General features: G+C 42.6%; 7 protein-coding genes, 2 long non-coding RNA genes and 1 pseudogene across 20 annotated transcripts in view; 6 read left to right on the top strand and 4 right to left on the bottom strand.

Moving 5' to 3' along the window:
- Nucleotides 1-17,471: 17,471 nt before the first annotated feature.
- On the top strand, nucleotides 17,472-42,352 carry sh3bp2 (SH3-domain binding protein 2). 6 transcript variants are annotated; one of them, XM_046303550.1, is made up of 13 exons: nucleotides 17,472-17,547; nucleotides 26,841-26,980; nucleotides 27,534-27,636; nucleotides 31,022-31,139; nucleotides 35,093-35,160; nucleotides 35,438-35,523; nucleotides 35,628-35,699; nucleotides 35,959-36,643; nucleotides 36,808-36,928; nucleotides 40,596-40,651; nucleotides 40,860-40,935; nucleotides 41,271-41,330; nucleotides 41,463-42,352. In XM_046303550.1, the coding sequence occupies exons 2-13, from the start codon at nucleotides 26,845-26,847 to the stop codon at nucleotides 41,598-41,600; spliced, it is 1,719 nt and encodes a 572-aa protein (XP_046159506.1). In that variant the 5' UTR covers nucleotides 17,472-17,547; nucleotides 26,841-26,844; the 3' UTR covers nucleotides 41,601-42,352. The 6 variants fall into 6 exon arrangements, with proteins under 6 accessions (XP_046159506.1, XP_046159504.1, XP_046159502.1 ...); XM_046303548.1 differs by lacking the exon at nucleotides 17,472-17,547 and adding an exon at nucleotides 21,199-21,307; XM_046303546.1 differs by lacking the exon at nucleotides 17,472-17,547 and adding an exon at nucleotides 21,931-22,234 and having other exon boundaries at nucleotides 36,811-36,928.
- Nucleotides 42,353-48,125: 5,773 nt separating this feature from the next.
- On the top strand, nucleotides 48,126-84,974 carry LOC123999732 (very low-density lipoprotein receptor-like). Of its 2 annotated transcripts, XM_046305763.1 has the most exons (19): nucleotides 48,126-48,456; nucleotides 55,811-55,930; nucleotides 64,966-65,088; nucleotides 66,504-66,626; nucleotides 66,812-67,183; nucleotides 67,657-67,779; nucleotides 69,656-69,778; nucleotides 72,247-72,366; nucleotides 73,103-73,228; nucleotides 73,987-74,158; nucleotides 74,422-74,643; nucleotides 74,758-74,876; nucleotides 74,983-75,122; nucleotides 75,450-75,591; nucleotides 76,030-76,188; nucleotides 78,927-78,989; nucleotides 80,253-80,333; nucleotides 83,187-83,356; nucleotides 83,586-84,974. In XM_046305763.1, the coding sequence occupies exons 1-19, from the start codon at nucleotides 48,390-48,392 to the stop codon at nucleotides 83,619-83,621; spliced, it is 2,601 nt and encodes an 866-aa protein (XP_046161719.1). In that variant the 5' UTR covers nucleotides 48,126-48,389; the 3' UTR covers nucleotides 83,622-84,974. The 2 variants fall into 2 exon arrangements, with proteins under 2 accessions (XP_046161719.1, XP_046161718.1); XM_046305762.1 differs by lacking the exon at nucleotides 78,927-78,989 and having other exon boundaries at nucleotides 76,030-76,179.
- A 1,865-nt stretch (nucleotides 84,975-86,839) lies between these two features.
- On the top strand, nucleotides 86,840-90,536 carry LOC124000458 (potassium voltage-gated channel subfamily V member 2-like). Its single transcript, XM_046306816.1, has 2 exons — nucleotides 86,840-88,160; nucleotides 89,811-90,536. The coding sequence occupies exons 1-2, from the start codon at nucleotides 86,868-86,870 to the stop codon at nucleotides 90,054-90,056; spliced, it is 1,539 nt and encodes a 512-aa protein (XP_046162772.1). The 5' UTR covers nucleotides 86,840-86,867; the 3' UTR covers nucleotides 90,057-90,536.
- A 1,375-nt stretch (nucleotides 90,537-91,911) lies between these two features.
- LOC123998700 (pumilio homolog 3-like) lies at nucleotides 91,912-103,161 on the bottom strand. The gene is made up of 6 exons (XM_046303792.1): nucleotides 103,112-103,161; nucleotides 102,810-103,010; nucleotides 101,861-102,053; nucleotides 94,060-94,106; nucleotides 93,777-93,867; nucleotides 91,912-93,269 (listed from the first exon to the last, which is right to left on the bottom strand). The coding sequence occupies exons 1-4, from the start codon at nucleotides 103,139-103,141 to the stop codon at nucleotides 94,093-94,095; spliced, it is 438 nt and encodes a 145-aa protein (XP_046159748.1). The 5' UTR covers nucleotides 103,142-103,161; the 3' UTR covers nucleotides 91,912-93,269; nucleotides 93,777-93,867; nucleotides 94,060-94,092.
- Nucleotides 103,162-103,276: 115 nt separating this feature from the next.
- Nucleotides 103,277-105,546, bottom strand: LOC123998701. Of its 2 annotated transcripts, XR_006832316.1 has the most exons (5): nucleotides 104,900-105,546; nucleotides 103,948-104,108; nucleotides 103,684-103,731; nucleotides 103,448-103,526; nucleotides 103,277-103,362 (listed from the first exon to the last, which is right to left on the bottom strand). It is a non-coding gene; the product is annotated as an uncharacterized LOC123998701 (long non-coding RNA). The 2 variants fall into 2 exon arrangements; XR_006832315.1 differs by having other exon boundaries at nucleotides 103,948-105,546.
- Nucleotides 105,547-111,297: 5,751 nt separating this feature from the next.
- Nucleotides 111,298-119,927, bottom strand: LOC124000829. 3 transcript variants are annotated; one of them, XR_006832668.1, is made up of 4 exons: nucleotides 119,727-119,927; nucleotides 113,225-113,425; nucleotides 111,987-112,124; nucleotides 111,298-111,355 (listed from the first exon to the last, which is right to left on the bottom strand). It is a non-coding gene; the product is annotated as an uncharacterized LOC124000829 (long non-coding RNA). The 3 variants fall into 3 exon arrangements; XR_006832667.1 differs by lacking the exon at nucleotides 111,298-111,355 and having other exon boundaries at nucleotides 111,789-112,624; XR_006832666.1 differs by lacking the exon at nucleotides 111,298-111,355 and having other exon boundaries at nucleotides 111,789-112,124.
- Nucleotides 119,928-128,772: 8,845 nt separating this feature from the next.
- On the top strand, nucleotides 128,773-130,406 carry LOC123999837 (annotated as a pseudogene).
- Nucleotides 130,407-131,668: 1,262 nt separating this feature from the next.
- LOC123999135 (heat shock protein beta-11-like) lies at nucleotides 131,669-132,629 on the top strand. The gene has a single exon (XM_046304582.1). The coding sequence runs from the start codon at nucleotides 131,779-131,781 to the stop codon at nucleotides 132,406-132,408; it is 630 nt and encodes a 209-aa protein (XP_046160538.1). The 5' UTR covers nucleotides 131,669-131,778; the 3' UTR covers nucleotides 132,409-132,629.
- Nucleotides 132,630-132,779: 150 nt separating this feature from the next.
- tnksa (tankyrase, TRF1-interacting ankyrin-related ADP-ribose polymerase a) overlaps nucleotides 132,780-144,179 on the top strand; it is a 175,574-nt gene continuing 164,174 nt past the window's right edge. The window contains exons 1-3 of one of the 3 annotated variants that reach the window (XM_046304579.1): nucleotides 132,780-133,901; nucleotides 134,024-135,950; nucleotides 141,313-141,537. In XM_046304579.1, coding sequence (XP_046160535.1) covers nucleotides 135,503-135,950; nucleotides 141,313-141,537 — 673 coding nt within the window. In that variant the 5' untranslated portion in view covers nucleotides 132,780-133,901; nucleotides 134,024-135,502. Of the gene's footprint in view, nucleotides 135,951-141,312; nucleotides 141,538-144,179 lie in introns of all 3 variants that reach the window. The other 2 variants (XM_046304580.1, XM_046304581.1) reach the window with 2 other exon arrangements.
- LOC123999136 (heat shock protein 30-like) lies at nucleotides 133,193-136,241 on the bottom strand. The gene has a single exon (XM_046304583.1). The coding sequence runs from the start codon at nucleotides 134,222-134,224 to the stop codon at nucleotides 133,793-133,795; it is 432 nt and encodes a 143-aa protein (XP_046160539.1). The 5' UTR covers nucleotides 134,225-136,241; the 3' UTR covers nucleotides 133,193-133,792.

Here is a 144,179-nt window from a genome sequence, read left to right as displayed (position 1 = left end):
CTTGGGCAGAACAGCTCCCCTGGGCAGAATACGCTCACAACTCGCTTCCTTCGTCTGCTACCGGGTTATCTCCGTTTCAGAGTAGTCTGGGTTACCAGCCTCCTCTGTTCTCATCCCAGCTTGCCGAGTCCAGCGTTCCCTCCGCTCAAGCGTTTGTCCAACGTTGTGAGCGCACCTGGAGGAGGGTGAGGTCTGCACTTTGCCGTTACAGGGCACAGACTGTGAGAGCCGCCAATAAACGCAGGATTAAGAGTCCAAGGTATTGTTGCGGCCAGAGAGTGTGGCTTTCCACTCGCAACCTTCCTCTTACGACAGCTTCTCGTAAGTTGACTCCGCGGTTCATTGGTCCGTTCCGTGTCTCCCAGGTCGTCAATCCTGTCGCTGTGCGACTGCTTCTTCCGCGACATCTTCGTCGCGTCCATCCTGTCTTCCATGTCTCCTGTGTCAAGCCCTTTCTTCGCACCCCCGTTCGTCTTCCCTCCCCCCCTCCCGTCCTTGTCGAGAGCGCACCTATTTACAAGGTACGTAAGATCATGGACATGCGTTCTCGGGGACGGGGTCACCAATACTTAGTGGATTGGGAGGGTTACGGTCCTGAGGAGAGGAGTTGGGTTCCGTCTCGGGACGTGCTGGACCGTTCGCTTATTGATGATTTCCTCCGTTGCCGCCAGGGTTCCTCCTCGAGTGCGCCAGGAGGCGCTCGGTGAGTGGGGGGGTACTGTCATGTTTTGTCATTGATTATCATGTCTTGTCCCTGTGCTTCCCCTTCTATTCGTTTCCCTCTGCTGGTCTTATTAGGTTCTTTCCCTCTTTCTATCCCTCTCTCTCCCCCTCCCTCTCTCACTCTCTCGCTCTCTCTTCTCTCTATCGTTCCGTTCCTGCTCCCAGCTGTTCCTATTCCCCTAATCAATCATTTAGTCTTCCCACACCTGTTCCCGATCCTTTTCCCTGATTAGAGTCCCTATTTCTCTCCTTGTTTTCCGTACCTGCCCTGTCGGATCCTTGTCTATATTCACCGTGCTGTGTCTATGTATCGCCCTGTCGTGTCGTGTTTCCCTCAGATGCTGCGTGGTGAGCAGGTGTCTGAGTCTGCTAGGTTCAAGTGCCTTCCCGAGGCAACCTGCAGTTCTTGATCAAGTCTCCAGTCTGTTCTCGTCTTTACGAGTAGTATTATGCTTTTTGTTTTGTTAAGTATCTTACTGGATTAAAAACTCTGTTTTCGCCAAGTCGCTTTTGGGTCCTCATTCACCTGCATAACACTAACTCCTAACCCTAACCTTAATTATAACCCTAATTGTAACCCTAACCCTAACCCCTAAGCCTAAAATAGCATTTTTCCTTGTGGGGACCGGAAAAATGTCCCCACTTGTCCGAATGTTCCTTGTTTTACTATCCTTGTGAGGACTTCTGGTACCAACAAGGATAGTTAAAAAGAACACACACAAACAACAGTTGTTTGATTACAGTTTTTCTCAGTCGCTTTGGTGCATTTTTCACTTCATCCCTAACATGTGCAAAATAATAAGTGCATTTCTCAGAACAATTTGTACAAACTGCAATATACAATAGATATGTTTCTAAAGCTAGTCAGTCACTAAAAGTCCTTAGTACATCTCTCAAAAGTAAATATTCATGCCAATGATCATGTCAGTGTCATCAGAATGATAAGTAATTGAGTCATTGTTCACGAACAAGGTCGTCAAAATGTTTAGGCATGTTGTCAATGTAACTGTGTACTTTGACAGTATTACCTGATGTAAACTTAGGCTACAGTTTGGATGACAGTTACTGTATTGAAAAAGCACATGGCTGCACTTCTATGGCATATATCAATTTCAACAGTACTATTTACATATTACTGTATGTGGGTTATTGATTGAAAGAGACTAGACAAACCAAGGGGCACAAAGGAAAAAAAACTAAATTAGAAAGAAACACAGGAAACCACCCCTAAGGCACAACTTTGCCCGCAGCACTGTTGTGCTCTCTACACATCCAGACGTTCCTGTCTGTCGGCCCACATATTCTCATCCACATCACACTGGATATTTTCCCTTCCAATGCAACTTGGAAAGAATCTTTTGGAATGCCTTATCCATCCTCTGCAGGCGTCTACTGTGATGTCCTCACATGCTGCATCCATTGCAGCCAGCAGGGTCATCTGTGTGTGTGGGTGACGATCGTACACCTTCCACCTCCATGCTGAAAAGAACTCCTCAATTGGGTTAAAGAATGGTGAATAAGGTGGGAGGAATTCTATGAGCATCCTCGGGCGGGTCACAAACCATTGCCTTATGATGTTTGATCGATGGAAACTCACATTATCACAAATGACCACATACTTTGGCAAATCCTCTCTAAACAGACCCCTCTCATCATCAGGGATGAGAGCCCTGTAGAGAGTCTAAAAAGTTGAGTAGATGCTGGGTGTTGTATGGCCCTATAAGGGTGATATGGGTTAGGACACCATGCTCCGAAATAGCAGCACACATGGTGAGAATTCCTCCCCGTTGGCCTGGAAAATCCACAGTAGCTCTGTGACCGATGATATTCCGACCCCGCCTTCTGCATTTGGTCAGGTTGAAGCCAGCCTCATCCACGTATACAAAGTTGTGAGAGGGTTCACTTGATTCCAACTCCATTATACGCTATAACCCAGAACACACAGTTGTATTTATGTTGGTAAGGAAGAGTGACATAAAATGTACATATATTCCTGTTCATGTTCCTTCATGTTCCTTCCACAGCAATGGAAATGTGTGCAGTTTATGCTTACTGTACTATGTATCACTATAAAATGTTGCTGTAAAGTAGTTACATAGATATATGTTTTATCTGTACATATTGGTACCGTAGCTCCTTAACTCTGTCCTCATTCCTTTGGAATGGTACACGGTACAGCTGTTTCATACTCATCTGGTTTTTATGCAGCACCCTGTCAATGGTTCAGATGCTAACCGTATGGATGTTTTCAAAGACATCGTTGTCTTCTATAATGGTCCTTTGTATTTCCCTGAGTCTCATGGCATTGTTTGCTCGGACCATGGTGCAAATAGCCTCCTCCTGTTGAGGTGTGAAAAGGCGTCCTCTGCCACTGGTTTGAGGTAATCTTGCAGTCCTATGTGGGGAAAAATGCAGTGATGCATCGCACACTTTCACATAGACAAAAACTATGCGAACACACATTTTACTGTAAAACATACAGGTGGGTGCATGTAAGGTGCAGTATGTATCTGTATAGAGTATATCTCTGTATGCTGTGAAATACAAGTGGCCTACTGTAATATGAAGCATTGTAGGAAGTATACAGTATACTGCTTATATACAGTAACAGTGCACTGTACATTGGTGGACATACCTGTTCTCTCTTCGAAACGTTTGAACTATTGAGGACACGGTTGATCTCCCAATATTCGGCTGCACCCTTCGACCCGTCTCAGCCATTGTAAGGCCATGATTGACAACATGGTCTACAATAGTGGCCCTTATGTCATCAGATATGCGCCTATGTCCTCTTCTGCCTCTTCCTTTGTTTTGCCTTCCACCACGCATCCTTGATCCTCTTCTTCCGCCTCTTGGCTGTTTACCCTGTTCGTTTCCTGGTCCATCCATTATTGGAAAATTGCAACTCTGAGTTGTGGTCTGTCTATATATGCTTGCCAATTAATTCTTCATGAGATGCACATGTTGTCAACCAGACAACTGGTTGATTGTTGGTTGAACTAACACTTTACATTCCTTCATGAGTGAGGGTCAATTTCACCTGCACAATTCATCAATTCACATTTTTGTACAAAAGGTCTAATAGAAATGTGTAAAACTATGCTTGACAGTTTATTACAAATAGTTAAACAATTTAGCATGTAATGGCTTATGCAAGGAACTAATGCCTAGATGTTTTGAGGGGTAAGACTATTCAACAGAGAACCATCAACATGACATGAGCAATTGATAATGTGGAAAAAAGCTGACACTTGTACATTATCAATTGCAATTTGTTCAAAGGAATAAGAAATTGCTTTAATGATGAGCACAAGTGACTAGATTATTTGGAATTTGTACAAGTAGTATCAAGAATTGCACTTTTGATCTAAGAAATGCACCAAAGTGACTGAGAAAAACTGTAACACCTGTTCCTCTTCTTCTTAGATGTTGCACTTACAAAGAGGGCCTTATAGGTACAAATTGCAAAGCAGGTTATAAACTACTGTTGGAGAGAAGAGATTCCATTTCCTTTTTTAAACTTTCACCATTTGGTTATTTTGTTGTCTGGTCTGGTCTGTCTACACATCTTGTTCCACTGAAATATCAGTGTTGCTTTTTCATTGTAGCTATAGTTGCACTTTCCCCACTCTCTGTTACTTTCACACTCGTTGCTCGCTGAGGACGGTACTGTTTGGTGAAAGTTAGATAAGTCTCCGTAGAAGTGTGGCTTCCGTCTCTATGTGTAAATATAGTCTCTGCTCTCTGAGATGCGGGGGAAGATTGAAGCAGAGTCAGAGTTGCCATCACAAGATGTGGGAGTTTCACTGTTAGGGAAGCATCACATCCCCTCCCTATCACAAAATGACATATCACTTTAGCTGAGTGTAAGTATCGCTAAATGTAGTAAGTTCGATAAACTGGGCATGTTTGCTTTAACTTAATTACTTTCAATTAGCAATGCAGAAAAAAAGTTGCAATGCAAAAAACTCAAAGTGAAAGAACAAAGAGTATTCAGCCAGTGCTATTAATAAACTGATACATGAGATATCTGGTCTGAACGTTTTGAAATAAACATTGACAGACCACTGCATATAGCTGACGTGGTCTTTTATTCTAGAGCTAAAAAGGGAACTGAGCAGCTACTGCTGTTGTACACTCAAGCATCTAGGGAAAGGAAACAGACCATAGAGACACTACTGCTTTAGGCAAATGTAGCCGTCTAAGTATTTCAAGAGCACTGGAAGTACAGTAGACAACATATTGTAGTATGGTGCATCTTGAAAATGCAGCAGTTTGCCCATTTTGCCTGCTCTGGTCACTAAGTAGTCATCTCAGGATTGTCAGTAGCAGACTTTTCTGTTTAGTTTCTTGGATCTCACTCAACCGAAGCAGTTGGCATAACTTACAGTATATACAATGTAACAACAATTTAACAGCAGAGATATGGCCCTGTGACAGCCAAATATTTTCCTTACACTTTGGGACTAGTTTATGTTCCAAACATTAGCAATGCCTAAGAGATCTGAGCTGAGAGACCTGAGCCAGCCATATAAACTATACAGCTTGAAAGCTTGAATTTGACCTTTGAATGTACAATGTGCAAGTGCCTGTTTGCATGCTTGCATAAACTAACCACAGGGTAATTTACCTTAAAGACAACAGCATGCTTGCACTCAGAGTCACAGTATGTCACATAGGAAGTGTAAAGGGTGGGTGTCTGTGTCCCATTTGCCCTGGTGGAAACATTTCTGGCTGTGTGACGTCCCCCACCCACCAGAATGATCTTCATTCAGTCTAGTTCAGTTTAAAAATAGGTAATAATTTACCAGCATAACTCTGACAGTGTGTCACTCAGAGTTATGCTGGTAAAATGGCTGAGTGGGATAATGACCACAAAAGCAAACTCTTCACTCATCTTGTGTCATCTTCAGGAAAGGCAAACAAAACATGGAATAACAATACTCAGTTCAGGAGGAAGGTATTGTTGTGATCCTCACAATGAAATGAAACTCGTGAAGTTGGGCCATAATGTGCTTATAATAATACCCTTAGTGCAGGGGTGTCAAAGTCAAATGGACGGAGGGCCAAATAAAAAATTTAGCTACAAGCCGAGGGCCGGACTGTTCGAATGTTCATTGAAAATTTTTTAAATGACGCATATAGTCTAGTGAACCTAATTGAACCTACTGAAAACCTAACAAATATATTCCAATATGATCAGATAAATAAAGCAATATTTTCTTATGGCTCTGTCAGTAATCTTTAATTTTCAACAGACACAAAAGACAAATTTCCTTTATATAAAAATCCCCATAACATGAACATTAAATGAAAGAAACCGGTATTCAAGGCACCATCAGTAGCCTATATTTTCTATTTTAGCAAAAGTGGGCTAAATTTACTTCAAAGAAAAAAACAATAATAGCAATTTTCTATCATCCACTCAACTGAAATATTTTTAAAATATAATTGGATTGAAATACAATAAAATAAAGTGCAAAAATCTATTAATCAAAAACAACACTTTGTTTAAGGAGAAGTAACATGCAGTGAAAACAAATATTAAACTTTAACTTTTAAACTTGAACTGAGTAAAAACTCTAAATATGTGATTGCACAGTAATGTTCACTTGTTTGAGGTTGAGGGTGATACTTGGTGGTGTCCCATCTTTTCCACAAGTTCATCAATGTTCGGGGTAAGGCTCTGAGCTGAGGAAATCCTCAGAATTGAGTGGAGGTGTTCAGCAGTAAGTCGACTTCTGTGTGATGTTTTGTTCAAGTTCATCAAAGAAAACAGTTGTTCACACAGGTATGTGCTGCCAAACATAGACAACGTTTGAGCAGCCTGGATGCGCAGCTGGGGCATTGTGTCGGGAGGAAACGGGCGAACTCCGCAGCACCCACTGCCGCATATTTTGCCCTCAGTGCATCATTGCATTGGAGGTCAATCAACTCCATTTGGAGGTTTGGTGGTGAGCTTTCCACGTCAACAGCAAATGGGTTACCGAGCAGTTCCAACCTGCTTTTTTGTGGTTCAAAGTCAGCAAATCGGCGTCGAAAGTCAGCGGCAAGCATACCTATTTTATCAGCCAACTGTGCGCTCGGGAACGCACTGGTAGAGAGCTTCTCTTTCATGGTCTGGCAGCTGGGAAAGTGGCTCAAATTTTCTTTCCGCATCTGCGTCTCCCACAGAGTCAGTTTGGTTTTAAATGCCTTCACTGTACTGTACATATCAGAGATGACACGATCCCGACCCTGCAGCTGCAAGTTCATTGCATTCAGATGACTCGTAATGTCACACAGAAAAGCCATTTCACACAGAAACATTTCGTCTCGGAGTTGTGTTGTGTCTTTCCCTTTGCTGTCCAAGAACAGACAAATCTCCTCACGAAGCTCGAAACATCTTTGAAGCACCTTTCCCTGGCTTAGCCATCGCACCTCTGTGTGATAAGGCAAATCACCATGCTCCGTTTCTAACTCCGTCAGAAATGCCTTGAACTGGCGGTGATTCAAACCTTTGGCTCTGATAAAGTTAACTGTGCGCGTGATGATGCTCATTACATGCTCCATTTTCAAGGCTTTACCGCACAACGCTTCCTGGTGTATGATACAATGATAAGCTGTCAGCTCACCTGTCGCGTTTTCCTCTTGCATCTTTTCCCGTATCTTCGCCACCAGTCCGCTCCTGTGTCCACACATCGCAGGTGCTCCGTCGGTTGTCAAACCCACGAGTTTTTCCCAAGGCAGCTCCATCTCATTTACACATCTTGACACCTCTTCATACAAATCATGCCCCGTAGTTGTGCCATGCATAGGACGTAAAGCCAAAAACTCCTCTGTCACGCTTAGGCTGGAGTCCACTCCGCGGATGAAAATTGACAACTGGGCAATGTCAGAAATGTCGGTGCTCTCATCCACAGCCAAGGAATATGCAATGAAATCTTTTCCCTTTTTCACAAGCTGCTCTTTTAGATTGATGGACAACTGGTCTACTCTCTCGGCAATGGTGTTTCTGCTCAGACTCACATTTAAAAAGAGTTGCCTTTTTTCTGGGCAAACTTCGTCACAAACTTTAATCATGCAGTTTTTGATGAAATCCCCTCCGTAAATGGCCGGGCTGATTTAGCGATCTCTTCTGCCAAAATAAAACTGGCCTTGACAGCAGCCTGGCCTTGTGATTTGGCTTTTTTGAACAGAGCCTGTCGAGATTTGAGGCCTCGTTTTAATTCCTCTGCCTTTTGTAGCCTTTGTTCCATGTCCATATTCTTGTTTTTGTCCGCGTGTTTCGTTTCATAATGTCGTCTCAGATTATACTCTTTCAGTACCGCCACACTTTCTCCACACAGAAGACACACAGGTTTTCCAGCTACCTCCGTGAACAAATACTCCGACTCCCACCTTGTTTGAAACCCCGGTTCTCAGTGTCCACCTTCCGTTTTGCCATTTTTGATGGGTATCTGAAAGTTAATTTTACTGTGATGCTGACAACTGCTGTGCCAATAAATATTGAAATGAAGCAGCCTACTGCTCGGTGCGTCACCGTTGCATTGTGGGAAATGTAGTATTGGTGCGTGTAAAAGATCTGCGGGCTGCCGGCTTGCTGCGGTCTGCGGGCCGGTTCTAATAATAAATCAAGATCATCCCAGGGGCCGTAAAAAACCTTCTCGCGGGCCGGATGTGGCCCGCGGGCCTTGACTCTGACATATGTGCCTTAGTGTTAAATGAGGTGAGGAAAGATTACGTAACTTAATACACTAGTGAGATTGTGATTGTTTGATGAAGAGAGAACATATTTTTGACAAAACATAACAACTTAAATAGAGAAATCCTATTTTCAAACTCTAAACTTTGAGAGAAACCCAGATATTATTTCAAGACCAGGTTGAGATATGTACAGTATTTAGCTCAGCATGGCGCTTGTAACACCAGGATAGTGGGTTCATATTGTCATGTTTTGTCATTGATTATCATGTCTTGTCCCTGTGCTTCCCCTTCTATTCGTTTCCCTCTGCTGGTCTTATTAGGTTCTTTCCCTCTTTCTATCCCTCTCTCTCCCCCTCCCTCTCTCACTCTCTCACTCTCTCGCTCTCTCTTCTCTCTATCGTTCCGTTCCTGCTCCCAGCTGTTCCTATTCCCCTAATCAATCATTTAGTCTTCCCACACCTGTTCCCTATTCTTTTCCCTGATTAGAGTCCCTATTTCTCTCCTTGTTTTCCGTTCCTGCCCTGTCGGATCCTTGTCTATATTCACCGTGCTGTGTCTATGTATTGCCCTGTCGTGTCGTGTTTCCCTCAGATGCTGCGTGGTGAGCAGGTGTCTGAGTCTGCTAGGTTCAAGTGCCTTCCCGAGGCAACCAGCAGTTCGTGATCAAGTCTCCAGTCTGTTCTCGTCTTTACGAGTAGTATTATGCTTTTTGTTTTGTAAAGTATCTTTACTGGATTAAAAACTCTGTTTTCGCCAAGTCGCTTTTGGGTCCTCATTCACCTGCATAACACATATCCCAGGACCACACGTAAAATGTATGCGCACATGACTGTAAGTTGCTTTGGATAAAAGCATTTGCTACACGGCATATATTATTATTATTTATGATGTATTATTATTTATTATAATGCGCTGCTTAGAAAAAAGGTTGAAGCGTATTATTTTGTCTGCCTCTATGTAAGAGTAATGTCTGATTACCTGTTACAAGGCCTTCTCTGGTTACATCCCACAGGGCAAAAACTGTTTGAATCAACATTGTTTCCACGTCATTTCAAACCCCCAAAATCGATGTGATGACGTTGAATCAACGTGGAAAACTGATTGGATTTGCAAAAAGTCATCAACAGCAGGGCATTTTAATCTTTTTTCACCCAATTTTTAATCTAAATCCAATGACATGGTGACATTTGTGGTTGATTTCACGTTGAATTCACGTTAGTTGACAACTCAACTAAATGCAAATCGAACTAGAGCTTGAACTGACGTCTGTGCCCAGTGGGATGTTACAAGGCCCTTCTCAAGTATGCCTTTGTGGACATAAGTATGACCTATTTTGGGCCACCACCTCTCTGTAGTCCTCTGGGCCCAGTTTTTCTAAATGTATCTAACGGGATTTTGGCTATCAATTATGATTAAATGCATAGAAATAGAATGAATAGAACAGACAATCATTGACTTGAATGGGGACTTTCATTATATTCATTCTATTTCTATGCATTTAAACCTATTCAATAGCCCGAAATACGGATACATGACTTTTGAAAAACTGGGCCCTGATGTTCCAGCTTAATACGTTACCATTTTAAACATGCTCTTCAAATGCCAACCACAGTGCCCACACAGCCACATTGTTTCAATCATGCTTGTCATATTGTGGGCATTTCAGTGAAGGGACAGGCAATGCTTCGCAATGATTGTCATTCATTCATAGGATACTCTAACGATAAATAAAATTATATGCAGGAGCAATTTATTGAAATAATCAAAGGAGCTGCTGGTACTTTCCTGCTTCTCTGTGATGGACTATATATACTAACTGAAACCAGGAACTAAAATAATCATGAAAAACAAACCCTGATGCAAAAGAGATGTTGGTCCCACTCTCTCCCAACCCGCAAGTGGATAGCTAGTGGATACTGTTACTGTTAGAAGTTATAGCATTAGAATTTTCAACAGCGAGAATGAATGGTGTTAGTCAAAGAACAATTGAGGCCCGGACAAATATATTTCCCTGTGTTAAAAATAGATTGATGCATTTTTAGAGTATTGCCTGTCTGATTTGAACCCATTTCACAGATACAAAACGAAAGAACATCAGAATGATGTTAGGAACACTAATATTTACACACGTTGCTGGAGATTAGCTTGCAAAAAAAGGAATAGTCCAACGGAAAACAGAAGTGAAATATAATACATTTGATCTTACTCAATTGTAGAACATAAATTAAACAGACTTTCCAAACGTGAGTCTGTTGTAGACTAACTTCCACTCTGCTTACCTCAGAATAAAAGTTAACTTGTGTGGGACTTGTGGGGAAATAAACTCGTTGAGGAGCTACTGTCACGCCTTGGTCATTGTATCTTGTGTTTTTGTTATATGTTTGGGTAGGCCAGGGTGTGACATGGGTTTATATGTTGTATTTCGTATTGGGGTTTGTATTAATTAGGAGTGTGTATTATTAGGGGTGTGTCTAGTTAGGCTTGGCTGCCTGAGGCATTCCTAATTGGAGTCAGCTGATTCTCGTTGTCTCGGATTGGGAACCGTATTTAGGTAGCCTGAGTGCGCGTTGTATTTCGTGGGTGATTGTACCTGTCTCTGTGTTAGTCACCAGATAGGCTGTAATTAGTTTCACTCGTTTGTTGTTTTCTTCTTCAGTTATTTCATGTACCGCATTATCTTCATTAAAAGTCATGAGTAACCTACACGCTGCATTTCGGTCTGACTCTCTTCAAACAACAGACGAACTTCGTTACAGCTACATGGGTCTACAGACACCCATTTAGAAATCCTTTTTAATTCAATCTACCATTAGATGTTTTTTGTCCTCAAATCCCCCCCTGCATATTGACCAATCCTATAATTTGATTAAAATTCTGGCTTTCGGCAGACTATTCAGTTTTTAAAAAGCTAATTCCCAGCGATGCTGGTAAATAAATAGTAGCATTGATAAAAGTAGCTAGTAATCCCCCATTGCAATTCAACGGCTCAGACCCGAGAGGTATGTGGCAGGGTCTACAGTCAATCACAGACTACAAAAAGAAAACCAGCCCCGCCACCGACCCCGATGTCTTGCTCCCAGACAAACTAAACAACGTCTTTTCTCGCTTTGAGGACAATATAGTGCCACTGACACGGCCCGCTACCAAAACCTGTGGGCTCTCCTTCACTGCAGCCAACGTGAGTAAAACATTAAACATTACCCCTCGCAAGGCTGCCGGCCCAGACGGCATCCCCAGCCGCGTCCTCAGAGTATCCGCAGACCAGCTGGCTGGTGTGTTTACGGACATATTCAATCAATCCCTACCTATCCCCGTCTGTTGTCCCCACATGCTTCAAGAGGGCCACCATTGTTCCTGTTCCCAAGAAAGCTAAGGTAACTGAGCTAAATGACTAGCACTAACTTCCGTCATCATAAAATACTTTGAGAGACTAGTCAAGGATCATATCACCTCCACCCTACCCGACACCCTAGACCCACTCCAATTTTCTTACCACCTGAATAGGTCCACAGACACCGCAATCGCAATCACACTGCACACTACCCTAACCCATCTGGACAAGAGGAATACCTATGTACGAATACTGTTCATCGACAACATCTCAGCATTTAACACCATAGTACCCTACAAACCCGTCATTAAGCTCGAGACCCTGGGTCTCGACCCCGCCCTGTGCAACTGGGTCCTGGACTTTCTGACGGGCCGCCCCCAGGTGGTGAGGGTAGGAAACAACATCTCCACCACGCTGATCCTCAACACTGGGGCCCCACAATGGTGCATTCTCAGCCCTCTCCTGTACTCCCTGTTCACCCTTGACTGCATGGCCATGGACGCCTCCAACTCAATCATCAAGTTTGCAGACAAGACTACAGTGGTAGACTTGATAACCAACAACGACGAGGGAGGAGGTGAGGGCCCTTGGAGTGTGGTGTCAGGAAAATAACCTCACACTCAACGTCAACAAAACTAAGGAGATGATCGTGGACTTCAGGAAACTACCTGCCTTCCAGGACACTTACACCCCCCAATGTCACAGGAAGGCCATAAAGATCATCAAGGACAACAACCACCCGAGCCACTGCCTGTTCACCCCGCTATCATCCAGAAGGCGAGGTCAGTACAGGTGCATCAAAGCATGGACAAAAAGACTGAAAAGCAGCTTCTATCTCAAGGCCATCAGACTGTTAAACAGCCATCATTAACATTGAGTGGCTGCCTCCAATGGCTCAAATCTCGAGCCACTTTAATAATTAAAAATTGGATGTAACAAATGTATCTCTAGTCGCTTTAAACAATGTCACTTTATATAATGTTTACATACCCTACTCATATCATATGTATATACTGTATTCTATACCATCTACTGCATCTTGCCTATGCTGCACGGCCATCACTCATCCATATATTTATATTCACATATTCTTATTAATTCCTTTACACTTGTGTGTAAAAGGTAGTTGTTGTGAAATTGTTAGATATTACTGCACAGCCAGAATTAGAAGCACAAGCATTTCGCTACACTCGCACTAACATCTGTTGAGACCAATTTTTTTGATTTGATTTGATTTACACCAGAGCAGAGGTCAGTGTTCAGGACTGTAAATAAATGCAGAGTTGCAGACATTGCAATACATTTTTTACTTGGAGATGGTGTGACATGATACATGTACAGTACAACAAGTAAGACATTAATTTGAGACTATATTCAACTTCTCCATTCTCACAGCTCTATCTCACCCTGCACAGTATGTGTGTGTGGCATATGTCGCCCTCCCTAGTTTTTCCCCCAATTGAAGACCAAACTTTTTTGTGTGTATTGAATTTTTATTTAGAGTTTGCAGTAACTTTTCATTTAGAAATTGCATGCTTTTTTACTTTGTATGGTTTACCTTGGTTTGCTGTGTTTCTCCTCCTTTTTTGCATTATTTATTTTAGACTCCTCTCCCTTGGCTGGTCTCCTTAGAGACTAAGATTGGCCCAGGTCTGCAACACATGGGCCTCCTTGACCTAAAGAGCTACCTGCTTAGTTAAAGTGGAGCTCCCAGCTCACTTCTGGACCGCTGGGAGTACAGGGCGTAGCATGTCTGTTGAGGAGGTGGAAAGAAGCTTTTTGCTTGGAAAAGTTTCATATTTTTGCAAGTTGGGTAATTGCATATGGGAGAACAATTGGAGGGAAAGAGAGAGGGGGTTGGAAAGACTGAGGGAGGCAGAGGATAGGTTTTTAATCTGTTGAAGCTAGCAATAACAAGGAACAGAGTATGTTGAGAAACATTGGTGTCAAGCTCAAACAGAGGGAGCTGGATGCAAGTTTGAGGTGAAATGGAAGGGTAGGAAGGTGTTGAACTCGGAACCCGAGCCTTGCATTGATGGACATGGTAATGATAAAGAAACGTTTTTAGTCCAGTGGGAGTGAAGTTTTGAAGGGGATGTAAACCAGGCCTTTTGGCTGATCCATGGGTGGTTTCAGGTTGGGTGGAAAAGATGGTGGGTGCTGTTGAGGCGGTGAAGGTAACCCGAATTGAACTTGTGATGTTTGTTTCTTCATATCATAAGGTACACACGCTATGTGTGATGCAACTTGGGGAAAGATCTGTATCTTTCTTAGTTACTAGGCACCATTTTGAAGAGTGATCTCTGGGTTAGCGTTTAAGTGTGGCGCAATTTAAGTTGACAATTCCTAGTGTTTGTGACGCTCGCCGCTTGGTGCGACTTTGCACGTTATCTGATAAAGTAATGTTAGGATATGAGTTATGCTGTTAGAGCGTTTGTGCAGGATACACTGGTGTTATAGGTTTCGTGCAGTGGTGTGTGTCATACTTTAAAGTATTTTTACTTAAGTAGTTTTTGGGGGTATCTGTAATTTACATATTTTGTACAACTTTTACTTCACTACATTCCTAAAGAAAACAATTTACTCTTTACTCCATATATTTCCCTGACACCTAAGTCCTTGTTACATTTGGAATGTTTAGCAGGACAAGAAAATGGTCCAATTCACACACTTATCAAGAGAACATCCCTGGTCATCTCTACTGCTCCTCCTCAATTCTTCGGTTGTAAATGATGTTGGCGTGTCGCTGGCTATCCCATGAATAAATTTTAAAAAAATTGTGCTGTCTGGTTTGCTTAATATATGGAATTTGAAGTGATTGTTACTTTGTCATTTTAAATATATTTAAGACTTTTAATCATGTTTTACTGGGTGACTCACTTTTACTTACTCAACTATGACAGTTGGGTGCTTTTTCCACCACCGGTGTCATGTTTATGGGCATGTAGGAGGGAGATTCCAGGATTTGGATAGTGTGAAGGAGGACATGGGACAAAGGAATGTGTCGTGTTACTGGGAATTGGCAGTGTGCGATTTGAGTGGCAGGTTAAGGTGGTCGGAGTAATGCAGACGTCGTATGAGGGTCGATCAAGGGTGAGGGATTGAGAGGATCCCTGTGAGTAGATCTGTCCCAGAACAGAGGGATAGGCTAATGAGTATACTGTATGTTTCAGTAAGGTTTGCTTCGTAGTGTTCATAGCAATGGTTATGAACTGTACTGCAGAGATGGAAAATATATGTTGTGGTGGCAGCTGCAGCAGGGTACGAGATTTGACTTCAGAAGAGTTACAGGGTGTGTTGAGTGGTAGTGTCCTGTCCTCTCAGGTCGTTGGCCTGGGGAAGGACCGGATAGCGTTAAAGTAGTGGAATAAGGTGCTGGGTTTGAATTAGTATAGAGTTAGTCGGAAGGGTAATTAAAAATGTTATTTTTCCCATTTCCCCTTTTTCCGTTTTGTGTCACAAAGTGTAATGGATTTATACTATAGTTTAGTTTGGGGCGGTATTGCAACATAATGGATGCCAACCACTGTTAAACTCCACAGAAGAAGACGATTTCTGGACTGCTGCAGAAGGATGAAGTGTTATGTATGGTACGACGTGCGCACACTCAAGCAAAGCAGGCAGTCACCAGGCACCAAAGATCAATAAAACAACGCTTTGACAAGGCACACACAGTGAAGAAGCAGATCATCCAAGTGTCCAAGTGTCAGACTGGGTCCGAGCCCATCGGCCTCAGTGGTCAACATTCTGAAAAATTGGGCGTGCAAAATTATTCAGCCCCCTTAAGTTAATACTTTGTAGTGCCACCTTTTGCTGCGATTACAGCTGTAAGTCGCTTGGGGTATGTCTCTATCATCAGTTTTGCACATCGAGAGACTGAATGTTTTTCCCATTCCTCCTTGCAAAACAGCTCGAGCTCAGTGAGGTTGGATGGAGAGCATTTGTGAACAGCAGTTTTCAGTTCTTTCCACAGATTCTCGATTGGATTCAGGTCTGGGACTTTGACTTGGCCATTCTAACACCTGGATATGTTTATTTTTGAACCATTCCATTGTAGATTTTGCTTTATGTTTTGGATCATTGTCTTGTTGGAAGACAAATCTCTGTCCCAGTCTCAGGTCTTTTGCAGACTCCATCAGGTTTTCTTCCAGAATGGTCCTGTATTTGGCTCCATCCATCTTCCCATTAATTTTAACCATCTTCCCTGTCCCTGCTGAAGAAAAGCAGGCCCAAACCATGATGCTGCCACCACCATGTTTGACAGTGGGGATGGTGTGTTCAGGGTGATGAGCTGTGTTGCTTTTACGCCAAACATAACGTTTTGCATTGTTGCCAAAAAGTTCAATTTTGGTTTCATCTGACCAGAGCACCTTCTTCCACATGTTTGGTGTGTCTCCCAGGTGGCTTGTGGCAAACTTAAAACGACACTTTTTATGGATATCTTTAATAAATGGCTTTCTTCTTGCCACTCTTCCATAAAGGCCAGATTTGTGCAATATACGACTGATTGTTGTCCTATGGACAGAGTGTCCCACCTCAGCTGTAGATCTCTGCAGTTCATCCAGAGTGATCATGGGCCTCTTGGCTGCATCTCTGATCAGTCTTCTCCTTGTATGAGCTGAAAGTTTAGAGGGACGGCCAGTTCTTGGTAGATTTGCAGTGGTCTGATACTCCTTCCATTTCAATATTATCGCTTGCACAGTGCTCCTTGGGATGTTTAAAGCTTGGGAAATCTTTTTGTATCCAAATCCGGCTTTAAACTTCTTCACAACAGTATCTCGGACCTGCCTGGTGTGTTCCTTGTTCTTCATGATGCTCTCTGCGCTTTTTACGGACCTCTGAGACTATCACAGTGCAGGTGCATTTATACGGAGACTTGATTACACACAGGTGGATTGTATTTATCATCATTAGTCATTTAGGTCAACATTGGATCATTCAGAGATCCTCACTGAACTTCTGGAGAGAGTTTGCTGTACTGAAAGTAAAGGGGCTGAATAATTTGGCACGCCCAATTTTTCAGTTTTTGATTTGTTAAAAAAGTTTGAAATATCCAATAAATGTCGTTCCACTTCATGATTGTGTCCCACTTGTTCTTGATTCTTCACAAAAAATACAGTTTTATATCTTTATGTTTGAAGCCTGAAATGTGGCAAAAGGTCGCAAAGTTCAAGGGGGCCGAATACTTTCGCAAGGCACTGTATATATATATATATATTTAACGTTTATTTAACTAGGCAAGTACACGCTTGATGACAACGGATGACGAGGAGCGACTGCCAAATGATTCTCAACAAAAGGAGGAACCAACGGCAGATGAGCAACCGACAAAGGGTGGTGGCAGTGACTATCTTGGACAATCCTCCAGTAGCATGGATATTATCATTGGGACTGAGTGTGGTTTGTGATTGTGTACACCTGAGATTTTGGAAGTAAAAACCGCCAACATTTTAAGCCTTGTCTGTGCGGTGGCCTGGAATCTAGAACATGAACTAAAGAGCAATGCAGGTCACTTTCTCTTCCTACCTGACAGTTAAGAAGAAACATTTTGTTAAGTATTTTGTGTGGGCAGACTGTCTCCCATTATGTTCTTTCTTCCTTATTTCAGTGGCATTTCTGTTTCCCAACTCTCCCCAGTGAGACATTCAATGTGTCTTGGTGGGCGTGGATGATTGGCTTGTGTGGTTTGATTGTCAGGGGGTGTAAAAAGCCACCAGGAGAAGTCAGTCAGTCAGTGATACAGAAACTACACTAGGACGCATCGGCTGTTTGAGACAACACAACCTGGAAGTTGCCCAACTGACAAGGTAGTCCATGTAGTTCCTCTCAGGTCTGTCTGGTGACGTGATACACATGAATCTGTTTTCCATGCTAGTGCTCCTGTTCTGTTCTAGCAGGAGTCACCACGGTGAGTCTCACCCTCTTTCACTTTCACAAGCAGCTTTCTCTCAGCGTTGTCTCAGACGACTACTAAAAGCAAATGGGGGAGATAGTAACAGCAAAGCTACTGCCATATACAGTGGGTGTCATAAGTATTTTGATCACATTTTGTTTGTCCAAAGTGGGATTGAAATGAATTTAACTGTGATTATTGCACACCTGGATTCTGCAAGATTTGCCCATTATTCTTTTCAAAATTCTTTAAGCTTTGTCAAGGTGTTGGGGATCATGGCTACACAGTAATTTAAGTCTTGACATAGATTTAATTCAAAACTGTGATTTGGCCACTCTGGAAATTAGCTGTCTTCTTGGTAAGCAACTCCGGTGTAGATTTGGCCTTGTGTTGTAGGTTATTTTAATTCCTCTCCCAGTGTCTGGTGTAAAGCAGACTGAATCAGGTTTTCCTCTAGGATTTTGCCTGTGCTTGGTGTATCTTTTTATTCTGAAAAACTCCCCAGGCTTTGCCGATGTCAAGCATACCCATACCATGATGCAGCCCCCACCATGCTTGAAAATACGGAGGCAGTTACTCAGTGAAGCGTTGTGTTGGATTGCCCCAAATATAAGGCTTTGCATTTAGGCCAAAATGTTCACTTCAGTGCCTTGTTGCATTCAGAATGCATGTTTTGGAATATTGTATATATATTTTTTCACTCTGTCATTTAGGTCATTATTGTGGAGTAACTACAATGTTGTTGATCCATCGTCAGTTAATTCCCTTCACAGCCATTGAACTCTGTAGCTGTTTTAAAATCACCAATGACCTCATGGTGACATTTCTGAGCAGTTTCCTTCCTATTCTGCAACTCAGTTAAGAAGGATGACTGCCTTTGTGGTGTCTGGGTGGTTTAGTACATCATCCACAGCATCATTATTAATTTGACTATGCTTAAAGAGATATTCATTGTCTGATTTGTTATTGTTACCCATCTACCAATACTGCCCTTCTTTGAGGCTTTCGAAAAGCTGCCCTAGTTAGCGAGGTAACTTTGGTCAACTCTGAGTAACTCGGGATAACCGGTCATAAGAAAGTGACTGACCTTTTAGACAGATACATTTCTATGGCAATGAATCCTTCAGAACTAGCCTGCTCCGGGACAGGCAAACTTACAGCTAACTCCACATACCCTGAATGAAATGACTTGGCCGTGAGTTGAGGACCAATTAAATCAGACTCCAAATATTGTGTCATCATCCCCTTCATTTGAAGAAGACGACTTATTAAATATTTTATTAATCAAATGATGTTTTGTGTTAAAAAATAGTAATGTAAAAATATATCACACATTTATTAACGACAGAATACATTTTAAACTTCACACAATTTAAACACTTCTGCTGAATTTGCAAGATAACTTTTCTTTCATTAAAATGTGTCACTGACTCGCCCATGGATTGATGTTTCAGCATTGTCTCAATGAAGAGTCAGCGTTCGACTAGCCATGTACGCACAGTTACACGGCTGCTAGAGTTAGCAGCAGGCAGATTAGCAATATCCTCCGTCATAGTACGGATGAAGCCTAACCTGGAATGTAAAGTTAACTGAAGGTGGTTACCTTTAGAAACCCTTGTGTAGATCTAGCTTGCTTTGCAGGATACCCCTCAGGTCTTTGTAGTAGAATCTGTTGTATGGGGGACAGAGCAAGGGGTACTCATTCAAAATGGACGGTCAGTCCATGTCACGTATGTGATTTTTAAGATAAATGTTACTCCTGAACTAGATTAGGCTTGCCTCAACGAAAGGTTGAATACTTTTGCAACAACTATATTTTAGTTATTACATTTTTATTAATTCGTTAACGTTTGTAGAATTCTCTTTTCACTTTGACGTTCGAGTATTTTGTGTAGCTCAATAACAAAAAAATCACAACTAAATCCATTTCAATCACACTTTGTCGCACAAATACTTATGATACCCACTGTATGGGGACAGCTGACTGGGGTTATTCATTCTGTTGTTCAGGTTGCTTTCAGTTTTCATTGGACCAGGACATTTTTTAGGAATTCAGTTGAGGTCTCAACTTACTGTTGAGAGTTGGAATTGGTAGAATTCACAAGATACCATTTTTTAATTTGATTGTGCATCAGCAGTTTTTATCTTGTCAGTCACTGACAGCCAATGTCAGCAATTATTTTTTAGATTGGTAAATTATTCTAGCCAGCTATCTAAACTTGTAGTAATCATGGTGGAATTACCGACCCAGGGGCCCCATTGATTTTGTTAGTCACTCTCACTTAGATATGTTATAAAACGAACTGCAAACATTTCTCTCCACCCTATGGCAAAATGTGTAGGATGGCAGGCTTTAAAACTGAACATTTTTCTCTCCGCCCCATGTCCAAACGAGTAGAACTGCATGAAATAATTCATAAAATTGCCAAATCTTCTCTTCGCCCCATGGTAAAATGTGTTGAATTGCTTCCATCTTTCTTTATAAAAGTACAACATTTTCTCTACGCCCCATTGCAAAATGTGTAGAATTGCAGGAAATTCTCTAAAAGGTCCGGCTCTGATTGCATGTGTGGGTATGCAGACCCGCAAGCCACTGCGGCCCCTCATGATGAGTTCACATATTTTGTGGCCCCCGCCCCATCAAAGTTTCAAATCCCTGACTTAGCTAGACTATATCTGTCACGTTCTGACCATATTTCTGTTATTTTATTCTTTGTTTTAGTATGGTCAGGGCGTGAGTTGGGGTGGGTAGTCTATGTTTGTTTTTCTATGTTGGTTCTTGTGTTCGGCCTAGTATGGTTCTCAATCAGAGGCAGGTGTCATTAGTTGTCTCTGATTGAGAATCATACTTAGGTAGCCTGAGTTTCACTTTTGGTTTGTGGGTGTTTGTTTCTGTGTGAGTGTTTGGGCCACACGGTACTGTTTAGATGTTCGTTTTGTTCACATTGTTTATTGTTTTGTATTTCAGTGTTCAGTTCGTTTTGAATAAATCATCATGAACACTTACCACGCTGCGCTTTGGTCCGATCCTTCTTCCACCTCTGAATGCCGTTACAATATCTTATCTAATATGAAAAAAGTTGATATATCAAATTAGATAGTTGACTTCAAAGTCATAGTTGTTTGTGGAGTTTGGTGACAAAAGAACAACCACACCAAATGAACTTGATTGTATAATAAATAATAATACATTTTGTTTACGCCTTTCAAGATACCAAAGGACGCTTACAGAGTAAGAAATAGAATAAAAAGTAACAAGCTTAAACATGACATTTCTAAAAGCAAAGTACAATAGAAAAAGTACCATGGCACCCATATTTTCTTTTTAATAGCTTAATTAGAGTATAGGCCTATCACATCATTTGATTTTTTATCTAATGTATCCAAATGTGGAGCACTTATCTACATTTTAAGAGAAGTTGATTCTGTGCGTATTTCTCTTCAATGGCGCATGAAGCTTGGACTAAATGATATTTAGTAAATGATCTAAAGACATGGGCGTGACAAGTTGTTTCAAGTGTTCTGGCTTGTGTACATGCTTAGCCTTCAAGTTGTAAATGGGAGGGTACCAGTGTACTTGATGGTTCTAAATAAGTGCAGGAAGTGGCCTTGTGTTCACTGCAAATCATTAATGTTAAGAAGAGAGTGCAGTTTACTTCTGCAGGACTCAATGGGTAAGCACAATATTCAAATAAACATAATTTAGCTGCTGATAGTGTTAATAGTCTGTTTAATGGATAGATCTATGAACAGGGTTTTTTTCTTGTGCTGTATATTTCAAATCTGTGAATTGTTATTGTTTAGTACTCATGGATCATTTAGAGGCCATGCTAATACCATACGCTAACCTCCTGTGCTACCAGCTATGTCCTTTAGCAAGCTTTGATATTTGGTCTACACATAGGATGTTGATCAAAGGACACTAGAAAGTAAGAAAGTAGTTTGTGGTATTAATGTGTAATAACCATTTTTTATGTATTACACATGGTTGATATACTGTATTACTCTCAGATGCACGTGATTTGGATGCACATTGTAGAATACAGAATACATGTAGAATGTAGAATACATGGTGTTCTGCCTATAGGTCATAGTGGCACTCTTGGGATATTTGTCCGTGACGGTGTGACCCTTTTCATTGTTCCATGGTACTGGAGGGTGGAAAGTCCCTCCAACAGCCAGCACACTGTCTGTGGCCCTGTGGGCTGAGAGGCTGAATGTATGAGGGCGTCGTCCAATCAGCCGCTCCGCCTCAGAGAGCAGGAAGTAGCTTCTCAGTCACGTCAGCCAATATGGATAGTGGGCCGCAAGACGAGGCCCTCCGGAAATGTGCCGCTGGGTCTCAGCATTCAGGCAGCACCTCACACGGACAGCCCCACCAGGCTCTACCAGGAGTATCTATCTCTATTTATCAGTACAGTAGCACACTCTGTCTGTCTATCCCTGTCTTCTGTACGTCCGTCTGTCTGCTCAACCTGTCGGAAATAACATGGTAGCGAGGACTGCCTTGCACCACCCATGGCTGTGTCAGTGAGAAAAAAGAAGTTGTTTGCCATTGGGAGCAAGCCCAGCGTGAGAATGTGTTGGGAACGGGATTTCATGTAAGTGTGAGGCATAAGACTTTCCTACTTACTCAGTTTTTGTATATTTGGTGATGCAGTGAAAGAGAAAGACTTGAAGTCAGGTGCCAGTGAGATCATTCATGACAAGTAGCCCTACCAGTGTGGAAGAGGATGGCTATCATGGTTTCAACTATCAATCTTTCTCACCAATGACTGTATGATGGTCAACAAACACTGATATGTCATCAATTGAACTGCTGAACAGCTTATTTTATTGGGAGTTATAAAGCAAAGGTGTTTGCAACTGTTTAAATACAGTCATATTGAAAATCCTGTTTACAGGAAACTAATTTGCGCTCGAGGGCACTCCCATTCGTGAACACACACTTTTACTTGATCACTGTGTTACTCTCTGATTGTGATGAACATATTCAGGAAAGTAAAAGGGACGCATCCCCTAAACTAAAGCTCTTAGTCCAGAATCTAAACTGAAGCTCTTAGTCCTGGATCTAAACTAAAGCTCTTAGTCCTGAATCTAAACTAAAGCTCTTAGTCCTGAATCTAAACTAAAGCTCTTAGTCCTGAATCTAAACTAAAGCTTTAAGTCCTGAATCTAAACTAAAGTACTTAGTTCTAAATCTAAACTAAAGCTCTTAGTCCTGAATCTAAACTAAAGCTTTAAGTCCTGAATCTAAACTAAAGCTTTAAGTCCTGAATCTAAACTAAAGCTCTTAGTCCTGAATCTAAACTAAAGCTTTAAGTCCTGAATCTAAACTAAAGTACTTAGTTCTAAATCTAAACTAAAGCTCTTAGTCCTGAATCTAAACTAAAGCTTTTAGTCCTGAATCTAAACTAAAGTACTTAGTTCTAAATCTAAACTAAAGCTCTTAGTCCTGAATCTAAACTAAAGCTTTTAGTCCTGAATCTAAACTAAAGTACTTAGTTCTAAATCTAAACTAAAGCTTTAAGTCCTGAATCTAAACTAAAGCTCTTAGTCCTGAATCTAAACTAAAGCTTTAAGTCCTGAATCTAAACTAAAGCTCTTAGTCCTGAATCTAAACTAAAGCTTTAAGTCCTGAATCTAAACTAAAGTACTTAGTTCTGAATCTAAACTAAAGCTCTTAGTCCTGAATCTCTAATGAGAGGAGCTGGTGCTTGTTTTGTCATGTTGATGCTTTTCTACAGTATTTATTATTCTGGGCACGCACTGCCTCCCTCTTTCTTTCCTCATATTATTCAACTGTGTGAAGTCCTGTCTACTTCCTGTAGAGAGGCCATGCTCATATTAGGTGACAGGAAGTGATGCGGGGGAAAGCCAAGCTCCCCCAAAAAGCAGAATGAGGTTGTAGCTGCTACAGGGTGGCCTACCATGAGTGAATGCTAAAAGAAATGCACATACTATGTTTAGTCGGAAACTTTGTTGACCAGGGGAACAGAAACCCATTCACCTGTGAATTTTTATATTTTTAAAGGCCCAGTGTTGTCAATGTAATTGTCCTTTGTTTTATATATATTTCCACACTATGAGATTGGAATAATACTGTGAAAATGATGATAATGCCCTTTTAGTGTAAGATCTGTTTTGAAAAGACCGCCTGAAAGTTCAACCTGTTTTGGTGGGATGGAATTTCAGGCCTGCCTGGTGTCCTCACCAATAAGAAAGAGTTCCAAACCTCTCTGCCAATAACAGCATTTTCTTCTGTTTTCCCCTCCCCACTCAGAACATTCCCAGACGCTCCTAGCAATATTATTGTTTATATTTTAGTTTCTTTTTGACCATTTCATTTGAAAACAATCACAGTAAAGTACTTAATAGTTACCCAAAAATGATTTGATATTGAGATAAAAACACCTTCATTGGATCCTTTAGAACAGAAACTCATCATGTTCCCTACATGGCCTTGCTTATTCCACTTCCTCTGTGGAGAAGGCCTACACCTTTAGACTGTCCAACAGCTGTGAGTGTTGTACACCTGTGAGACTATGCTCATCAACGTTCTTCCGACTGTGGTGGAACCAACTGCTATTAGTTTTTTCACTAACAACTGAGCAGACATCTGCAAATCAAGAGATATAATCATGAGGTTGAACTTGGCAATATTGTGATGGGAAATGTATGTCAAAGGTTATGATACAGCTAATGATGCTGATCTTTCGCTCGCTGTCCCTGTTATGCTGAGTAGTCATTCAGAGAATGTGTTTTCCCAACACATGGTTGTGGTTGTTTCCATTTTAATGTGTAGAGCAGGAAGGAAGGAGTAGTGTAAAGTCTACCAAACACTTTCATGAAAAGGGCAAAATCATAGTTGCATGGGTGAGAGCACACTGTGAATCGTTCACACTGTATTTCTTTTAAACAGTTTCATTTCATTTTTCCTCTAGAAACAGGGGTTGTGTTGAGTAGTTTGCCGGTAGATTATTCCAGGCAGCAGTAGGAAGTAGGTTTGAATAATTACCTGGTATTTTATACTTGCCACTCCTGTTTACATCTGAGTTCCTGGCAAAAAAAAGAGTTCTCTAATCCTAATTAGCATCTCTGTCTCACTAAGCAGTGAGGTTAGAGAGTTCAGAACCCATTCAAGGTGACTGTGGATTTGGACCCTATAAAGGGATACTTTGAGATTTTTCCCCAGACTCAGATGAACTTGTGGATACCATTTTTCTGTATATGTGTCCAGTATGAAGGAAGCCAAAGGTAGTTTTGCGAGCCAATGCTTACTAGCATTAGCGCATTGACTGGAAGTGGGTATCTGCTAGCATGCTAAAGTATCCCTTTTATTAAGTTTGTTTTGTTGATTATTACTGACGACAAATACATCTGAATATTGTAATACGCCATAGCTCTGATAATGCATTTCTTCACTTATTATATATAAGATGTGGTTAACTGCAATGAGTTAGGTGTAATGGAAATTATTCTTCACACAAAGAGACCATTCTGTTCATGCAGTCCTCCATTGTTAATCAGAGAGTAAAGTTCCTAATTGAATCTCTCTTTCCCCTTTACAACCACAAGTATCCCAACACCAAAAATAGCCAGAACATGCAGTTAGGTTGGTGGAATGAATCTGTCCGTAGGTCCCACACCATGCATGCCTTTTGAACAGCGGTTATCGCTTCCCAGTGGAAACAACACAAACATCAAAAGGTGGCTGCAGGACAGATAAATGCTGCCGTTGTCCTTTCAAGTCCCCTTGAAGCAGAGGCCACAAACAGGTCAGAAATGACCAAGCCACCCAACTGAGTCCACCCAACTGAGTCCACCCAACTGAGTCCAATGTCAATCTGCTTGCCTCGTCACAGTTCAATTTAGATGCTTAAGATACGTTGCATAAACACATTTAAACATGAAAGCAGTTGCAGAAATAGTTCATACTTTTCTTCTCTGGCCTAATCCACGAATCAGACTAAACTACATTCCTGCATCTTTATTGAATCTCCCTGCCTGGCTGTTTCCTCCTGTAGAGAGTTAAATTACCCCTGACTGACTCTGGGGAGAGATGCAGATTACCCCTGACTGACTCTGGGGAGAGATGCAGATTCCCCATGCCTCATTTACATCCTTATCTAACAGTCAGATCTTGCGCCCTGCACCCGTCCCTTGGATGTCAACGGAAGCCCCTCTCCCCTCCTCTGGTGCTCCCTTGCTAGTATATTTGTCCTTGTGGGTCTGGAGGCTGCTGGTTTCCCTGTACTCCCTCCCAGAAGGCAGGCAGACATCGTCAGGGAAAGGAAAGGCAAGGAAGGCACAGTGGGCGGCAAGGCAGGAAGCACACAACACAGGGTGCAATCAACAGCTCTGAAAGGGCATGAGGCACATTCCAGGGGAAACGTCTAGTTTCCTGTCCGTTTGTCCGGTTCAGGGTCAAGATTTGAGACTGTAGGTTTTCCGTCTGTATTAGGGTTTTAGAGATTTAGAGGAGAGTGTAGTGTGTGTCTCTCTGAGTCTGCCTTAGCGCGCCCTCTCTCTGTCTCAGTCTGATTTAGAAGTTAACAGAGTCAGAGTGGTGTGGTTCTCTCATTGGGTTTATTCATGGATCTCCTCAGGAAGAGCTCAGCAGTTCAGACCATCAGGAGACAAATGAGCAGGAGGTAAGCTGCTGATGGAGCACGTTTCCCAGGCATTATGACTATGGTTTAGATTGGGTGGCAGACCTATTGGCTGGGGTGCTTGTTTCTTTGTTTACATTTACATTTACATTTAAGTCATTTAGCAGACGCTCTATCTATGTAGGATTGATGTGGTGTCATGGTTGATGGAACTTAATGAATACAAATTGCAGTGAAATGTTTGCTTTCTTGTGAGTTTGAAGTGGAGAGAAAGTTGCTGGGTCAGGATATGTAAAATGTTTTCTAGGACTGAGCCGTTATGATATGTTTATTTTATGTTTGTGTTGATATGGTCTGAATCCTCAAGTCTTCAAGTGCTTCTTGCTCATGATGTGTTGCTGTTTTTGTACAATCAGATTCAGAGTTCACTGTGGTCTTATTGAACAATGCTGCTGCTGAGAGAATAATTTAGCGTTGCATCTCAGAAATGTCCATTTAAATTAACATCTACGAACCCATACGTTCAGCCCACTACCAGCTCTGTGATATGTACTGTGGTGTATGATGTGTTATTTCTCCCTCTTTGTACCCTCAGAAACATGACTTCAGCAGAGATCTCCTGGCCCATCCCCATGAGGGCCATCGGGGCCCAGAACCTGCTCACCATGCCAGGGGGTGTGTGCCACTCTGGGTATGTGCACAAGAAAGGAGGGAGCCAGTTCAGCCTTATGAAGTGTGAGTAGCCCTACAGTACATAACATTACATACATACATACAAACATTACATACATTACATACATACATACATACATACATACATACATACATACATACATACATACATACATACATACATACATACATACATACATACATACATACATACATACATACATACATACATACATACATACATACATACATACATACATACATACATACATACATACATACATACATACATACATACATACATACATACATACATACATACATACATACATACATACATACATACATACATACATACATACATACATACATACATACATACATACATACATACATACATACATTACATGGCTCATTAATGTTTACTGTATCAAGGGATTCTGACAAAGGTCTGAGATGAGTGGCATTGCATACTTTCATCTCAACACAACGTTTATTTCACCAGTCCTGGAGCAGGGTTGGAGATTCATCAAATTAGGAAGAACATATTTGCTTTTACGCCTGGCTTATTTGTGAGACCTTTCTTTGTGTTTTCTTTCCTTCTGCAATCTTACAGGGCCTCTTCGCTACTTAATCATCCACAAGGGATGTGTGTATTACTTCAAGAGCAGCACCAGTCCTGCACCGCAAGGAGCTTTCTCTCTCAATGGCTACAACAGGTCAGTGTTCACTATTGTGTCCGTCTTTATGCACAGAAGTACATGAATTTGAATAGGCTCGGCAAAACATGTTGGCATTCTCACATAGGCCTACATGTGATTATTCATGTTTAAATACAGCTGGTATTGTCAGTTGCAATTCGTTTGTTATGCTGAGAAATCCTGATGAGATGAGAAAGTCTGCTGATAATGAAAGCATTTCTCAATGTGCTGTTCTTTCCCACCTGGACAAAAGGAACACCTACGTCAGAATGCTGTTCATTGACTATAGCTCAGCATTCAATATCATAGTGCCCTCCAAGCTCATAACTAAGCGAAGGACCCTGGGACTGAACACCTCCCTCTGCCACTGGATCCTGGACTTCATGACAGGCCGACACCCCAGGTGGTGAGGGTAAGCAACAACACATCCGCAACGCTGACCCTCAACACGCGGGCCCCCCATGGGTGCGTGCTTAGTCCTCTCCTGTACTCCCTGTTTACCCTTTGACTGCGTGGCTAAGCACGACTCCAACACCATCATTACGTTTGCAGAGGACACAATGGTGGTAGGCCTGATCACCGACGACGATGAGACAGCCTATAGGGAGGAGGTCAGAGACTTGGCAGTGGTGCCAGGACAACAACCTCTCCCTCAACGTCAGCAAGACAAAGGAGCTGATCGTGAACTAGGGGCCGAGCACGTCCCCATTCACACCCATAGGGCTGTAGTGGAGCGGGCCGAGAGCTTCAAATTCCTCGGTGTCCACATCACTAAGGTCCTATCATGGTCCAAACACACCAACACAGTCGTGAAGAGGGCACGACAACATCTCTTCCCCCTCAAGAGGCTGAAAAGATTTGGCATGGGTCCTCAGATCCTACAAAAGTTCTACAGCTGCACCATTGAGAGCATCTTGACTGGCTGCATTACTGCTTGGTATGGCAACTGCTTGGCATCAGACCTCAAGGCGCTACAGAGGCGCTACAGACCTCAAGGCGCAACATCACTGGGCTCCCTGCCATCCAGGACCTCTATACAAGGCGGTGTCAGAGGAAGGCCCTAAGAATTTTAAAAGACTCCAGCCACCCATGTCATAGACTGGAGCACCACGTCTGGGACCAAATGGTTCCTGAACAGCTTCTACCCCCAAGCCATAAGACTGCTGGACAGTTACATGGTTACCCTGAGTATTTGCATTGACCCCCTTATTATTTGCTGGACTCTACCCACACAATCCCTGGACTCTACCCACATACTCACTGGACTCTACCCACATACTTACTGGACTCTACCCACACACTCACTGGACTCTACCCACACACTCACTGGACTCTACCCACACACTCACTGGACTCTACCCACACACTTACTGGACTCTACCCACACACTCACTGGACTCTACCCACACACTCACTGGACTCTACCCACATACTCACTGGACTCTACCCACACACTCACTGGACTCTACCCACATACTCACTGGACTCTACCCACATACTCACTGGACTCTACCCACACACTCACTGGACTCTACTCACATACTCACTGGACTCTACCCACACACTTACTGGACTCTACCCACACACTCACTGGACTCTACCCACACACTCACTGGACTCTACCCACACACTCACTGTACTCTACCCACATACTCACTGGACTCTACCCACACACTCACTGGACTCTACCCACATACTCACTGGACTTTACCCACACACTCACTGGACTCTACCCACATACTCACTGGACTCTACCCACACACTCACTGGACTCTACCCACATACTCACTGGACTCTACCCACACACTCACTGGACTCTACCCACATACTCACTGGACTCTACCCACACACTCACTGGACTCTACCCACACACTCACTGGACTCTACCCACACACTTACTGGACTCTACCCACACACTCACTGGACTCTACCCACATACTCACTGGACTCTACCCACACACTCACTGGACTCTACCCACATACTCACTGGACTCTACCCACACACTCACTGGACTCTACCCACATACTCACTGGACTCTACCCACACACTTACTGGACTCTACCCACACACTCACTGGACTCTACCCACATACTCACTGGACTCTACCCACACACTCACTGGACTCTTGAAGTGCCACTTCCTGCTGAATGAGATCATCTCTATAAAGGTTTTAGAGGTTTTGCTTACGATTACCAAACACTCGTCATATCAATTCATACATCAAGTCACAAGCCAATAATGGAGACGGCAATGTTCAACCATCTCTTTTCCATATTTGTTTGACATTTGGAAAGTTAAAGTGGTTATTGAAGTAGGCTCTATCATACCCTGTGGTGTTTTCATTGAGTTCCTCCCTCGAACGAGTCCTTCCCTATAGAGGTATGCTGCAATTCCATGGTGGTAACTGTGTAACTGTGTAATTACATGTCTGGAGTCTCCTCTCCCTGCTGAGGCTGAGTATAAATAGAGCTTTAATACATCTGTGCAGCTCTAGCACACTGAAACATGGCCAGGCCTATTCAGCTCACACAGCATACTGTATGTGACATAGGAGGCATGATATGTTATTACAGCAATTATGTGATGGCAAGTCAGTTAAGAACACATTCTTATTTTCAATGATGGCCTGGGAACAGTGGGTCAACTGCCTGTTCAGGGGTAGAAAAACAGATTTGTACCTTGTCAGCTCGGGGGTTTGAACTCCCAACCTTCCGGTTACTAGTCCAACACTCTAACCACTAGGCTACGCTGCCGGCCCAAAAATGGTAATACATTAATAAACCAATGACACAGTTGCCAGAAGGTTTCACCGACAAAATGTGAAAATTGGATTGGTCAGAGTGAGGGGGCTTGTACTTTATGTATATAACCTGAGTGTACAAAATATTAAGAACACCTTTCTAACATTGAGTTGCAGCCCCCCCACTCCGATGCGTCCCACAGTTGCCAAGTTTGCTGGATGTCCTTTTGGTGGTGAACCATTATTTATACACACGGAAACTATTGAACATGAAAAATGGAGCAGCGTTGCAGTTCTTTACACAAACAGGCTGGCACCTACTACCATACCTCATTTATAGGCACTTAAATCTTTTGTCTTGCCCATTCACTCTCTGAACGGCCCACTTACACGATCCATGTCTCAGTTGTCTCAAGGCTTAGGAAACCATCTTTAACCTGTCTCTTCCCCTTCATCTACACTGATTGAAGTGGATTTAACAAATGACATCAATAAGAGATCATAGCTTTCACCTGGATTCACCTGGTCAGTCTGTCATGGAAAGAGCAGGTGTTCTTAATGTTTTGTGCACTCAGTGTATACTGTATTTGTTTCATAAATCTAAGCTACTTATGTAGTGTTCTTTAATGTGTGGTTTCAGTTTCTATTCCTCTCGTTGGCAGGGTGATGAGGGCAGCAGAAGAGACCACCTCCAGTAACGTGTTTCCTTTCAAAATTGTCCACTTCAGTAAGAAGCACCGTACCTGGTACTTCTCAGCAGCCAGTGAGGATGAGAGAAGGGTGAGGGGCACTACATACAGATTAAGAACCTCTCACATTCCTAGTAACAGTACATATATAATTAATTATTTACATATATATATATATGTGTGTGTGTGTACCAGTCAAAAGTTTGGACACACCTACTCATTCAAGGGTTTTCTTTATTTGTATTATTTTCTACATTGTAGAATAATAGTGAAGACATCAAAACTATGAAATAACACATGGAATCATGTAGTAACCAAAAAAGTGTTAAACAAATCAAAATATATTTGAGATTTGAGATTCTTCAAAGTAGACACCCTTTGCCTTGATGACAGCTTTCACACTCTTGGCATTCTCTCAACCAGCTTCACGAGGTAGTCACCTGTAATGCATTTAAATTAACAGGTGTGCCTTATTAAAAGTTCATTTGTGGAATTTCTTTCCTTCTTAATGCTTTGGAGGCAATCAGTTGTGTTGTGACAAGGTAAGGGTGGTATACAGAAGACAGACCCATTTGGTAAAAGACCAAGTACATATTATGTCAAAAACAGCTCAAATAAGCAACGAGAAACAACATCATTACTTTAAGACATGAAGGTCAGTCAATCGGGAGAATGTCAAGAACTTTGAAAGTTTCTTCAAGTGCAGTCGCGAAAACCATCAAGCGCTATGATGAAACCGTCTCTCACGAGGACCGCCACAGGAATGGAAGATCCAGAGTTACCTCTGCTGTAGAGAATACGTTCATTAGAGTTAACTGCACCTCAGATTGCAGCCCAAATAAATACTTCACAGAGTTCAAGTAACAGGCACATCGCAACATCAAATGTTCAGAGGAGACTGCGAGAATCAGGCCTTCATGGTGGAATTGCTGCAAAGAAACCACTACTAAAGGACACCAATAATAAGAAGAGACTTGACCCAAAGAACAGGAGCAATGGACAATGGAAATCTGTCCTGGGGTCTGATGAGTCCAAATAAAAAGAATTTGGGTTACAACTGCCATGTACTTTGAAGAATCTAAAATATATTTTGATTTGTTTAACACTTTTTTGCTTTCTACATGATTCCATATGTGTTATTTCATAGTTTTGAGGTCTTCACTATTATTCTATATTCTAGAAAAGAGTAAAAATGAGACGTAAAAGCCTTGAATGAGTAGATGTGTTCAAACTTTTGACTGGTACTGTATATATACATGTGTGTGTGTGTGTGTGTGTGTGTGTGTGTGTGTGTGTGTGTGTGTGTGTGTGTGTGTGTGTGTGTGTGTGTGTGTGTGTGTGTGTGTGTGTGTGTGTGTGTGTGTGTGTGTGTGTGTGTGTGTGTGTGTGTGTGTGTGTGTGTGTGTGTGTATATATATACAGTGGGGAGAACAAGTATTTGATACACTGCCGATTTTGCAGGTTTTCCTACTTGCAAAGCATGTAGAGGTCTGTAATTTTAATTATAGGTACACTTCAAATGTGAGAGACGGAATCTAAAACAAAAATTCAGAAAATCACATTTTATGATTTTTAAGTAATTAATTTGCATTTTATTGCATGACATAAGTATTTGATCACCTACCAACCATTAAGAAGTTTTTCTTTAAGAAGCGATCCTGTTCTCCACTCCGTTACCTGTATCAACTGCACCTGTTTGAACTCGTTACTTGTATAAAAGACACATGTCCACATATTCAATCAAACAGACTCCAACCTCTCCACAATGGCCAAGACCAGAGAGCTGTGTAAGGACATCAGGGATAAAATTGTAGACCTGCACAAGGCTGGGATGGGCTACAGGACAACAGGCAAGCAGCTTGGTGAGAAGGCAACAACTGTTGGCGCAAGTATTAGAAAATGGAAGAAGTTCAAGATGACGGTCAATCACCCTCGATCTGGGGCTCCATACAAGATCTCACCTCGTGGGGCATCAATGATCATGAGGAAGGTGAGGGATTAGCCCAGAACTACACGGCAGGACCTGGTCAATGACCTGAAGAGAGCTGGGACCACAGTCTCAAAGAAAACCATTAGTAACACACTACGCCGTCATGGATTAAAATCCTGCAGTGCACGCAAGGTCCCCCTGCTCAAGCCAGCGCATGTCCTGGCCCGTCTGAAGTTTGCCAATGACCATCTGCATGATCCAGAAGAGGAATGGGAGGTCATGTGGTCTGATGAGACAAAAATATATATTTTTGGTCTAAATGCCACTCGCCGTGTTTGGAGGAAGAAAAAGGATGAGTACAACCCCAAGAACACCATCCCAACCGTGAGGCATGGAGGTGGAAACATCATTCTTTGGGGATGCTTTTCTGTAAAGGGGACAGGACGACTGCACCGTATTGAGGGAGGATGGATGGGGCCATGTATCGCGAGATCTTGGCCAACAACCTCCTTCCCTCAGTAAGAGCATTGAAGATGGGTCGTGGCTGGGTCTTCCAGCATGACGACAACCCGAAACACACAGCCAGGGCAACTAAGGAGTGGCTCCGTAAGAAGCATCTCAAGGTCCTGGAGTGGCCTAGCCAGTCTCCAGACCTGAAAACCAATAGAAAATCTTTGGAGGGAGCTGAAAGTCCGTATTGCCCAGCGACAGCCCCGAAACCTGAAGGATCTGGAGAAGGTCTGTATGGAGGAGTGGGCCAAAATCCCTGCTGCAGTGTGTGCAAACCTGGTCAAGAACTACAGGAAACATATGATCTCTGTAATTGCAAACAAAGGTTTCTGTACCAAATATTAAGGTCTGCTTTTCTGATGTATCAAATAGTTATGTCATGCAATAAAAAATACTATGTGGATTTTTGTTTTAGATTCCGTCTCTCACAGTTGAAGTGTAACCTATGATAAAAATGACAGACCAGTACATGCTTTGTAAGTAGGAAACACTGCCGATTTTGCAGGTTATCAAATACTTGTTCTCCCCACTGTATATACACACTACATGACCAAAAGTATGTGGACAGCTGCTAGTCGAACATCTCTTTCCAAATAATGGGCATTAATATGGAGTTGGTCCCCCCTTCAATGGGTTTGAGGTAAGTTATTTATTCATCAGGCAAGTCAAGTTATTCATCACTGATCTCAACAAACCATTTCTGTATGGACCTCGAATTGTGCACGTGGCCATTGTCATGCTGAAACAGGAAAGGGCCTTCCCCAAACTGTTGCCACAAAGTTGGAATCGCAGAATTGTTTTGAATGTCATTGTACCCTGTAGCGTGAAGATTTCCCTTCACTAGAACTAAGGGGCCTAGCCTGAAACATAAACAGCCCCAGACCATTATTCCTCCTCCACCAAACTTTATAGTTGGCACTATGCATTGGGGTATGTAGCGTTCTCCTGGCATCCGCCAAACACAGATTTGTCCGTCGGATTGCCAGATGGTGAAGCGTGAGTCATCACTATATATATTCCATGGCTGCTTGGCCATGGAAATCCATTTCATGAAGCTCCCAAAGAACAGTTGTGCTGACGCTGCTTCCAGAGGCAGTTTGGAACCCAGTAGTGAGTGTTACAACTGAGGACAGGTTGAGCTTGTGTGAGCTTGTGTGGCCTACCACTTTGCGGCTGAGCCGTTGTTGCTCCTAGATGTTTCCACTTCACAATAACAGCACTTACATTTGTCCGGGGGGCAGCTCTAGCAGTTCAGAAATGAGATGAACTGAGGTGGCATCTAATGATGGTGCCACATTGAAAGTCACTGAGCTCTTCAGCGAGGCTATTCTAATGCCAATGTTTGTCTATGGAGATTGAATGGTTGTGTGCTTGATTTTATACACCTTTCAGCAACTGATCTGGCTGAAATAGCCGAATCCACTCATTTGAAGGGGTGTCCACATACTTTTGATTATATAGTGTATATACACACATAGTGAAATGTATGCACTCACTACTTACTGTAAGTTGCTCTGGATAAGAGCATCTGTGAAATGAATAAAATGTCAAATGTAAATGTATTAATCACAATGTAATACCGATTTATTTTTGTCTACTGAAAGAAATGGATGCGAAATCTGCGGAAAGAAATTGATCACTACAATGACAGAAGGGATTCACATGTTTCAAGGTAAGTCAACACAACCCTTCCTTCACACAATCATATCATCTGTGGTTACTTCCCTTTTCTGATAAATAGTAGACAGTTTGGCTGCATGCTCTGATTGACTTTCTGAGCCTGTGGGTTTTATCTTCTAGATTAATATACAGTGTAAGCTCTTGCTGTGTTATAACAAGTATGCTTGGGAGTCAGTGAATACATGATTAGTGAATGTATTAAATACAAGGTGATTAATTTAGTCCTCCCTTTGTCCTTTGTAGACAATAATAATACTCTGTTGCCATAGTGACTCCGAATCTGATGCAGACAGCTTCTATGGATCGATCGAGCGCCCCATGGACATAACACATACCATAGATGACCCAGAAGGCAGTAAGACATACTACTCACTTCTGAAGCAATATGGCTCAGTTTCACAACACTTGTTTCATACAATTAACTCTGTGCACTAACAATGATGTCATTTTCATGTCTAGATTACATGTTAGAGGATGAAGACAACGATGAGGATGACTATGAAAAACCAGATAGCCCACCAACACCTACAGGTAGGCCAACAGAATAGTAAATGTCTTTGAGTTTGATGCTGTCTTTGATGTGGCTGGTGCTATAACTGTGATAAACTGCCCTTGATGGGATTGGCATGTCATCACAATTCAAACTAATGGCCCCATCTTTTATGGCTAAATGATAACTATGCTGAAATCATTTAGAATCATATATTTTTGTCAGTGATTTACTGTATGACAAATGCCAGTTTTCCAGTGTTTTTCTGTCTCTGACTATCGTATTATGCTGCTATTGAAGGAAGGCCAACCGTTCCACCACCATCCTACCCACCTCCTCCAGTCCCATGCCAGCTCAGACAAGAGTCCATGTCAGGATTCTGCAAAGGTCTCCCCCGTCCTGTGCTCGGCCCCGTCAGGAGCCCCACCAGCCCCCTTCCAAAGAAACCGCCAGCGCCCTTACCTCCACCCAAGCTCGGTGAGGTCAGCCACAACCACCATGGACACAAGAACATCCCAAATAAGGGCCCCCCTCAACTTCCCCCCATCCACCTCAAGCCTAGCCCAGAGAGGAGTGCATGGAGTCCTAAGAGCCCGATCCCCCCTCCCACTCCCATGGCCAACCTAAAGAAGCAGGCAATGATGGGGCAGATGTCAATCTCCACCATTGCTGGGGGGAAACATAAAGACAGGATGCCCCCTGTTCCAGTGACCATGCAGTCTCCCGCCACCCTGATCATCTGCAGCGACCTGGAAAGGAAGATGGTGCTGCACTCCAGCCCTAGTCCACCGGGTTTTCGTGGCAACAAACCCAGTCAAATCCCGGGCATGCCAAACTACTGCCTCAGCTCCAGACCAGCTCCAGATCTTCCACCACAGGCCTTGCCAGCACTGAACCACACCAAGCCTGGACTGCACAAACCACCCCTGGTACCCAAACTTCCATGTCCTGCGGCCAAGCCTAAACCACCTGGAGGGTCAGCACAGTAAGTGTCTCCTTTCAGTTTCCTACAGATACAGGTAATCCCTGTTTCCTTTCATAGAGGAAAACTTTACTTTTTGCTCTGTTGAACTATAATTTGATTTCAAGATTGTTATATTTTACAACACACAAATGCAGCACAGTTTAAAACACCCTCTTTCTTCTCAGAAGATCTTCTCCAGATGGACAAAGCTTCCGGACCCCAGTGGACGAGGTGCCTGTCTCTTTAAGAAAGAGCAGGGATCCATCCAAGGACACTAACTATGACTCTGATGAAGACTATGAGAATGTAAGCACCCTCTATATTCTCATTTACATTTTTGCATACAAGTAATTTAGTAGACACTTTTAACCAGAACGACTAGGTTTATGTACATTGCTCAAGGGCACAGACACATTTTTCACCCAGTCGATTCGAACCAGCGACCTTTCAATTACTGGCCCAACGCTCTTAACCATGCCACTTTTGTTTACATACTCAACATTACTCATCTCATGTGTATATACTGTACTTGATAAAATCTACTGCATCTTGCCTATGCCGTTCTGTACCATCACTCATTCATAAATCTTTATGTACATATTCTTTATCCCTTTACACTTGTGTGTATAAGGTAGTAGTTTTGGAATTGTTAGGTTAGATTACTCGTTGGTTATTACTGCATTGTCGGAACTAGAAGCACAAGCATTTCGCTACACTCGCATTAACATCTGCTAACCATGTGTATGTGACAAAATACATTTGATTTGATTTAACCGCTAGACTACCTGCCACCAGGTTCTCCATCGACTACAACTCTAGTAGTCTCATTGATCAGTGTACTACAGATTAGTCTCATTGATCAGTGTACTACAGATTAGTTTCATTGATCCGTTTACTATATATTAGCTCATTGATCAGTGTACTATAGATTAGTCTCATTGATCAGTTTACAATAGATTCGTTTCATTGATCAGTGTACAATAGATTAGTCTCATTGATCAGTGTACTATAGATTAGTCTCATTGATCAGTGTACAATAGATTAGTCTCATTGATCAGTGTACTATAGATTAGTCTCATTGATCAGTGTACAATAGATTAGTCTCATTGATCAGTGTACAATAGATTAGTCTCATTGATCAGTGTACTATAGATTCGTCTCATTGATCAGTGTACAATAGATTAGTCTCATTGATCAGTGTACAATAGATTAGTCTCATTGATCAGTGTACAATAGATTAGTCTCATTGATCAGTGTACTATAGATTAGTCTCATTGATCAGTGTACAATAGATTAGTCTCATTGATCAGTGTACAATAGATTAGTCTCATTGATCAGTGTACAATAGATTAGTCTCATTGATCAGTGTACTATAGATTAGTCTCATTGATCAGTGTACAATAGATTAGTCTCATTGATCAGTGTACTATAGATTAGTCTCATTGATCAGTGTACTATAGATTAGTCTCATTGATCAGTGTACAATAGATTAGTCTCATTGATCAGTGTACAATAGATTAGTCTCATTGATCAGTGTACTATAGATTAGTCTCATTGATCAGTGTACTATAGATTAGTCTCATTGATCAGTGTACTATAGATTAGTCTCATTGATCAGTGTACTATAGATTAGTCTCATTGATCAGTGTACAATAGATTAGTCTCATTGATCAGTGTACTATAGATTAGTCTCATTGATCAGTGTACTATAGATTAGTCTCATTGATCAGTGTACAATAGATTAGTCTCATTGATCAGTGTACAATAGATTAGTCTCATTGATCAGTGTACAATAGATTAGTCTCATTGATCAGTGTACAATAGATTAGTCTCATTGATCAGTGTACTATAGATTAGTCTCATTGATCAGTGTACAATAGATTAGTCTCATTGATCAGTGTACTATAGATTAGTCTCATTGATCAGTGTACAATAGATTAGTCTCATTGATCAGTGTACTATAGATTAGTCTCATTGATCAGTGTACAATAGATTAGTCTCATTGATCAGTGTACAATAGATTAGTCTCATTGATCAGTGTACAATAGATTAGTCTCATTGATCAGTGTACTATAGATTAGTCTCATTGATCAGTGTACAATAGATTAGTCTCATTGATCAGTGTACAATAGATTAGTCTCATTGATCAGTGTACAATAGATTAGTCTCATTGATCAGTGTACTATAGATTAGTCTCATTGATCAGTGTACAATAGATTAGTCTCATTGATCAGTGTACTCAGTCTCATTGATCAGTGTACTATAGATTAGTCTCATTGATCAGTGTACTATAGATTAGTCTCATTGATCAGTGTACAATAGATTAGTCTCATTGATCAGTGTACAATAGATTAGTCTCATTGATCAGTGTACTATAGATTAGTCTCATTGATCAGTGTACTATAGATTAGTCTCATTGATCAGTGTACTATAGATTAGTCTCATTGATCAGTGTACTATAGATTAGTCTCATTGATCAGTGTACAATAGATTAGTCTCATTGATCAGTGTACTATAGATTAGTCTCATTGATCAGTGTACAATAGATTAGTCTCATTGATCAGTGTACTATAGATTAGTCTCATTGATCAGTGTACTATAGATTAGTCTCATTGATCAGTGTACAATAGATTAGTCTCATTGATCAGTGTACAATAGATTAGTCTCATTGATCAGTGTACTATAGATTAGTCTCATTGATCAGTGTACAATAGATTAGTCTCATTGATCAGTGTACTATAGATTAGTCTCATTGATCAGTGTACAATAGATTAGTCTCATTGATCAGTGTACTATAGATTAGTCTCATTGATCAGAGTACTATAGATTAGTCTCATTGATCAGTGTACTATAGATTAGTCTCATTGATCAGTGTACTATAGATTAGTCTCATTGATCAGTGTACAATAGATTAGTCTCATTGATCAGTGTACTATAGATTAGTCTCATTGATCAGTGTACAATAGATTAGTCTCATTGATCAGTGTACTATAGATTAGTCTCATTGATCAGTGTACAATAGATTAGTCTCATTGATCAGTGTACTATAGATTAGTCTCATTGATCAGTGTACAATAGATTAGTCTCATTGATCAGTGTACTATAGATTAGTCTCATTGATCAGTGTACAATAGATTAGTCTCATTGATCAGTGTACTATAGATTAGTCTCATTGATCAGTGTACTATAGATTAGTCTCATTGATCAGTGTACAATAGATTAGTCTCATTGATCAGTGTACAATAGATTAGTCTCATTGATCAGTGTACTATAGATTAGTCTCATTGATCAGTGTACAATAGATTAGTCTCATTGATCAGTGTACTATAGATTAGTCTCATTGATCAGTGTACTACAGATTAGTCTCATTGATCAGTGTACAATAGATTAGTCTCATTGATCAGTGTACAATAGATTAGTCTCATTGATCAGTGTACAATAGATTAGTCTCATTGATCAGTGTACAATAGATTAGTCTCATTGATCAGTGTACAATAGATTAGTCTCATTGATCAGTGTACAATAGATTAGTCTCATTGATCAGTGTACTATAGATTAGTCTCATTGATCAGTGTACAATAGATTAGTCTCATTGATCAGTGTACAATAGATTAGTCTCATTGATCAGTGTACAATAGATTAGTCTCATTGATCAGTGTACTATAGATTAGTCTCATTGATCAGTGTACAATAGATTAGTCTCATTGATCAGTGTACTATAGATTAGTCTCATTGATCAGTGTACTATAGATTAGTCTCATTGATCAGTGTACTATAGATTAGTCTCATTGATCAGTGTACAATAGATTAGTCTCATTGATCAGTGTACTATAGATTAGTCTCATTGATCAGTGTACAATAGATTAGTCTCATTGATCAGTGTACTATAGAATAGTTTTGCCCTGCTGATGCAATTCTATCCTTCTAATGTGTCTGTTGTTGTTTTCTTTTCACACATTGTTCTTGACCTCAGATGCAATTACCAGATTCTGTGTTCCTGGACACAACAGAAACAAGCAGTGTTGAAAAGTAAGACACACTTAGTTATTTCTGTACTGAATTTTTGTTGAACACCCTGTTCATTTTTGTGTAATGGTCTTAAGCACCCACAAGTGTTTCATCACAGTGTGCTCGACCACTTCCTGAAAATCAGGTCTCTGTTTTCTCACGAGAGAAGAGCAGAACACATGTCTGACTGCAGTCTGACTGATGTATTATTAATGTGCTTTAATTGCAGGTTATTTAAGGAAAGCTCCAGAACACCGCAGGACGGTCTCTACTGCTTCAGGAACTCAGGAACAAAAACATCAAAGGTACACCATGCATTTACATTTTAGTCATTTAGTAGTAGCTCTTATCCCGAGTGACTTACTGTTAGTGCATTCATCTTAAGGTAGCTAGGTGGGACAGCTACATATCACCGGCATAGGGAATACACTTTTCTCAATAATGTAGCTATCAGCAAAGTCTGGGGTGTTGTGGTGAGGAGGGGATTGTTTAGATACTCTTTGAAGTGGTAGGGTTTCAGGTGCTTTTCGCACCAACACATGCTGTGATGCATAAACAATGCATTCACCACACATCACACAGTGATAATTGAAAGAAAACTGGTTTAGTGAATAATGTACATTTGTTCTCATTGAATCAGGTGCTGGTGGTGTGGGATGTGAGTGTGTGCAAGGCCAGAAACTACAGGCTCTTTGAGGAGGTCAGAACCACTGTCTTTACCTTCTCTGTCTACCAGGTCTATTGTCTGACAAAATCAATATTACAACGGAGGATTCCAGTACTATCTCTGTCTTGTTTGATGTTCATTTCATTGTGTTTGTTTATGGTTTAGGACTCCCGGCTGTTCCTGGAGTTAGAGATGACATTTCCCTCCCTGTCAGCCCTTGTGGAGCACTACCATAGCCACCCACTACCCAATCACGGCTCTCTGTGTCTGCAGAAGCCATATGGTTACATCGTGCCAAGGTGACCTTGCCACGACCCCGTCCTGAGGTCACGGCCTCATCTGCTCATATGAAGTCTCTCCTCTTTGGCGTCGACCATGGTTCTGCCACTGTAATGAACTACAGTAGAAACTTACTATGGCTGAAACACAATCACAGTGCCCACTGTAAAGCAAGGCAGATTGTTGCATCTCTGTAACTGAGCCTGAGTAAATGTTGGAGCGGTTCTGGTGAATATCCTGGCATGGGCAGAGGTGCAACGAGTGCAGATGGTTGCAGTTGTTGAAGAAAATATGGCATCTGTGACAATGAGGGCAATGAGCTGTATAGGTCTTCCTGTATGCTCAACTGGAGTGCCACAGGTTTACAGAACACAGTTGTACTATGTGAGGACTATTGCAGGAATAGTCCTGTAAAGGTCTGTCATTACACTTGATAGCAGCAGGCAGGTGAACTGCTGTTGTGTTGTGAAGAATACATGTTGGAGCAAGCAAATGTTAAGATTTGTGGGTTGAATGCACATGAATGTCAGAATATTAAGCACTGCTTATGTATCATGCATTGAGGACCAACTTATTCTACAAATCAACGTTGATGAAACGTATCATATTATCTTCAGAAAAAATGTATTATTCAGACCACAACGCAAACGCTCTACCTCCCTATTTACTCTTTTACCTCTCTGTCTGTCTCTTTCTCTCTACTTGTCTCTGTCCCTTAATCTTTCTCTCTTTACTTCACCATCTCCCTCCCTCCCTCCCTCCCTCCCTCCCTCCCTCCCTCCCTCCCTCCCTCCCCCTCCCTCCCTCCCTCCCCCTCCCTCCCACCCTCCCTCCCTCCCTCCCTCCCTCCCTCCCACCCTCCCTCCCTCCCTCCCACCCTCCCTCCCTCCCTCCCTCCCTCTCTCCCTGCCTCCCTCCCTCCCTCCCTCCCTCCCTCCCTCTCTCTCCCTCCCTCCCTCCCTCCCTCCCTCCCTCCCTCCCTCCCTCCCTCCCTCCCTCCCTCCCTCCCTCCCTCCCTCCATCACACAATGATAACCGTGACATATGGTGCACAACACCAGTGCTATCTATGATCATGTAATCACACTTTAAATGAAACTGCCCACACGTGTAGTATTGCACTGTATAGAATTGTATGTATTGTAAAAATGATTTTGTAAAGTTGTAAATATATTATTTCTGATTATAAGAAAAATATTTTATAATGGATAACAGCAGAAGGCAGATACATATTCCATTGGGTGGCGCTGTTTGGTGACGCACCATTTAACCATGCCCATGCAACCATGCCCATGCAATAGTCTTGAGTGTGACTGCATTTATGTTGAAGATGCACTATGTTATTTATCTTTACCATAAACAAAAAATATTGTATTTTAAGCTGGTGTACAAAACCAACAGTAAAATATGCAAAAACGGAACCTAAGAACCGGAAGCATAGAAATAGTGCACATAAAACAGATTTACCGCTTCTTAGGCTTGATTTCAATGAGAATGAAAGATCTATGACTCTCGTGTCTATGTGAATTTGGTCAGTCACCCAAAAAGTTACATATTGTAGCTTTAAGTCACAAAAAATAATGAACTGAAATGACATCCACATAATTACAATCAGACTTTTTTCAGTCGAGAGTATTTTAGGGGAAATCATGGCTACTATATATTTCTATGTTGTAATCTTGCCTCATCTGTGTGTTATTCTCCAGCCATGAGGACAAGTGCAAGATATTCACACACTGGACACTCACTGATAGTGAGGGGCAGATATTAGCTCAGATAAAATCGAATCCACAATTTTTCACCCTCATTTTCATGATCTCCAGCACAATACCAATGTCTACACATGTGAAAATGGTGCATTTCTACGTTTTGTAGAAAAAAATATATAAAGTTTTAAAATTCTCACTCTGGCTAGAGACTCATTGTTTTTCTAACTTTTAAACCTACCCTGTGATGTCACAGACAACCGTCTAAAAAATAATATAACAATAATACATGTATTTTGTATAGAGCTTTTCATTAGTGTTACCGCAAAGCTCTACATAGGCGAAAATAATTATAATAAAATAAATACAATTTAAACATCATACGTTTAGAATCAAGCCAGGAAATAGCAATTATAAATTCTAAAAAGATGAAGAAAGAGGGACTATAAGAAAGATGTGTTTTACGGCCCATTTTACAAGTTCAAATTTTAGTACCTTATCATTTTAACCACAGGTCATAGATACACACTGTTTTAATATATATAGACACTGGTTTGGTGCAGAGATAATGAATATGAGGTTGAAAAGTGGCAGAATTGCACTTTAAGGAATGCTACAGCAGCAACACAAGCATCAGAGGAGCTGGTTCATTAAACATGCATACTAAATAAATCATAATGATATCGTGATTAATATTCAATGTTTTCACATCTTACTCAGTGAAGAGAATTGAGATAATATGACGTCTCTTTCAGACCTTGACAAGGAAGCCAGAGCAAATAGTCCTCTAAATCACTTCTTATGTCTGTCTCTCCTTCTCTCTCCCTCTCCTCTCCTCCTCTACTTTGCCACAGCCATATCCCCACCAGCATCACCACAGGATATTAGTGCACTGTTCCTTAACTAGTTCATTAAATGGGAGACAGCAAAGACGAAAACCAATGCAAATGAGAATTTCTGAAGGCAGGATTACTAAGATCCATCATTGTGAATTAATTAACACAGTCTAGAGACAGAACTGCCAGAGTTATAGTATCTAATATGTCAAAATCCATTAAATGGGACATTTTTAAAGCTATTTGACAGTGGTAAATTACTCAATAAAATTATATTTGATGTTGAAACTACAGATCTTTTGGTTATGTCTCATAACTTTCTGGTAATTTTTTTTTATCACTGTTAGGGTTAGGTGATCATTAACTTGATTAAGAATTGTGCACACAACCATTTCAGTTTATTCAATCTTAGGTAGTACATCCTTTTCCAATCCATGCTATTATAGTACTAAACCTGAGTTTATGTCACAGTTATGAGTGAAGAGGTGTGGAGTCAGGCGCAGAGAGCAGAGATGTGGGAAAAACAACACGCTTTAATGTCCCGAAACACAACATGTACAAAGTGAAAACACAAATGAACAGAAATATAACCGGACAGCGTGTAACCCAAAATACAACAAAATACACTCAACCAACAAAACAGACGAACAAGCCCGCACGAAACAGAAGCGGGCTAAACAGACTATATATACCCTATCCTAACAATCAAACTAGAAACAGGTGCTACCAATTAGACAAAACTAAACGAACACAGAACAACGGATCGGCGATAGCTAGAAGACCGGCGACGACGACCGCCGAGCGCCACCCGAACAAGAAGGGGAGTCACCTTCGGTAATATTCGTGACAGTTTACTTGTTTGCTGCATTGTAAATATATGTGTTGACATGTAAACATCAAAGTCTGCAAACAACACTAAATCCTGGTTTTACGTTTGCTAACTGCTCTAAATTATGGATTCGTCATTATAGAGAGAGACCCCATGACGATGCACAGTTGTACAGTTAAGTTTTGGGGTGCCTGCAGAATCTAGGACTGAAAGGCTGCATTTACACAGGCAAACCAATTCCAGCACCGTCATGGACCAGGATGTCTTGCTCCCAGGCAGACTAAATAACTTTTTTGCCCACTTTGAGGACAATTCAGTGCCACTGACACTGCCCGCAACTAAAACATGCGGACTGTCCTTCACTGCAGCCGACGTGAGGAAAACATTTAAACGTTTCAACCCTCGCAAGGCTGCAGGCCCAGACGGCATCCCAGCCGCGCCCTCAGAGCATGCGCAGACCAGCTGGCCGGTGTGTTTACGGACATATTCAATCAATCCCTATCCCAGTCTGTTGTTCCCACATGCTTCAAGAGGGCCACCATTGTTCCTGTTCCCAAGAAAGCTAAGGTAACTGAGCTAAACGACTACCGCCCCGTAGCACTCACTTCCGTCATCATGAAGTGCTTTGAGAGACTAGTCAAGGACCATATCACCTCCACCCTACCTGACACCCTAGACCCACTCCAATTTGCTTGCCGCCCAAATAGGTCCACAGACGATGCAATCTCAACCACACTGCAGACTGCCCTAACCCATCTGGACTAGAGGAATACCTATGTGAGAATGCTGTTCATCGACTACAGCTCGGCATATTACACCATAGTACCCTCCAAGCTCGTCATCAAGCTCGAGACCCTGGGTCTCGACCCCGCCCTGTGCAACTGGGTACTGGACTTCCTGACGGGCCGCCCCCAGGTGGTGAGGGTAGGCAACAACATCTCCACCCCGCTGATACTCAACACTGGGGCCCCACAAGGGTGCGTTCTGAGCCCTCTCCTGTACTCCCTATTCACCCACGACTGCGTGGCCACGCACGCCTCCAACTCAATCATCAAGTTTGCGGACGACAAAACAGTGGTAGGCTTGATTACCAACAACGACGAGACGGCCTACAGGGAGGAGGTGAGGGCCCTCGGAGTGTGGTGTCAGGAAAATAATCTCACACTCAACGTCAACAAAACTAAGGAGATGATTGTGGACTTCAGGAAACAGCAGAGGGAACACCCCCCTATCCACATCGATGGAACAGTAGTGGAGAGGGTAGTAAGTTTTAAGTTCCTTGGCATACACATCACAGACAAACTGAATTGGTCCACCCACACAGACAGCATCGTGAAGAAGGCGCAGCAGCACCTCTTCAACCTCAGGAGGCTGAAGAAATTTGGCTTGTCACCAAAAGCACTCACAAACTTCTACAGATGCACAATCGAGAGCATCCTGTCGGGCTGTATCACCGCCTGGTCCGCCCACAACCGTAAGGCTCTCCAGAGGGTAGTGAGGTCTGCACAACGCATCACCGGGGGCAAACTACCTGCCCTCCATGACACCTACACCACCCGATGTCACAGGAAGGCCATAAAGATCATCAAGGACAACAACTGCCCGAGCCACTGCCTGTTCACCCCGCTATCATCAAGAAGGCGAGGTCAGTACAGGTGCATCAAAGCTGGGACCGAGAGACCGAGAGACTGAAAAACAGCTTCTATCTCAAGGCCATCAGACTGTTAAACAGCCACCACTAACATTGAGTGGCTGCTGCCAACACACTGACTCAACTCCAGCCACTTTAATAATGGGAATTGATGGGAAATGATGTAAAATATATCACTAGCCACTTTAAACAATGCTACCTAATATAATGTTTACATACCCTACATTATTCATCTCATATGTATACGTATATACTGTATTCTATATCATCGACTGCATCCTTATGTAATACATGTATCACTAGCCACTTTAACTATGCCACTTTGTTTCCATACTCATCTCATATGTATATACTGCACTCAATACCATCTACTGTATCTTGCCTATGCCGCTCTGTACCATCACTCATTCATATATCTTTATGTACATATTCTTTATCCCCTTACACTTGTGTCTATAAGGTAGTAGTTTTGGAATTGTTAGCTAGATTACTTGTTGGTTATTACTGCATTGTCGGAACTAGAAGCACAAGCATTTCGCTACACTCGCACTAACATCTGCTAACCATGTGTATGTGACAAATACAATTTGATTTGATTTGATATTTTCCCCTCTAATTGGTCTTTAGACCAAAGCACATGAGATCCTTTCACAACAGATATTTTTCAGAGCTGACCTGATTGGTCAACAGACAAAATGTGTGAAAAAAATACCAGAATTGGGCTGCCTGTCTAAACGCAGCCAAAGTGACTTCCGCAGTCTTACCAGTACAGCACTACTAGGTCACTAAAGAGCAGGCAAGGTGCAGGAAGATTACTCAGTAGCACACATTTGAGATTTTAGCAGACTATCTTATGCAGAGGGACTTACAGTAACAATTAAGGTTAAGTGCCTTGCTCAAGGGCACATTTTTCACCTAGTTGGCTTGGGGATCCAAACCAGCAACCTTTCGGTTACTGACCCTTAACTGCTAGGCTACTTGCCGCCCACTACTCATGTCAATAAGCAGATGGATAAGAAGCCTAAACTTGTAGCCTAAACACAAGCAGTATAATAGAAGTTGGTCCACATTAACCCCTGTAATGGCTTTCTTTGCACCCTTTCCCTACAGTATGTTCAATTGATCTGTTAATGAACTTATTATGTAAATATTGACATGTGGTCAACATTGTCATTGGAAACACTAGTGACCTGACATTTCTGCAATTATGTCCTGTAATTTGTTAGATTTTATATCCACAGTCCCATGAAGTCTGGCCGGTGAAATGTCCCACTCACATTATATTGACAGAGTAATCAAACAATTAACCAAATAGTAATATATATATAGTATAATATATATAGTATAATATATATCTTAATCAATCACTCAGCCAATCATCCCCATTTTGACACTTGACAATCACATGAACATACGTTTTCATATTTGTTACAGTTATGAAATGTTATATGAAACAAAACACTTCCCATCAGAATAGCATTACACATACATAGCCTGACGTTACTGGTGGACAAGGAATGTATGAAATTACATATTGAAAGTGGAAAGCTGAGAAGCGCACACACAACTCTGCTGGCGCGGTTATTTGGTGCACGTTCACAGTAAATTAGGACATGGTTTGCAGCTCGATGACCAGTTTGAGAGGGAGAGCGTGAATTGTGTTGCCTAAATGAGATTAAAAAAGCGGGTGGCTTCTATTTGTTCTAAAAAGGCGTCGTATCGGCACTGACAGCAGTGTGAATATCGACGCAGAACGACGAGGCCAACTCTCACGCTCAGCTACACCGCGACATGTTGACGTCTATTCTGGAGATTCTTATCCTACGGATATGTCTTCAACAGTGCGGTTTTGTACACGGTAAGTAGCCTAATTTGAGGGCAAAGGTTTATTATCGTGGCATATCTCAACGTGACGGTACAACAATGCGTTTTGACCATTGCACCTGCCTATATGTTGTCTTTACACAGGAATGAACGCGGTAATGACTTGCTTTCGTTCAATGAAAATGGTCCAAGACGGACACTCGGGCAGCCTGTTTTGCATTGTGCGCTCACCGTATTTATTATTTCAGCAGTTGCCTATAAACGCCTACGTCTGAGTGAAAGAAACGCTTTACTAATTGCGTTTAGCCTTTAGAGGAGTCGGTCATAAATGCAGCCAGGCAATAGGCCCTCGCCTGTGTTTTGTGTAGCCTACGCCATCGTTGATATGAAAAAGATTGTATACTATTTTTAACTGGTCAGTTTGGGTCATTGGTTTGGTTACAATGAACCTGAAATTGACATGACTGTGTAGGGCAAGTGTTTATTTGTAATGTCTTCTCCGACATTCGCTCTCAGTACAGGATTGTCCCCCAGTGATTTTATTTATTCCTGAAGATGGGGGGGATTGGTATGGTGTCGACAACGCTGGGGCGGCGTAGCAAAACTGCATTCTCTGCTGGGGTGGTTACGACAGTGATTTATTTGGGGGGTCAAAGATTCGGACATGTTGCAGTAGAAGGGAGATTCCACGACGTGAGAAATATGCATGAGGGCATAGTCTGAGGGATTGTACAGTTGGGATATAAAGTACTGTGGGGGCGCACAAGCAGCTGGGGTTACGAAGTACCCTGCGAGAGAGAGACGGGTTGAGTTTCCTATGCTGAGGCAGTGAATAGAGCAGATCTCCCAAGGGTGATTGAGTCCCCCCCCCCCCAATTGAATAGGCCTGAAGAGATGAGTTGAATTAACGTTGATTTTTTTGCAATTATGGCCACGGTGATCAACTTCACTGATGGAGCGGAAATCACAGAAGAGGTTGTGGTAAGTGCAGCAGCAGAAAAATATTTGGGTGTAAGATTTTAGTACAGAAGATATACAGGAAGTTTAAGGGGTTCGTTCTGTCCTCAGGCCGGTGGCCTGGTGTAGGGTCGGTCGTTTATGGCCAAAGTGGGATGGGGTGGTGTTTTTTGGGGGATAGTCTATAGGTGCAGGTTTAGATGGTGGTGCAATTTAAGATTTTCCCATTACCCTTTATTTTTTGTGGCAATGTGCTATCAGCACTCCGTTCAAAAGATGAAGGCCATGCAGACAGAAATGCGTCAGAGTTGTCAGTTTTTAATGTTTCCATTGAACATGCCATACAAATAAAGATATTTTAATTAATTATATTAAGTGCCTTGATCCTGCTTATTGACAGCTTCTAGTCTATTGACAGCTTCTAGTCTACTGCAGTCACACACATAATATTTATTTGGGGATTCCTGTTGGATTGTGGTGAAGAGCAGTTAACTGCTCTGCTATATTACCCTATCCAGGACTTCACCCATTTGAAGTGTTTTCAGAAGTTTGTTATTGACCATGAAGGGGATAGATTTTTGCCCTAGTCCCTAGTATCTTCTGACTGGGGGAGTTAAGAGCCCCGACACTGAACATTAACACGCATTGCTTGCGGCACGTTTTTGGAAACATAAAGAACGTGTCTTTTAATATCAGTCAAATTGTATTTATGTGTTTAGATTACTACACACTAGAGGTCGACCGATTTGTGATTTTTCAACACCGATACCTATTATTGGAGGACCAAAAAAGCCGATACCGATTAATCGGCCAATTTAATTAAAACAATACTGAATGAACACTTATTTTAACTTAATATAATACATCAATAAAATAAATTTAGCCTCAAGTAAATAATGAAACATGTTCAATTTGGTTTAAATAATGCAAAGCGAGCGACGTTGGAAACGCTATTAGCGCGCGCTAACTAGCTAGCCATTTCACTTCGGTTACACCAGCCTCGTCTCGGGAGTTGATATGCTTGAAGTCATAAACAGCGCTTCTGCCTACCACCGCTAAGCAGGACACGCTAGATAATATCTAGTAATATCATCAACCATGTGTAGTTAACTAGTGATTTATGATTGATTGTTTTTTAAAAATAAGATAAGTTTAATGCTAGCTAGCAACTTATCTTTGCTTACTGCATTCGCGTAACAGCAAGTCTCCTTGTGGAGTGCAACGAGAGAGAGGCAGGTCGTTATTGCGTTGGACTAGTTAACTGTAACTAGTCCAACGAGCTGACAAGGTGAAAATCTGTCGTTCTGCTCCTGAACGAGGCAGTTAACCCACCGTTCCTAGGCCGTCATTGAAAATAAGAATGTGTTCTTAACTGACTTACCTAGTTAAATAAAGGTATACAAATATATATATATATATATTTTTTTTTAAATCGTCAAATCGGTGCCCAAAAATACAGATTTCCGATTGTTATGAAAACTTGAAATCAGCCCTAATTAAATCAGCCATTCGGTCGACCTCTACTACACACCTATTATATGGTTAGTGTTCACACATGGTCATATCTCCACGTTACATCGCTTGTTTACGGAAGACAAAGGCGGCCACCTGTGCTAATTAGCTATCAAACTGTTACACTGTACCCAAACCGGCCGCACGCCATTGTGCGCAAATTGATATGCAGGTTGAAATCTCAAAACAAACTCTGAACCAATTATATTAATTTGGGGACAGGTCGAAAAGCATTAAACATTTATGGCAATTTAGCTAGCTAGCTTTAGGTTGCTAGCTAATTTGTCTTGGAATATAAATGTTATTTTACCTGAAATACACAAGGTCCTCTACTCTGACAATTAATCCACACAAAACGGTCAACCGAATCGTTTTTTTTTTTTTGTCATCTATTCTCCTTCCAGGCTTTTTCTTCTTTGGAATTTATATGGCAATTGGCATCTAACTTTTGTCATGACGTTGGCCTGGGGGGGTAGGTTTATAAATCATAAATACCTCTTCCCCCCCCTCTCCCTTTTTTGCTCTCTCTACCCTACTGAGGTTACATTTGCAAAACCCTTGGTTAACATAGAGATTCTGGGAACATCAGAAGGTGGGGGAAATGAACTATATTCTGGTAATCCGACCAATGGAACATATGCAGTGTTACTTAATGAATATGGTGTCAGTTCGGTTGTCATCTGAGACATTCTCATCAATGATAAGATGACATAAACTCTACAGTGGAAAGTCTACACATCAGAGTTATCGGATTCACATGGAATTGTTGTTCAATTTAAATGTTTAATATGAATTTATTTGTGATGGGATGAAATGTGATTTTAGCTTCTAAAATGTGAGATTTCATAAGATGGGGCTCTACTCAATCAGTGGCCTGCCCCTGTGAAGGGACATGGGCTACAAAACTTTTCAAACACGTCCTCCTCTCCCTTCCTATATAAGCCGTTGACAACAATATAACCATCTGTTCAGAGGATGTAGGACGACGGTCCTATGTCAGAATGGTTCAGATAATAACGACAGAACGAAGCCAACATCAGCGTGAGCTTTGGTTACGAATGGTATGAACTTTGAACTCTTATTCACTACAGAAGTGATACCTCCTAGCCGTTGAGTTAGCAACAGCAGAGGCAACGAGGGTTAGCATGGAACAGACAGAGTATCCCGTCTATTACCCAGTGACGTTACTACAACGTATCCAATTGACAACCAGAGACCTTCTTCAAAGGACTCTGTTTGGCAACACGGCCTTCCATCTACCACCAACCTAGCGAAGCGCAGCTCAGAGTAAATATTTATTGCATTTTCCTTTTCCAAATGGGTGGTAATTTAGAATGCATCAGATACTGTATTTACGATAGCACAGCTTCTCCCTGTGTCCCTCAGTCTTCCTGCTCTTTCACTCAAACCCAGCCCTTTTCCTTTGTGTAACAAGCTGTCATATCTGTTCCGCCCGCCAGGGACGTTTTCCTGTATGACGTAATTTGTAATCAAGTTATGATTTAATTATGTGTATGTGTAATTCTGTGTGATTAGTTAGGTATTTAGTAAATACATGATTAAACCCAATTTTGTATTGCTGATTCAAATTGTTAGCCAGCGTTCGTGCAGATAACTAGGAATTTACAACTTTCAGATGAGACTGAATTAAGATGAGGATTAATATTGACTGCGATTGATGTAAAATATTACTAGGTCTTTAAGAGTTTATTCGGAAGATAACAGCTCTATATATATTATTTTGTGGTGCCCGACTCTAGTTAATTACATTTACATGATTAGCTCAATCAGGTGATATTAATTACGGAGAAATTATTTTATAGAATAGCATGTCATATCACTTAATCCGGCATAGCCAGACACAACACTTTCATTGGTGTATTACTACAACAGACCAGACCGAAGTTCCTTTCTATCACCCACGTGGGTATAACCAATGAGGAGATGGCACGTGGGTATCTGCTTCTATAAACAATGAGGAGATGGGAGAGGCAGGACTTGCACAGCGTCACAAATAGAACTGACTTCTATTTTTGCGCTTGGCAATGCAGATGCTCTTTGGTGTGCGCGAGCAGTGTGGGTACAACGTACGCAAATGGTGTGGTCAGCGTGCGCCCAACTTGTGTGTAAACGTAACTGGGGAGGAAATATAGTTCTTCAACTGGAGGTGCACAGCTTCTGGATCTATGCACAACCACTACAGTAAGTGTATATTTATTTGAAAGATTATTTCTCACCGATGAAAGGGAAGGGGCCTATCCGCATGTATTTTGAAAACCGGTTTGAGGGGGGCGATTAACTTTAAGACTGTCGGATTCTTAGTTCACATGAAGACAAATGTGGGCAAATGTAATTGCTGAAAACCCTACATACGGATAAGGGTTTTTGAGAGCTGATTTTGAACCACTGTGAAAATGACATTTGTTAGTGTCAGCTGAGGGGCTTTTGTTGCGTCTCACACAGATTGTTTAATTTCTTTGTATAGAGTGAGACTGTATGCAAATTAGAGATTGGTTCATTGACCTAATTAAAATAGAGATATATCATAGGCTATATTCTATATTCTCCCTGTTTATTTTGATAATGAGACCAATAGTGCTCAAAGGCACATTGTCACCTGGCTGCCACAGAGGGTGGGGCTAAAGACAGGACATTCGTGTTGTCATGGACAGACCGATCAAATCCAGGCTTCAACCAATTAGATATGCAAAATGGGATTGATACACATTTTTAAAATGTTTTTTTCTTACAAAAAAAGTAGTTTATGCCTGAAGCATATTTTAATTTTCAATATTTGCTCTAGTTTTCATTATGAAAACAGGTTTGTTCAGTATTTCACAATGAATTGAGTCATCTGATTTCACAATAACATCCATCTGAGACACAACATATTTTCTTGGAGTGTTTCTCAGGCTTACACGATTGCAAACACTTGATGAGAAGCCTACAATTCATATAAAACTGGTGAAGTAGGAGATAGGTGATCTTTAAAATGCCAATCGGCTTCAATAGGCCTACTTCAAAGTTTGGTTAGTAGGTGAATTCCCTAACGTATACTTAACAGAAATATAAACGCAAAGTGTAAACCAAAGTGTTGGTCCCATGTTTCGTGAGCTGGAATAAAATGTCCTATAATTTTTTTCACATGCACAAAATGCTTTTCTCTCACTTTGCACAAATATGATTACATCTCCTTTGCCAAGATAATCCATCCACCAGACAGGTGTGGGAATCAAGATGCTGATTTAAACAGCATGAGCATTACACAGGTGCACCTTGTGCTTGGGACAATAAAAGGCAACTCTAAAATGTGTTTTGTCACAACGCAATGCCACAGATGTCTCAAGTTTTGAGGGAGCATGCAATTGGCATGCTGATTGCAGGAACGTCCACTAGAACTGAATTGACTGATTTCCTTATGAACTCTAACTCAGTAAAATCATTAATTGTTGCACTTATTTTTCTTCAGTTATAGCCTATTTTTATTAACACTGGGTAAGCACAAACCCGCTGCCCCAGGCTCGCTAGCATGTTCACTTTTTAGTGAAGCAACCTCAGCACAAAATGTGGTGCAGTAGCAGAGACATCTGATGAGTTTACTCCTGGTGAACTTTGCTTGCTCCGTATAACAGATGAGCAATAGTACCTATACAGTTGACAGTTGTATTCACATGATTCAGCCTCATTGTGTGTATGTGTAACCAGTGTGAAATGGCTAGCTAGTTAGCTGTGCATGCTAGTAGCATTTCAATTGGTGACTTCACTCGCTCTAAGCCCTTAGTAGTTTCCCATGCTCTGTAAGGGCTGCGGCTTTATTGGATCGATGGGTAACGATGCTTCGAGGGTGACTGTAGTCAATATTCAGCTCTCTTGGTCAAGCCCAGGTTGGGGCAAGGAGAGAGATGGAAGCAACGCTGTTTACATATGATTATACTAGTCTCCATTCATTTTGTTAAATGGTCCCCCGCCCCCTCAGGACAAGCCTTATTATTCTGGAGATGGTTTGGAGGTCATAGGTTAAGCTCTAATGGAATCCACTCTAGTATCGCTGCTGCTGCGCACCGGTCCTTACCTTTAGCCTTGAACTATTACTGGAAGGTTTTGGCATGAGTGGCATTGATTAATGCAATCTGTAGACTGTATAGGCCTGCAGCCATATCAGTGTCTTGTTTGGTAGCACTGCTGAGACTTATGCAAATGTCCACACTGCAAACACTTTGTTTTATATGATCCTCTTGATTGTTCTTTGGCATTTTACCTCATCTGTTTGCGCCTGATCTGTTGGCTTGTTTAACGATGTCTATCAGAAATGGCACCTTATTTCTTATGTAGTGCCCTACTTTTGACTAGAGCTTATGGGGCTCTGTTCAAAACAAGTAATGCACCATTTAGGGAATAGGATGGCATTTCGGACTTATAATATGACCATTGCCCAGGACAATTAGCACTGTCCCAGGCAGACGATTGTGCTGGCGGTGTTGGCCTCCCAACACGAGGTCTGTTAGTTCCCTGCTGCAGAAGGATCCCATGCTGAGGGGATGATCACTGAGGAGCAGGGGTTATTGCACATGGTCTGGCTGTACTTTCTCCTCTGCACTGGCTAGTGGCTTGCTGACATGTTTCACTGTGGCGGGCTGGTAAAAACCCTAAGCAGGTGCACCTACAGCACAGCGTGTCATCGGTGTCGTCAAATTAACCAATTGACGGTCATTTAGAATTGAACTCTTCTTGTCTGTATATTCATGGCTTTTTTGTTTTCTGTGCCCAACAAACACCACTCAGGTTCAAGGCCTTTCAATTCAGTGACAAACCAGATGGAACATACTTGCATTCCTTGAAGCCTGGAGACATGTACACTAGTTATACATGATGATGGTTTTGAGTTATCCAATCTTTAGTTTCTTTCTTCTTTCTTCCAGGATCAAAGACCGAATGTGAGCCCAGTCAGTTCCAGTGTGGGAACGGTCGCTGCATCCCGTCTGTCTGGCAGTGTGACGGGGATGAGGACTGCTCGGACGGGAGTGACGAGAACACCTGCGGTGAGGGTGACACACACACACACACACACACACACACACACACGCTCTCTCTCCCGGTTCCACAAAATTCGGTCAGATTGGTGACAAATCGGTGACATAGCCTACTGCGTTAGAAAACAAACCTTGCTATTTTTAAAATTTAACTAGGCAAGTCGGTTAAGAACAAATTCTTAATGACCTGTTATAAGTTTTATATAATGAATCACCGATAAGTTTTGGGCCACTTCAGATGTTTAAAGCTGCTACGTTTTGGGCGACCTGACCAAATTCACATTTAAATGTGAATTACTGATCTGTCATTCTCATTGAAAGCAAGTCTCTAAGAAGTGGTAGATCTGTTCTATGTGCACTATTTCTATTCTTCCAGTTAAGTTTAATTTTTGCATATTTTACTTTTGGTTTTGTACGTAAGCTTCAAACAGCAGAAAATACAGTGCATTTGGAAAGTATTCAGACACCTTGACTTATTCCATATTTTGTTACGTTACAGCCTTACTGTAAAATGGATTCAATATTTTTTTTGCTCATATTACATGCTACCTTTTGAAAATACCTAATATTTGGTGATAACTGATGCACCTTCTCCTTCGGTGTCGAAGTAAGCATGTACCTGTGTCGAGTCTGTAAAAATCCTTGGTCACTATATCTGGCTAGAAGGTCCATGTAAAAACTGTTGGCTGTCAATTCCTTCACCCGCTATATACTTATAACTGATTGGTTTGGCTCGGTCCTTTTTATAGTGCTGTCCGGTTAAACATGAGGCCATCGCTGTACTCGTCATAGTCACCACCACACACACAGCTGTTTCCTTTGAAGATGTTTATGATTTTGGTAATCCAAATTACTTAATCGTATTGTTGTGGTTATTGTGATGCACGCATAACATTCAGACATTCGTGTTACTGTCGACAATGGCAAGTCCTCAAACATGCGTCTTCTCCCATTGGTAGGATGATAACACTCTGACCTGAGTGGGTGGGTAAAGTGTGCAGATGTGCATTTCCTAGCGTTCTGGTTGGTTGGGAATGGCAGGGCTATGATTGGTGAGAAATAACTTGCGTATGCTGAAGAGCCAAACTAAGGGGACTTTAGGGAAACTCAAGGGATGTGGAGATAGAGGCGATGAGCAGGACAGCCTTTTTTAAAGCTGCCCCAATATTTCATATGGAAATATTAACATCCACAAAAAGGCCTCTAACCTAATGGCACTGTTTCTAACGGGGCCCACAGTATTGAAAGGGCCAAAGTGTCTGAAAAGCCACAGGCCTTGAGGGGAAGCTTATTCCTAGCAGGCTACACCTACCCGGCTAGGCTTAAGGGCCGCCCCATGTGGGAGGTACAGATATGCGGAGACGTTCCTGCACTGCCCCAAGGAACACCATGCGGGTGGGCTAGGGCCCTCTAACTCAGCTTGTGCAGGGCAGCTGGGCCCCATCCTTAGACACTGAGTGGAATGCTGGAGGCTGGCCACGGCTGAAGCAGGTGGCGGAGGAATGTGGCATGCCGGCCACAACTCGCTGGCTGATGCTGATGACTCCTTCACCACTGCTGAACGCAGTGACTATCATGGAGCATGTAGGGAGGATCATCAGGGATCTGGAGGCGGAGGCCGGCTGGTCCCCAGAGAAGAGGTCAGGTGGTCTCCCACGTGCGAAGGGTTGAGGGTCGTCCAAGGCAGGAGGTCGCCCCCCCCCCCCCCCCCCCCCCCCCCCCAGAAGTAAAGACAGTTCAAGCCAGGTATGATGGGAGGCTGCAAACCTAGTCGAGCAGGGATTGTATAGTTTAGCACAAGTATAGGTGACTTGGTACAGGCTGAGGGCTGCGCACTGTCTAACTGCATGCCTAGAGGAGCAGATAACTCTGAGTCTACCAGGATTGGAGACTCGGGCCTACAACTAGGGCAGGTGGTTTTGGAGTGTAGCCCTGAGGGAGCTGACTGCTTGACGACTGATGCTGCAGACCTAATGGGGCAGAGAACCTTTGGCCCTCAGTCTACTGCTCCGCCAGGCTGACTAGAACTGGACACAGCGAAACTAGAACCTCTTTAAGGCTCGGAGCCTTGTGCTGATAACTCTGGAACTGACAGGGAGAAACTGGTTCCATTGAGCCTAGCGGGGCAAGAACCTGATGACCCACCTGGGCTAGGGACTGAGGGCTGACAAATGCTGGAGACAACAGACCTAGTGCAGCTGGAGACCAATGACTTAGTGCTAGGGACTGAGGGCAGACTAGGGCTGAGGACTGAACCTAGCGCAGGTGACTTAGCAGGGCAGGAGGCTCTAAGCCGATGAGCTAAGGAGCTGTGGCCTGACCTATGTCTAGAGACTGAGCCTAGTACCATGAACTTGGGTCCTAGTAAGGCAGAAGGCTCTAAACCTGGTGGGATAGGCAAGTGCCTAACAACTAAGGCAGGTGTGTGTGATCTGAGCAGGGCAGGAGACTGCAGACTGGACAGTTAACTTATGGCCTAGCATGGCAGGGGGCTCTAAGCCTGGCGGGTTAGGACGATGCGTACCCAATAAGGAGGGGGTCTGCGGTCCATGCAGGGCAGGATGTACTAGAGCTGTGGACTGAATGCCTTGACTAGCAGAGTATCCCAACTGGGAGGAGAGGATGACTCCGCAACCAGAACAGGCTTCATGGCACCGGCTGGCTGTGGCTCCACGACTGGAGCGGGAGTGTCCTTAACTGCGGCTAATCGAGGAGCTGGCTGAGGAGGGTGCAGACCAACTCTGGAATTGTCTTCATCTGCTTGGGAGCTAGGCCGCTCTGGGGCGCACAGGTGGGCCTAGAGGGATGTCGGTCTGGAAAGTGGCTGGACCACCTCGGTGTGGTACCTCTAACGCTCTGGCAGATATGACACAGGCTCCAGCTGGGGGGGCCTGGAGCAATGAAGATCTGTTGAATAGATGGGCCACCTCAGGACGTAGTGGGTCTTCCCATGGAGGTGGCAAACTCAGGGCTGGAGTAGTCTCTCAGGAGAGTAGGTGGGCCGACTCGGGGAGGTGGCGAGAACTCAGGCCTGGAGTAGTCTCTCAGGAGAGTAGCCGGGCCGACTCGGGGAGGACCGGCAGTGATGGCGCTCCTGTGACGATGGCTCTAGCCGTGGAGGCCCCGATGCGTTGACTTAGGCCGGGAGGGCCTAGAGTACGCCCTCTTGATCTCTTGCTGGTCGTGACGCAGATACTCATTCTCTCATCAGCTCCCAACTGGTGAGGGTGTGATCACTCCCTGACCACTGAGGAGGCCTGGAGCAACTCATCTTCCGGCTTCGTGTGGGCTGAGGTGGGTAGTGACAGGCGTCTCATACATAACTGGTCTGCATCCTGGGGTGTTTAAACAACTCCTTTTCTGGGTACTCCAACATCTCAACTATAGCAGATCAGAATCCGGTGATACGAAGGACCATGTAAAAAAAAAATATATATATATATATATATATATTGGTTGCTAAATCCAGAGATTTGATGGACTATGGGGAGAAGAAAAAAATGTAAAATGTTGGTCACTATAGAAGGACCATGTAAAAACGTTCGGCTGTGAATGCCCTCACCTGCTTGGTTCTGGTTTGGTTCTGCTTGAGGCCCATCACTACTCTTCATAGTCACCACCACACAGACACAGCTGTATCCTTTTGAAGATGTTTATGATTTTAGTAATCCAAATGACTTAATCTTATTGAAAAATATGGGTTTATTAATAAAAATAAAAAGGGATAGATAACTTCGGTGCTGGATTTGAGGCCGTAGCAACTGCCACAGGGGGTCCGTTCAGAACACGAGGAAGCAGTAGTTCCAGTTCACTGATTTAATGAAGATCCACATGGATTTATTGAAGATCCACACACATACATCACTCTCTGATACTAATTGTGTGGTATGTAGCTGCACACACATACATCACTCTCTGATACTAATTGTGTGGTATGTAGCTGCACACACGTACACCACTCTCTGATACTAATTGTGTGGTATGAAGCTGCACACACGTACACCACTCTCTGATACTACTTGTGTGGTATGAAGCTGCACACACGTACACCACTCTCTGATACTACTTGTGTGGTATGAAGCTGCACACACGTACACCACTCTCTGATACTACTTGTGTGGTATGAAGCTGCACACACGTACACCACTCTCTGATACTAATTGTGTGGTATGTAGCTGCACACACGTACACCACTCTCTGATACTAATTGTGTGGTATGTAGCTGCACACACAATAATATCAGAAAGAAAAGTAATTTATTTTAAGGAGGTAAAATAAGCTGGAGAGAAACTGGTTGATCATAAGAATGGAAACTACAGACTGCCTGAGGTCCTGCCTGGTCGGGGTTTACCCTAAATCCCGGGTAAGAAGGCTGCTTATTGGCTAATAAATTTGATGATTGCCGTTAATTTATTCCAATAGGAAAACCAAAATAAAGTTAGGCAAAGGAGGTAGATGAGCTGGCTGTTATTACTCATATTGTTGTGGTCATTTCGATGCACGCACAACATTCAGACATTCATGTTACTGTCGACAATAGGAAGTCCTCAGAAACATGCGTCTTCTCACTTCGGATGATGACAACTCTGACTGGTTGGGAATGGCAGGGGTATGATTGGTGACGGTTAATATAAGTAGGCTAAGGAACCAAACTAAAGGGACTTAAGGAAAACTGAAGGGACTATGAGGGGAAGTTGGGTAGAGGGGAGCAGGATGGCCTTTTTTACACATTGATTTACAAGTAATTTTGCATGCTGAACACCCCAAGGCAATGTCAGTAGCCTAGTCAAACTGCAATGTTCCAGATCTTTCACATCTTTGCGGCACCTTCAGCACGCAAATGCTAAAATGACTTGCACGATATAAGGCTTTATTAGTTGAGTGACAACCTATGTTATTGTTATCTAAACACTGTTTAATTCTTTTACTACTGGAGTAAAAACTAATCTGGCTATACCTGCTGAATGGGGCTAACAATGGATTCACCATCCGCAATAATTTTGTAAGTTTTCCTTTAGCTGTGTGTGTGTGTGTGTGTGTGTGTGACACAATTATTGTGGATTTTTTTACTCCAGTGTGTATCTATCTAGTTTTAAAAAAAAACGTATTTGTACAAATAAAAAATTCTGGTAACACATCTGAGTAGTTTTGCTGGAATTGATTTATGTTAACTGTATTGTAAACGTTTACAGCATTACAATATACAGCCGAACACTTCTGTAATTGCAGACGGTATCAAATTTAGTCATCTTTAATATTACAGAGCGTTCTGGTTTGATAGACTTAACACTCAATGAAATGATTCCAACTGCTCTCCACTAAGTTATTTTTTAAATCTTTTAAAGAGACTTTACCCTGTATATCAACAAATGACATGTATATATATAAGCTCTTGGTAAACCTGCCAAACATCCATCGATCCATCGATCCATCGATCAATGGATGTTTGGCAGGTTTACCAAGAGCTTATATATATGTCATTTGTTGATATACAGGGTAAAGTCTCTTTTCACGAGGACAGAAAACAAGCTCTTGGTAAACCTGCCAAACGTCAACGATTCGATTTTGTGAGGGGGGTGTGAGATCATGTTCTTATTTAAAGCAAGTCTAAGAAACGGTAGATCTGTTCTATGTGCGCTATTTCTACGCATCCCCTAAATGTCATTTTTGCATCTTTTACTTTCGGTTTTGTACACCAGCTGAAAATACAATAATTTTGGTTATGGAAAATATTTCGTTTCATAATGACTGCTTGTTTTGTCACAAACCGAAATTAGGCAAACTGTTCGAATTTTAGCAGCCAGGAAATGGCATGATTTTTTCATAGTGAACCTTTTAAAGTGTGTGATTGTAATTTCAGAACCGAAGTGAGTGGACTTTACTACAATGCTACATTGCCTCCCTAATCTGACAGTGGAAGCACAGAACAATTTGGTGGTAGATGCTTCTTTTCCCTTATGGTACAGCTCAAGTGCCTACATACATGCATACTCCAAAGCCATACATCATTCACTCACACACTCACACTCACACACACACACACACACACACACACGTCAGCTCCGACAGATCCAGCTCATGAGCTCTATCTGCAGTAGATTTTAAAATATGTATGCGTTTATGCAACAAATAACATCGATTTGTTCTCTAATCAAACCGATTAATTTCAAACTCAAACATATTGTTTTGTTACTGTATCATATCGGAGCTCATCTATCTAGATGCGTATTGAAGGAGAAAGATGCACATCCCTACTTATCTGGGCCCCGTTGGTGTTTGGGCTGAATCCAGCAGGGCTAACATGACCTGGTGCGAGTGGCAGCGCTTACGGAGAGCTGAAAATGGCAGTGACAGACACGTGCAAACGAGCCCCCATCTGGGCAAACAGTGTTTCTCCTTGAATCTCTGTGATATCTGGGTCATGGTGGATGAGACTGAGGGAAAGGAGGGGTTGGCATAGAAAGGGATGTGTGGTGCGGCCTCTCAATTAAAGCTGTGCTTACATAAGTCTGTGTAAGGCTATATCGAATTTGTTTGTTTTAGCGCGATGTGCCAAATGCATATATCGCAAGAAGCTAGGTTTTTCTTTTTTTGTTTTCCTGCGCGTTCTGTCTTTTGAATCTCGTCTCCTTTGCGCCATCTGCTATGTGCATGCCCCTCCCCACTCGCACACAGACACCAAGCCCCTCCCCACTCGCACACAGACACCAAGCCCCTCCCCTGCCGCACAGACACCAAGCCCCTCCCCCTGCCGCACAGACACCAAGCCCCTCCCCCTGCCGCACAGACACCAAGCCCCTCCCCCTGCCGCACAGACACCAAGCCCCTGCCGCACAGACACCAAGCCCCTGCCGCACAGACACCAAGCCCCTGCCGCACAGACACCAAGCCCCTGCCGCACAGACACCAAGCCCCTGCCGCACAGACACCAAGCCCCTGCCGCACAGACACCAAGCCCCTGCCGCACAGACACCAAGCCCCTGCCGCACAGACACCAAGCCCCTGCCGCACAGACACCAAGCCCCTGCCGCACAGACACCAAGCCCCTGCCGCACAGACACCAAGCCCCTGCCGCACAGACACCAAGCCCCTGCCGCACAGACACCAAGCCCCTGCCGCACAGACACCAAGCCCCTGCCGCACAGACACCAAGCCCCTGCCGCACAGACACCAAGCCCCTGCCGCACAGACACCAAGCCCCTGCCGCACAGACACCAAGCCCCTGCCGCACACCAAGCCCCTGCCGCACACCAAGCCCCTGCCGCACACCAAGCCCCTGCCGCACACCAAGCCCCTGCCGCACACCAAGCCCCTGCCGCACACCAAGCCCCTGCCGCACACCAAGCCCCTGCCGCACACAACAAAAACAAAAGATAACGTCTTTCTCTGACAAGAAGCAGTTTAAAACTTGTTATTTGAGGTTTGGTCCAACAAAATCGATCATATGGAAACCCTTAGACATTATTTTACTGTAATAGGCGAGGATTTAACCTTTAACGATACCCGTTTTATGTACCAACTCTCAATGTAGAACAAGGCAGACCTTATTAAAATGAGAGTATCCACGAACATGTGGAAAATGAATGCTCCGTTTCTGTCAATTAGCATTGCGGTACTGCTAGCATCATTTTAGCCACAGATTATGTGCTAGCTGTCTAGTCTGTTTTATATAAATGTGCAATGACCATAAAAATACTTATTTATATGAGGAATTGGCAACTCGTTTTCATTCTGAGAAATAAGCATTTCATCCTGGTAGTTTAGATATTGAAGTGGCCTATGTTTAAACAGTTGGACAAGAGGGTTCATCCAAAACTTTTAAACTGTTCTACCTTGTTAGCAAGAAAATAGATACAAGTTGTTGAGTCTTGAAATATAACAATTGGCTACTCTCTAGCACGTGGGATTGAGACCTGTGTCCATGTTCTGTGATTCCTGCTACAAGAAGTTGGCCAATACAAGTGGATCTGCATGGTTTTGGTTAAATACAAGAATGGTGTAGACAAACCTGAAAGCCAGATCAGGGATTATTGCAAAAAAAGGCAGGTTAAACTATTTCTTTAAAATAATTACATTATTAGTGGGTTTTATGGTTTTGGAAGCCTAGGAAAAATGTACAAGCCCTGAATTCATTAGATTATCTATTTTGAAATGCAGTGTATTGACTTTTTAATTGTGCAAAAATGTTTAGTTAGATAATGTAAAACGTATGTATCTTGAATTGTTCATAAATTAGAATAAAACATATTTGAGGCTATATTGTCCAGCCTTACCTTGGGATTTCTATATGGATTACTTGCCCATCCCCCCCCCCCCCTATGTCTCTCTCTCTCTTCCCATGGCTCCCTCGACCTACTGTATAAATTACCCCAACAACTACACAGAGCGCTTCCCTGGTAACATTAATGCTGATGGGACTCAGGCTATTCCTCCCTGTGCCTAGAATGGCAATGAGGAGGCACCTGAACACAGTGGACATGAAGCTAGTTTTAGGGCTTCCGAGTGGCGCAGCGGTCTATGGCACTGCAGTCCCTGGTTCGAATCCAGGCTGCATCACATCCGGCTGTGATTGGGAGTCCCATAGGGCCAAGTTTACTTCGATATGATGGTTATTATATCAATATCTGTGCATAAAGATGTTTCCGTTGCAATTTCTCACAATTAATTTTACAGACCCAAAAAGATCCCATCATGTCGAACAAACTAATTCTGTTGGCATTTATAAAATTGGAAGGAAACTTCCTGTTTCTATCACAGCTGTCGTAATTACATTTTTATACGGTATGACTTTACACAACTGTAGATGGAAAAGTGGTTACAGACTAGGATTTAAAGGGCACATTGTGAATCATTATATTGGATTAGTCTGGATCTGTATGACTTGGCTCTTATTTGTGGTATTTTGGTTGGCAGGCAGCCAACGGGAGCACATTATTGGCCTCACTCTGAAACACAGTGGCTTCACTTACTGTCAGCTTCCCATTTTGATTCCTAAGCTAGCATACTGTATCATTCTAACACACTCTTCCTCTATGCCTTTTCAGTTCGGAAGACCTGTGCAGAGGTGGACTTTGTCTGTCGTAATGGCCAATGCGTCCCCAAGAGATGGCACTGCGACGGAGAGCCAGACTGTGAGGATGGGTCTGACGAGCGTGTGGAAGTGTGCCGTAAGTCATGGGGGGGGGGAGTGAGAGAATATATCACCGCTTACCAGACCTAAATACTGTGGAATTGAGGAACTCTTAATTCTTCAGGATTTTCTTTCATTTTCATAAAGCAGTTGGCTTTGAGCATTCCCCTCCTGAAAGTGCATTAGGTTAGATGAGAATATTTTCCAAAGCAGCATGTTGGTCCGTTCATCTGCCATCATACATTAGACTGTCTGAGCCCTGTCTGATGTTCAATGGTGTAAAAATACTTTAAAGTCCTACTTACGTAGTTTTTATGGGTATCTGTACTTTACTATTAATATTTTTGACTACTTTTACATCACTAAACTGCTTAAGAAAATATTATGCTTTTTACTCCATATGTTTTCTTGACACCCAAAAATACTTGTTACATTTTCAATGCTTAGCAGGACAGGAAAATAGTCAAATTCACGCACTTATCATCCAAATATTCCTGGTCATCCCTACTGCTTCTGATCTGGTGGACTCACTAAACACACGTGCTGCGTTTGTAAATGATGTTGGAGTGTGCTTCCTGTAAATAAATAAAATGGTGCCATCTGATTTGCTTAATATAAGGAATTTGAAATGATTTATACTTAGGTATATTTTAAACCTAATACTTTTACTTGAGTAATTTTCCATTAAGGTATCTTTACTTTTACTCAAGTATGACAATTGGGTACTTTTTTCCACCACTGGTGATGTTACATTAGGTTCTCTCTGTCGGAGTTCTTCGATTATGTCTCATGCTTCACAAACGGACCTTTCTCTGATTGATAAAGCCCAGCATTCTTTCATGTGCAGTACTCAGAAATTGAACTTCATTGATCTGGTATCTAAGCGTTCTTACCAGATCACTCAAGCCAGACCTCCCTGCTACACATGAACCCACTGTTTCAATCGCATGAGTAACAGATCAGTTCCTGATAGATATTCTGGTAGAAGGGACTGAGGGATGGATATCTCTGAAATTCCTCTAGGTTTGATCTCTAAACAACAGGCATTGTATGGTGGATCAATAGCCACTATTGATAGACACTTGTAAATGTTCTGAATGGGCTCAAAGACATGCTCTGAATTAAAATAACCTAGTTGTTGTGGATGCTATAATCTCATCTATACGATACAGACCCAGTAACGACTGAGGGAGTGTAAAACCGTACAGTGTGTACACACACATTGAACACATGGCTCAATTGACTTGGGTACCAACTGCATTGATTTTTAAATGTATCAAATTCGTTTCACAGCATAAATTGGACTGGGTGCCCTGCTCAATAAATCGCTCAGTGCTCCATTAGCCAGCCTAGCCCACCACCACCCTGCAGTCCTGTGTGTTAAGCATTTCCCATCTCAATCAAAGCATTAAAGGCCTATAAATTAAATCCCTCCATCCATGTGCTTTGCAGACACCAGGACCTGCCGTGTGAATGAGTTTAGCTGTGGGGCCGGGTCCACCCAATGCATCCCCGTCTTCTGGAAGTGTGATGGAGAGAAGGACTGCGATAACGGAGAGGATGAAATGAGCTGTGGTGAGTTGATTTTACTGATAGCAGTATGATGGGAGGTGTCCCTCACAAACCACTAGGTGTGACAGAACTTACTTATTTACTGCTTTGGAATGAATCTAAGCAGAAACAGTTAATTTAAGAGTACACATTGGATGTTGATTTCTACATCAGCATCACAGTACTGGGTACTCTGTTCCCTCCCACAGGTAACATCACGTGCGCCTCGCTGGAGTTCACCTGTGCAAGCGGCCGCTGCATCTCCCTTAACTTCGTCTGTAACGGGGAGGATGACTGTGGTGACGGGAGTGATGAGCAGGAATGTGCTCCGTCCTCCTGTGGTCCCAGCGAGTTTCAGTGTGGCAATGCCACCTGTATCCCTGGCAACTGGGTCTGTGACGATGACGTGGACTGCCAGGACCAATCGGATGAGTCCCCTCAGCGATGTGGTCGCCAACCCACGCCGCCGGCCAAATGTTCATCCAGCGAGACACAGTGTGGGTCTGGGGAGTGCATCCACCGCAAGTGGCGATGTGACGGGGACCCAGACTGCAAGGATGGCAGCGATGAAGCCAACTGTTGTAAGTGTCGAGAGGCTTAAACAGACCACCTGCACGTTCCAGTAGGCCAGCTGAGTTTTTGGTGGCTTTTTTTGCTCTACAGGTTAGCGATTGAGCTGCTTTCATATAGTCATAAACGGAGCCTTCCATTACAATAAATATATTTTGCAATAGAAGGCTCTTCATAAAATGCATCTTTGTCTCTATATTCAGTGTTCATAGCAGCTATCATGAGTGTATCTGTTGATCATGGTGCAGGTCAGTTATTCCCAACCAGGGGTATATGTCGAGACCATAGGCTTACTGGTAAAACTCCACATGAGTGTGGGTACTTCAGGGGTATTCAGAGTAGGTCAAAATTCTGTTTGTGGTACAGGACCCAAAAAAGGTTGTGAACCATTGGTGTCGGTTCCATTATGATGGTGTAAATAAGGTCATGGTTGTTAGTGTATTCTGTAAGGGTTAATGGTTTAACAACTCTGTGTCCTCTTCAGCTGTTCGTACCTGCAGACCGGACCAGTTCAAGTGTGAGGACGGCAACTGTATCCACGGCAGCAGACAATGCAATGGTTTGCGTGATTGTGCAGATGGCACCGATGAAGTCAACTGCAAAAACTGTGAGTGCGTTCAACCAGAAGTAATGTCATTCCAAAATGAATCTACTTGAAAAACTAAAACTGTTTCCGTTACTACAGAACATTTCCTGAACAAGGTTATGTTTGCTTCAGTGTTCCTCATCTCATAAATACTGTTATTCCTGTATGAGTTGGGTCAAAAGATGCTCAATAAATACTATATTTAGATCTTTCAGGACTACAGTAATTAGGTTATCGAAGTATTGACTTCAAACTTGTACTGCGAGCATACGCTGACCAACTGGCAAGTGTCTTCATTGACATTTTCAAACTCTCCCTGTCCGAGTCTGTAATACCAACATGTTTTAAGCAGACCACCGTAGTGCCTGTGCCCAAGAACACTAAGGTAACCTGCCTAAATGACTACCGACTCGTAGCACTCACATCTGTAGCCATTAAATTTTATGAAAGGCTGGTCATGGCTCACATCAGCACCATTATCCCAGAAACCCTCAACCCACTCCAATTTGCATACCGCCCCAACAGATTCACAGCTGATGCATTCTCTATTGCGCTCCACACTGCTCTATCCAACCTGGACAAAAGGAACACTTATGTGAGAAGGCTATTCATTGACTACAGCTCAGTGGTTAACACCATAGTGCCCTCAAAGCTCATCAATAAGCTAAGGACCCTGGGACTAAACACCTCCCTCTGCAACTGGATCCTGGACATCCTGATGGGCCGCACCCAGGTGGGAAGGGTAGTTAACAACACATCTGCCACGCTGATCCTCAACACATGGGCCCCTCCTGTACTCCCTGTTCACTCATGACTGCATGGCCAGGCACAACTCCACCACCATTAAGTTTGCTGATGACACAACACTGGTAGGCCTGATCACTGACAACGAGGAGACAGCCTATAGGGAGGAGGTCAGAGATCTAGCTGTGTGGTAACAGGACAACAACCTCTCCCTCAACGTGATCAAGACAAAAGAGATGATTTTGGACTACAGGAAAAAGACAGAGCACGCCCCCATTCTCATCGACGGGGCTGTAGTGGAGCAGGTTGAGAGCTTCGAGTTCCTTGGTATCTACATCACCAACAAACTAACGATGGTGTGCTTGGACCAAGACAATCTTGAAGAGGGCACAACAAAACCCCAGCCACCCTAGTCATAGACTGTTCTCTGCTACTGCACGGCAAGCGGTACCGGAGTGCCAAGTCTAGGTCCAAGAGGCTTCTAAAACAGCTTCTACCCCCAAGCCATAAGACTCCTGAACATCTAATGAAATGGCCACCCAGACTATTTGCATTGCCCCCCCTCTTTTACACCACTGCTACTCTGTTATCATCTATGCATAGTCACTTTAACTCTACATGTACATCAGTTAACCGGTGCCCTCGCACATTGACTCTGTACCGGTGCCCCCTGTATATAGTCTCACTGTTATTTTACTGCTGTTCTTTAGGTACTTTTATTTCTTATTTATATATATAAATAAATAAAAGTACCTAAAGAACAGCAGTAAAATAACAGTGAGACTATATACAGGGGGGTACCGGTACAGAGTCGATGTGTGAGATATATATATATATATATATAGCCCCTAACCAACAATGCAGTTAAGAAAAAAAAAATATATATATATATATAACTGCATTGTTGGTTAGGGCTTCTAAGTAAGCATTTCCCCTGTTGTATTCAACGCATGTGACTAATACAATTTTTTGATTTGAAACACGTAAATGAATTGCTTTGGCTGCACCTACCATTTAGCACACCTCTGTTCCTATGGGGGCCATGCAGATGGCTGACTCTCAACCTCCTACACCAACTTCTGTTATTCCACTGTTCCTCTTTGTAACATTCCATTATCACCACTTTGTAATGCCACTTTCTTTCACAACCCAGTGACGCAGTGCAATGGCCCTGACAAATTCAAGTGTCGGAGTGGAGAGTGTATAGAGATGAGTAAAGTGTGCAACAAGGCCCGGGACTGTCCAGACTGGAGCGACGAGCCCATCAATGAGTGCAGTAAGTGGATGAGAGCCAAACCTGTGTTTTATTAAGCAGCAGAGAGGATAAGTACCTTTATGGAGCCGTCTTGTGATTGTTTATTCACTATGAAGAACGATGAGTGGTCCTCTATAGCTCAGTTGGTAGAGCATGATGCTTGTAATGGCAGGGTAGTTGGTTCGATTCCTGGGACCACCCATTGGGAAAATGTATGCACACATGACTAAGTCGTTTTGGATAAAAGTGTCTGCTAAATGGCATTTTTGTGTGCATTTACTCAAGTGGCTTAGCTTGTCTACTGTTGATTCACAAGTTGAAGTAATAATGCGCTGGTTTTAGACTGCAGTACATTGGGATTGATACACTATTTTGGCTATGGGTGTGTTTGTACACTACTATATACAGTTGAAGTTGGAAGTTTCAATACACCTTAGCCAAATACATTTTTGCTCAGTTTTTCACAATTCCTGATGTTTAATCTCAGTAACAATTCCCTGTCTTAGGTCTGTTAGGTTCACCACTTTATTTTAAGAATGTGAAATGTCAGAATAATAGTAGAGAATGATTTATTTAAGCTTTTATTTATTTCATCACATTCCCAGTGGGTCAGAAGTTTACATACTCTCAATTTCTATTTGGTAGCATTGCCTTTAAATGGTTTAATTTGGGTCAAACGTTTTGAGTAGCCTTCCACAAGCTTCCCACAATAAGTTGGGTGAATTTTGGCCCATCCTCCTGACAGAGCTGGTGTAACTGAGTCAGGTTTGTAGGCCTCCTTGCTCGCACACGCTTTTTCAGTTCTGCCCACAAATTTTCTATAGGATTGAGGTCAGGGCTTTGTGATGGCCACGCCAATACCTTGACTTTGTTGTCCTTAAGCCATTTTGCCACAACTTTGGAAGTATGCTTGGGGATGTTGTCCATTCGCGACCAAGCTTTAACTTCCTGACTGATGTCTTGATGTTTCTTCAATATTTCCACATCATTTTCCTGCCTCATGATGCCATCTATTTTGTGAAGTGCACCAGTCCCTCCTGCAGCAAAGCACCCCCACAACATGATGCTGCCTGTTGGGATGGTGTTCTTCGGCTTGCAAGCGTCCCTTTTTCCTCCAAACATAACGATGGTCATTATGGCCAAACGGTTCTATTTTTGTTTCATCAGACCAGAGGACATTTCTCCAAAATGTACGATCTTTGTCCCTATGTGCAGTTGCAAACCGTAATCTGGCTTTTTTATCGAGGTGTTGGAGCAGTGGCTTCTTCCTTGATGAGTGGCCTTTCAGGTTATGTCGATATAGGACTAATTTTACTGTGGATATAGATACTTTTGTACCCGTTTCCTCCAGCATCTTCACAAGATCCTTTGCTGTTGTTCTGGGATTGAGTCGCACTTTTCGCACCAAATTACGTTCATCTCTAGGAGACAGAATGCATCTCCTTCCTGAGTGGTATGACTGCTGTTTATACTTGCGTACTATTGTTTGTACAGATGAACGTGGTACCTTCAGGCGTTTGGAAATTGCTCCCAAGGGTGAACCAGACTTTCTTTTCTGAGGTCTTGGCTGATTTCTTTTGATTTTCCAATTATGTCAACCAAAGAGGCACTTAGTTTGAAGGTAGGCCTTGAAATACATCCCCAGGTACACCTCCAATTGACTCAAATGTTGGAAAAAATCCTTGTAATGCACAATGTAGGTGTCTTAACCGACTTGCCCAAACTATAGTTTGTTAACAAGAAATTTGTGGTGTGGTTGAAAAACAAGTTTTATTGACTCCAACCAAAGTGTATGTAAACTCCCGACTTCAACTGTAGCTTTACCTTTTTCACCTGTCCCATGGAGGCTACCTCGTATTCTTCTTATCCAACTCATCCTACACTACAGCAATCACATTAGCCCACTGTTATTCAGCCAGCCAGAGCCAGTCCACTGATCTGATGTGATTTGATTTTAGTCAGGCCTTTGTTTGTGAATGAAGTGCTTTAGTAACCACCGCTTCCTGCCATCCAGGACCTCTATACCAGGCGGTGTCAGAGGAAGGCCCTGAACATTGTCAATGACTCCAGCCACCCTAGTCATAGACTGTTCTCCGGTACCAGAACACCTAGTCTAGGTCCAAAAGACTTAACAGCTTCTACCCCCAAGCCATAAGACTCCTCAACTAATCAATTGGCTACCCAGACTATTTGCATTGCCCCCCCTTATATTTTACACTGCTGCTACTCTGTTTATGCATAGTCACTTTAACTCTGCTTACATGTACATGTTACCTTGACTAACCAGTACCCCCGCACATTGACTCTGTACCAGTACCCCCTGTTTTATTGCTGCTTTTTAATTATTTGTTACTTGTATTTTCTTAACTGTATTGTTGGTTTTAAAGGCTTGTAAAAGTAAGCATTTCACTGTAAGGTCTACCTACACCTGTTGTATTCGGCGCATGTGACAAATAAGATAATTTTTTTTGTGTCGTATGCTGTTTTAGACCTGAATGAGTGTCTGCTGAACAATGGAGGCTGCTCCCACATCTGCAGGGACATGGTGATTGGCTTCGAGTGTGACTGCACCCCTGGACTGCAGCTCATAGACCGCAAGACCTGTGGCGGTAGGTGTTATATATATATATATATATATTACACACACACAATGATTAACACTAATCAATATGAACTCTCATACAAAAGAAAGGCTTTTGTATTGGGGTATGGAGACTTAATACATTTGAAGATAATCCACCCAGTTTGTTGTCTCTCTTACAGAGTGGTGTAAAGTACTAATTAAGTAGTTTTTTTGGGGTATCTGTACTTTTACTTTTAGTTCACTACATTCCTAAAGAAATTATGTACTTTTTACTCCATACACTTCCCCTGACACCCAAAAGTACTTGTTACATGTTGAATGCTTAGCAGGACAGGAAAACGGTCCAATTAACCCACTTATCAAGATCCCTACTGCCTGTCATCTGACGGACTCAAAAAAACACATGCTTAATTGTAAATAATGTCTGTGTTGGAGTGTGCCTCTGGCTATCTGTACTTTTTAAAAACAATAAAATGGTGCTGTCTGCTTTGCTTAATATAAGGAATATGAAGTGATTTATTATTTTACTATAGATACTTATGTATTTTTTAGAACCAAATACTTTTACTCAAGTAGTATTTTAATGGGTGACTAACTTTTTACTTGCGTAACTTTCAATTAAGGTATCTATACTTTCAATGAAGTATCACTATTGGGTACTTTTTCAACCACTGTGTTTACATTTGACTTAGTATTCACGTGTCTTCATTTTGACTTCCTACTGTGTGGGTGACTTCCTGTTTTTCCCACCCTCCTTGCAGACATCAATGAATGTATGAACCCTGGGATCTGTAGTCAGATTTGTATCAACCTGAAGGGAGGTTATAAGTGCGAGTGCCACAACAGCTACCAGATGGACCCCACCACAGGAGTGTGCAAGGCTGTGGGTAAGTTGGCTCACCCTGTCCTGTGTACACCATAATGTAGCCCCAGGAGCACATGTACAAGCAGATGTCAGAGCTAGAGGGAAGTAGTATCACTCATTTGTCAGAGCTAGAGGGAAGTAGCATCACTCATTTGTCAGAGCTAGAGGGAAGTAGCATCACTCATTTGTCAGAGCTAGAGGGAAGTAGCATCACTCATTTGTCAGAGCTAGAGGGAAGTAGCATCACTCATTTGTCAGAGCTAGAGGGAAGTAGCATCACTCATTTGTCAGAGCTAGAGGGAAGTAGCATCACTCATTTGTCAGAGCTAGAGGGAAGTAGCATCACTCATTTGTCAGAGCTAGAGGGAAGTAGCATCACTCATTTGTCAGAGCTAGAGGGAAGTAGCATCGCTCATTTGTCAGAGCTAGAGGGAAGTAGCATCGCTCATTTGTCAGAGCTAGAGGGAAGTAGGATCACTCATTTGTCAGAGCTAATCAGATCCAACATGCGCTTCATATTTGTTCCTGATAAATGCATTTTTAATTCTCAAGCAGCTTTTAATATTCTAATACACCACTATACTGGAATCCAAGTTCAAACAGAATAGCAGTGATGTCATTTACTACAAGGACCTTGATCTGAGAAGTGCAGCTGGGATGTTTTGGTGCCGTCTGACTGACTTGTGATTCATTGTTCTAACATGAGGACAGAACAGACGTAAAGGGCTCCATTGCATTGTCATTATTAGAGTGTCTGTGACTCCCTCTCCTCCCCACAAGGCAAGGAACCCTGTCTTATCTTCACTAACCGCCGGGACATCCGGAAGCTGGGTCTGGAGCGGAGGGAGTACACCCAGATTGTGGAGCAGCTGCGGAACACAGTGGCACTGGATGCAGACTTCACCCAGCAGAGGATCTTCTGGGCAGACCTGAGCCAGAGGGCCATCTTTAGGTAGAGACAAGTCCCCAGCCCCATAAGATGAGGTTGAAACCCCAGAGATTGCCCCCATGATAAGACTTTCTTCACCTTACCCTGACATCTTGTTGCTATTTGTTTTTGAAAGCATTTTACGTAGTAAGCACCAAGAAGGGTAAAGTTCACTGAGCATATGTCCACTGACCAGATATTCAACCTCCAACCCTAAGAACAAGGGTTTGGGGTCATTATGGGGGAACTCATACCAAATACTGACAAGTTTCTCACCCCCCATTTAGCACGGTGTTGGATAAGAGAGGAGATGTAGGAAGTCATGTGAAGGTGATTGATAATGTGACACCTGTGGGGATCGCTGTGGACTGGATCTATAACAACATCTACTGGTCAGACCTCGGCACCAAGACCATTGAAGTGGCCAACTTCAACGGCACCAAGCGGAAGGTTCTCTTCAGCAGTGGTTTGAAAGAGCCTGCGTCCATCGCTGTGGATCCACTCTCTGGGTAAATTTACTATATTGTATTGGGGTCCAAATGTCTTTTTCCTCTTTTTTTTTTTTACCCTCATAATTGGAGCTCCTCCTGAGCTGCTGATCTTCTCTCGGGCTGCTGTTCTAGATTCCTCTATTGGTCAGACTGGGGTGAACCAGCGAAGATTGAGAAGTCTGGTATGAACGGGGTTGACAGGCAGGTCCTGGTCCAGACTGATATTCAGTGGCCCAATGGAATCACTCTAGGTGGGTCAGACTGTTAAACCTCATTTGCATTTAACATTTTGAAGAGGTTCAACTGCTTTCACAGCTACAGGGTTTGGTAAACCTATGAATTTCCTTCCCTTCTCAGACCTGATCAAGAGCAGACTGTACTGGGTGGACTCCAAGCTGCACATGCTCTGTAGCGTGGACCTGAACGGCGACAACCGTAGGAAAGTGCTGCAGTCCCCAGACTACCTGGCTCACCCCTTTGCGCTCACTGTGTTCGAGGTGCGACTATGGGATGCAATGAGGCGCCCTGATGTTGGGATGGTTTACATGTAGTATATTGTCAGGGCAGTTGATGTTTGAGATTGGTTTTCTTATGTGTTGATGCTACAGAGCAGAGCAAACACTTTACCAAGCAAACTCATGCTTCTATTGACATTCATACTTGGTCATTTGCTGAAACCCTGTTTAAAGCAGTTAGTTGATTTCATCATACTGTAACTGGTTTTCTGTCAACTGTAAAGTCTATGATTTGCTCTGTGTGGGGTCCCACGCCATCTCTTCTGGCATTTTGCTCTGGAGTTTAGAGTGTGACTGTGACTGTTTCAGGATCGAGTATTCTGGACAGATGGGGAAAACGAGGCAATCTACGGAGCAAACAAGTTCACAGGCTCTGATGTGATTACCCTGGCAAGCAATCTGAACGAGCCGCAGGACATCATTGTTTACCATGAGCTAATCCAGCTGTCCGGTAAGACTGCCAGATTGGCCTGACCAAGGGCTTGGAGAGGAGTTGGCATGACCAGAGGTTTGGGAGGGTTATGGTAGTCTAGAACACAGGGATTTGAGCTGCTGTGTTGGTTAGTCTAGAACACAATGGCTTGGGTGGGCTTTGTTGGCTCCCACATGGACATTCACAGTTCCCCGCCACACTCCTAAGTAACCCTCTTAAGTCAACTCCCCTGACCCCTATAACCCTCTGTGGTATGCTGTTCCTTTACAGTAACGTTACATGGCAGGATCCTTGATTTTGACCTTTACCTATAACTGGCTATCAACATGCTGTCATGTAGGAGTGCTGAAGTTCATCTGCCTTTTTACAGGCAAAGTAGCAATGGTACTTTACATAATGAAGCCTAGAAATATGGAGCAATGGCTAACTGACTTCCTCACATTTGATCCCATACAGGAACAAACTGGTGCAATGAGAAGGGTCTGAACGGAGGCTGTGCCTACATGTGCCTGCCAGCGCCACAGATCAACAAATACTCCCCCAAGTACACATGTGCGTGTCCCCAAGACCAGACGCTAGCCTCAGATGCCCTTCACTGCAGACCAGGCAAGTATTGTAACATTAGCCCCATCAGGTGGGGCAGTAAGGGGTTAAACTGATGCTGAGTGAGATTTCAGAAGCCCTCTGTCTCTTTAGAGGCCTTTCATTCTGCTTCTGAGTCACCCAAGCATTTCTCTCCCCTCCCTTTCTGTGTGTGGCAGATCTAAGTAAGAGGGTGTTTGTGGGTGGCAGTTCAAATGTGTTGCTTGTGAAGACTGACCGCTGTATCCGGACTGAGTCTGTCTGTTTGCCTACATTCTGCTCCTCTCTGCCCCACCCTGCTCCTCTCTGCCCCACCCTGCTCCTCTCTGCCCCACCCTGCTCCTCTCTGCCCCACCCTGCTCCTCTCTGCCCCACCCTGCTCCTCTCTGCCCCACCCTGCCCCACCCTGCTCCTCTCTGCCCCACCCTGCTCCTCTCTGCCCCACCCTGCTCCTCTCTGCCCCACCCTGCTCCTCTCTGCCCCACCCTGCTCCTCTCTGCCCCACCCTGCTCCTCTCTGCCCCACCCTGCTCCTCTCTGCCCCACCCTGCTCCTCTCTGCCCCACCCTGCTCCTCTCTGCCCCACCCTGCTCCTCTCTGCCCCACCCTGCTCCTCTCTGCCCCACCCTGCTCTCCTCTGCCCCACCCTGCTCTCCTCTGCTCCACCCCCTGCTCTCCTCTGCTCCTGGCTCACCCTGTTCCACCCACCTGCTCTCCTCTGCTCCTGGCTCACCCTGCTCTCCTCTGCCCCATCCCCTGCTCTCCTCTGCCCCACCCCCACCCCCTGCTCTCCTCTGCCCCACCCCCTGCTCTCTTCTGCCCCACCCTGCTCCACCCCCTGCTCTCCTCTGCTCCTGGCTCACCCTGCTCCACCCACCTGCTCTTCTCTGCTCCTGGCTCACCCTGCTCTCCTCTGCTCCACCCCCTGCTTTCCTCTGCTCCTTGCTCACCCTGCTCTCCTCTGCTCCTGGCTCACCTTGCTCCACCCCCTGCTCTCCTCTGCTCCACCCCCTGCTCTCCTCTGCTCCTGGCTCACCCTGCTCCACCCCACTGCTCTCCTCTGCTCCACCCCCCTGCTCTCCTCTGCTCCACCCCCTGCTCTCCTCTGCTCCTGGCTCACCCTGCTCCACCCCCTGCTCTCCTCTGCTCCTGGCTCACCCTGCTCCACCCACCTGCTCTCCTCTGCTCCTGGCTCACCCTGCTCTCCTCTGCTCCACCCCCTGCTCTCCTCTGCTCCTTGCTCACCCTGCTCTCCTCTGCTCCTGGCTCACCTTGCTCCACCCCCTGCTCTCCTCTGCTCCACCCCCTGCTCTCCTCTGCTCCTGGCTCACCCTGCTCCACCCCACTGCTCTCCTCTGCTCCACCCCCTGCTCTCCCCTGCTCCACCCCCTGCTCTCCTCTGCTCCTGGCTCACCCTGCTCCACCCCCTGCTCTCCTCTGCTCCTGGCTCACCCTGCTCCACCCACCTGCTCTCCTCTGCTCCTGGCTCACCCTGCTCTCCTCTGCTCCACCCCCTGCTTTCCTCTGCTCCTTGCTCACCCTGCTCTCCTCTGCTCCTGGCTCACCCTGCTCCACCCCCTGCTCTCCTCTGCTCCACCCCCTGCTCTCCTCTGCTCCACCCCCTGCTCTCCTCTGCTCCTGGCTCACCCTGCTCCACCCCCTGCTCTCCTCTGCTCCACCCCCTGCTCTCCTCTGCTCCACCCCCTGCTCTCCTCTGCTCCACCCCCCTGCTCTCCTCTGCTCCACCCCCCTGCTCTCCTCTGCTCCTGGCTCACCCTGCTCTGCTGAAGTCTGTGTGCTGCGTTGGTCTCCATGCTCTTTTCTTCCTCTTCCAGATCACTGTTTGTGTATATAGTAGAGATGGCACCAGGCTTTTAAACTCCCTCTGAGTGAATAAACCACCCAGGACGCAGAGGGGACTGGGGGAGGGAATGGGGGTGACATAGGGCCCAATAAGAGGGACACCTGTCACTTGATGAATGGTTTATATACAGCTTTTTAGATTTGATCCAGAAAGTGACATGTTTTAAACTCACATAGAAGCTAACAGAATGAATTGAATGTCTTGCCTGGTTACTGATGGAAGGCTAGGCTATCCGGCCGTGTGCTTGATGCTTTTCATTTTGATTGCGATGGTGGTCCAATTTGGTTAGAGGGTACTAATAGAGTGAATCTTTCACCCACAGACATTAGCCAAGATCTAGTACCTACTATACCGTTATACGTGTCATGAAGAGGGTAGCCTATACATTTATTACTCTATTTAATATTCATTTAAATTATCAAATGAATAAAGGTGATTTAGGCCCAGTAATGAGTCTAGTATGGTGATTTTATATTTTGCTGATTCGTCTGATCTCAACCAATCATTCTCTCCTGCTTCACATGATTCCTGCTTCATTTCATTCATGCCATTCACAATCCTAGCCGAGCTGCGTTCAGTTTTCACTCCTATGGAGTACTTACTGTTTTCAGCTCGTTTCCCAATTCCTTTGGGAAGCGAGGTTCTATGGTCAGTTGGACAGCAGGATAGGAAATGGGTGTTATTTTCCTTTAGTCATTTTGGATCACTTCTGCACACGTCCTCGTATGATACTTTGCATTTGTGCTTTGCTCCATTTACATGTTTTTCCACTAGGAATTCCTTTGTGACATAATTTAACATGATGAAGTACTATATATTGCTTGGTAACAAGCATTTCTGAAGTCAGAATGTAAATGTTTGATTTTGACGTTTTGCCAAAGCATTACTCTGCTCCCTTATTATGACAGTGACCCCTTCAGCTCCCTCAAAGGATGATGGGGAAGCTCTAATACATCCCACTTACCCCCAAGGTAAAGCTGTCAACCGCCTGGCTGTCTGCCTGACTGTCTGCCTGCCTGGATAGCCATGCATCAGGACCCAGTAGTCTAGTTTCATGGCCTTTGGGTTCTGAGTTTCTACATGTCAATGAGTTAATTTCATACTGGAATGACTGTCTGGTCTGCCTCCTCTGTGCTACCTATCGTCATGGTGATTAGCCTGTTAGCATGCAGCCTGCAACTAGGGGTGGTGTGAAGATGGGAAGTTGGTCAGTCATGTAAAGAAATCTGGAGTGGTTGATAGCACAGGAATGTTTACGTGGATTTAGGAAGTAGCTTTTAATGCCATCCACCCAGGAATCCACCCAACATTTTTAAAAGGCAGACCTTTAAGTGACTTCTACAATTAGCATGCATCATTTTGATCCAGAAAGTGACATGTTTTAAACCCACATAGAAGCTAACAGAATGAATTGAATGTCTTGCCTGGTTACTGATGGAAGGCTAGGCTATCCGGCCGTGTGCTTGATGCTTTTCATTTTGATTGCGATAGTGGTCCAATTTGGTTAGAGGGTACTAATAGAGTGAAGCTTTCACCCACAGACATTAGCCAAGATCTAGTACCTACTATACCATAATCGCAGTAACAAATATTTCATTTAATTGGATAATCCTGCTTTTTAAGTAATTTTAGGATGTTTTTAATTTGTAAGATTCCTTTTTTTGCTCTGATCCCAGTGTTTTGTTTCGTTCAAAGCGACCACAGTGCCAAATGTTGTCCCCAAACCTTCCCTGATTTGAGCCAGTACATTGAGCCCTTTGAAAAAAGTGGTTGATTTCCTTAGACTATGATTGTGCCAAAACACTGGTCTGTCAGCCTGGCCCTGCCAGGTCCTGATGGCCATATAATGTTCCAGAGCCCAGCTGACCCCCAAGGGGTTGCCAGAGACCACAGAACCACCCCAGTTAGCAGACCACCTGGAAATATCCTTAAACAAAGCTCATGTCCTCATCTTTGTTCCCCCTTCAATTCACCCACTTGTTTGCAGGTCCGGTCACTACCCTATCTCATATCACCGATCATTACTCATGACTAGTCAAGTATATTGTACTTTAAGCTCTCTAAGGTTGTGCTTGGTATAAAATGTGTCCATACTGGTTACAACTGATCTTACCCCAATAAGAGACTAATAGAGAAAAACAGACATGAACCAGTGACATTTTGGTAGATTTATTTATAAATAAAATGGTCTATCAAAGGTTTCACACTCTTAGACTAAACATGTTCTATTGTAGAAGCCAACAGCAGTACATCCATCCATGAGGCGAACTTCACAGCTAGAGGATCTACAGCTGCCTGGGCTATCCTCCCTGTGTGTAAGTGATACTGCCTCTTTCCCTCTCGCTCTGCCTCTTTCCCTCTCGCTCTGCCTCTTTCCCTCTCGCTCTGCCTCTTTCCCTCTCGCTCTGCCTCTTTCCCTCTCGCTCTGCCTCTTTCCCTCTCGCTCTGCCTCTTTCCCTCTCGCTCTGCCTCTTTCCCTCTCGCTCTGCCTCTTTCCCTCTCGCTCTGCCTCTTTCCCTCTCGCTCTGCCTCTTTCCCTCTCGCTCTGCCTCTTTCCCTCTCGCTCTGCCTCTTTCCCTCTCGCTCTGCCTCTCTTTGACCCCTGCAGTTGTTTATGAATCATCCACTAAAGGCCTGCCACTCAACTTGGGAGGATGGACAATACTTCAATGGTTTTCCTAGCTATAGTAGTGTCAGGAGAATTCAATACTCCTGTTCATTTACCAATTCAATTAAGTTAATCTCAGTCTATATCAGGATTTGTAAGATACTGACAGAAAAGGAAACAGAGGCCCAGTCTACCAAAGTTAAATGTTTATTCACGGGAACGTTCTGAAGTCAAGAATACAAATCAATTCATTTTATACTGACTTCTCACACACACATGCGCACACGCAAACATGCGCACACACATGCGCACACACATGCGAGCAAACATGCGCATGCGCACACACATGCGCACACGCAAACACACGCACGCAAACACATACACGCAAACACACGCACGCAAGCACATACACGCAAACACACGCACGCAAGCACATACACGCAAACGCACGCACGCACGCACATACACGCAAACACACGCACGCACGCACGCAAACACACGCACGCACATACACGCAAACACACGCACGCACATACACGCAAACACACGCACGCACGCACATACACGCAAACACACGCACGCACATACACGCAAACACACGCACGCACATACACGCAAACATACGCACGCACATACACGCAAACATACGCACGCACACGCACGCAAACACGCACATGCACGCAAACACACGCATACACGCACGCACACGCATGCACGCAAACGCAAGCAAACGCACACGCATACACGCACGCACACACGTGCACACAAACACACGCACACGCGTGCACACAAACACACGCACACGCGTGCACACAAACATACGCACACACAAACATACGCACACACGTGCACACAAACATACGCACACACGTGCACACAAACATACGCACACACGTGCACACACGCGAACACGTGCACACAAACACAAACATACGCACACACGTGCACACACGCGAACACGTGCACACAAACACAAACATACGCACACGCAAACACGCGCACGCACACGTACACGCAAACACGCGTACACGCAAACACACGCACGCAAACACACGCACACGCAAACATACGCACACACGTACGCACAAACATACATACGCGCACGCAAACATACGCGCGCACGTGCACGCAAACATACGCGCGCACGTGCACGCAAACATACGCGCGCACGTGCACGCAAACATACGCGCGCACGTGCACGCAAACATACGCGCGCACGTGCACGCAAACATACGCGCGCACGTGCGCGCAAACATACGCGCGCACGTGCGCGCAAACATACGCGCGCACGTGCGCGCAAACATACGCGCGCACGTGCGCGCAAACATACGCGCGCACACGTACGCACACACGTACACGCACACACGCAAACGCACACACGCAAACGCACGCACGCAAACGCACGCACACACGTACACGCAAACACACGCACACACGCAAACACACGCACGCACGTACACGCACACGCAAACACACGCACGCACGTACACGCACACGCAAACACACGCACGCACGTACACGCACACGCAAACACACGCACGCACGTACACGCACACGCAAACACACGCACGCACGTACACGCACACGCAAACACACGCACGCACGTACACGCACACGCAAACACACGCACGCACATATACACGCAAACACACGCACACGCAAACATACGCACACGCGTACGCACATATACACGCAAACATACGCACGCACATATACACGCAAACACACGCACACGCAAACATACGCACACGCGTACGCACATATACACGCAAACATACGCACACACGTACGCACATATACACGCAAACACACGCGCACGCAAACATACGCACACACGTACGCACATAAACACGCAAACACACGCGCACGCAAACATACGCACACACGTACGCACATAAACACGCAAACACACGCGCACGCAAACATACGCACACACGTACGCACATAAACACACTCACACACGCGCACGCAAACATACGCACACACACGTGCACACAAACATACGCACACACGTGCACACAAACATACGCACACAAGTGCACACAAACATACGCACACACGTACACACAAACATACGCACACAAGTGCACACAAACATACGCACACACGTACACACAAACATACGCACACGCATGTCTTGCTACGCACACACTGTCTGTCTCACTTCCCAGCCGACAGAGATAGTGACCTTGTCCTTGAGACGTACTCCCCGTTCTCTCCCAAATCTCTAGTCAGGTCAGCACCAAGCCCAGACAGTCTGTGTTTGAAATACCATAAAGACATATTGTTTTACCCTGATTCTGACTAGGAATACACATTTATTGATTATGATTTCATACATTCAAATCAATTCCATACAATCATATGTTTCAGGGCGGAATATTCTAATCATTCAATTAACAGACAATTTTCATCTATCAAGTAGTTATTGATTGAATGTCATGATTTATTAAAGTAACCCTTGAGTAGCACAGGTGCATCGGTAACCGTAGCTCTCGATAGCTGGATTTGAACCATTTAAAACTAATACAGTATTACTTATGTTTTGGCCTCTTCCCAGTGTTGCTGGCCATGGCTGCAGCAGGAGGCTACTTGATGTGGCGTAACTGGCAGCTGAAGAATAAGAAGAGCATGAACTTCGACAATCCAGTGTACCTGAAAACCACAGAAGAGGACCTCAACATAGATATCAGCAGGCACACTTCCAATATAGGCCACACATACCCAGCAGTAAGAAGCCTACTTGATTGATTGGGAGTCATCACTTCCGTAAATAACTACTTGCCTGTGAACTTCCAAACCATTTTGCATTGTGACTGATAACCTTACATTTACCACCCACTAAACTGCTTATCTTAAGCAAGGATTGTTACTGGCAGCTAGACCACTTTAGCCCTTATTAATTGGTTAGATTCTCTGTGAATGACCACTTTCCATTGTGCTTTTGTCTTCCTTCCAGATATCAGTGGTGAATACAGAAGATGACTTGTCATAACCAACCTTCCAAATGATCCCCATCGGTTTACTGACGCTTTGGTCTCCTTGCCAACGACCTCCGTTTCTTTAGCAGAGTTGCATCCAGATGCCTTCTGAAAAGCATTAAGTTATCAGTTCTGGGGATGTTTGTCATTTGTGTGAATATGAATTGTGTCCTACTCCGGCTGCGTTTAGACAGGCAGCACCATTGAATTTTTTTACATTAAAAAAAAAAACATTTTTTCACACATTGGTATTTTGACCAATCAGATCACCTCTGAAAAAGATATGTGATTGATCAAAATACCAATTGGTGGGGAAAAAAAGATCAGAATTGGCATTCCTGTTTAAACGCAGCCTTAGTGTGTCAAGGGATTTTGGGAGCTTGGCCTCTATATCCCCATTCCTCCCTCAGCCCCAAAACATTTCAAAGATTCTACTACATACAGTAGAAACTTGTGTTACTTCAGAACACGTGTGTGTGTGTGGGTGGTGATGCAGAGTTCCTGGTTCTGACTTTCAGTCCCCTGGTGGACATGTATTTTTGTGAATATTTATTTAAAAGCATACTTTAGGCAGTACTGTCATAAAATATGTGTTTTTTTTCTTATGAACATTACCTCCAGAAGCACATTCTTCTAAATAATTTTTATGCGACTCTGTGCTTGGGAAGATGAGCTCTATTGAATGTGATGGTACTACATCATTTGTAAAATATTGTACATAAACCCTCTTCCCCCAAGAACAGAATCAGGACTGAAGCACTTTGATAAAATGTTCCGTTGTAAATAAGATTGTATACATTTTTGTAGTACCAGGGTAGAGTAAGATGTATTTAAAACTAGATTTAACTTTTGTATTTTAGGGTGGGTTTGTAAATTCACTCTGGCTATCTACTCTGATTTCAGAGCACTCTTGTCAGAGCGAAGCATAACTGATGAATTTACGAACACTCAACGCCCGTTGAATATGACCGGTGTCAGTAAACATCGGCAAAAAAAATCATTATATTCTTGCCAGCAGCACAGTTCGTCACCGACGCTCTGGATAACATGAACAGCCTAACCAGCTCTGCTAGGGCAAGTAAACTGGTCAGAGTGAAGTGTTCTCTCATTTGGCTGGAAGTAGCTAGCTAACTATAGCCAGCTAGCTTGGGTGCTTGACTGCCGTTGTGAGATCAGAACGTTCGGATCAACTCTGAATTTACAAATGGCCAGAGCGCACTCCAGGGTGAATTTACGAGTACACCCTTGGTGTTCTGTTGCTGTGATCTTTTCCAACCTTGTAGAGTATGGGGACTAAATACTGTATCGTGATGAAATAAAACAAGACCCATAAATCATTTAAAACTCATTGCTTGACTTTGAGAACTTAGATCTTGTCCTATACCACCATGTGTTTAGGGATATATTCTGATTCTCTTACCATTCTCCTGAATTGTGCACTTTACATACCTCCTTATTGATTCAAACGGAATGATGGGTGTGAGAATGTCATGCATGCACATATTCAATGCTTTTAAATGTGTGGGGATGGTGTGTGCACACTTCCGGAAAAGGGTAGAGAATCTCTACAGCCTTTATGTAGAGGGTTTGTTGAAGGTCTAAGGTAGTGGCTCTAGTAGCTATTTAAGAGTGCATTGCTACTACATTTTAATGATTGACAGCCTATTTCAACTGCATTTTGAGCTGTGCCTGACTATAACAATTGCAGAGGCAGGTGGCAGTATAGAGTCAGCTTTGATGTACAGGAAATCATGCACAGCATCATCATCCCAAAGACAACCCATCTAATACTGCCAGGCAACCAAGACAGTGTTTACCTTCCCTTATGAAAAATATATTGGAGGCTGATGATCAATCTTTCAAGCTAATATTTTGGGTGGCAGGTAGCCTAGTGGTTAGAGCGTTGGACCAGCAACCGAGCTGACAAGGTAAAAATCTCATTCTGCCCTCGAACAAGGCAGTTAGTACCACTGTTCCTAGGCTGTCATTGAAAATACGAATTTGTTCTTAACTGACTTGCCAAGTTAAAGGTAAAATTAAAATGTGCATTTCAGTGGACTGTGTGTACAGGAAAAAGGCTAACTGGATTAAGCAATTTACACAAAGCTAGTAGGGCAGGTTCCTGAAGAGCACTTTTAAACTAGTTTGTTTTCACCAGATTGGATTAAAGGGTCACAGCAAAGTTCCATTGCAGGTAATAAACAGAGAGGTGGAGGAATTTGCCATTCAGTTATTTGCATGGGAGAGTGGTTAGAGCCACTTGGTGGCGAGCGACGAAATAGCATATTGTGCAGTTGGCCGGATCTAAGCTGGAGTTGTCCTGCCCCCACCGGACTCCAGTCTGCATGTTAATGCCAGTAGACATCAGGCCTGAGGTGTGTTATTGTGCCTCTATGATTATAATACTCTACATATTTTTTTTTACAACTATATGCAGCTGAATGTATAGCAGCGTAAGTTGAAAGTGCTTCTGTCAATTTCTGCTGTTAAAGTAACTGTCCAGTGAGAATATCACTTTAAAAGTTAATATTATGTTAACTCATACCCAAATATGTTGTTGACTCATCCTATACTCGTATTTGTGGCCAAAGCATAATTTGGAGAAAAATGTTTTTTTTAAACTCTCAAATGGACCGTTTAAAAAATGATTGGCCATCTCATCCTCCATGAGTAAATAGCAATCAGTGGTCTCGCATTCATATTTTTACTGATCAGTATATGCCCACACTGTTAAAACACAGAAAAGCTGCTTTTTAACATAAACAAATATTTGGAGAAACTTTCACTCATTGTAAATAATTATAGGTCATATTTCATCATCTGAAACACTGGACATTAGCAGAAATAACAGGATGGAAAAGTGTTAAAATCATTAACTCAGGATGGATTTATGCTGCATCCTTAACCTCTTTACTACTAACCAGGAAGTCCATAATGGTCCACAATACAGCTCAGAGTCCCCTGCTCTGGATAGGGAATTTGAAATGTAAGGCAAATGAAAGATGTCACGGTGGTGGTGGGAGGGGGAGGGCGAATGAGAGAGCGAATAGGGGAAAGGGACTGGAAGAGGATATTAGTATTTAAAACTTAAAGCACCCAGATCCTCTCAGTCAGCAACATTAGACGGTCAGGGTTGTTTCTCTCTCTCTGCTGGTATACTGCTGTAAGTGACTCAGGAGAGCGTATTAGACCTGTGTAAATGCCTCCACACCACTCCGTGAGCTACCGCGTCTAACCAGGTCCTAGTGCAGACCTCCAGGATGCTCAAGAGAAGGAGACGGAGCCTCTTCCCCAACTACAAAGTCGGGGGAACAGGCCCCACATACAAGGACCCAGAGGAGGACAACAATATTCCCTTCACCCAGAACTTGGTGAAACCATGGAACTCCATGCAAGAACTCAGCCGTGACATCTACGCAGAGTACAAAGATGAGGAAGATGTAATGATATACCTGACAAGAGGCCTCTCCATTCCTGCGAAGAACTACATGCTGAACATCAACGTGGGTGGGACGTTGTATCAGATCTCCTACAGGGTGGCTGCCAAGTATCCCAAGACCAGGATCGGCCGCCTGGCGACATACACAAACCACAACAGGAAACTGGACCTGTGTGACGACTATATTGTCCAGAACAACGAGTTCTTTTTCGACAGAGACCCGGACATCTTCCACAATATTTTCAACTTCTACCGGACGGGCGTCCTCTGGATCAAGGACGAGTTGTGTCCCAGGAACTTCCTGGAGGAGATAAACTACTGGGGCGTGAGGATCAGGAACACACACCGCTGCTGCCGAATCTCCTTCGAGGAGCGCCAGGACGAGCTCAGTGAGCAGCTGAAGATCCAGAGGGAGCTGGAGGCAGAGGTTGAGATGGAGGAGAATGAGGAGTTGTTCCACGGGATGGCGTTGGGTCAGATGCGTCACATCATCTGGAACCTGATGGAGAAGCCCTTCTCTTCGGTCACTGCCAAGCTCATGGCTGTAGCCTCCAGCTTCTTCGTGCTGATGTCCCTGGTGGCCATGACGCTGAACACAGTGGAGGAGATGCAGTATACCACCACCACGGGACAGCTGAGTGGGAAGACCTATGGGGAGTATGTGGAAACCTTCTGCATCGCTTTCTTCACCATGGAATACCTGCTGCGTCTGGTGTCCACCCCGGACCTGCCGCGCTTCGGGAAAAGCGTCCTGAACGGGGTGGACCTGATTGCTATCTTACCCCTCTACCTGCAGCTGGTGCTGGAGTGCTTTGAGACCGACAACTACGGGAAGCACCAAGACATCGAGACGGTGGGCCGGGTGGGCAAATTGGGCCAGGTTTTGAGAATCATGCGTCTGATGAGGATCTTCCGTGTCTTGAAGCTGGCCCGTCACTCTACGGGGCTGAGGGCATTTGGCTTCACGCTGCGCCAGTGCTACCAGCAAGTGGGCTGCCTCTTCCTCTTCATCGCCATGGGAATCCTCACCTTCTCTGCCATGGTGTACACTGTAGAGCATGATGTCCATCAGACCAACTTCACCAGCATCCCTCAAGCATGGTGGTGGGCAGCTGTAAGTAATCCCATACTATTTCATTGGTTATTATAAGTAATTGGCTAAATATGATTATATTACTTAATTGATTAGTTTCCTTATTTTGAAACATTCACTGTTATGTTCCAGCAAGTAACTAGTATATTATTACAATAACACTGCATATCCTGGACTGTCATTCTGGCCCTGCTCTGTGCTGTCTCTCTTTATTTGGTACTGTTGACAACACACACAATTGGGTTTTACAGATTTGAGCAACCGTGATTCATTGTTACCTGCGGATGATGATAATGTCTGCTCACTCACATTTCAATTCCACCTAGTCACCAACATGCTGGCAGAAATAATTGCTTCATCACACCCCTGTCAGCTACAGTAGCCTATTATCACTGTTGCCTTTTAAGAGACTTTTTCACATTGCAAGTAGCTGCCCTTATATCCCCACCGTGTTTAATTAGAGCTGATGTGGAAGCTATTTTCCCATGCCTAAAATATACACTGAGTGCACTAAATATTAAGAACACTTGCTCATTCCATCAGACGGACTGATTCCTATTTGCATAAAATAGACAGACCAGTCTTATCAATATTAGATAATATAATTTATTCTCAGAGCGCGCTGCCATGTAACCACAAACAACAGTTTATATACAAAATATGACGTCATAGGTTATAAACTGTTCTTCCTCCCAACAGTTCAATAGTTTATTACCACCCCTTTGCTCTCTTACTCCAGACACACAGTTACATCAAGATACAACTTCTGGAGTTTTCATCCATCACCATTCAGCAGACAGTTCCAGCTGATGAAAACCTGAGAAAACACACACTGCCTTATCTAAACATCCCAGAGCTAAGTTGAGTCGGTTCAACCGTAGGTTAACGACCCTTTCTGCTTACTTAAAAACTCATTCCAGTCAAACTCAAACCCATTCCAGTCCCCTCTAACCTGGCTGGAATGGTATTCATTTAATTTAATTACCCCCTGTTTCATGCTCCACAATCCATTCCTTATGAATTAATATTGTTAATCAGATATAATAAAACAGAGTAGAGTTGAATTAGTTATAGTTCTATTTAAAATGTAGATATTGTTTAGTCATTATTCATAAAATTCCTATCAGGTAGTAGGTGCCAGGTGCACCCGTTTGTCAAGAACTGCAATGCTGCTGCTCAACTCCGTATTAGGAAGGCATTCTTAATGTTTATGTACACCTAGTGTACATGCGTGCAAAATGGTATTAAGGATGGCTGAACTTTGCCAGGGGAACGGTATTTAAGGATTCCCCTTGAGGCACTTCCACCTTAAGTAATCGAAGGCGTTAGATGAGGACATGTAAATTGATCTGTCCTACGTCCATTGACTGTAGACTAACCTAGTCCCTTAGTTCTGTAATTCCATTTAACAATGCTTCAACAGCCTTCAGGAGGACAGCGAATATAGTCTCAGAAACTCAGAAACTACTTCACTCGCCCTCCCTTTGATTAACCCTCCACACAAAGCTTTTCACATGGGCTCTCCTTGGCCTTCTCCCATGCCTGTCATGAACACTGTGGCACTCACACACACATCATTAAGGGTCAACTGTGGTCCTGGCAATGTTAGCAAGTTCAGTAGAGACTACGTTCATGTTTCCAAATAAAATGACCATTGGCCTTCTCCCTCAGGTGAGCATCTCTACTGTGGGCTATGGAGACATGTTTCCAGAGACCATCCTGGGCCGGCTGTTTGCTTTCACCTGCATCTCCTTTGGGGTCATCTTGAACGGCATGCCCATTTCCATCCTGTACAATAAGTTCTCAGACTACTACACCAAGCTGAAGTCTCAGGAGTTCACGTCTACAGTGAAGGCTCGGGGCAAGGTCAGGTTCGCCAAGAGGGCGGCCAGGAAGTTAACCAAATGCTGTCCATAGACACACTGGTGAATGTTCTAAGATCACTATGGGAGACTTTCCATTCAATTAAGTTATTTTGTGACTTACGCCACTACCAAGAGGGGTTCCCAGGGAGCTGGAGTTACTATGCATCTGTTTTACTGTATAAATGGTTAAATTCAGGTTTTAGAAATGGATTCTCCTATCAATATGACTTTTATTGCTTGCATAGTTTCATTGCCAAACATGAGATTCATGTATGCAATTACGTACTTGGATATTAATGCTCCTAAGGATGGGAGTGCAACCTTGCATTGTAGCAAAAATACTGCTGACAAAGTAATCATTATTCTTTTTCATCTAAAGTGATCCTTCAACTACACGTGAGATTTAGACTCTTAGACTTCATACAGAAGAAATGAGGCTGTTGAAGTGGAAAGTTTACATACACCTTCGCCAAATACATTCAACTCAGTTTTTCTAAACAATTCCTGACACTTAATCCTAGTAAAAATCCCTGTCTTAGGTCTGCTAGGATCACCACTTTATTTTAAGAATGTGAAATGTCAATAGTAGTGATATATTTCAGCTTTTATTTCTTTCATCACATTCCCAGTGGGTCAGAAGTTTACATACACTTAATTAGTATTTGGTAGCATTGCCTTTAAATTGTTTAACTTGGGTCAAATGTTTCAGGTAACCTTCCACAAGCTTCAAGAATGTTGTCCCATTCCTACTAACAGAGCTGGTGTAACTGAGTCAGGTTTGTAGGCCTCCTTGCTCGCACACACTTTTTCAGTTCTGCCCACAAATGTTCTATAGGATTGGCAGGGCTTTGTGATAGCCACTCCAATACCTTGACATTGTTGTCCTTAGGCCATTTTGTCACAACTTTGGAAGTATGCTTGGGGTTATTGTACATTTGGAAGACCCATTTGCGACCAAGCTTTAACTTCATGACTGATGTCTTGAGATGTTGCTTCAATATATCCATGTAAATTTCCATCCTTGTGATGCCATCTATTTTGTGAAGTGCACCAGTCCCTCCTGCAGCAAAGCACCCCCACAACATGATGCTGCCACTCCCGTGCTTCATAGTTGGGATGGTGTTCTTCGGCTTACAAGCATCCCCCTTTTTTCCTCCAAACATAATGATTGTCATTATGGCCAAACGGTTCTATTTTTGTTTCATCAGACCAGAATACATTTCTCCAAAAAGTACGATCTTTGTCCCCATGTGCAGTTGCAAACCGTAGTCTGGCTTTTTATGGCGGTTTTGGAGCAGTGGCTTCTTCCTTCCTGAGCGGCCTTTCAGGTTGTCGATATAGGACTCATTTTCCTGTGGATATAGATACTTTTGTACCCGTTTCCTCCAGCATCTTCACAAGATCCTTTGCTGTTGTTCTGGGATTGATTTGCACTTTTCACACCAAAGTACGTTCATCTCTAGGAGACAGAACGCATCTCCTTCCTGAGCGGTATGACGGCTGTGTGGTCCCATGGTGTTTATACTTGTGTACTATTGTTTGTACAGATGACTGTGGTACCTTCAGGCATTTGGAGATTGCTCCCAAGGATGAACCAGACTTGTGGAGGTCTACAATAATTTTTTCTGAGGTCTTGGGAAAATCAAAAGAAATCAGCCATGATGTCAAGCAAAAAGGCACTGAGTTTTAAGGTAGGCCTTGAAATACATCCACAGGTACATCTCCAATTGACTCAAATGATGTCATGGCTCTAGAAGCTTCTGATAGGCTAATTGACATCCATTTTCTGGAATTTTCCAAGCTGTTTTAAAGGCACAGTCAACTTAGTGTATGTAATCTTCTGACCCCCTGGAATTGTGAAAAAGTTAAATAATCTGTCTAAACAATTGTTGGAAAAATGACTTGTCATGCATAAAGTAGTTGTCCTAACCGACTTGCCAAAACGATAGTTTGTTAACAAGAAATTTGTGGAGAAGTTGTAATGACTCTAACCTAAGTGTATGTAAACTTCTGACTTCAACTATATTTGTATACCACACTATTCCCCTCCAGTCCTTATGGCCATGTTATCCCAACAAGAAGACATAATCCACTGCAGAACGGCACCCGGTCTGAAATAATAAATTCAAAATGCAACATCTGGATGAATCTGCAGACAGGTTAAATAATCTGGGTATCTGGAGGATTGAATCTTCCCAAAGCGGATTTATGGATATGGAAGCAGCTTGCAATGTTTCCACACCAGAAGATTAAAAAGAGTAGGTCACTGATCATGTGTGTTTGGAAAACCTCAAGTACTCTCAAATAAGCAAACATTTCCTCCCGGAAAATATTTGTTGATAAACTCTGTCAGTGTTACCCACAAGGTTCACCAGCCACCTGGACATTGATACTGTATTTCAACTTCAGACCTTTTGCTAAAAAGAGCATCATCAAAATAACAGCACAGCTCTCAATGTTGATTTGATTCCCAAATTGTCTTCACTGGTCAACAAAATTCTCAAAAGTAGTGCAAGTCCGACTACTGCCGTGAGCCTAAACCTCCCAAATAGTAGCCACACAGGCAGCCATTGATAATCCTCTACTGATTAGAAGAATGTGAGGTCTCTGGAAGAAATAAGCCGTTTCGTCTGACTGGGTCTGTCCGGATCAGACACCAGGACAGATGGAACCTGAGCAGGGCCCACTAAATGAATTTGCTAGTGAGAATGCAGGCTTCCTTCCGTCATAGATGAGCAGACTACCAGACCCGACCACGGCTTGGTGATTTAACGTGGCATAAAGGTGACGACACACAAACCATCAGGGTTAATATTCTACAGATGAAAAAAAAAAATGAAATTTGCTTACTGACATTCTCTGCCAATGGATAGTTTGTGTTGTAATAACATGTTTTCTTTTAGTTAATTCCAGCTCCTGGATCAGCTAGTACAACTCATACCGATCAGTTACAAGATTATACAAAAACACTGCCAGTATTTGTGCCTTTTACATTTAAATACTTGCTCCACAGCTTTACAAACAAGCACACCTAAATGAATTTGACAAAATGCAGTACAAATCAGTGTTTCTTTTCATCCATCTTCGTGTCATAGTAGGGATTTCACCAGGATAGTCAGGTCAAAGGGGACAGTTATGAGAACCTGTGACTCCAGTTGGTGAGGTCACAATAGTTGAGGGGGTCAATGTTGGTGAGATGGTATCTGTATCAGGCCAGTTTCTCCAGCAGAACTTGACAATGGGCACATGGAGGAAGGGGTGGGGGCTAGAGTGAAAAGGAACAAGGGAAGTGGCAGAGAAACCAGAAAATTAAACGAAAAGAATTGAAATGTAATCCACTGCTTGTTGCTGTTTCACAATGGGCAGCTGTGCCCGTCCTTTTCTTACCCACATCACCCAGTGATATGGAGAATGAATGCAAACGCAGTCTCCCTGTAAGACGTGCTTAACCCCCAGCTGGCCCTGCCCTTTTCTCCCTTTACACTCAACTTCACTGGCAACTAACAAACAGCTAGGCTGATATAACAAGCAGAACATTGAAGATTTAAATGTTTAAATAACTAAGACCAAAGTAATCTTAGTCTAATTTCAGAGCATATGAATCAACAAGATTAGGGAACTTCAATCGGTAGGAGCTGGAATCATTTCTTCTATTAACACTTGTTTTAGTTAAGCACCAGTTTGCTTGCTTTGCAGGATTAGTCCATTGTGCTGGAGTTTTTGCTATGTGACTGGGTAGAGGGATTGGATCTAACAGTGTAGAGGTACTCACCAACAGAGCACGATGGCCCCATGGTTCACTGCAGCCCACGTCTTCAGCTTGTCCATACCCACCATGTCCAACAGGACCCTGAAGACATGCTCTGTGGAGACATGGTCAGGAAGATACAAAATCAAATCACGAGGCAATATGGACACGCCCACAGCCATTTTTGCAGTTGTCTGTGTGAGTACCACGTCCAGATCATAACTGTGAGGTAATATTTGTGTGGTCAGGCCTACAGGTGATATTATTTATAAAACAAATGTTGGGTGATATGTGCGGTCAGTCATACCTTCTCTCCCGGCCTCCATCTCGCCTTATTCGATCAGCCATGTGCAGCTATAGAACAGGACATAGATGAGAAAAATGTTTACACAATACCAAGCACTTGCTAGAGAACAGAGACACCACAGATTTGACCCTTTGTCCTGATATCAAGCCAGTACAATCATCCCACAGCTGACCAAACAGACAAAAAGCGAACCCAATTTTATTTAACTAGGCAAGTCTGTTAAGAATAAATTATTATTTACAATGACTGCCTACCCCGGCCAAACACTAAAGCAGACAACGCTGGGCAAATAATGCGCCGCCCTATGGGACTCTCAATTACAGACAGTTGTGATACAGCCTGGAATTGAACCAGGGTCTGTAGTGATGCCTCTTGCACTGAGATGCAGTGCCTTAGACTGCTTTGCCACTCAGGAGTCCAAATGGAGCCGAATGGCAATTTGTAAGTATTTTTTAAACCTCCCGCTTTGAGCTGCTGGTGTCAATGTGTAGTTCATACATGCAATATATATTTTTTTATTAACAACAAATATATACGTAAAGCACATGAGGGAACACAAGCATACATATATTACAAACAATGGACAATCGAGCTAGGGGGTACAATATCACATTACAATTACACAAGGACCTTAAGGGACATTCATATACTTACAATTCTAACAGCTTTTTTGTTAGTAGAGCATTTAACCGTCTTAAAATACAGTTAATTTCTTTTTGTAGGATACGAAAATGTGTTTTTTTTGTTTGTAAATTTACATTTGTGTATATGACAATTGGCCAAAAGAATAATGAAATTAATTACATAAAAATGTTTCAGCTTATTTCTATTGTATGTAAAGAATCCAAACAGTACATCTCTCCACAATAGTGTAAAATCTTCATAAATGTGTTCAATTATAAACCTAAACCTGTTCAATTAGAAACTTCCTTAATATTGTTAACAAGTAGTTATGTGTGTGGCAACATCCAAACTTTTTTTCAACAGATATTATCAATACATCCATTCCAATAAGGCATAACATAAGGTATAGATACAACATCCTGCTGAAACAAGGATCGTATCGCTCTGTTGTTGAATGGACCAAAAGAGAAATCTTTCCTACTGATGGGTCAACAGAAGGTAGGCTCTGAGGGTCAGGTCTTGACATGTTCCTGAATAACATAGCAACACCTGAGGGAATGGCATCTAAAACAATTGCAAACTCTTTAGGTGTTACAGGGACCTTGTACAGTGATAAGAATTCCTTATAACTGAGTAAAAGACTCTCTGCATTTACCAGTTGGCTCACCAACAGGATATTATTTCGGAACCAATATTCTAAAAACAAAGAAGTATTTTTTTTTATACAATATATCCCGATTATTCCATATACAATATCTGTGTGGAGAAAAATTTGTTTATAAATTAAGGACCATGACAAGAACCTGCCGATGGAAAAACAGTTTCACTGGAACTTTGTCAATATTATAATTGCAAAACAACATGAAGTTAAGGCCACCAAAAGTAGAGAAGACATGATGAGGAATAACATTCCAGATAGTGAGTCTTCTTAGGAATTGTTTGATCCAATTGATCTTAAAAGTATTATTTAAGGTTGCAAAGTCCAGAAAATTCAGTCCACCATTCTCACAAGTGTTCATTACAACAGTTTTCCTAATGTAATGGGTACGGTTTCTCCAAAGAAAGTTGAAAAGCATCTGGTCTATCTCCTTGCTTATTTTACTGTCAAGATATAAAGATACCTTCAGCCTTGGTTATTAGGACTCTACCTTTTAAAGATAAGTCCCTCTGTAGCCATTGATTTAGCGTCCTCTGTTTTTTTTAATAAGAGGGTTAAAATGTAGTAAGCCTCTAGACTTCTGCTCCTGTGTAATGGTTATGCCTAAATAGGTAAGTTCTTATTTTACTAGAATACCATAATATGAAGGTGTCACAATCTTTGACATCTATGAGTTCACATTTATTAATGTTAAGATATAGACCAGACTCATTGGAAAAGGATTGTATCACATTGATCGATATGGGAATTTGGTTAGCGTCTATCAGAAAGTGTAGTATCCTCAGCCAGCAGGCTTATAATAATTTATTTACCAACTATGGAAATACCTTGTACAGGACTATTTAAAGAATTTGCAAGAAGTTGGGTGATTAATAAAAACAGGTACGGAGAGATAGGACAACCTTGCCTAAGTCCTCTTTTTAACTCGAATCTCGGTGAGGTGCCATATTTCAATTTGATAGATACCATTTGCATAGAGTCTTAATAGCCTTACAGGAAAAATCCCCAAGGCCAAGTCTCAAGGGAGTGGAAGAGAAACTGATGCTCTACTGTGTCAAAAGCTTTATAAAAATCAAAAAATAATATGAAGCTATCCTCAGTTATTAGGCTTGAGTAGTCAAGTATGTCTAATACTAGTCTGACATTGTTAGAAATGTCTGTTCCTCATGAAGCCAGACTGTGTTTTATCAATGATTGCATCCAGGACTTCTTTAATTATTTTTGCAAGTAGTAAGGCTAATATCTCAGTCATTATTAAGAAGACAAATTGGACTCCAGGTATTGATGAGCAGCACTTCTTTTTTAGGCTTAGGTATCAGTGTTATTAACCCCTGACTCATTGTAGGAGGGAGAACATCGTTTTTAATACTCTCTCAAAAGACTTCAAATAGGAAGGGAGCTACTTGTTCAGAAAATAATTTGTAAAATTCTGATGTAATACCATCAACCCCTGGTGATTTATTTTTCTTTAGATGTTTGATAGACTCTAATCTCTTGAACTTTGGTTCATCACACTGTTTAAATTCTATATCACTGATAGAGTGAGTGTAACGGATGTGAAACGGCTAGCTTAGTTAGCGGTGTGCGCTAAATAGCGTTTCAATCGGTTACGTCACTTGCTCTGAGACCTTGAAGTAGTAGTTCCCCTTGCTCTGCAAGGGCCGCGGCTTTTGTGGAGCGATGGGTAATGATGCTTTGAGGGTGACTGTTGTCGATGTGTGCAGAGGGTCCCTGGTTCGCGCTCGGGTATGGGCGAGGGGACGGACGTAAAGTTATTCTGTTACATGAACACTATTCAGTGAGTAAAAAAAAACATATCTGTGGATCCTGACCGTATGTAGAGCTATACAATTTTCTGTAAAAATTGCCACTATTTAGCTATTCATTTTTGGTCATCTGTAATATCACCATGTTTAACTTATGGATAGTGTTATTTTTAGAGTGACATTTCTCAAGTCTAAAGAAATAGGATGAATTCTGTTCTCCCTCCTCAATCCATTTTTTCCTAGATCTAATAAAAGGCTCCTTCTGCTTTTAATTTATATACAGTCGTATGAAAAAGTTTGGGCACCCCCCTGAGGCTGCATAATAATTCACTCTGTCGTCACAAAGTTATCACAGTGGCATGCCATTCATTTTCTAATAAAAGCTGAGTACTGGGGTATTGTCCAGACAAAGATTTTTAGTGTAGCAATATTAAGTTGAATGAAATTTAGGCTATGCAAAAATGTGGGCACCCTTGTCATTCTGTTGATTTGAATACCTGTAACTACTTAGCACTGATTAATTGGAACACACAATTGGTTTAGTGAGCTCATTAAGCCTTGAACTTTATAGACAAGTGCATCCAATCATGAGAAAAGGTATTTAAGGTGGCCAATTGCAAGTTGTTGTTCTCTTTGACTCTCCTCTGAAGAGTGGCAAAATGGGGGCATCAAAACAACTCTCAAATGACCTGAAAACAAAGATTGTTCAACATTATGGTTTAGAGGAAGGCTACAAAAAGCTATCACAAAGATTTAAGTTGTCAGTGTCCACTGTGAGGAACATAGTGAGGAAGTGGAAGACCACAGGCACAGTTCTTGTTAAGGCCAGAAGTGGCAGGCCAAGTAAAATACTGGAGAGGCGAAGGATGGTGAGAACGGTCAAAAACAGCCCACAGACCACTTCCAAAGACTTACAACATCATCTTTCTGCAGATGGCTTAGGAATCGTTCAACAATTCAGCACACTTTGCACAAGGAGAAGCTATATGGGAGAGTGATGCGGAACAAGCCTTTTCTGCACACATGCCACAGAGTCGCTTGAGGTATGCAAACGCACATTTGGACAAGCCAGCTTCATTTTGGAATAAGGTGCTGTGGACTGATGAAACAAAGATTGAGTTATTTGGTCATAACAAGGGACGTTATGCATGGTGGCAAAAGAGCACAGCCTTCCAAGAAAAACACTTGCTACCCACAGTACAATTTGGTGGGGGTTCCATCATGCTGTGGGGCTGTGTGGCCAGTGCTGGAACTGGGAATGTTGTTAAAGTTGAGGGTCACATGGATTCCATTCAATATCAGCAGATTCTTGGGAATAATGTTGAAGAATCAGTCACAAAGTTGAAATTACGCCCGGGCTGGATATTTCAACAAGACAGCGTCCCTAAACACTGCTCAAAATCTACCCGGGCATTTATGCAGAGGAACAAGTACAATGTTCTGGAATGGCCATACCAGTCCCCAGACCTGAATATCATTGAGAATCTGTGGGATGATTTGAAGCGGCCTGTCTATGCTCAACAACCATCAAACCTAACTGAACTGGAGATGTTTTGTAAGGAGGAATGGTCCAAAATACCCTCATCCAGACACTCATTCGAAGCTATGGGAAGCAACTAGAGGCTGTTAATCTTAGTAAAAGGAGGTTCTACTAAATATTGATATTGATTTTTCTATTGGGGTGCCCAAATTTATGCACCTGTCTAATTTTGTTTTGATGCATATTGCACATTTTCTGTTAATCCAATAAACCTAATTCACTACTGATATATCACTGTGTCCATCAGTTATTTGATAGATCAAAATGAAATTGCTGATCCAAACACCCAATTATTTATAAATGGAAATCATGGAAATTGTCAGGGGTTCCCAAACTTTTTCATACGACTGTATATTATCCAGTTTATTTTGTAACTCAATTAGTTCCATCTTCTCCTCCCCGAGAGGTCGGCTGGGGACCTCTGAGAACGGGAAGTTATCACCTTTTCCTCCTCAGCTCTTCTAGTCTTAGCAAGATTACTACCATATTTTCTAAGGTATTTGGACACCTCAAATTTAAAGAGCTCTCAGTTCAGCAAATAAGATTTTTCTTCACAAGCCCTTTCCCAAAAGTGTGAGAGCAGATCTTTAACCTCAAATTTAACTATATCATTATTTAATAATGAGCTATTTAGCTTCCAGTAGGATGCTCTACCAAGGCTAGTATCAGGGGTAAATATTTTGATATCAATGTAAATGGACCTATGATCTGTGAGGGGAGTAGTACAAATATTTGTAGGAACACACTATATTTGGATATAAGCCAAAAATCTTTTCTGGGTTGTCTGGAACCTGTTTTGTTACACCCAAGTGAATGATCTGTCGGCCGGAAACCTCTCTCCATATATCAGTAAGATCAAACTTTCCATTAAAAAGTATTAAACCTACATTCTGATTGGTTGGCCTACCTGGGGGTCATCTATCAGTTGAATTATCTATAGTAATGTCAAAATCCCCTCCTATCAATAATAATGAATTGGGAAATTTAGATAACCAATGAAGAACTCATCATTCTCATGTTTGGTGTTGTACCTGTAGAAGTTTACAGTAATGAGCGTAATGTCATTGTAACTGATCACAAGACAAATAAAGTGACCAAAGGGGTCACATTCCGAGTGTAGAATATTACCACCAAAGGTATTTTTCATTGTCGTGACACCAGCGGAGTGTTCAGATCCATGGGAAAGCCAAGTATCGTTGCCCCACTGTGACCTCCAGAAATTGGCATCAGCCGAAATTCAGTGAGACTCTTGGGGGAAAAAAGCAAAAATCTGTTCGAAAATGTGTAGCAAATAAAAATAAGGCCTTGCGCTTCACATCGTTTCGTAACCCCCAAGCATTAAGATATACTATAGACAAAGACAAAACAAAGATTATATAAAAGTATAAACTGTAGTAGGATGAGTCAAACGTAGGAGCAGTGAACGTAAACGATAAGGAACCGAGATCTGCACCATTTAAGTCCATTTAAAGTGAAAATAGCTTATTCCATAACGTTTGAGCTAGACGTTATCCAGCTTTGAAATTCAACTCAACTGAAAATTATGTTCAAGACCAAACCAAGGGTTCTTGTAGTAAGAGAGACTAAAAACCCTCTTTAGTGTAATCAGGAACTATTCTGAGAAATAAAATAAATAATAATTTAAATAAAAGGGTACCTACTATTATAAGTGCATATGAAAACTGATCATAAAATAATTGAATAAAAAATGTTTTACATAAACGTTTAAGACCTTTTGGAATTAAGTATTAATAACTAAATAGAACAATAACCGTGTAAAGTCAGAGCAGACCTGTATGCCCTTTAAAACAGTATCTTAGTTACTGTATACATAAAACAAATACAGCTTTCAATCTTCTTCGTAAGTTTGTAAACAAAATAGGTCTTCTGGTCATACAAAAACAAACTTATAAATTGAAATACCTGAGTATTCCTGAAAAATAGTCACCTGATGCTTGTTAGGTAAACAACATAAGGAAAATGAGAATACCATGGCTGAAACCATCAACCTGTTCCTTCTGGTGAGATTTTAGGGAGGAATATGGATTTCTGAACTGTTGATGAAGCCTCGTCCTCCGAAGTAAGCAGCCTTTCCCTCATTTCGTGCCATCTTGATCGTTGGCCACAACTTGTTCCTTCTTTCTATGTCCTCTGGGCTGAGATGCTCCGCGAAATGCATACCGTGGCTCTGAAGGAAGGCGTTCTTCCTAGCAGCTTTCCAGACAGCATCCCTGTATAATCTGGTAGTGAAGAGGATGATGATGATACCCCTGGGTATTGAATCGTTTTGCTGTTGCTTCTTGTCGAGGCGATGCACAACGTCGACGGTATTACCAACTTTGTTCTTCTCTGCAGGCAAAACTGAATTCTCCACCTCTGGCAAGCCGTAGCCTCATGTTCCATTTTCTTGTGTATTGTTCCAGATCAGTGAGACGTCTATGGTAGACATTGTTATTATTTTCCATCCTTTTTTTCAACTTTTGCCATTCTCGTTTTCACATCCTTGATTTCACCACATGCAAACTCCAGTCTTTTTCAAGCCTTCGATAACCATGGTGTTCGCGCCTACCATTTTCTCAATGGCGTCACACCTGGAGTTGATGAGTAAGGAGAGGGTAGCCACGATGTCAGAGTTCATGTTGGGTTTTTTAGAGGGTGGAGATTTGCACAGAGTAACTGGTAAAGAGGGGAATTCGTCATCTTCAACAGCATTCGAAAGCATGATATTATCCATAGGCCAAGTGTAGTTATGGCAGTTGTCTATAAGCACGTTTCTCTCTTGTTGATTAGCAATAGAATGGCTAACTTCTTTCTTTCTTTTTTTGTCACGACTTTGCATGGACATGCCAAAATAAAGTATCCAATTATTATTCCATTCACAGGAAAGGTCTTACATCTTGAACAAATAAAAATAGTAATGACTAAACTTTTTGTTTTTAATTCTCAATCTTTCTGAAGTAAAAAAGCGTCTGTTCAAGCCGCCATCTTGGCACCTCCAGACAGCTAACAAGATGCCCACAACAGAGAGAGAGAGCAATGACGTGGTGCATATCTGCACAAATGAGATGTACTATGACATTTTTGGGGACCACGTTTGGCTGGTGAGAGCTACTGTCAGAACTACTGGCTAAAATATTTATTTTTTAAGTACCGGAGAATCACTGACACACCATGCCCCTGTCCCCTCCTCACCTGCCCCTGTCCCCTCCTCACCTGCCCCTCCTGGTGTGAAGTCGTCAGCGGACAGCCTCCATTCCAGGACGCAGGTCCCCGATGGCAGACCCCAGAATTTCCCTAAAGGTGAAGCTTGGAGGCCTTGTCTATTACCATGGTGCGGGCGTGGCCACAGGAGCTGAATCATGGGTGTAGACACCGCCTCCAGGAGCTCCTTACAATGGGAAACATCCTTCTTGCCACAGGGACAATGTATCAGATGGAGACCAATCATTTCAAGTATAGACTATGAAAAGCATGGATGGCATCTCATTTCTGTCCAATTGCCTCACAATAGCAATTAATGTATGTTAAAGGCCCAGTGCAGTCAAACTCCCAGACAATCCTAACAAAGTTCTGGCTTGAGAAATTGCCCCTTTTTCAATTAAAATGGTCAAAAAGTAGCATTCACCTACATTCACATAAATGTCATTGTAACCACTTAAATTCCCAGACAGAGCCATTATATAAAAATTAGTTTTAACCATGTTTTATGGCTATACAGTTTGCTTACATTATATACAAACATTGGAGTAAAACAAACTTATAATTTGGGTTCTGATGGGGGATGACAATTGAACTAAGCTTGAGGCATTTAAGTTATATTCTTCAAGCATCAAGCATCAATGGGTGTATATACATTAACATTAAGTCCAAAAATGTCTGTAGCAACTAAGGACTCTAGGGTATATTTGGAAAGTTAACCTCACTTTGTTCTTTAGCAGGGGTGTAAAACTCACTGCAAGTTTTTGTTTTTTTCCTATCAATTAAGACCTAGACAACCAGGTGAGGGGAGTTCCTTACTAATTAGTGACCTTAATTCAATCAATCAAGTACAAGGGTGGAGTGAACCTGTAGACACTCGGCCCTCCGTGGAATGAGTTTGACCTGTGTTCTACAGTCTAGCTTAGTTGGTGTGGAGGGATTGGTAGGTGGTGGCAGGACTCACCTGTGGGCGTTTCCACCTCCTTTCTCCAGCACCTGGATGATTTCGGGTGATAGGTGGGTGGGGCAGAACTTTCTTTCCATTCCTATTAGTGATGACTTCGGGCAGGGAGGCCAGAATCTCTGATAGGACGGCCTGCTTCACCAGCTTAATGTCATCTATGCAGTCAAAGGCAGCGAAGAGGACTAGGAACCCACACTCTCCCTGAAGACAAAATGAACAGATCAATAAGTCAGCCACACACACATTGACGTTTACATATTTGCATGTCAGACCGTGACGATCAAATTGTTGTGTTGGCTGACCATTGCAAACTTCCTGATGTACGTCTTCATGGTTTTAATGATGACTTTTCTGTCCTGAAAGGTAGAACCAATAAATCAGTGGACATACATAGGACACACACTTGTCTGTGGTTGGTGAGGATCATATCTCTAGAAGGCCTGAGTGAATACTCACCTTAGGTGTCCCATGCCACAGGCAGTGCATTACGACTTTAGCTCCATCGTGGGTGTGGGCCATATACAACGGACTCCCTTATCGACCCAATAATTTCCTGTTAAGTTACATGATCAAAATGGTTTTAGAAACATGGTAGGATTCCCTCAGTAGTTTCTACAGTCAGTGCTGGTTCTACTTACAGTCCTTTGTTTGACTGGTGCATGCAGGGTAAAGTCCAGAAAAACTTTGTGCACTAGAGAATGTTTAATCACAGCCTCTCTACGGGAGAAGATGGACAGAAATCAAAAGCAGTATTGTGATTTATTTGATCGTTTCCTGTGTGCAGAGTGAATGGTTAGAGGTGTGTGTGCTCAATAATACTCAATTTGTGGCCATGGGGGTAAGGATCAGTTTCATTTCCTCAAATGCCATTAACCTTGTCTGGGTTAGCCTCCAGCACCTCTAGTGTGGGGCACACTGCCTACTGGGAACAAACAAACTGTCAGTCACACTCTGCATGTCATCCACACCAGCAGATATTCAGAGACAAGCAATCGGAAAGAGGATTTCTTGGTAACGTGATTATGAAGTCTGTTCAAGACTTTCACTGAACTAGAGGAGAGGTGTTGGAGAACTCCACTACTGCTTAGAACTCCACTTTGCTACAGTGCAGTGGGAGAGGTGTTGGAGGTGTCCTGACCTTGAAGACTTGGAACGTGGTTCCGTAGAGTTCCTCTATGAGTCTGAGGATAGCCTTTTCGTTGTAAGCGTACTCCACCACCGACAACGCATCAGTGACACAGCATCTGTCTCACTTTTCCCTTGAAGCCCACCATCACACCTGCAACCTGCTCTTTGCTCCTGTGGGACACGATGCACATACCAGACGTCAGATTTTCCATTCAGAAACCTGGATTACTTATTTCATCTGTAAACCTCACTGCATGCCAGATAAACTAGTTGTGAGTAGAGACTCAATCAAATGAGGACCTTTATATTCATCCAACAAGATATGTCTTCATACTGGGATAGCATGTCCCCATCCTTTTTAATATCTGAACCATGAATCAGATTATAGTCAAAACAGCTGGTATCTTCAGCCAAGGTCAGGATTACAGTGAAGGTTACAATGAGTGGAGTTTGAATTATTGACTTGATTCCCCATGTGAATGTCTAAGCAAATGATCAGGGAATTCAACCACAGACTAGATCAAGCTGCATGGCATTATTAATTTGAAATGCGATCACGAAGGTCTACTGTTGAATCATGTACAGATTTAAAATGATTTGATCAACAAGATTACCCTTATTTTGTTTTGACTATTTTGGCCTGCTTTCCTGCCAGGGTCTAATGCTAATATCAGCATAAGATCGGATGATATTAAAATAGTACATGTATTGCTAGTGCTACGACTTTATGTATATGCAACATTTGAGGTGGCAAAAGGCTCACTTACCCATACATTAACAACTTCTTTACAATATTTCTGGCATACTTGATTTACTCAGCTCGACTATATAATCTACGGAACAGGATACCATTATTGAGATACAGAGCATTGTGATTGGCATGAGAAAAACAACCGACTCATTGCTGACTTGCCTAGTTAAATAACATTTAAAAAATGACTCAGAACAACAACAGAACAAACTTCTGGCCTTGGAGTTCATCAAAAACGTTGTCTTTGCTTGTCGTTTCCAAACCGGATTAAACACTGGAGGACTCTGGAGTCGTGAGCAAATGCTATCTGAATAAGGGAAAAAAATACACTTTATCTGCAAACTTGAGTTGAGCATTTGGATGTCATGTACTGAAAATGAATTTGAATAAGTATTGTGCTCAACTGTTTTATAGTATTCAAGTATTGACAGACATTGTCTGTCCAATCATTTCAGTGGATGGCAAATTCTCTATTGTAAGAGATGGAGAACTGCACACTGTCAAGAAAAAAATGAAGAAATCCAAAACGGAGACTTGAATGCAAAATAGAGATGTGATATACAGCAGATAAAATGTTGACTTAGGGGTGGTGATCTTGAACTAAGTCTTCTCTAGACGGAATGCGATGAGGTGGATGTTCTATTTAAAAACTCTCCACCCGTTAGGCATGAGTGAAGAATTGTTTTGAAGAGTTTTCTATAAGTGGTATATTGCCTCTTATTGTTCAATACCCCACCCCCCCATCTAGTGGTATCTCTATCTCCCTACTTTAAAAAAAATGTTTTTATTTTACCTTTAACTAGGCAAGCCAGTTAACAACAAATTCTTATTTACAATGGTAGCCTACCCCGGCCAAACCCTAACGACGCTGGGCCAATTGTGTGCCGCCCTATGGGACTCCCAATCATGGCCGGTTGTGATACAGCCTGGAATCAAACGAGGGTCTGTAGTAACTCCTATAGCACTGAGACGCCTCTAGCACTGGATCCTGTGTTATTTATTCTGAGGTAATGTTCACATGGTAAATGTAAAATAAATAATTTATATTTCTCTTTGTAGATAATCTAGATCATGATAGATTATCTGATGCATTTTTTTTTGCTTGATCATGTGACATGCAATTATCCTTGAAATAGCAGCCAGCTGTGCGTGCTGACATTCAAACTGATGGTGGCCTTAGGCCGAAATGTTTGTTTTTACCCTCTAATTTATCTACTGATTTTTTTTGGGGGGGCACCATGATGTTTTAATGAACATAGTTTTTTTTTGCATTCAAGCCTAAATTTGAATGTATTTTTTGTTTTTATTTTTTACAGTTTGCAAGTCTCCATCTTTTCCACTGTTCTTATTGACTCCTATGCACCTCGAACAGACATTCAGTAGTAAGTACCTTAAAAGAGAGCAGACAGCATCTTAAATCCTCCATTGTGCCATGCTCTCAATTTGTACATTGTCAATCTAAGTTATAGATTTGAATGCTGCCTTTCAGCAATGTAAATGTTAGACTGTTTAAAAAAAAATATATATATATATATATATATATATATATATATTTTTATTTTTCACCTTTATTTATCCAGGTAGGCAAGTTGAAAACAAGTTCTCATTTACAATTGCGACCTGGCCAAGATAAAGCAAAGCAGTTCGACACAACACAGAGTTACACATGGAGTAAAACAAACAAAGTCAATAATACAGTAGAAAAATAAGTCTATATACAATGTGAGCAAATGAGGTGAGAAATGGGAGGAAAAGGGCAACAAAAAAAGGCCATGGAGGCGAAGGAAAACACTGGAATGGTAGATGTGCAGTGGAAGAAGGAAAACACTGGAATGGTAGATGTGCAGTGGAAGAAGGAAAACACTGGAATGGTAGATGTGCAGTGGAAGAAGGAAAACACTGGAATGGTAGATGCAGTGGAAGAAGGAAAACACTGGAATGGTAGATGTGCAGTGGAAGAAGGAAAACACTGGAATGGTAGATGTGCAGTGGAAGAAGGAAAACACTGGAATGGTAGATGTGCAGTGGAAGAAGGAAAACACTGGAATGGTAGATGTGCAGTGGAAGAAGGAAAACACTGGAATGGTAGATGTGCAGTGGAAGAAGGAAAACACTGGAATGGTAGATGTGCAGTGGAAGAAGGAAAACACTGGAATGGTAGATGTGCAGTGGAAGAAGGAAAACACTGGAATGGTAGATGTGCAGTGGAAGAAGGAAAACACTGGAATGGTAGATGTGCAGTGGAAGAAGGAAAACACTGGAATGGTAGATGTGCAGTGGAAGAAGGAAAACACTGGAATGGTAGATGTGCAGTGGAAGAAGGAAAACACTGGAATGGTAGATGTGCAGTGGAAGAAGGAAAACACTGGAATGGTAGATGTGCAGTGGAAGAAGGAAAACACTGGAATGGTAGATGTGCAGTGGAAGAAGGAAAACACTGGAATGGTAGATGTGCAGTGGAAGAAGGAAAACACTGGAATGGTAGATGTGCAGTGGAAGAAGGAAAACACTGGAATGGTAGATGTGCAGTGGAAGAAGGAAAACACTGGAATGGTAGATGTGCAGTGGAAGAAGGAAAACACTGGAATGGTAGATGTGCAGTGGAAGAAGGAAAACACTGGAATGGTAGATGTGCAGTGGAAGAAGGAAAACACTGGAATGGTAGATGTGCAGTGGAAGAATGTGCAAGGTAGAGATAGAAACTGTACTCATTATCTTTTAACAAGTTCCTGACTCATGAGTTTGATCCTCTTCTCTTAATCGCAGTCTTTCTTGTATTGAAATGGAGATACATAATAAATAAGTACAGGTAGAAACATGCAACCTACATCATTAACCCCCCCCCCAAATTAAAATAAAGTGGCACTAACTATACTGAACAAAAATATAAACCCTACATGCAACAGTTTTACTCAGTTACAGTTCATACAAGGAAATAAGTCCATTTAAATAAATGAATTGGGGCCCTAATCTATGGTTGGGCATGGGCCAACACACCTGAGAGCCAGGCCCAGCCAAACAGAATGAGTTTTTCCACACACGGGCTTTATTAGACAAATAATCCTGTCTCATCAGCTGTCCGGGTGACTGGTCTCAGACAATCCCGCAGGTGAAGAAGCCGAATGTGGAGGTCCTGGCCTGGCATTGTTACACGTGGTGAAGCTGGTTGGACTTTCTGCCAAATTCTCTAAAACTACGGAGGTGGCTTATGGTTGAGAAATGAACATTAAATTCATTGGCAACAGCTCTGGTTGCAGTCAGCATGCCAAATGTGCGCTCCATCAACATGAGACACCTGTGGCATCGTGTGACAGAACTACACATTTTAGTGCCCTTTTACTCCCCAGCACAACGTGCACCTATGTCCACTCTGTAGGGTCTGTCCACTCTGTAGGGTCTGTCCACTCTGTAGGGTCTGTCCACTCTGTAGGGTCTGTCCACACTGTCCACTCTGTAGGGTCTGTCCACTCTGTAGGGTCTGTCCACTCCGTCCAATCTGTAGGGTCTGTCCACACTGTAGGGTCTGTCCACTCTGTAGGGTCTGTCCAGTCTGTAGGGTCTGTCCACTCCATCCAGTCTGTAGGGTCTGTCCACTCCATCCAATCTCTAGGGTCTCTCCACACCGTCCACTCTGTAGGGTCTGTCCACTCTGTAGGGTCTGTCCACTCTGTAGGGTCTGTCCACTCTGTAGGGTCTGTCCACACTGTCCACTCTGTAGGGTCTGTCCACTCCATCCAATCTGTAGGGTCTGTCCACACTGTAGGGTCTGTCCACTCCATCCAGTCTGTAGGGTCTGTCCACTCCATCCAGTCTGTAGGGTCTCTCCACACCATCCACTCTGTAGAGTCTGTCCAGTCTGTAGGGTCTCTCCACACCATCTACTCTGTAGGGTCTGTCCACACTGTAGGGTCTGTCCACTCTGTAGGGTCTGTCCAGTCTGTAGGGTCTCTCCACACCGTCCAGTCTGTAGGGTCTGTCCACTCTGTAGGGTCTGTCCACTCTGTAGGGCCTGTAGGGTCTGTCCACACCGTCCACTCTGCAGGGTCTGTCCACACCCTCCACTCTGTAGGGTCTCTCCACACCGTCCACTCTGTAGGGTCTGTCCACTCTGTAGGGTCTGTCCACACCGTCCACTCTGTAGGGTCTCTCCACACCGTCCACTCTGTAGGGTCTGTCCACTCTGTAGGGTCTGTCCACACCGTACCAAAGGCTGTATTCATTGAAAGGACATGATGAGAGTATTAGCTTCTGCTATGGACAAAAATGTATGCAACCACTACCTTAAGTTGCTCTGGATAAGAGTGTCTGCCAAAGTGTAAATGTATGGAGCAACATTACAGAAATCTCCATACAGAGAGAAGAATAAGATATGACTGTGGATCCAAACAGCGGGATTCTTTAGCTCTAAACTGTTGCCAGATTTGAGGCCTGACTGGTCAACGACTGCTGTCAAATCAAATTTATTTATATAGCCCTTCGCACATCAGCTGATATCTCAAAGTGCTGTACAGAAACCCAGCCTAAAACCAATGCAGGTGTAGAAGCACGGTGGCTAGGAAAAACTCCCTAGAAATGCCAAAACCTAGGAAGAAACCTAGAGAGGAACCAGGATATGTGGGGTGGCCAGTCCTCTTCTGGCTGTGCCGGGTGGAGATTATAACAGAACATGGCCAAGATGTTTTTTACCCGCTTTGAGGACAATACAGTGCCACTGACACGGCCTGCAACGAAAACATGCGGACTCTCCTTCACTGCAGCCGAGGTGAGTAAGACATTTAAACGTGTTAACCCTCGCAAGGCTGCAGGCCCAGACGGCATCCCCAGCCGCGCCCTCAGAGCATGCGCAGACCAGCTGGCCGGTGTGTTTACGGACATATTCAATCAATCCCTATACCAGTCTGCTGTCCCCACATGCTTCAAGAGGGCCACCATTGTTCCTGTTCCCAAGAAAGCTAAGGTAACTGAGCTAAATGACTAAAGGCCCCGTAGCACTCACTTCCGACATCATGAAGTGCTTTGAGAGACTAGTCAAGGACCATATCATCTCCACCCTAGACCCACTCCAATTTGCTTACCGCCCAAATAGGTCCACAGACGATGCAATCTCAACCACACTGCACACTGCCCTAACCCATCTGGACTAGAGGAATACCTATGTGAGAATGCTGTTCATCGACTACAGCTCGGCATTCAACACCATAGTACCCTCCAAGCTCGTCATCAAGCTCGAGACCCTGGGTCTCGACCCCGCCCTGTGCAACTGGGTACTGGACTTCCTGACGGGCCGCCCCCAGGTGGTGAGGGTAAGAAACATCTCCACCCCGCTGATCCTCAACACTGGGGCCCCACAAGGGTGCGTTCTGAGCCCTCTCCTGTACTCCCTGTTCACCCACGACTGCATGGCCACGCACGCCTCCAACTCAATCATCAAGTTTGCGGACGACACAACAGTGGTAGGCTTGATTACCAACAACGACGAGACGGCCTACAGGGAGGAGGTGAGGGCCCTCGGAGTGTGGTGTCAGGAAAATAACCTCATACTCAACGCCAACAAAACTAAGGAGATGATTGTGGACTTCAGGAAACAGCAGAGGGAACACCCCCCTATCCACATCGATGGAACAGTAGTAGAGAGGGTAGTAAGTTTTAAGTTCCTCGGCATACACATCACAGACAAACTGAATTGGTCCACTCACACAGACGGCATCGTGAAGAAGGCGCAGCAGCGCCTCTTCAACCCCAGGAGGCTGAAGAAATTTGGCTTGTCACCAAAAGCACTCACAAACTTCTACAGATGCACAATCGAGAGCATCCTGTCGGGCTGTATCACCGCCTGGTACGGCAACTGCTCCGCCCACAACCGTAAGGCTCTCCAGAGGGTAGTGAGGTCTGCACAACGCATCACCGGGGGCAAACTACCTGCCCTCCAGGACACCTACACCACCCGATGTTACAGGAAGGCCATAAAGATCATCAAGGACAACAACCACCCGAGCCACTGCCTGTTCACCCCGCTATCATCCAGAAGGCAAGGTCAGTACAGGTGCATCAACGCTGGGACCGAGAGACAGAAGCTGTTTTTCAATCTCAAGGCCATCACACTGTTAAACAGCCACCACTAACATTGAGTGGCTGCTGCCAACACACTGACACTGACTCAACTCCAGCCACTTTAATAATGGGAATTGATGGGAAATGATGTAAAATATATCACTAGCCACTTTAAACAATGCTACCTAATATAATGTTACATACCCTACATTATTCATCTCATATGCATACATATATGCTGTACTCTATCATCTACTGCATCCTTACGTAATACATGTATCACTAGCCACATTAACTATGCCACTTTGTTTACATACTCATCTCATATGTATATACTGTACTTGATACCATCTACTGTATCTTGTCCTCCTATAGAGAGAAAGAAAGAGAGAATTAGGGAGAGCATATGTGGGGTGGCCAGTCCTCTTCTGGCTGTGCCGGGTGGAGATTATAACAGAACATGGCCAAGATGTTAAAATGTTCATAAATGACCAGCATGGTCAAATAATAATAAGGCAGAACAGTTAACTGGAGCAGCAGCACGGCCAGGTGGACTGGGGACAGCAAGGAGTCATCATGTCAGGTAGTCCTGGGGCATGGTCCTAGGGCTCAGGTCCTCCGAGAGAGAGAAAGAAAGAGAGAAGGAGAGAATTAGAGAACGCACACTTAGATTCACACAGGACACCGAATAGGACAGGAGAAGTACTCCAGATATAACAAACTGACCCTAGCCTCCCGACACATAAACTACTGCAGCATAAATACTGGAGGCTGAGACTGGAGGGGTCAGGAGACACTGTGGCCCCATCCGAGGACACCCCCGGACAGGGCCAAACAGGAACGATATAACCCCACCCACTTTGCCAAAGCACATCCCCCACACCACTAGAGGGATATCTTCAACCACCAACTTACCATCCTGAGACAAGGCTGAGTATAGCCCACAAAGATCTCCGCCATGGCACAACCCAAGGGGGGCGCCAACCCAGACAGGATGACCACATCAGTGAATCAACCCACTCAGGTGATGCACCCCTTCCAGGGACGGCATGAGAGAGCCCCAGTAAGCCAGTGACTCAGCCCCTGTAATAGGGTTAGAGGCAGAGAATCCCAGTAGAAAGAGGGGAACCGGCCAGGCTGTGATGTGAATGTCTTACCTCTGCCTGGTAGAAATGAAAAGCTATAATCTCAGTATAATTTCCCCCATTTCATTTCTATAGTACAGGCACTGTCCTTTTTCGGCTTACCTCGTGTTGGCTATGAACTGGACAGTTCCGGACAGAGTCTGTCTCACCTAGCCAAACAGAGGGGTCTAGAAGAGACAGTGGACTTGGTACCAGTGAGTCAGACGTTCACTAGGAGTGGTGTACAGCCACACTGTCATCCTGCAGAGAGAAAAGTAAGCTGTATGATCTACACATGTTGTATTTGGCACATGTGACAAAGTTTGATTTGATTTGAAAAGACTCCCTGTGATTTTACATTGTCAGGAAACCCGCTATGCTGGGTTCACAGCCCAGTTCCAGTAGGACCTGGAGCTGTGGGTGGCTGATTACATTGGCATATCACAGTTTTGGGGGAAACGTGTAACTCCCTACAGTTCTACACATTTTGCCATGGGACAGAGAGAAAAATTTGCAATGTTATAGCTAATCTCATGCTGAGAAATTTGCATTTTTAAAACTAAATTCCTGTTCTACTTTTTATTTTATTTTTTGTTTTGGAGCTCATTTCCTGTTCATTTTTTTGTTTTTTTGCCATGGCAAAAAACATGACGTGTTTTTTTTTTTCTCTCGCTAGAAGCTGGAGCGTCCATGGTGCTTGATGTAGAGCTGCTCGTCAGTGAAGGGAGCCAGATGCATGTCACTATAGGTTGGTAACATACCTAAACAGGTAAAGAGAAGAAGTGAGACATTTCATCAGCAAAACATAACCAGAGATGTTCTAATAATTCCCCCTTGATAGACTTTCACAAAACTATTCACAGGTTGATGGCAGCATGGAAAATGGCATCTCTTTCCATGTTGGAACTGAACCAAATATTGTCTATTCTATTGACAAGATAGTCGAGGGACCACTCTAACAATGGAAATACATGTTCTCAAAGATGGGTGGCAAGTGAGATCAGGTGGGACCATTCTAGCCAATGAGAGGGCAAATACACATGTGAACAACTGGCCATAGAGATAGATGACTCATCTTTGTATCTGTATGGTGGAATCCCTCACTGGCGATGTCCATGCTAAAATGGGTTATATTTTTTAAAGTTGTTGCAATGCTATGTGAGTCTACTTATATCAATGCATTTGTAAAAACCTAACCATTATGAAACTTCTATTCGATCAAATAAGCCCCACGTAGCAAATGAGAAATTCAATTTTTGGGGACCAAATTCGACACTCATTGACCTCCATACAAAAATTCCTCATCTCGTGGGCATGTTTTCGTGGACAGGTTTTGGGTGGAGTAAAACCTCTCGCTTTACCTCTTCCTCTCTGACTGAACTGACCCATGGGTTTGAGCCACATCCTGGAGTGAAGGTAGCTCTCCAGCATCCTCTCGTTCAGCAGCATGTGACAATAGGCTCTGAGATGATCACATCCATCTGCTCAGGGTACAACAGCTCCTCAATCTTCCCAGCCAGGACTATGATCCTATCTGAGAGACGATTGCTCTTGACCAGCATCTGAAGGGGAATCAGAAAACATAAGGTCAAATTAAATGAAGATTTCTGTTTGCGTCAGATGGATTTCTGTGTTACTAAAAATCCATTGCACTCCTGAGACTTTGATAAAGACATTCATCTGCTGGCTAAAAGTAGAGAGGATAATCCGCTGTTGACAAATTATGTTTTGGTAAACCCTCAAGCATGCAAACTCTCCCTCAAAGTGCTCTGGTACAGTACACTTTCCTGCTGTGTAAACAGTGAGTTGCTTTATTGATGTGAGAGCTGCTGGGCAGCTGCTCCACACACACGGAGTGAGTGGGACAGACTGCTGGGTCTTTAGATTTGTGAGAGACTAAAGCATAGAGTGTATTATACTTAAATCAGGTGAAGCTGACCAGGCAATATCCTCTGACTGGGAGTGTGAGGGAGCCTCTCTTAATAGTGTTTCAATAAGGTATTGTCCACACTGGTTGGTTCCAATATATATCCATGTATTGCTGATGCTATGTATTGACCAATGAGAGGCTTTGAAGCCATCGGTCGTTCATATTGGCACTCCTCAAAAGACACAGTCCCCCATAGGATTGAGTGGAATTCTACAGTATTTGAATGTTTCAAGGACAAAATAACATGTATTTAAGTATGCATTAAGAGATCTGTAATATAATAAATGTGGCAAAAACAAATTGACATTAAATGTGTTTCTATTTTCAGAAATATTTTTTACAATGTTGAGGGAGTGCCAAAACAGAGCCCGCTTTCAGTCATCTTGTGTATAAATCAGGGATGTAACTTTCACAGGGGACATATCCCCACTCATTCTAAAATAGCATTTTTTATAATCGGAATGTGATGCAAAATAGGCAACGGTGTGCTTTAGGACCATGCGGACGCCTCTGAGCGGTCGGGTGACGCTGTTTGGAGTGTTTATCTGACAATTTTGCTATTACAAAATCCAAGTTGCGCTCCTGTTGGTTCTCTCTGTGTTGTTTGTCATCACAGAGAGTGGCAGAGCATCCTTCCTGTTTTTCCAGACTCTTTGACCTGTGGCGTGTTCCTGTGAGGCTGTGTCCCATGCACATACATACTGATGCTGGCCAAGCGTCCACAGGGGTGGTCCCAGGCTCACACTATTTATATAGACAGCAGCTTAGGCAGACAGTATGATAGCGATTCAGCCTGCTCAGATAGACCATGCAATCACCCCAACAGGAATACATTATGGAGGTCCGCAATTCTTTTTTGTATTGCGTTTGTGATAGAGGAATTCTAAATTCCTTTGTTTTAATTGCCAAAACCAATTTCGCACTCGTTTCTAATTCATTAATGATGTGTAAGTTCATTAATTATGCATGAAGTAGATCGAGACCAGTCTTAAAAGCCAGGTAAGAGTGTTTAATTCCAGAGAGTACTAACCACATACACAGATTTCCACAGGTTATAAACTCAAAATGACATCATCAGTTTCCCACGATAGCCCCGTTGTTTTTTTGTTTAGGTCCGGAGATGCTTTCTACTCCCCTCATAAACCAGACATTCCAATCTGTCTAAAAGATATACTTTTCTCCCACCAATGGAACATAACCCAAACATTCTTATCTTGTCTGAAAAGCTTTTCTCTCTCCCCCTTAACCTTCCCAAGAGACACAGACAATTAATTAGTTCTGCTTACATTTTCAGTAACAGCTTAACCAAGAACTCATAATAGTATTAGAATAAATGGTTCTAATCAATAATGTATACATAATTAATCATTTCAAATATAATTTCCTCTAACAATCCTCCCTTTAATCAAATATTATACATTAAAACCTACATCTAGTTTACATTATATCATAAAAATGTAGCTATCAACCTACTCATACTAACCTTATTATAACGGTTTATCAGATTATCATATGAATAGACACATAATCAACAAATCATCATTATTATAAATGTTTATCCAACTCTTCACATCTCATTAATCAAATCTAACCTTAACTCCAACTGTTTTTAAATCTACATCAGAATCATAACTCTTCCTTCCGGATTTTTGTCACGACCTTCATTAAAAAAAACAGTTTAATCATGGAAACAAATTACAATCTAATTCCCCTTCATCTCAACACTAGCCTCATCAAACATAAATTCCCCACAAATGACAGATCCAGATTCGTCCACTTCCTCTGTAGACGTGCCTTCAGTCCTCCACAGGTCAGAACCTGGAATCAGCTCATAATGCACCATCTGTAGTGTCATTGATCTCTCCATAGTCCTGGAAACAATAACTTTCATACATACACGCAATCAACAACGTACGTACAAGACTAACACAGTCACACCGGTTAAGGTGGCCCATAACACCACATTTTTCCATAAATACTGTCAACCCAATTTAGTTCAGAGAAGTATCCACCCCAGAGTTTCTGCCAACCCGTGAGCCAGGGTGGTCAAAACAGCTGAGGCTTCAGGCACTGATTCGTCCGGAGCTGTGCTACCCCGGGATGTAAGACATGGTCCTGATTATCACGCCCACTTCCCCCTTTTATCTAATGCAATTCTATTCTGTCAGGTCTTCCAGCTGGTTGCTTCAGTCTGTTCTACGAAACCTTTAATAACACCTTTGGTATTCCTGCTAAAGCGCTGTTGATTACCATAACTATAATTAATCCAGTCCACGCTCTTATTGAGAGTAGACCCCCGGAAATGCTTAACTCTAATCCTGCTAGGATCTGATTTCTTGCTTTGACTCATCTGACACCTCCCCTGGAACCCCAATGTTATCAATGTATACCTTGTCATTAAATGACCCAGTTGGAGTGCTTCTCTTTTCCCTTTTAGATAACTTCATGTCCTGTTGTCTGAATGTGTAAAGACATCCAACGCACCTGACTCACCCAACCACTAGGTGTCAACACTGGCCCATTTTATTTTATTGAAATCCCCAGAGTTCAACCAGCCTGTCAATTCAGACATGGTCTCGTCAGTGGTCATATTCTCTGTACTAACTTGGTTCCTGGGGATATAAATAGTGCAAATCAATACAACTGTCATTATCTGGCATTCCTGCTTTCATGAACAGCTTTACCATACCGACCCACACTCCTCTACCCAGAACTGTACTAGGGTCTCGACCAAGACCTGGTCATATCCATACCACAACCCTAGATCCGCCCCCATTTCTGTTTAAAGGGTTAAGCGTATCTTTATGCAATTACATCCCTCTCTCCTGATTACTCTCCAAATGAACTATGACCTGTGTCCACTATCAATATGGGAACCTGCACCGATATCTCTTCTATTTTGGAACAAAATCCTCACCGTCTAAACCATGGGTCAAATTACCACTCTCCGCATATCTAGTAGGAAGTGCTGTATCAGGAATATGTCACCCACGATAAGATAGCTCAGATGAACAGCTTCCATTTGAAGCCCCACCCTTTCCCCAAGTACACATCACTTAGCAAGAGCCAGACACATCTTCACTTCTATGAATAAAAACAGGGGTGACAGGACAGGGAGGGTTACTTTATTCGAGAGATGGCCCCCGGAATTCTGTTAATTCCAGTTCTCCTCCCGAACACTGTTTATTGTTCGACAGTGCCATCGTGTCTTACCCTCCCGCCGTGCGATATGAATCTGGGTAGCTCTTTCAGCTAGCTGTCACCAGGAGGCCTTGGTATGGGACTGGATTGAGTGACTTCACCTGTAGTTCTCCTGTAGTGTATAAAATCTTGGACATACAGATTTGGTTAATAAAACAGTTTCTTATTTGTTCTGTTTATTAGCTAAATTTTTATTTATTTATTTATTTTTATCCTATTCTAGAACACCATTTACCCATCCCCCCTTTTGTTACCTGGCTCTGCCCAGGTAACAACCTTGCCTTATTTTTCAACAATGACTTAAGTAAGATTTAGTATACCATCCTTATGTCTGACATCATCCTTTAGGAGTGTCCCTTTCATTTTCCACATGTCCAACTCTCGCCCCTGTCTCCACTCAGCAACCGCTATCTACACACTATGTTATCTTTACTCGTCCTGGCTCCCCTTCCCAACTTCTCTCTGCTCTCCAACCTTCAAGGTCTCTGCAGTGCGGGGGAGGGCTCCTCTGTCTGCCTGTTCCCCTATCTGTCTATAGCTATGTTTCTCATGTTTTCCAAATTTGAACTACATGTCTCACTGTTTGGCTCCATCCAAACCCACCCTCTTTTAGAAAAAAAACATGTCTATGAGCGGCTTTTCTCCAAATTCCCCACATTTCCTCAATCTATATTAATCCTAACAATAATCCTAAATCATCACAGATGTCCTACATTCCTGCTAAATGCAACACCATTCAAAAACTCATAATAATCAATCAAGGTCTAATAAATGCCAACCATATTAAAAATCCTTCCTACACTAACAAACCCTCTCCTTGGGGACCCTCAGTATTCTATCTGACAATAACATGGGTTTAATATGTGTTGCAAAGTGTGGAATAAAACTTTGGTCATGGAAAACAGAGTAAAGCAGAACAAAGCATCCTTATAACCCATCTGGTCCTCTCAGCTATTCATATCCTGCACCAGGTGGGCACCATGCCACCCTTCACGACAGGGAGAACAAACATACATGGGTCATCCTCAGTCAGTCTCATCCTCCCCTGGAAGCATGCTTCACCTCAGCCTCTCCAACTGGAGCATCAAGCAAAGGCATCATGCCTGAAGCCTTCACCACATCTGTAACAGACTTCTTAAAACACGGTATGATGCAAGCAGCACATCACATCAATAACAAATAATACAAGAATTAGGGTCAGAAATCCAGTAACCACCATACCAGTATACTTACCAAACCAGGCTCCCAACCAAGAGGACAGTCAGACTCCTCCACCCACTGCCATGATCTCATCACAGCAGATAGTGCATCAAGCCCATTAAGGCCCTTAGATATACTACCATCTGGACTGGTGTTATTAGGAATATACGTGCAACATTGTTCACCGAACATCTTGCAGGCGCCCCCCTGACTAGCAAGAAGCATATCCTAAGCAAGTCTATTCTGTATAAGACAGCCACAAATGGTCCCTACCATCAAAACCAGTCTCCGTGCCTAATTGATCAATAGCTGAATAGTCTAACATAAATTACCTGAATAGGATTTTTAACACAGTGGTGGCAGGGGTGGTAGAGGAGTGTGCCTGGCCCTGGTTCGTCTGGGACCTCTGGTTTTGGCAGTACCTTAATAGAAAACACACCCATCGTGTCTGTCACGGTCCTTTGTAGTCCGAGGGTGTAAGTGCCTGCATCAGAGAGCTTAATAGTTTTGATGGTTAGTAGGATTTCATCACCTTTACAAGGTTCAACAGTGCTCTCCGGTTTCCCCCATATCATGGAAAACCTATCCACCTTTGTGGGATTCCCTATGCTATAAGGATATCCTCTTCTCCAATCCCAGAACTGTCCCAAGTTGGTTATCATGTAATCCCCCTATTTATTCTCAATGATAAATATGACTTTCTCTCTGTTACAATACCAAATCCCTAATAGCCCATTCAAAAAAACTTCACAGCTAATGTTATAAAACAGAATCCTGAACCACTTTCTCATTTGCGGTTCAAACAGTAATTCTAAGCCCTCAACCAAAACTGTTTCATTTCTAATGAATTTACCTTAAAACTAGTAACTCAATATGACCCCATTCATTATACAAATGACTCTCCCCTGAGGCTGATCAGACCTCAGAAGCCAGTCATGATAAGGTCAAAAGGCCATACCATATTAGACCTAAAGAACCCTTTATCCTTACAATAGAAATAGTCGCCTGTGTAATTAAAACCCATAAAATAACATCTCATAAGGTTCCATATGTGAGCGTGCCTCTTTAAAATACCCTTGCACTAAAACAAACAGTTCTAACAGTTGTTCCATGTGTATAATTTGCAGACCTTTTTCAATTTGGTCGTTTAAAGCTGCTCTCTCCCCCACTCTCCCCAAAGTTATAATCCCAGGAGGCCTCTAAAAGTGAAACACCACACCCCTAACTATCATTCACTAATGCTACCTCGAATCAGAAACTCAATAAGTGAACTATAACTAAAACCTAATGATAATTCCCCTTTGACTCAAATCATTAATCATAAGTTTTAAACATCGTCTACGGATATGTTTACTTAAATTACCATGCTACCTTTAGATACAATTAACCCGATAACATTATTATCCAATGCATTACTTTTTCTCTCTGCCGCAAATGTCGTACATTTCATAGTGTAAGGAATCCGTAATTTAATCCCCGATATTTAATAAATATGCATTTGCATTCCCTCATGGCTCCTTTAATTTACTTACTTTTGGGTAACTCCCATCCGTCCCGGAACAAAGAGTTCTATCTAAAACCGCCAGAACACACTGTTCCAGTTTAATCAACCCCTAAAATTGACCATAACCAGTAAACAAATAACCAAAACACTTTTATATCAAATTCTGAAAAGTTACTCGAAGCCTCGATACACACACTAACAGCCATACGATTTGCTCCGTTATCCCCAGTCCTTGGTGACAAAAGTGCCTCGCTAGTGACGTCATCATCAAGCGCTAAACCTGCCAATTCGTAGCGACTTCAAATGAATTGTAAATAATTTTTGTTCGATTAACCAAACCTAATTTATCACATCTGTTCAAATCCTGAATTATAATTTACCACCCCAACCAACATCTCTAAATTCACCAATTTTATAAAAGCTTTTCGATGGGCATACATCATAATTGTCTCCTTGTTATCATTTAGAATCCATTTTGCTCTAAATACCTGTCTCGTCTTTGACTTAATATTTTAATTACAACTCTCTTCCTAATACGTTATTCACTTGTCTAATTACAAACTCAGACCAGCATTAGTGAGTGTACGCCTTTAAAATGCCTTGTCTCTGGGAACAAGGAAATCCCCTTAACCCAAACTTTCACTCCTACAACGACACCCAATAATTCCGATGATCCCTTCACATCGTTTGTTTTAAATCTCTTGAGGTATCATGTAACTTATTTTTCTATCTTCGAATTGTCGTCCCACAATACCTAATTTAGAGTCCAAAGCGTTGCACTATATAGCCCCATTGAGTGTCTAGCAATTCCGTTGCTGGCTATAGCCACAAATCTGCCCGCCTTTGTAAAATATATATTCCCTATTCAGATTGAGTTCAGTTTTAAATTCTAATCATCAGAGTAAACCCAACCGAACTTCTCAATTTACTATACCCTAACATTTAAACGCCCCATGCTATAACGTCCAGATAGCCCGAAATTGTATCGTATCTCTCTGTTATCCCCTACATTTAACTTTAGGTAACTCTCTATTCTATGATACATTTATTTAAATACGACTCCCATCTCAATACATTCTTCCACCAGATCATTTTGGGCGAAATAGCGTTTTACGTCGAAATTGTCTCACCATTACTTTTAATGACTTCTTTTATCAATTCTATCTAGAACACATAATATCCGTTCAGTTATATCTTTTGCAAACACCGGCAACCGTATTTTTCAGGCAAAACATGCAAATAGGTCAATTACGATCTAAAAATCCATTTTAGTTAAAACGCCTCGGCCGGGAACCGAACCGTGGATTACCGTTGGGTGAGACTGTTGCGCTCGCCGCTATACTACCAGCGCTATGAATTTGACTGAGAATCTCCGCAAATATACCCATTTTTACAGTTATCTGTATTTGTTACTCCGACATCTAGACAACAGAAAATAGCCCCAATTTAACGCCCAAAGTTTTCCCTCAGTTAGAATTCTCGCTTTCTGCGCGTCTCTTTCTCTTTTTTGCTTCCGAAAGCCAAACTCCGGCTGTGTATAACCCCTGTTTATTCTGCTTTTCACATTTTTACCACATTCCTTATGTATCTGTTTTATAAGGGATTCTAGCTTTTCTAAATTTAGACGGCCATCAAAATCGTATTTTTTTTCCATCTTAGACAGAAATCAATGTTTCTCTTGTCTTTCTGTGCCATGTAACGCTCGTCTACCGTTAGTTCTGGGGCTTCTTTCGAGGCATTTCTCCCCATTCTTAATCCTTACCGTTACTAGTAGCAATGTCTTTAAACACTTATCTATGCCTTTCTATATAATTTTAAATTCTATGTGCGTGCAGTTCTATACATTTGTAATTTAGCGTTACTTAGTTACTTCTAGTTACTATTCTGTCTGCCTATGTGTGTGTTTCTTTAAAAATAATCAGTATGTATTTTCCATCCTGTGAACCGCGTCCATAGAAGACTTTTGATCGGACCTCACATTTCACCCATAGGATATTCCTTTTGGGACTTTCAACGTTAATGTCTCGAATCTCACTATTCTAGACTAAGTTGACCTCTCCTCCTTATTCGGCTAAACAATCCTTCCTTTTCTGATCCCGTCTTAATCTCGGGCGGGTGCGTTTCTCATGATTTAAGTTTAGCTCTTTTATGGAAATCTTACCAATAGCTTTGACTTTTGAAAACAAACATTAGGTCTAACCTTACAACCATAAGCCCAGGGTTTGTAAAGCCCTAGTATTTTCTGGTTGTGTCAGAGGGCTTTTAAAGAACGCTAATAATCGTTATCTCACGCCACTAATTATTATTATATTATTACTAATTGTTAAACTTCCCTCTCGCATGGAACTGTCATGTCTATAGATATGGCTTTTATCTCATTTCTTTAGATTTTTAATTCCCTCTCCTCCTTATTTGGATATTTCCGTAGTATTAGTTGAATCGGAACGGTGATCAATACTGCCACTATTCCAGTTGTCTTGCGCATTCTTGCCATCTCCCCACTCCTAGTATTTTTACAAGATCACCGTCCTATCCCCCAGTACCTATTTAATATCCCGTCTTAATCTCGGGCATTTTTACCTCTCATGATTAAGTTTAGTTTATTTACGGTAGTGCACATTACCACAGGTTATTTTCGAACCTGCTTCAGTGTATATCGGTTATACAAAACCCAGTGTATGATGGTCATACATACCCTGTGGGAATAGCAAGGACCCCATTATTGATGATTTCTGAAAATTTCAGAGAGCTTAAAGAGCTCAAATCCCCCCAGAATCGAGAATAAAGGCTACTTTACCTGCTGCCGGCTGGGAAAACATTGTTCGTTTGAATCTAGTCACCTCCTCTGTCCTCTGTGATAATACGCAGGCCTGTTTCAATTTTAACCTCAATTCAGAGGTCAGGTCTTTAGTAAAACGAGTCAAAAACTCGTCTGTGCACGATTTTCAGCGTATTACCTTCAGATAACAGGTAGAGATATTTAGATCCGGCTCGAAGGACCAAATTGATAGAGGAATTCTAAATTCCTTTGTTTTAATTGCCAAAACCAATTTCGCACTCGTTTCTAATTCATTAATGATGTGTAAGTTCATTAATTATGCATGAAGTAGATCAAGACCAGTCTTAAAAGCCAGGTAAGAGCGTTTAATTCCAGAGAGTACTAACCACATACACAGATTTCCACAGGTTATAAACTCAAAATGACATCATCAGTTCCCACGATATATATAATATAATAAATGTAATATATATATATGTAATATGTAATATATAATAATATAATAAATGTGGCAAAAACAAATTGACATTAAATGTGTTTCTATTTTCAGAAATATTTTTTACAATGTTGAGGGAGTGCCAAAACAGAGCCCGCTTTCAGTCATCTTGTGTATAAATCAGGAATGTAACTTTCACAGGGGACATGTCCCCACTCATTCTAAAATAGCATTTTTTATAATCGGAATGTGATGCAAAATAGGCAACGGTGTGCTTTAGGACCATGCGGACGCCTCTGAGCGGTCGGGTGACGCTGTTTGGAGTGTTTATCTGACAATTTTGCTATTACAAAATCCAAGTTGCGCTCCTGTTGGTTCTCTCTGTGTTGTTTGTCATCACAGAGAGTGGCAGAGCATCCTTCCTGTTTTTCCAGACTCTTTGACCTGTGGCGTGTTCCTGTGAGGCTGTGTCCCATGCACATACATACTGATGCTGGCCAAGCGTCCACAGGGGTGGTCCCAGGCTCACACTATTTATATAGACAGCAGCTTAGGCAGACAGTATGATAGCGATTCAGCCTGCTCAGATAGACCATGCAATCACCCCAACAGGAATACATTATGGAGGTCCGCAATTCTTTTTTGTATTGCGTTTGTGATAGAGGAATTCTAAATTCCTTTGTTTTAATTGCCAAAACCAATTTCGCACTCGTTTCTAATTCATTAATGATGTGTAAGTTCATTAATTATGCATGAAGTAGATCGAGACCAGTCTTAAAAGCCAGGTAAGAGTGTTTAATTCCAGAGAGTACTAACCACATACACAGATTTCCACAGGTTATAAACTCAAAATGACATCATCAGTTTCCCACGATAGCCCCGTTGTTTTTTTGTTTAGGTCCGGAGATGCTTTCTACTCCCCTCATAAACCAGACATTCCAATCTGTCTAAAAGATATACTTTTCTCCCACCAATGGAACATAACCCAAACATTCTTATCTTGTCTGAAAAGCTTTTCTCTCTCCCCCTTAACCTTCCCAAGAGGCACAGACAATTAATTAGTTCTGCTTACATTTTCAGTAACCGCTTAACCAAGAACTCATAATAGTATTAGAATAAATGGTTCTAATCAATAATGTATACATAATTAATAATTTCAAATATAATTTCCTCTAACAGTTTGTCAACTGAGTATAGGGTTCTGCTATTGGCCAATAAGCTGCAATGTGGAAGAAAATAAACAAGGGACCACAGGAGGCTGGTGAGGGGAGGATGGCTCATAATAATGGCCGGAACGGCGCAAATGGAATGAAATCAAACATCTGGAAACCATGTTTGATGTATTTGATACCAGTTATTACCACGAGCCCGTTCTCCCCAATTAAGGAGCCACCAACCTCCTGTAGAGGGGACACATCTGGCTGCGGTCTAGAAACACCAGTAAAGCAGCAGAAATATAATAGTGTGAACTATGCCTGACTGCTAAGCTAGAGGCCATCCATGAAAATATGTTCATTTCACCCCCAAGCTGGTTTCTGGGCCAAGAGTAGCCTCAAGTCATTATACCCTCAGAATTTCATGCTCTGTGTGCGAAGCAGGAGGTCCGTTTTATAGGGGCTGTTCTGTTCTGGAGGTGTGACTCTCTGAGATAGTGTTTCCAGGGCTGTGCGATTATTATCAAGGGTTTGTTCTTCTCTCCATGTAGACACCATGAGGTTATGACACAGGTGATTAGGACTGTGATAAGTGATTCATCATCTTTACCCGGGACTTATTGGGCCAAGCAATACAAACTACTTTTATTCACTGGTAAAAGCTCTAAGATGTTCCTTTCTCTTTCTAGGCTTGAGTGGTTAAAGCTGCTGAAACAGCAAAAACATCAATCCGATTTCAAAGCAGCACAGAGCGTTCAATTTTCACAACAGACCAATGACGTTATTGAATTTAACACCTATTTATCATACAGTACACACCTTTGAGGAATTATTAAGAGTTCTGGTGTTATAGATTGAAAATGGTGCATGCTAAAGTGCAAAAGGATGCTAATTTATAATTTCCTTTCACATTTCCTGGAAAGGTTGATAGGAACATAATCAGATGAGCAGAAAAACAGACCCCTTTACTACCTCTGCAAATTTGGCAACAGGGCTGACCTCCACAGCATACACCCTCTTTGCTCCTGCCTGGATGACGAAGAAACATCAAGTACTACCTGGATACAAGAAGGAGCCAGACGTTTCATCTACATGCAGAAACAGACAATCAGGTTCTGGTTACTCTGACTTCAAGGACAAGGTAAGTCTCGTTTAGCAGAATGGCCTTCTGAGGTGGCTGTCCTTAAATAATCCTGCAGCATATTCTGTTGTGATAGACAGCCGTAAAACTACATTGTAAAGGAGGAACGAGTTTAGTCACAACCTAGTACACCACCAGTATGTCTCTCTGAAGGCCTGGTTGATTGGTACAGTAAAGCTACCTGGAAGTACTGCAGGGCAGAGGAGTCTTCTGATCTCTTGTCAAACACAACCCAGCAGCAAGACAGCAGTCTATCTTCCTTCTCAGCTGTCTGAACCGTTATCTTCCTTCTCAGCTGTCTGAACCGTTATCTTTCCTTCTCAGCTGTCTGAACCGTTATCTTCCTTCTCAGCTGTCTGAACCGTTATCTTCCTTCTCAGCTGTCTGAACCGTTATCTTCCTTCTCAGCTGTCTGAACCGTTATCTTCCTTCTCAGCTGTCTGAACCGTTATCTTCCTTCTCAGCTGTCTGAACCGTTATCTTCCTTCTCAGCTGTCTGAACCGCTATCTTCCTTCTCAGCTGTCTGAACCGTTATCTTCCTTCTCAGCTGTCTGAACCGTTATCTTCCTTCTCAGCTGTCTGAACCGTTATCTCCCCTTCTCAGCTGTCTGAACCGTTATCTCCCCTTCTCAGCTGTCTGAACCGTTATCTTCCCTTCTCAGCTGTCTGAACCGTTATCTTCCCTTCTCAGCTGTCTGAACCGTTATCTTCCCTTCTCACTGTGTGTTCTGAATGGGCTCAGGCAGCCAACGGTTATGAGGAAAGACTGGGTGCCCACCCGACAATAATCTGTTTCCCTGGTGACTGAATTTGAGTACAAATTAAACTGTCAGTAAAGGAACCATAATTAACAATGTCAGCCTTTATCTGAGGAAGGCCTTCAGTATACTCTGGCAGTGGACTGTGACACAAGGCTACTCATGTTTTAGTACCACTATCTGATTATGTGCACCAGGAGGGAGGCAGAGAGCTATGGAGGCTAGTCCCTCTGTACTGTATAGAAAACACAGTCTGGGTTCATACTGTCCAGCAGAACTCCATAGCTATAGAGTCGAGGGGACACACACAGGTTGCACACAACGGGGAAGTAAATCTTCCAGACCTGTCAGCACCGCAGGTTCAGCGACCACACAGAGAGAAGTAATATTGACATATGGGAAACTCTTGTACACATACATGGACTTCTCATAGACCAGAGAGAGGACAATACATTGTTTGTTTGTCTTTAGGGGAAAAAAAGGTAATTTGGTCATTTTACTCAGAAATAGAGAGCATCATGATTTACTCATGTTCAATATGTCTTGATTCTTCTCTTATGGAAAGCTAGTCAAATCATGAAATAAAATTGTATTTGTCACACACACGTGTTTAGCAGATGTAATTGTGGGTGTAGCAAAATGCTTGTGTTTTTAGCTCCAACAGTGCAGTAATATCTAACAATGCACGCAATCTAAAGTAATTTGACATATTAGTGTCACGCCCTGGTCTTAGTATTTTGTGTTTATATATTTATTTGTTCAGGTGAGAGTGTGACATGGGTTTATTTTGTTGTGTTTTCGTATTGGGGTTTTAGTAGGCATTGGGATTGCGGCTGAGTAGGGGTGTCTAGCATAGGCTATGGCTGCCTGAGGCGGTTCTCAATCAGAGTCAGGTGATTCTCGTTGTCTCTGATTGGGAACCATATTTAGGTAGCCTGGGTTTCACTGTGTGTTTTGTGGGTGATTGTTCCTGTCTTTGTGTTAGTTGTCACCAGATAACCTATACAGCCTTTCACGTTTCGTTTGTTGATTTGAATATTAAGTTATTTCATGTATCGTTCATTTTTCATTAAAGAACAGGAGTAACCACCACGCCGCATTTTGGTCCGCTCGTTTTTCAAAAGACGAACGCCGTTACAATTAGCTTGATCTAGTTTCTTTCATGCATACTTACCATCTTGAACAGTAAGCTCTGTCTCATCTAGGCCTGAGCTCAACTGTAGAGAAAGGCCTTGGTGTTGCCACTGTTAGGCTACCTGTCTCTCCCCCTGTACCTGGTCCTCATTCGCAGAGAACAGATTGTTGGAGGAACAGGTAACTTCTGAACTCCTCTCCATAGTTCCATCTGTAGCAACTCCTGTAATTAGGTTCTGCAGATGGGTCTGAGTTTGGTGGAGGTAGGAGGGGAATTATTACTGTATAAAAACAAACAAAAATCAACACATTTTAGTTTGAATTTAGCTAATATACTGAATAGAAATATAAATGCAATGTGTAAAGTGTTGGTCCCATGTTTCAAGAGCTAAAATAAAAGTTCCCACATATGTTCCATACGCACAGAAAGTTATTTCTATAAGATGTTGTGCACAAATTTGTTTACATCCCTGTTAGTGAGCATTACTCTGTTACCAACATAAACCATCCATCTGACAGGTGTGGCATATCAGGTGCACTTTGTGCTAAGGACAAAAAAAGGCCACTTTAAAATGTGCAACACAATGCACATAATGTCCATTTATCTTCCATGAGCCGCCTCCAACGTCATTTTAGAGAAATTGGCCTCGCAACCGCAGGCTAAGTGCAACCACACCAGCCCCGGACCTCCACATCAGACTTCTTCATCTGCGGGATCATCTGAGACCAGCCACCTGGACAGTTGATGAAACTGTGGGTTTGCACAATATCAACATAAAGCTAACATTCCAATAGCTCACTGGCCTGATATTTTTCAATAATCAGTTTCAATAAATTCAAATTTCTAAAGCCCTACTAAAATGATTTGTTTCCTAAGATGTTCATTACATGTTTGTAAACCTGACTTCTGAAAACTAATACTCAAAAAATCCTACATTGCATGTCCACATAATTTGTGGACATGCAATGTAGGCTTTTTTGAGTATTTGTTGTGTTTTTAGATAATTGCAGGTGAGGGAATTGTTTTCACACAATTCTGAAAAGATTGTTTTGATTAATTAAAAGAAAATGCATGGAAAATATATTGTCAAACAAACATTCATTACGTTTTCAACAATATTATAATAACACCAACATCTACAAATGACCAATTTTATAATGCTGTACAATCTCCCAAAAATGTTCTAAAATTAGATTTCTCCCTGGAATATTTTTGAATGAGTGCATCTAAATTTTGACCTGTGACAACAACTCCTGACCTGTGATGGCAATTCTCTTTATAACTTAGCTTATGATCGTACTTCCACTTCGGTTTGATTCTGCTCATCATCTATTTCAAGACATTGAAGAAGAATATCCTGCATACGCTCCATAGATACTGCAAATGTAAAAATGAATAGGATCCCAAACACATTTTAATTTACAATTAATGTCACAAGTAACAATCATATTTGGCTGAAGCAATCATCTGTGAGAAGGTAAGAGCACCTGAGGGATGTGGAAAGCATCCAGCTTGTTCTTGTGGTAAAGACAGGAAAGTTCCCTGAAGACAATGTAGCAGAATATAAACAATGTGAAACTCCCACTGCTGAGACAAAAACCAACACAACCAACACTGAACACATGGTACAATCTCAGAGCAAGGGGACTCAACATTAACATCAACTGAAGATGCTGTGCTCCCGAATATTCCAGCCTTCCCTCAGCCCATTGATGGACTTCTAATGGCCTGTGCGCAGTCTTTGGCCAGAGGTCCAACCTCTTCTCTGCCAGCGGTATTTACTGCAGAGAAACATGCTGGAGATCAAGAGCAGTCTGGAGCTAATGGAGAAACATCAGCAGCACGTCTTTGGAGAGATGGACCATGTACCAGCCTCTGTGGTCATCCAACCAGTCTCCTACACGCTGGAGAAAGAGAGAGAGAGGGTTTTGCCCTGGCACTGGAGACGAAAGACTTCTCCCCAGAGGAGCTGTCTGTCAAGCAGGTGGGCAGGAAGCTGAGAGTCAGTGGGAAGTCAGAGAAGAAGCAGGATGATGGGGAAGGCTCTTACTCTTCCAGATGCCAGGAGTTTTTTAAATATATTTTTTATTTATTTCACCTTTATTTAACCAGGTAGGCTGGTTGAGAACAAGTTCTCATTTACAACTGCGACCTGGCCAAGATAAAGCATAGCAGTGTGAGCAGACAACACAGAGTTACACATGGAGAAAACAATTAACAAGTCAATAACACAATAGGAAGAAAAAAAGGGGAGTCTATATACATTGTGTGCAAAAGGCATGAGGTAGGCGAATAATTACAATTTTGCAGATTAACACTGGAGTGATAAATGATCAGATGGTCATGTACAGATAGAGATATTGGTGTGCAAAAGAGCAGAAAAGTAAATAAATAAAAACAGTATGGGGATGAGGTAGGTAAAAATGGGTGGGCTATTTGCCGATAGACTATGTACAGCTGCAGCGATCGGTTAGCTGCTCAGATAGCAGATGTTTGAAGTTGGTGAGGGAGATAAAAGTCTCCAACTTCAGCGATTTTTGCAATTCGTTCCAGTCACAGGCAGCAGAGAACTGGAACGAAAGGCGGCCAAATGAGGTGTTGGCTTTAGGGAGATACACCAGTGAGATACACCTGCTGGAGCGCGTGCTACGGATGGGTGTTGCCATCGTGACCAGTGAACTGAGATAAGGCGGAGCTTTACCTAGCATGGACTTGTAGATGACCTAGAGCCAGTGGGTCTGGCGACGAATATGTAGCGAGGGCCAGCCGACTAGAGCGTAGTGGTGGGTGGTATAAGGTGCTTTAGTGACAAAATGGATGGCACTGTGATAAACTGCATCCAGTTTGCTGAGTAGAGTGTTGGAAGCAATTTTGTAGATAACATCGCCAAAGTCGAGGATCGGTAGGATAGTCAGTTTTACTAGGGTAAGTTTGGCGGCGTGAGTGAAGGAGGCTTTGTTGCGGAATAGAAAGCCGACTCTTGATTTGATTTTCGATTGGAGATGTTTGATATGAGTCTGGAAGGAGAGTTTACAGTCTAGCCAGACACCTAGGTACTTATAGATGTCCACATATTCAAGGTTGGAACCATCCAGGGTGGTGATGCTGGTCAGGCGTGCGGGTGCAGGCAGCGAACGGTTGAAAAGCATGCATTTGGTTCAGACAGGAATTTGATCTGCCTGATGGGGTGAATCCTGAGACTGTCACCTGCTCCCTGGATCATGATGGGAAGCTCCACATCGAGGCTCGAAAGAATCCATCATCTGCTGAGGAGGTGGCTGAGAGAGTGGTAGCCTGGATGTGAAGATGCCACAATTCCTCAGCTCACAGACAGAGGGCAGCAACATAGACACTCAGAGGAATCAATATCTCGGCAAAAAGTTGATAGCCCAAAGACTGAACCTATTTTCACTTCAAATCTCATCTTTGAATTTTTGTCATGTTTTTTTTATAACATTATGTCTGAAATTTCGTGTTCATATGTGTTGTTTTGTTACCCAATAAAATGTAAACTAAATGTATTTTTGTGTACCAATAAAAAGCACCAACAGTACTTATAACAGTTGTTTTGAGTTTATTACACATACAATATTTCAGTCCCAGTCTTTGGCAAGTCATTGAAAAGGACCCACTGTAACCCTGACAAAGGTCTGAGAAAACCCAAATATGTTGTGTCATAGTCCTGATTTATATTCAGTCCTCTAGCGTCTCCTCCAAAAGCTCAGTGGATTTAATCTGATGCCATGGTTTAGGAATACAGTAACACATTTTTCTGTTATGACATCTTCCCATATGTTCCTTAAAATTGATTGGCCATGGCAATAGTCTGTGTCCAGATCAAGTGCCCCTTTAAACAGTTAATTAACTTGGAGAAGTTGCTGGAAAAATCCCACAAATAGAATCTTAACAGTTCTTCTAAAGTCAAATCGAGCATATTATTGCATTACAGGTGGTGACTAATTATGCTACCCAATACACACTATGAATAATCTTTTGGATGTGTGATCTTCTCTCTCAACAACCACATAGCTGTATTTAGAGACAGAGTAAGGAAGCAATGTCATCAGTGGGGGTGTACATTTCAGGGTCACATCCGACAAGAGTGTTGAGGGAAGTTAAATACTGACTGAAGCTTTATTAATGTATTTACTGCAAGTCATATCAATAAGGGGAACAGATTGCTGAAGTGCACTTGTCATTCATTCTATGTCTATCACTCAAGACAAAATCATATATTAGATTTGTTATCTTCATAAGCACAGTGATATCAGGAATACTTTGGATTTGTTGTCAGGGGAAAAGGTTATTCAGGAACAGAAAATGGCAGCATGACAAAGCAGCTGTTGTAGATTCCTTTCTAACTTTGTAGGACGTTATGTGACCCTACGACTCCGACCTGCTTCTGTGGTCACTCTGTAAATAGAGCAAAGATATATCCCAGAGGCATTTGGCAGTTAGACTGCAGTATTACCAGGGGCTTGTTTTGGAGTATGACAGAAGTTGCGTAGTCATAACACACTAATGTATCAGTCAAATGGAATGCTACTGGAACTTTCCACTGGACAGGATAAAAGCTGTGAGCCCTAGTCTGCTCCGGACATAAGCTCTCAGAAACAGACTCAGAGACGAGACCAACAGAGACCAGCAGAAACGACACAGACAGAGTTGATTTGAAGATGCTTTGCCCCAGCATGATGCAGCCTTCCCTCAATCCAATGAGCCCAATGAGCCCCTTCATGGACTTCCACTGGCCCGTTCGCAGTCTCTGGCCAGAGACACGGCCTCTCTTCTTCCAGATGGAGCAGGAAATGATGCGAAATATGCAGGAGATGAGGCACAATATGGAATATATGCAACGACTGCACCAGAAGATTTTTGAAGACATTGAAGGCCCATTATCTTCAACTGACTTCAAGCCTATCTCTTTCCAGATGGGAAAAGAAAACAACCGTTTTGCACTGACACTGGACACTAAAGACTTCTCCCCAGAGGAGCTGTCTGTCAAGCAGGTGGGCAGGAAGCTGAGAGTCAGTGGAAAGACAGAGAAGAAGCAGGATGATGGAAAGGGCTCCTACTCTTACAGATGCCAGGAGTTTAAACAGGAGTTTGATCTGCCTGAAGGTGTGAATCCTGAGACTGTCACCTGCTCTTTGAACGATGGACAGCTACAGATCCAGGCTCCAAAAGTGGTTGCTGTGACAGAAGGCAATGAGAGAGTGGTTCCTATCACTTGCTTACCTGCCATAACCTCACCCGGCGCTGCAGCTGAGAGCACTGCTGTAGAGGCAGAGCCCAAGAAGGACTGATTATGATGACACTGTATCATGATATAACTAATACCATTAACTTTATGGCTGGACAATAATATACAACTCCCATGAATATTAGTCAGTACAGACATCAGTGAATTATCTCGGGTAAATTGCACTTTGTCAAATTTGATAAATGCAACGTCAATAATTCTCAACGGCATGGAATGTAAAGCCAATGTTTATGCACAGTCAATAAATGTATCATTATTATTTTATTTTTTACAATGTTTTGCCTTGTTTGATGTAATTTCGTTATACAAACCAGTATTTCAGTATGTTGCATTTGGGTAATTAATATTTTTCCATTTAAATCATGTCCCTGAGTTGGTATGATGGGTATCCTCTGGCCTGGTAAACTTGCCTTGAAAATCAAATAGTGGATCAAAAGAGAGTTTGATTTCATGAAGAGTAATTTAGTTAAACAAAATGTGCACAAACAGGTTATGTTTGTATGTTATGTGCAAAGAATTAGGAATTATAATAGTGATTTACTAGGATCTGGATCGTTCCGTGTGTGTCTGTCTGTGTTAGTGTCATATTCACAGTGTTCCAATGTGCTAGAGAATATCTGAGTGTCACAGGAGTGGAGTGGTAGCAGTGATTACACCAATCATGTTGTTGTCGTCATGATATCACTGAAGAGATCCTGACATATCTGAAGGATTTCTCTCAACACTGTAAAAGGTGAAGAGCAGTGTGAACACTGCATATCAAAAAGATGACGAGTAAGAAATTATCCCATGACCTGAACATGAAACTGCAATTAAAGGTCTGGTAAGGTTGTCCTGAACTTACACTGTTTTTCTGATTATTTATGTTAATAATGATATGCTTATATATAAACAAAAAAATATGGGCCTGAATGTTAAATATACTTCCCTCTAACTAACATAATGAAATGGTATATTTCACAAAAATGAATTTAACAACGGTCTTAGAAGTATACTGAACATTTTATTGGGTCACAAAACTACACATTTTATCAAAACATATCATGACATTTAGATAATTCAGTAGAAAAACAAGAAAATCCATAAAGAAGACAGTGTCAGTCTTTAGGCCAGCCTTTAGCCCCTCTATCGATTCTCATTATGTTGATATTAATTGAAGAGTTGATAATGACTGCAATATTATGTATTGATTTGATTGATTCAATAGCATCTCAGATAGATTGTTACAAGATATGAAATGTAAATGCATACAGTTTCATAACCATAAAATATAGATTAGAAAATGTAACATCCAGTCAAATAGAAAATAGCATAATAATATGATCAGTATTTATTTGAAATAGTGTTCTGTTGTTTCTCCTATGTGTCTGAGGTGCTGCCCTCTATGTTGCTGCCCTCTGTCTGTGAGCTGAGGAATTGTGGCATCTTCACATCCAGGCTAGGTTGATGGGCACCACTCTCTCAGCCACCTCCTCAGAAGATGATGGATTCTTTCGAGCCTCGATGTGGAGCTTCCCATCATGATCCAGGGAGCAGGTGACAGTCTCAGGATTCACCCCATCAGGCATATCAAATTCCTGTCTGAACTCCTGGCATCTGGAAGAGTAAGAGCCTTCCCCATCATCCTGCTTCTTCTCTGTCTTCCCACTGACTCTCAGCTTCCTGCCCACCTGCTTGACAGACAGCTCCTCTGGGGAGAAGTCTTTCGTCTCCAGTGCCAGGGCAAAACCCTCTCTCTCTTTCTCCAGTGTGTAGGAGACTGGTTGGATGACCACAGAGGCTGGGACATGGTCCATCTCTCCAAAGACGTGCTGCTGATGTTTCTCCATTAGCTCCAGACTGCTCTTGATCTCCAGCATTTTTCTCTGCAGTAAATACCGCTGGCAGAGAAGAGGTTGGACCTCTGGCCAAAGACTGCGCACAGGCCATTAGACGTCCATCAATGGGCTGAGGGAAGACTGGAATATTCGGGAGCACAGCATCTTCAGTCGATGTTAATGTTGAGTCCCCTTGCCCTGAGATTGTACCGTGTGTTCAGTGTTGGTTTCTGTCAAAGCAGTGGGAGTTTCACAGCTTTTATATTCGTTCTCTTGTAGCTCCAGTGTCTTCAGGAACTTTCCTGTCTTTGCCTAAGTTCTCCACTGGGTGTCACCGTGGGAGTAATTTTCTACATTTGGATGTTCAGTAATAGAATAGGCTGTGCACATAGTTCGTCCTTTATCTGTGATGATATTGGGTATATTTTCTTCCCTATGTGTTTCCCAGCACTCCAGGTCATTAGTACGTCTCCCATAAGTTTTCCTTATACACTCCAAGATTTTAAAAAGCATAGGCTTACGTTCAAATGGGCAGGACCAGAATGGTTGCAGAATGTCCATTTTCCCCATTGTAACTATAGACTATAGTTTTCAAATAGCTTTCATTTTTCATATGTAATTTGCAAGCCTATGAATGGCAAGGCAGAACAACTATATAGGCCGAACCTGACTGACAGTGATTTCAGCTGCTCATTGGAAATTACATTTCCTATTCAAGTCATGCAAGAAAGCTTTTTTTCTGAAACGGATATTGCCTCTTAGATATGCTTCATATTCATGCCCATGTCAATATCAGGACAGGCAGTGACTCAGGCTACTTGAGATTAAGTGAAAAATGTGATCTGCATAGGGACATATCATGCTTAGTCATTGTGCAGTATGTGCAAACTGAAGTTCACAGACTAGAGGAAAATTGTGATAAGATTAATGAATTTTCCTTATCTCATAGGAAAGACGATTTATGCTATTCGGTGGGTTGCGTACGGTGCAAAAGTGTAAAGGTTGATTATATAGTACAGCAGCTATATAGCCTCACCCCGGTTCCCTGCCTTGTCTATTCAAATCGAATTGTATTGGTTAATTGGCTAGTTTATCTGGTTGAAAGAGCAACAATAAACTGTTATAAATAACAAGCTCCTTTATCAGAAATGTGGGATTACAACAGTATAAAAATATTAAAACATACTGTTTTGAAAGCCTGTTCTAAAAATATTTTTAGGGGCGATATTCACTGCTGACAATTGAAACCGGAAATTACAGTTTCCACTTCCAGGAAGTTTAGCCAATATATTTCTTGTTCCCAGTGGGACTGTTGTAAAAATGGCGGCGCCTCGTCGCCCTTCTCAGCAGCAACAACAGAGCATATCCTCGCCATCTCGCAGTACTTATCTTTCCCCCACTCCTCCGGGATCTCCTACAGTTCCCGGTGGTGGAGTCATTTTGGCTCCAGCCGGTGCTGAACTAGACAGCGCCGGTGATCAGGAGTTAACTCCGGCCTCCCCCGATATCCCCGTCCCGGCCCTGAGCAGTAGCACCAGCTCCTCTAACGTTAGTACCACCGGGGGTGGCATCAGCGCTGGCCCCAGTCCTGACTCAGGCAGCACTAGCCCCGCGGGCGGCGACTGCGGGACAAGCGGGGCTTTCAGAGAGTTGTTTGAAGCCTGTCGTACTGGGGATGTATCGCGGGTGAAGAGGCTGGTGGATACGGTTAACGTCAATGCCAAGGACATGGCTGGTCGAAAATCCACTCCTCTGCACTTCGCTGCAGGTAGCGTTAACGACGGCGTATTGGCGACCCGTATTGTCATGTTATGCTCTCTATGACGACCTGGTTTGTTTTGCTAACTAGTAGCTAGCCAACTACTTCGGTAAATAGTTAACTACCTAACTAACAAGTTTTCTTAGGCCAACCTTTTTATAGATATCTTGCCCACTCGGTTTGTAAGCTAGTTAACAAACGTTGGTTACAAACTTGGATAGTTAGTTAGCTAATGTTAGTCTAGCTAGATTGTCGAAAGGACCTAGCCAGCTAGTCAATGACCTACCTTCGGGTAGGGGTACGGGGTGCTATTAGCCAGCAAGTTGTAGTCAGCAAGTTGCAATAAAAAAGTACAGACCCTGCCAAGTAGTCAGGCAGCCTGCGTAATTAATCTAAAAACAATTGTAGATCACTAACTAGCAAGTTGGCTTGGTAAAATATCTATGTATTAAACAAGGAATTTGGCAGGCAAACAAAAAATACAGAAGTAGATGTGACACACAACCATTATGTCTTCTCATAATAAACAAAGGAAATATGTTAAATAATGATAGAAGGTTGTGTTACACTGTATTATTGACACATTCGTGGCAGGACGTCCTATGGATGGTAAACGCACCTTCAAGGCTGCCTCTAGCCTTTTAGGGCTAGAGGCCCCTAAGCAAGATTTAGTTGGGGGGGCTCTCACATATTTTTTCAGTTAAGCAGATTACCTGCAATTGTTTACATCTTAATATGATATCTGTGTGAGAATGTCTAACACAATCAATGTGCCCCCCCTGGAGGGCAGGGCCACTGGGCACGTGCCCTGTGTTCCCAGTCAGTATTCCGCCATGATAGGGTTGCACATTTTGGGGAATTTTCAGAGGTGGAAATGTTCCGTGGGAATATATGCTAATTAATACCATTTAAATGTAGGTGTTTTTTGCATTCGATACATTTACCATATCATATGGAGACAAACATAAACCTTTCACCTTATCATAAGTAGATGTAATTGCGAATTATTATGTCTTTCCAATAGAAATAAAAACAATTTAGTTATGAATTGAATTTTAAGTAAATGAGTTGACTCTTCACATGGGATGATTTCACTTAACAACAAAATAAAGGGAATATTGAATGATCCCCAATGATCCATCGCATCTCCCAAAAACGTTTTCAACATGCATCTGTAAAATGATAGTCGAGAAACTAAAGCTTTGGTTGTCTTCCGCTCAGGCTTCCATGCCTTCTCCCTGGGCCTTCTCCCTGGGCCTCCTCTTTCCAACCCTGTTGAGGATAGCTCATTGTAAGGCTGGCCACCAATTTTTCAACCCTTTTATTGGTCAGCCTATTGCGTGATTTGGTGTGTGTGTGTTCCCAAACAAGGACCAGTTGCACTCTGAGGCGGCTGATGTTGGTGGGATTTGGAGGATGATTGAGACAACGGGAAAGAGCCTCAGGTCCACAAAGTCCCTTCCACCAGGTGGCTGATGCAATATGGCAGTCGTGCTAACATATCTCATCTCCATCTCAAAGCCCTTGCTGGGAAGTGTACTTTGCCAGACTGCCAAGAACCTTACCCTCATCCAGACCAAGGTGGCGAGACACGGGAGTGATGACACCATAGGCCCTGTTGATCTCTGCACCAGACAGGATGCTCTTGCCAGCAGACTTCCAACATGTACACTGCGGCGTGTATGGGCTTCAGGCAGAAGTCTTCACGCTTCTTGACGTATTTCAGAACTGCAGTTTCCTCTGCTTGGAGCAACAGTGAAGTGGGCAGGGCAGTACGGATTTTCTCTCTTACATCTGCAAGCAGAGTCTGAACATCAGACAGGATGGCATTGACTCCCTCAATCCGTGCAATGGCTACTGCTATAGGTTTCAGGAGTTTCAGGCTGCTTACCACTCTCTCTCAAAATACATCATCCAGGAGGATCCTCTTGATGGGGCAGTCCATATCAGCAGACTTTGATATGGCCATTTCTTGGAGAGACTCTTTCCCTTTCAGGAGACTGTCAAACGTGATGATAACACCACCCCAGTGGGTGTTGCTGGGCAGCTATAATGTGGTGCTCTTATTCTTCTCACGTTGCTTGGTGAGGTAGATTGCTGCTATAACTTGATGACCCTTCACATACCTAACCATTTCTTTGGCTGTCTTGTAGAGTGTATCCATTGTTCATCAGTGCCATGATGTCCTAGAGGAGCAGATTCAATGCATGAGCAGCACAGCCAATGGTTGTGATGTAAGATTAGGACTCCACTTTAGACCAAGCAGCCTTCATGTTGACAGCATTGTCTGTCACCAGTGCAAATACCTTCTGTGGTCCAAGGTCATTGATGACTGCCTTCAGCTCATCTGCAATGTAGAGACCGGTGTGTCTGTTGTCCCTTGTCTGTGATCTTGTAGAATACTGCTTGAGGGGAGATGTAATTAATTATTCCTTACCCATGAATATTTGACCACCCATCAGAGATAATTGCAATACAGTCTGCTTTCTCTATGATTTGCTTGACCTTTACTTGATATCTGCATCCAGCAAATTAGTAGATAAAGCATGTCTGGTTGGAGGGGTGTATGCTGGGCGAAGACAATTCAGAAATCTCTTCCAATACACATTGCCTGTGAGCACCAGTTGCATACACAGCTCGAGCAAGACATTCATCAGTATTTCTGACTACGTTGAGTCAACAAAAACGTCTGATTCCAGGAGGGCCATGAGCTGTTGCTATCAATAAGGTGTCTGATTCATCATTTTCACCTTGAATAGAAGTAGAGGGACTTTTGTCAGAGGTTGCTTGTTGTGAATGCTGAGGGAACTTTATGCACTTGGCCAGATGATTTTGCTTCTTTGTTGTATTCTTTACATATGATTTGGCATAGTATTTGCAAATGTACACATTTTCCTTCTACATTCGCTGCAGTGAAATGTCTCCACACATCAGATAGTGCCCGTGGCATTTTCCTGTAAGGATTAGAAAAACAAATTAGTTAAAAAACAAATACAATTCCATGTTCAGATAAATAGTTAAGCAGTTCGATTAAACAACTCCTTTGTAAAATACACATTTTAAATTTGAATATGTATGGAAACAGGTGAATTAACACACCTCAGTTAGCAGGCTCAAGCAAGCTAAAACTCACATGATAGCAAAAACTAACTAGCAGAAATTGTTAACAATCTATGTCAAATAAAATATATTCACCCCACCCAGTGTTGTTATCAAAATTTACCGGAAATCATGTAGTCCTTGGCTCAGACAGTGTAGTAGTGTGGGCTCAATAGCATCTCATTAGTGCCCAATATCTTGATTATCAGCTGTACATGTGATAGAAGAATGCACTGTGCCTGCAGAGGGTTGCAATTCCATTGAGTTGGAGATAGTTTAACCACAATTACGCCACAAGACCTAGAATTGGCTTGTGTACCCCACAAAAAAGGTTCACTGTTAATAGCTAACTTTTTTGAAGAATTTAAGCAAAATTCTCCAAATTCCAGGGCTTAACTTCCCTTGAAAAATTTATGGAAATTTCCCGAAGGTTTCTGCCCCTTTGTAACCCTAGCCATGATTATTACAAGTTTGATGGCTAGACCACCAATCTAATCTAAACATGTTTAGATGGCATGGCTAATTGAGTTTGCTTGACATAACAAGAGAAACTGCTGATGGACAACCAAATTTAGAAATACACTTGTGTATTCTGCTAGTGTTAATCACAATAGTAAGTTGAGACTATGACTGAGTTCCTAAAATATATATATATATCTCACAGTTCCTTTGAAAAGTATTCAGACCCCTTGACTTTTTCCACATCTTATTCTAAAATTGATCAATCTATACACTACCCCATAATGATAAAGCAAGAACAGGTTTTTAGATATTTTTGCTAATGTATAAATAAACGGAGATATAACATTTACGTAAGTATTCAGACCCTTTACACAGTGCTTTGTTGAAGCACCTTGGGCAGCAATTACAGCATCGTGTCTTCTTGGGTATGACGCTAGAAGCTTGGCACACCTGTTTTTGGGGAGTGCAGATTCTGTGCAGATCCTCTCAAGCTCAGGTTGGATGGGGAGCGTCACTGCATAGCTATTTTCAGGAAGCTGTTCGATCGTGGTTCAAGTCTGGGCTCTCAAGGACATTAAGAGACTTGTCCCGAAGCCATTCCTGCATTGTCTTGGCTGTGTGCTTAGGGTTGTTGTCCTGTTGGAAGGTGAACCTTTGCCCCAGTCTGAGGTCCTGAGTGCTCTGGAGCAGGTTTTCATCAAGGATCTCTCTGTACTTTGCTCTGTTCATCTCTGCCTCGATCCTGACTGGTCTCACAGTCCCTGCCGCTGAAAAAAATCCCCTCAGCATGATGCTGCCACCACCAGGCTTCACCGTAGGGATGGTGCCAGGTTTCCTCCAGATGTGAAGCTTGACATTTAGGCCAAAGAGTTCCATTTTATTATCATACCTGAGAATTTTGTTTCTCATGGTCTGAGAGTCTTTAGGTGCCTCTTGGAAAATCCAAGCAGGCTGTCATGTGCCTTTTACTGAGGAGTGGCTTCCGTCTGGCCACTCTACCATAAAGGTCAGATAGGTGGAGAGCTGCAGACCACACAGAGGAGCTCGGTCAGAGTGACCATCGGGTTCTTGGTCACCTCCCTGACCAAGGCCCTTCTCCCCACGATTTTTCAGTTTGGCCGGGTTGCCAGCTCTGGAAGAGTTTTGGTGGTTCCCAACTAATTCCATTTAAGAATGATGGAGGCCACTGTGTTCTTGGGGACCTTCAATGCTGCAGACATTTTTTGGTACACTTCCCCAGATCTGTGCCTCGACACAATCCTGTCTCGGAGCTCTACGTATGATTTCTTCAACCTTATGGCTTGGTTTTTGCTCTAGCATGCACTGTCAACTGTGGGACCTTATATAGACAGGTGTGTGCCTTTCCAAATCATGTCCAGTCAATTGAATTTACCACAGGTCTGGAAGCTAATGAAGTTGTGGAAACATCTCAAAGATGATCATTGGAAACTGGATGAACCTGAGCTCAATTTCGAGTCTCATAGCAAAGGGTCTGAATACAAAAGTTTGGACACACCTACTCATTTACTGCTTTCTACGTTGTAGAATTATAGCGAAGACATCAAAACTATGAAATAACATGTGTGGAGTCATGTAGTATTACATGTCTTCACTATTTTTCTACAATGTAGGAAATAGAAAAAATAAAGAAAACCCTTGAATGAGTAGGTGTTTCCAAACTTTTGACTGGTACTGTATATGTATAAAATAATTCCTATGTTTTGGTCAGGGGGCCACCTAAGTGAGCGTTTATGCATGGAACTGGCCCAGCACACCTGATAATCTTTCCACCGTTTCCTTTACTTTGTAGGATTTGGGAGGAAGGATGTTGTAGAGCACCTCCTTGAGACAGGCGCCAATGTTCACGCCCGTGATGATGGAGGTTTGATCCCTCTGCATAATGCCTGCTCCTTTGGCCACGCTGAGGTGGTCAGCCTGCTCCTCTGTCAGGGTGCCGACCCAAACGCCCGGGACAGCTGGAACTACACACCACTCCACGAGGCTGCCATCAAGGGCAAATTAGACGTGTGCATCGGTAAGAACCGTTTTATAAGCCAACATATATGCTTGCTTTGCATCTTGTGCTAACTTTACTAACTTTTTTCAGTTTTGCGTAAGATAATATAGGCCTAGCATGTCTTTGAATGCAAATATAAGGTTACTCTGTCATGGATGGCTCAATTACTAGCCTAATGCTTTAGAAGTACATATGATATAATGAGAATGCTATGGTCTGCTCTGCTGCTGAGTATTGCATCAAGACTTTCAACCAGGTTGTTTTACACTGAGACCAAAATGTCACCACCTAGTGATTTCATCAAAGAGTCACAACCCCAAATTACATAATAGTATTCCCTGACCAGACCATAACGGTCTGGTCCTGACAGTGTCCCTGTCTGCAGGGAGAGAAACCACCTACCAGAACAGTTTCTCTGGGCAGAAATGATAGCCTCTTTGTAACTTACTTAGGCCTATGTAATGACAAGATACTTTATCTCCCATCGCTGTAATGAAATAGTCCTTGCATTTTAGCATCCATTTCTTTTAATTGTGTTCTATATTTGTTGGCTCTTGTGTTTGCAGCTGGTTTCTAATTGCTGTCTTTCTACTGTGAAATGAGCAGTGTGGCACAGGGAAGCATACATTATTCTCTCTGGTGGATAGTAATGGGGGGGTGGAACCGATAGTTGCATATCGCAATATTATCTTTGTTTTATACTATATCGATATTTGACTCCCAAGTATCTATTTGTAAAACAAATTACGGTAGAGAAGCCTAGTCGGCTGTACCTCTGCCATAACTCAGGAATTTATCATCCTATAGCTTGTTCTCAATCTTTTTAAATAGAGAGCCAACATGTTTTCAGCATTTTTATATAGTGAGCAATTTGTTTGGAACATCAAATCGCAATAAACTCGTAGCATTGAGTTGCAATACATATAGCAGGGATCATCAACTAGATTCAGCCGCGGGCCATTTTCTTTTCTTGAGCGGATGATCAGGGGTTCGGAACATAATTACGAATAATTTTTGTAAACTACAAATTCAACGCAAGAATCCCAAGCAGATATAATATTTGACTAAAACATAATAATTTCAAAACTTGCTTACATTTGTATACTATCACATATATATCTCTCTTATGCGTGGGAGTACTTTGGAACAGATTTCCAAAATTAAAATCACTTAGAGCTGATGTTTTTTTGCTGGTGTTTTTACAGTCTTTTATATCCAACAATAATAATTTATTATTATTATCTTTTTGCACAGAAAACGTGGGGGGCCAACTAAAATATGCCCGTTGGAGATCCCTGACATATATAGAATCGAGAGAATCGCAGTACATATTGTATAAGCACCAAATTATCATGAGGGTTACTTGGCAATTCCCAGACCCACTGGTGGGTAATGAGCTGTATTATGTTGATGTGCAGTACTCCGATCCAGACTTTCTCTGGATCTGCTTTCTTCCCAGACAATTATTATTGAGGAGAATATTTGAAAGCACTAGGGATGTGCATCTTACCCTTTCAAGATACGATACGATTCGATGCCCTTACATTAGTTGCATAAACACATTCATTTTCCAGTTTCCAAATAAAAAAATTGCTGCTGATGGATTTCATGAGCTGGGCCTCTATGAGCTGGAACTGACTGTGTGTGAGTAAAATATGTATGTCTATGGTGTATGTATTATCTAGGCACCTGAGCTTAGCCATAAGGGAGACTAGGCATTTACCATCCCATTACCACTATCAGATTAGGAGGGGGGCAATGTAGACTGTTTTTTTTGTCCCCACACTTTGGTTCTAAAATCACCATCACCCACTAATTATCTTGTCATTTTTGCAGATGAAGTGTTTGAGCTAGTAATGTATAAATATTTATAATTTACAAATGAGCTATGACATAGCCAATGAATATATAGCACAACTTTGGATTTCACCCCCATCTCAAAATCCAATTGTTTTGACCTTCTGGAAGTTGTTTTGGAGTGAGCTTCTTTTCTCCTCCAGCTTTGGCGCCTCGCAAAAGTGGATTGCTGTCCTTGTTATGAAATGAGGAACTTTATCCTGTGTATGTAAAAATGTTGCTGATGGTGAACCTGAACAATCAAAACGATATCTATTGTAAGCCTCGTTCAGATGAGTTGTCTCTGGTAACAAGCTTACTTTTATCCCAGTAAAAGACTATTTTAAACAGCGAATAGATAACAATAATAACCCTGCCAAATTACAGTACATTTAGAAAGTATTCTGGCACCTTCCCTTTTCCACATTTTGTTATGTAACTACACAACCATCTCTGCAGCACTCCACCTATCTGACCTTTATGGTAGAGTGGCCGGACAGAAGCCACTCCTCAGTAAAAGGCATATGACAGTCTGCTTGGAGTTTACCAAAAGGCACCTTAAGGACTCTGACATTGAGAAAAAAGATTCTCTGGTCTGATGAAACCAAGATTGAACTCTTTGGCCTAAATGCCAAGCTTCACATCTGGAAGAAACCTGGTACCATTCCTACGATGAAGCATGGTTGTGGCAGCATCATGCTGTGGGGATGTTTTTCAGCAGCAGGGACTGGGAGACTAGTCAGGATCGAAGGAAAGATGAATGGAGCAAAGTACAGAAAGATCCTTGATGAAAGGATCAGGACCGCACTCTCGAACAAGACCAT

Source organism: Oncorhynchus gorbuscha, linkage group LG16 (genome assembly GCF_021184085.1).
Source record: "Oncorhynchus gorbuscha isolate QuinsamMale2020 ecotype Even-year linkage group LG16, OgorEven_v1.0, whole genome shotgun sequence".
Lineage (NCBI taxonomy): Eukaryota > Metazoa > Chordata > Actinopteri > Salmoniformes > Salmonidae > Oncorhynchus > Oncorhynchus gorbuscha.
This window is presented reverse-complemented; position numbering and strand designations above follow the sequence as displayed.

Excerpts from the sequence above, each read along its gene's own strand:
- LOC123999732 (XM_046305763.1), top strand. The coding sequence starts at position 48,390 with ATGTTGACGTCTATTCTGGAGATTCTTATCCTACGGATATGTCTTCAA. Across the intron at positions 66,627-66,811 it reads AGAGGATGAAATGAGCTGTG|GTAACATCACGTGCGCCTCG; the intron begins GTGAGTTGATTT and ends TCCCTCCCACAG. Across the intron at positions 69,779-72,246 it reads CGAGCCCATCAATGAGTGCA|ACCTGAATGAGTGTCTGCTG; the intron begins GTAAGTGGATGA and ends ATGCTGTTTTAG.
- LOC124000458 (XM_046306816.1), top strand. The coding sequence starts at position 86,868 with ATGCTCAAGAGAAGGAGACGGAGCCTCTTCCCCAACTACAAAGTCGGG. Across the intron at positions 88,161-89,810 it reads AAGCATGGTGGTGGGCAGCT|GTGAGCATCTCTACTGTGGG; the intron begins GTAAGTAATCCC and ends CTTCTCCCTCAG.
- sh3bp2 (XM_046303545.1), top strand. The coding sequence starts at position 22,152 with ATGGCTGTGTCAGTGAGAAAAAAGAAGTTGTTTGCCATTGGGAGCAAG. Across the intron at positions 40,652-40,859 it reads GAAACAAGCAGTGTTGAAAA|GTTATTTAAGGAAAGCTCCA; the intron begins GTAAGACACACT and ends CTTTAATTGCAG. Across the intron at positions 41,331-41,462 it reads ACTACAGGCTCTTTGAGGAG|GACTCCCGGCTGTTCCTGGA; the intron begins GTCAGAACCACT and ends TTTATGGTTTAG.
- LOC123998700 (XM_046303792.1), bottom strand. The coding sequence starts at position 103,141 with ATGAAGACGTACATCAGGAAGTTTGCAATG. Across the intron at positions 103,011-103,111 it reads ACATCAGGAAGTTTGCAATG|GGAGAGTGTGGGTTCCTAGT; the intron begins GTCAGCCAACAC and ends TTTTGTCTTCAG. Across the intron at positions 102,054-102,809 it reads GGAGGTGGAAACGCCCACAG|GATGTTTCCCATTGTAAGGA; the intron begins GTGAGTCCTGCC and ends TGTGGCAAGAAG.
- LOC123999135 (XM_046304582.1), top strand. The coding sequence starts at position 131,779 with ATGCTTTGCCCCAGCATGATGCAGCCTTCCCTCAATCCAATGAGCCCA.
- LOC123999136 (XM_046304583.1), bottom strand. The coding sequence starts at position 134,224 with ATGCTGGAGATCAAGAGCAGTCTGGAGCTAATGGAGAAACATCAGCAG.